General features: G+C 42.1%; 1 protein-coding gene across 1 annotated transcript; it reads right to left on the bottom strand.

The window, feature by feature from the left end:
• Positions 1–23,119: 23,119 nt before the first annotated feature.
• On the bottom strand, positions 23,120–117,478 carry LOC145399279 (uncharacterized). Its single transcript, XM_080271954.1, has 4 exons — positions 117,454–117,478; positions 115,480–116,883; positions 108,806–108,884; positions 23,120–23,312 (listed from the first exon to the last, which is right to left on the bottom strand). The coding sequence occupies exons 1-4, from the start codon at positions 117,476–117,478 to the stop codon at positions 23,120–23,122; spliced, it is 1,701 nt and encodes a 566-aa protein (XP_080128080.1).
• Between the last annotated feature and the right edge of the window lie 26,701 nt (positions 117,479–144,179).

The following is a 144,179-nucleotide window of genomic DNA, read 5'->3' as shown; positions in this document are numbered from 1 at the left end:
GCAATTTCTCGACTCTTCTCACAGGGGCTGCTTCCTCCTGTTTTCCCCTTTGCCTCCTGAACCACTTTCTTTGCATCTTTACCTTGGCCATCACTAAGTGATGGTCCGAGGACTCCATTCCCCCACCCTCTTCCACACTCTTGCATCCAACACTTGTCTTCTCATTCGCTCATCCACACACACATAGTCTATCATATGCCTTTCGTTCAACAAGTTCACTCACCCATCCTCCTCATTACTACTCCATGTATACCGGTGGAATCATCTTATCACGAAAGTAGGTGTTGGCTATTTGCCAACCCCTTACAAGCACAGATGTCCACCAAAGCTGACTACCATTCCCATCCACTTCAGCTGGCACACCCCACTGACCAACCACTCCATCCACTCGTAGATTTTGCTCCTCTGGTTTGTGATAACAGAACAATAGCTGGTTGTAAGGCTGATTTTTACACCTGTGATGGTTTCTCCATAGTTCTGCACATGGCCCTGTTGCCATGGATGATGATGATGATGATGATGAATTAAACTGCATGACTAATATTTTTGCTGTGTAAAATTTTATGGCAGATATGAGATAAAATGTCATGTATAGTATGTATGTACTGTGTGGAAGCTTGGAGGGGTAAATCATCAAGGAGACACAATATCACCTTATTTTGCCCCCTCCCTGTCTCTCTCTCGCTCTCTCTCTTTTTTTTTTTTTTTTTTAAGTGCAATTTTGAATTTCAACGGACACCATCTTGTGCACAAAACAGATGGACACCATCTTAGAATATGATTTTTTCACAAATTTTCCGCTCATCTTCCCGGTGATTTGCCCAAACCGGAGCCTGGTGATTGGAACATAACCTTGTTAATTCTAGCCTGCCCATACCCTACCCAACCTAAGTTTTTGTAACCTTAATTAATTTAGCCAGACCAAACCTATTGTAAATCCTAACCTTTGACCATACCTAACCTAATTTTGCCTGTCCTACCTAACTTAACCTATTATAAGTTGACTCAGCTGAACATTACAACATTTATCCTATCTAACAAATTTCCATAATCTAACCTTAATAATCCTAACCTGCTGATTTTGGCATGTATAAAATTGCGACGCCCTTTATAATGCAGCACAGGAGGCTGGTCCATTTGTTCCCCCTGTTGTGTAGGTGGGATTAGCTTAGTGGTTTATATGTGCAGGTGTGAGGAACCTCACTGCAACTAGGATTTTGAAGTGTTTTGCTTTAGGATTAGGCTAATGTAAGTTTGGAGATGTGAAGAACACATTCTAGAAAATTAAGTGTTATGCTGTATGATTAAGTTAATGGTTTATATCTGGAGAAGAGGAACATTTAGAGATTATATGTTGTGCCATAGGATTAGATGAGTGCTTTGTATGTAGGAGTTAGGAGGAGCATTCTTGAAATTGTTATTGCCATAGGATTAGGCTAAAGTTTTATGTCTGGTGATAGCTTGGGAACATTCAAGAAACATGGACACATCTTATCTTAGGAATTTGTTTTTGTCATTATTGTTATTATGTAATGTTGATTGTGAGTGCATTATTACGTGGGGAAAATGTGAGTTCCACTCCCAGGCTGTAGAATATCCCTGTGTTGTTGTGGAGATGGAGTCACCTGGGGGGGAAGGTGTTATGATAAAGGGATCATTGTGCCTCCTATCGTAGTTTAGTGTGTTAACGGTAGCCGACAGAGACCAGTACAGAGTGGAGAGAGTAGTCAGTCAGACAATGACTGTTAATCGAGTGAAAGACAAAGTAGTCAGCCAGTTAATGGACACTGAATATTAGGGAGTGATGACGAAGGTAGTGTGAGAGGGAAATGTGCCACCATGTTTTGCAAGTGTACCTCAGCTTAATGCCTGGAAGAAGTAAAACTCTACAATGTTCAGTGGCCTTTGATTAATGTCCTGGGCTTGTGTACTCAGCTTGTTCTTGGACACATCAACAAATTCTGCAGTGCTACAAATTGGCATCAGGAGTGGGATATGTTTTGAGAGATGGAGATGCATGGACAAAGGTTGCCAAAACAGTGGATATATCTCTGGCAGATATGCTTGCAGTGTTAGGAGCACAGCAAGAACAAAAGAAATACTTGCAGGGTTAGAGGCAGCAAGAACAAAAGAAAATACTTGTAGTGATAGGAGCACAGCAAGAACAAAAGAAATACTTGCAGGGGTTAGGGGCAGCAATAAGAACAAAAGAAATACTTGCAGTAAGTTAGGAGCACAGCAAGAACAAAAGAAATACTTGCAGAGTTAGGGGCAGCAAGAACAAAAGAAATACTTGCAGTGTTAGAGCACAGCAAGAACAAAAGAAATACTTGCAGGGTTAGGGCAGCAATAAGAACAAAAAGAAATACTTGCAGAGTTAGGGGCAGCAAGAACAAAAGAAATACTTGCGACAGTGTTAGGGGCAGCAACAAGAACAAAAAGAAATACTTTGCAGGGTTAGGGAGCAAAGCAACAAGAACAAAAGAAACATATACTTGCAGTGTTGAGAGAACATCATGAAGAACAAAGACCTTCAACCCTGTTACACACGTCCTGACTTTATCCTCCACTATACAGGACACCTCTTGCCTCAAATTCTATCTTACCTGGCCACTTATTCTTTCCCTACCTTACTTGTTTGCCACGCTGTTGCTTCAGTTTCCTCATCTCCTCACACAGCTGGTGAAGGTGCTGTCTACCCACTTATCTCCACACAGCTGGTGAAGGTGCTGTCTGCCCACTCATCTCCTCACACAGCTGGTGAAGGTGCTGTCTGCTCTCACTTCATCTCACACAACTGGTGGAAGGTGCTGTCTGCCCACTCCCATCTCCTCACACAGTTGGTGAAGGTGCTGTCTACCCACTTATCTCCCTCACACAGCTGGTGAAGGTGCCTGTCTGCCTTACACTCATCTCCTCACACAGCTGGTAGAAGGTGCTGTCTGCCCACTCATCTCCTCACACAGCTGGTGAAGGTGCACTGTCTGCCCACTCACCGCTTGCTCTAATTTTGCATAGTGTTGTGCTTGAGCTTCTTTCTGCTCTTCTTGATATTTCTTTTGCATTTCTTGATAATTTTCTTTGTTCTAGATATTTACTGTGTTCTTATTGCTGTGCTCTTGAGATGTTTATTTTATTCTTAATTTCTTTTTTTTTTTCTTTTTGCTGTGCTTGATATTTTTATTTTTTATTTTTTAGATTCTTCTTAATATTTCTTGGTGGTAAGTGGTGGTGACCAACATCCACTCACGTGATGTAGTGCTGCCTACTTCATTCCTTCACCTTTATCATTCTTTTTTCTGTGTCAGTCCTCCTCTCTTCCTATTTCTCCCATCTTTCTTTTTTACTTTTTATTATTCTTTTTTCCTTTTCAGTTGGCTTTACACTGAGTGACAGAGTCTAATGGTTCTGTAAGCTAGGAAACCATTTACAGTGCTGGGTGGTAACTGTATGACCAACCCATTTATGTGTTCCCTATGTGTGTTAATAAGTGGGTTGGTGGAGGAGTTCATGCCCCTTCCCTTAAAAGAACAACTAAAAAGACAAACGGCCACTCTTGCGGGATCGTTGCATCTGGCTATAGATCGTTTTTGTTTCATTTATAACGGCTCAAACATGCTTGTATGCATTGGCCTTGGTCATCTGATGAAGCAGCTTTCGCATGCTGCTCAACAGGGTTGTGGCATAAAACCATTGGATAGGAAAAAAAATCAAAGTATATTTAATGTTCTTTTTTATTCCAGCAGTTCTGTCCCTATGTATATCACTTTGACATGCAATAACTCATAGATATAATATAAAGAAGGATTTAGCAAGCTTTTCTACCTTTCCATCCTTAAACATACTTGAGGTTTCATTCATACTTGGGACTTATCTTGGAAACGACTCATATAACATCTCTTGTAAAATCAGCTTCCAAGAGATTAGGTGTGCTAAGCTGACTCCATACCTTCTTTACCCCTGCACAGTTGCTTGACTTTATACATGGGTTTTTATTTGCCCCTATGTAGAGTACAACTCTTGTGTGGGGAGGCTCACCATATACAGCTCTTCTCAATAGGGTGGAGTCAAAAAGGCTTTTCGTCTCATCAACTCTCCCTCTCTTACTAGCTCCCTTCAACCTCTGTCTCTTCGCCACACTGGTTTGCATCTTTATCTCTTTTCTATCGCTGCTTCAATGGTCACTTTCACTTCCCTGAACTATCTGCTTGCATCCCTCCACCACTCTATGACGGGTGTGTTAGCAACAAACTCTCATCCTTTTCTGTCCAACTCTTTAATGCAAGAGTTAACCACCCAACTCCCAGTCCTTCATTTATGCAACAGGGTCAACTCTGGAACTGTCTCCCTCTGTCTGTATTTCCTACTTCCCTATGATCTCCCAGATCTTTCAAATGGAAGTGTGTTCCAGACATCTTGAAATGAAGATGGATCTTGAATTTGGCTCTCTTTTGTATTGTGTTTGTTTTTTTCTTGGAAGGAACGGTTTGCGGGCTCCCTGGCCTTTGGTTCCTTCTTTGCATTAAAAAAAATACAAAATGTAATAATGACAATACTGTAGCTGGATTTAGAGAAGCCAGCTTTTATCAGCCAGGTACACTTGTCTCAACAGGCGCTCTAATCACTAAGTTATAGTGCAGTAAAACATGGAACACCTCTTTGACTTTTACTGTACAATGGAAAGTTTTAAACATTTTAGTTGTAGGAGCAGAGAGCCAGCTGCCCCTGGCTACTCCCTGTATATTATCAGTGATTGTTCTCAGTATCTATACTATAAATTTATTCTATTAATTAAATGTTTTGCATGCCATTATAATGTATACTGGTATTTTTTTCTGTTAACAAGACTAGAAAAGCAATTCTTTAACAAAAATATCATTAAAGTGTACTGAAAGGATTAATAAATGTGTCCATTTACATACTCTTATGTAGGCTACCATAAATATGTTTTTGGTTAAAACATTTACTTAAAGTTTTCAGTTCACCTTACTATTTTTAATCCTGATATTAGGAATACAACTGTACATAATTAAAAACTCACAATTGTTGTAAATAACAAAAAAAATATCTGTATATACAACCAAGAAGAATCAAGCAGTTTATAAAAAAAAACATTTGCTTGGTTTAAACCAAATTCTGAACCATTTGGTTTAAACCATTGGTTTAAAGTGGCCAACCATGCTTCTTGATCTCTAGCAGCCTCCCTATTCAGTCCCCTATCTGTGAGGCCACACTTTATGACATCCCAGGTGTTTTTTGGTCTGCCTCTCACAACCCTACCCACAGTGTTAACAGTTCTCACTTTTTGCATCCCATCCTCTCAAGCCCAACCCATTCCAATCTATCTCTCTTCATCACAACAACACACTCTAGTCCCAACCTTCCTCTCAACTCTTCAATCATAAACGTAGCCCCCAGGCCTCACATTCAAGGACACATTGTACATCCACTGAACTGTTGCCATATCTGGATGTTGAAGCCTGTGAATATCCTCTTCCGTTACTGCCCAGGTTTCTCTTCCATACAGCATTACACTACTAACACATGCTGCATACATAGGTCCCTTCGTACAGAGGGAGAGCTCTCTCAATGTCAGGAGTGGCAACAGCTCCCTGATCTTCTTCCAACCACTTTTCCCTGTGGCTACAGAGCTGCTCCAGCCCCACTTACAGCACATAACATGTCTCTGAAATAACAGACCTCCTCCTATCACTTCAGAGATTCATCAGCAGTCCTTTCACACATAACAAATTGCACCTGCTGTCCCTGACACACTGCACACAAAATCATTATTATCTCGCAGTCTGCCTCTGATACCACTACATCTCTAATGTACCCACGATCACACACACCGCACAAGATGGAATTACTTCCCACACCACTGTCAAACCACACATGGCGACTCACCCTCTTTGACAGTACCGCCACCATCAGTACCATTGGATACCATCACTTTTTTTTTTTTTTTAAATCTGATTTAACTCTTAAGCCCTTGTGCCCCGTACCATCGCTCCACTTTCTAAATCATTCCCCTGCCTCCCTTTCGTTCTCTGCAGTCATCACCAAATCATTGGCATACAACATCTCCCATGGGAGTTCAGTCTGAAGTCACGTGAGAGGGCTTCAAGCACCATGGCAAAAACAAAGGAGTCAAGACTGACCCCTGGTGCACACTAACATTCACGGAATACTCATCCCTCATCTCCATTCACCCTTACCTGGGTGCAAGCATCCACATACATGGCCATAACCACCCTAACCAGCCACTCCTCAATCCCATGCTTTCTCATTCCCACCTCACCACCTCTCTAGGGACTAGTCAAAGACCTTCTCCAAATCAACAAAAACAAAGTACAGATCCCTTTTCTTCCCAATATATTTTTCCTGAAGCTGTCGAACAATGGATATGGCAAATTATGGCGTCAGTGGTCCCTTTGCTTGGCATAAACCCAAACTGCATCTTATGAATATTCACTCTTTCACTAATCATACCTTCTAGAACTCTCTCCATTACCGTCATTATCTGGTCCAAAAGCATTATACCTTTATAATTTCCTCTTTCCAGGGCATCACCCTTCCCCGTGTATACATTTACAGTTACACTCTTCAGCCATCCATGTTGGACAACACTGTCTGTCAGTCCGTTGCCAGACGCCTTAATCCTGTAAAGGGTGGCCACAAACAAACTGACTCCATGTTGCTCTGTCCCTCACCATTTCCCTGCCCTCACTGCACCTTAGCTCACACCCCCCTCTCTCGTACACCTCACCATTCCATCCCTTTATCTCATCCTCGGCCTCCCCTTCCCTTTCACCCCCCTCCATCTCACTGCCATTCACTCTTTTCATTAGTCTCTCGCTCTCCATCCTCTCCACATGGCCAAACCACCTCAGTGTATTTCTCCTAACGCTTTCTATCACATCCACATCACAACACTCCTTCACTTCCTCATTTGTCAGTCTCTCCATGTAACTCCACTTGCTCCTCTCAAATAACTTATTTCCACTGCTCTCACTCTTGACCTGTGTCCTTCCAACAAGGTCCAAGCTCCACTTCTATACGTTAGAGTTGGTATCACAATACTGTCATGTAGTAACTTTTTTACTTCCATGCTCACTTCCTTGTTTCCTATCACTGCTTTCAAGGAACTACCTACCTTTCTTCATTGTTGTACCCTTTCAGGCACTTCACCCTCTAAACTTCCATCCTTACTCATCACACTACCCAAGTACTTAAACGCACTCACACTTTCCATTTCATCATCCATCCCCACTGTAAATCCACTGACCTCACTTCTCTCAAAGACCATAACTTTCCTCTTCTTTACATTCACCTTTAGATTCCATTTCTTACACACTCTCCCAAACTCATCCACCAAGCCTTGCTGTTCCCCTTCGCCTTCATTTATCAACACAGTATCATCTGCAAACAACAGTACAGGAAATTTTGAAACACTACCCTCTCTCATTAGGGCCATCCAACATCCACTGCCCTACCTTGTATCTCTTTTATAACCTCATCCATATACAGATGGGTTAATTTGTTTTAATACCATCATCATCATTACCGTCACTACCACTATCACTATTCCCCATTATCATCATCATCACCACCTCTTCCTCCTCCTGCACCATCACCACCACCATCATCATCATCATCATCATCATCATCATCCTCACCCCTTCTGCCTCCTCCTCCATCGTCGTCATCATCATCATCATCATCATCCACGACGCCATGCTCCTCCTGACTATTTGAATCTGACATAACCGTTTGTGGATGCTGCCTCATCCTATCGCTAAGTAGGATAGTTGGCATGATGGTAGTAGTAGTGTAGAAGCTGACTGGCATACTGTTAATGTGTCCTGCAGTATTTATTATTATTATTATTATTATTATTATTATCATTATCATCATTATTATTATTATTCTTACTCTTATTAATTTTATTATTACTATTACTATTATTATTATTATTATTATTATTATTATTATTATTATCATCATCATCATCATCATCATCATCATCGTCTGTTTTGTTTCATCTGGGGAACAGGGTCACTCACAGCCTGAATATTTAGTTGTAGTGATGTGAAATTCGAATGAGTCTCCTTGGTTACTAGTCAGGTCAACCCTCCCCACCTGAATATTAGGTCGTGGTTGCTTGAAATTCAATGAGCCTTAGTTACGGGGTAATGTGAGTCTCCTTGGTTACTAGTCAGATCAACCCTCCAAACTGACTACACTTGGCTATCAACCCAGCTGAAATGGGATAGCGATCATTATCAGATTAGAATATATGTCTGTCTATCTATCTATCTATTACCAGACGCCTTATTCCCGTAAGGGGTGACCACAAACAAGTCTCCTTCATGTCGCCCTGTCCTTCGTCATTTCACTGCCTTCCTCCCAGCTTACACCCCACCCTCTCATATGCCTCTCCACTCCATCACTCCATCTCATCCTCGGCCTCCACCTCACTCACACACACTCCTCGTCAGTACCTCGCTTTCCATCCTCTCCACATGGCCAAACCCAGGGTTGCCAGGTCAGAAACTGCCAACCCGCTGAGTTCCTCTCCCAAATCCGCCCAATCCCGCCGAAATGTCAGCCTTCTCACCTGCCCAAAAACCGCTTTGTCAGTAATCACAGACTAATAATATTAGGTTTACAGGTGAGCAACAAATGACGTGAAAAATAGTTCTATCTTATACAAACTTCATACATTAGCCTCACTATCTATCTATCTATTGCCAGACGCCATAATCCCGTAAGGGGTGGCCACTTGACTTTTGAGTTACCTATTTTACAGGGAGGGGCACTAACCCTCCACCAACCCACTTGTTGACACGTAGGCAGCACGTGTGGGTTGGTTATATGGTAGCTCACCCAGCGTTGTAAATGGTTTCTTGGCTTACAGGAAACCATTTGGCTTGTCACTCAATGTAAAGCCACCTGTGAGAGGAAAGAAAAGCAACAAGAAGTGACAGGAAAGATGGGAGAATTAGTCATATATTAAATTTGCAAAATGCACTTGTTTCATCACCTGGGACAGACAATCCATTATCGCAATCCATTTTCTTTTTCACAGCTTTTATTGTATTTTCTGTTATACTTTGCATACACATTATCTTCCCAGTTCCACTATCCAGCAAACCTCCCTTCACTATTCCCTGACTAAAATTGAAATGCTGCCTCTCTTATTTTACCACCACGTCATACATGGCTGCCAGGCCCCGTGACCTGTGTTTGAGTGTGGATTAGGGGAGTCATATCCCGAGGGAGGTCTGGGCCAGGTGCTAATGGTTTCGTCAGTTCCACCCACCACCACTTGCCCTCGATCTTGCTCTCTCCGGTCACCCTTGTTTTTGCTAAGAGACGAGAGTTACAGTAAGGTTAATTTAGCAAATACCCTCTCGAGCTGAAGCCGCCGAAAACCCGCCAGTTAAGATATCAACTCGCCCCAAAAACCGCCCAACCACCAATGTTAAATTTTACCCGCCAGCCTCATATTAATACCGCCCAATTTGGCGGAAAATCCGCCAACCTGGCAACTCTGACCAAACCACCTCACATCCACATGCACACCAATATCTCAGGTGACAGGCAAAGAGAAAGCTGCCCTAAATAATCCCTGTGAAAGATGACTGAAGTTGGTTCACCTTAACTTGGTCCAAAATGTCATCCTTTGGCAGCTTATTTCACGTAGCAGGTGGCGGAAAAAGTGTGTGTGTGACTACCATACATACATACATACGTGCATCATACATATATACATACATACATGCACACATACATAAATTTCACGTACCAAATGGCTGAAAAAGTGTGTGTGTGTGACTACCATAATAAAAAGATAAAGAAGACATGGTGTAGTGCTGTAGTGGACATCTACATACAGTATGTACATACATCATACATATATACATACACACACACATACATACATCATACATGTATACATACATACACACATACACATATATACACACACAAATACATACATACATACATATATACATACATACATACATATTGTACATACACAAACGTACTGAACATTCTTACATACACATAATTCATCGTATATACATATATACATACATGATTCAGCAGCAATGCAATCAGTTTGTCTCCTGTGTCAATACTGTTATGTTCATAGTACACTGAGATGGGTTGGCCTTGTGCAGAGAATAACACACTGACTATACATACAGTATACCGGTATACATACACATATACATACATACATACACACAGACATACACACACACACATTGCCTATAGTTCTTTCACCTTAACATGGCCCAAATTGTCGTCGTCGTACAGCTTATTTCACACAGCTGATTGGCAGAAAAAGACAATGCTGTGGCTGTACATCACTCATAGCACTTCTTCGTGACTAGCATCATGACATTGTTTCACCTTAACTTAGCCCAGGTGTTGGTTATTGTTATGCTGGTGTTTTTAAGGCGACTTCTCGTCCTAAAAACACTAGCGACTGAAACGGGGTCCTCTTTCTAGATCTGAAGTAAAGCACCAACAAAGGAACAGGACATAAAAACCAGGCAGTACACCTTAACCCTATTCGGTGCAACCCTTGGCGATTTCCCACACTTACGACCCTAGTATCGTGAAAAAGAATCTTGAGTAATGTTATTGGTTTGACGAAGTGAAAGGAACGCATTCGGACACGTCGGCGCCGTTGCAAGGCAAGCGCCGCCAAACATATCATTACCGCACCCGCGCGCATTGAAACACACACACCCACACGTTTAACTATTATCAAATTTAAAATTAATGTAAATATCAAATGACCAAATATTTTATCATTCACCAACGCTTATCATGTTTGCCATATATCAAGCTGTAGGCTATATTTTCAGTCTGAGGGCTGCAGTATCAATAAACCGTTTACTGTTGTCTCTCTCTCACACCACACCGTCCATAACATGGAAGTTGATAGCTTACACATCTTCCTCATCATCATCATCACCACCCTTCCTCCCTCACACTCACCACCTCCCATCTTCCTCACCCCCACCTTCCCTCCCTCCATCACCCTCACACTCACCACTATATTCCCTTCTACCTACTCTCCCTGTCTCACTACCACCGCTTTTTTCTCACCACCATCTCTCTCACTCACTCGCCACCACTAATACTCTCCCTTTCTTCCTCACCATCATAACTCCTAAACCCACTTTCAGTGGATTTACTACTAGGTAGACTAGTTGATGGAGAGGTAGCTATTAGTCAAGGAAATCTAATAATGTACGCATGTAAATAATTTCTGGTTATACACGCAAGTATTTTTTTTATGCAAGAAAGAAGGAACCAAAGGGCAGGACCTACAAATTGTACCCTCCAAGAAAAAAACGACAGCTGAGCCAAATTCAAGATCAGTTCATTTCGAGATGACTGGACATACTGTGTATGAAAGACTGGAGACCGTAGGCAGTAAGAAAAACAGAGATGGAGACAATTCCAGAGTTGACCTGTTGCATACATGAATGACTGGAGCAACGGTTAGAGAGTTGGACAGAAAAGGGCTGAGTTTGCTGCTGAGACGGGTGCTACGTGCCTGCCGTGGTGGTGGAGGGATGCAAGCAGACAGTTCAGAGGAGCAGTGACCATTGAAGTGGCGATACAAAAGAGACAATGATGAAACAGTGCGGCGGAGACAGAGGTTGAAGGGAGCCATTAAGAGGAGAGTTAATGAGACGAAAAGTTTCCGACTCCATCCTGTTGAGAAGAACTGTGTGTGAAGCCTCCCCACACATGACAGCTGTGCTCTACACAGGAGCGAATAAAACCCGTGTATAAAGTCAACAACTGTGCAGGGCCGTGGGTTAGGGCTTCCTGACTAAAACCTCCCTAAGTGAAGAGTCCAGTCCTGCTGTGGACTAAAAATGGAAAGTACATAATGATGATGATAATACTACCATATATTTCTTTCTAATGACTGAATATAATATTTAGGTAAGCGAGTTTCAGCCACGCTCAAAAAAAGTGTGTAACCAGGATACGGGGCGAGGACCCAACTCGCCATGTATCCCACCTACTACTCTCCCCAGCCTCCTCCCTTTAGAAAGTAGTTATTTATTTTTCAAATGTCATTACCACTATATAATATTGAATTTATAGAAGTAAAAGATTATTCTTATTAATTAATTTTACACGTGTGGTGTGAGGACTGTGTTGGTGTGTAAGGACTGTGGTGGTGTGTGAGGATTGTGTTGAGCGAGGACAGTGGTGGTGTGAGGACTGTGTTGGTATGTGAGGACTGTGTTGGTGTGTGAGGACTGTGGTGGTGTGTGAGGACTGTGTTGGTGTGTGAGGATTGTGTTGGTGTGTGAGGACTGTGGTGATGTGTGAGGATTGTGTTAATGAGTGAGGACAGTGGTGGTGTGAGGACTGGTAGTGTGTGAGGACTGTGTTGGTGTGTGAGGACTGTAGTGGTGTGTGACGATTGCGTTGGTGTGTGAGGACTGTGTTGGTGAGTGAGGACTGGTGGTGTGTGAGGACTGTGTTGGTGTGTGAGGACTGTGGTGGTGTGTGACGATTGCGTTGGTGTGTGAGGACTGTGTTGGTGAGTGAGGACTGGTGGTGTGTGAGGACTGTGGTGGTGTGTGAGGATTGTGTTCGTGTGTGAGGTCTGTGGTGGTTTGTGAGGATTGTGTTGGTGTGTGAAATATAATCTATTCGTGAGAACAAAACAGACTCGACCTTCTCATGGACCCACCACGTTAACTAAGGAGTGAGAAACAGGCAGACCTTTATCATACAAATGGATGGCGAGTGAGAAAGGACCGGGGAGAACAGGAGGTAGATAAGGCAGAAGGCGGTAGATGTACGGGAGATAAATGCTTGAAAAGGTATACATATTGCATAATAATTGCAAAATTCCACATCAACAGCCTTGTGCCTTACCTACCTCCTATTCTGTCTGCCCCTCTGTTGTATAATAAAGGTCTACCTGCTTCTCAGTTCTCACTCCTTACAGCTGAAGGAGGTCCTTAAGAAGGCTGAATCTGTTGTCACCAATATATTATATATGCATTTCTAAATCTGAGTATTGCATATTAAAATTGAAGAACACAGAAATATTTAGTTATAACCAATTATTCAAAGGGCACGGTAGCTCTATCTGCTCATGCTACGCCCCAAGGAGTATTCAGAGCAATGCAATAACAAATATTCAATTATGAATAGTTATACCCAAAACATCATCAATATACAGTATACATCAATAGTTATTCAGTGGGGCAGTCAATCCCAAAATACCGACAAATTAATCAGTAGACTGTCCTTCTGATGTCAGTTTATTAGTAATTTCCCACTGGTCATTCACTAGCCAATCACTGAGACCTTTGTCGGTCAGCCAGTCTCTCCAGAAGTCAGTCTCTTGATCCTTTGTTAGTAGTCACCACGAGAAAATGCAGCTCCCAGCCAAAGCTCTGTACGAGTAGACTGTTAACCAGGAAACGTTCCAGTCTTTGGATTACTGAATCGCTTAGAGCAGCCTGTAGCTTCCTGGTTAAACCCTATATCCTATTAACCGGAGAACAAGCTGTTCCCTGGATAATGCACAGGCACAGTGTGGATAGGAGGGGTTAAGTCCAGAGCTTTGCCTGGCGCTTTCAAGGGCGACAGCAGTCAATCAGGCCCCAGCTCCTCTCCACTGCGAGACCATGCTTCATTTCAGCTGATCCACCTCCTGCAGCATCGACCCCTGGTAAGTTAAAAGATCCCGACGGGTGTCAATTAACTAACAGGGCCCTCAGTGACCCACAGCCCGTCACAGGTCGAAAGAGTAGTAACCGTTAACTCGGGGCTATCCATGCCTATGCTTCTAATCTATGTATTTTCCGGCGGTATTTGATCCTACGCACTCGAACATCCTTTTTACTCTACACTTACAACTAATATAAGTAAGCTGGAGGATTCTTATGCTGCAAGGTCCTCACCTTCCGTATCTCTATTTACATCTATCATATAAGGAAATTTTTAAACAAAAATATAATCCATATATAACGTAAACTCAGTCATAATCTATACATATTCACAGACGTGCATATTCATTCTTAATTTCCAAAACAAGACTTTCACTGATTGGGCATGTTACTACAGCATTTCATACATACTTTATTTCAATGCTGATCACAGGTGTGCTTGTGACATACTTGACATTGTTTCGTGGACGATTTTACTTTAGGGCGATTCTGAGTGTATCCTTGACCATAAAGAGACTCCAGGCATGAATGACACTTGTGCCGCTTGCCTGACCTATTCTCATGTGTTACTTCTGGGACGGCCTCCTCTACCTCTCCCTGTCCGAGCATCAGATTCATCTTAGCTATTGTATTCCTGGTCAAACCACAAGCCTGAACTTTTCTTCTTTCAATTTGTGGATTACACAATGCCTTCACTAACTGCCAGCCATAGGAGATTGAAGTAATTTTTCTTGGGTCCTGATTATTACATAACGAATAAATTGTCTGTGAATTTACTCTGGCAATGTCGACAATGTAGCCAAGGGCATTCACTGTTCATCTTCAAGATTTAGTGTGTACTGTATGAAAACTTATTCTCTGATCCATAATGCCAGTACCTCCTTTAGTGAAATCATACAATTTAAATATAGCTGTTTTTTTTTGTTTTGTTTTTTTCCCAGTCATCATCCTTGGTAATGCCTAATATAGGGGAGACTGTGCTCAGAAGTAACACATTTTTCTTACCTTTGCTTTTGGTGGGTGTTACATAGGAGTTCAGCGTCATTTCCTCCCCGTTTCTTCCAGTAAACTTGGTATGACCCATCTTCCCTTTCTGTGACTATCTTTATCTCTGGTGGTATGCCTTTCCTGGTAGAATCTATAGTACCAAAGGCTGAGATACCTTGTGTTTGAAGCCACTCCAATAACTCTATACTGGTGTACAATTTATCCAGACTAATAATCCTACCTCGAAGGTCGACTGAGGCTTGTAACTGACTTACCAGAGCTTTCACTGTTGGGACTGTACCTCGTATGTAGTGTGGTCCTGGCTCTCAAGGTTTACCTGAATATACAGCTGTCCTAAAGGTAAATGGATATCTAACATCATTAATAGATTTATGTTGGAGGCCGTAGAGTACGGGTTTGCTCTTATTGTAGTCTGAACCCTATTTGTGTTCTGCATCCATACAACGTTTCATCAGTGGTCAAGAAGTCACCTGGCTCTAACACTGAGCAACAACAATTACTGAAAAAAGCTCCCTGATTGCTGCAAACCGATCGTGTACCCATCTCTGGTGTCTGGTATCAATGTTGTCAAAAGTTATGTTGGCATGTAAGAAACCAAATCGTTTTACAGACATGATGGCTCCAAATATTGGGTGACCAAGCATTTCCATGAAGAGACGATGATAGCAATATTTATTTTGTCCCAACAAGCCTCTTGCATTGAGCAGGCCAAAAAAGCTTTTCAGTTCTATGGCATCAGTCATCTTGACGTGTGTTGGTATTTCAGCACTGTCAGTATTAGAAATTTCGGTAATTATGCCTTGAATCTTATTGTAAGTATGGGTTACAATACCATCAATCATATTAGATGTTATAAACAACTCCCATGGCATTATTTCTGTATTAGCTGATCTTGCCTCTCCTAACAAACATCCTTCACTGGGCAATATCTTCTCAACATGCCTACCTTCTGTATGATTGGTCTATGTTATTGACTTACCGATATCTGGTTTTCTCTGGGGTTTCTCTAAAATGCAGGTATATTCCCTGAGCTCGTGTGGCAGGACAAATTCGTCTAATTTTGTTTGTTCAAGCATTGGTCCAAAGAACTGATTAATCGATATTTTTCACCAGTGGCTTTCTGTTTCTGAGTGGTACCCACTCTTCTTCATTATGTCATCATTCTGATCCTCATCTTCATCGTCGCCCTCAGCTACTCTATCCAAGGCAAGGTCATCATCATCATCATCATCGCCAACTACCTCTTCCAAGTAATCTTCGTTTGGGTCGTCAACATAGTCGAAAGTAAAAGCCATGACTACGTCCGTCAGCACGTCCACCCCTTCCCCTAATTAATGCCTAACTAACCGTCGTTCAGCACGCCTACACGAGAGCCGCGAGATTTGTGTGTGTGTGTGTGTGTGTGTGCACATTACAATGCACGTGTGTGTATCTGTGTGCACAATACAATGCACATGTGTGTATCTGTGTATATGTACGAACAACCATTTCATTGGGTATGAGGAGTCAAAGAGAAAAACCAATGAATAATACATAGATAATAAAATTAGTGAATGAAATAACCATTTCACTACGTATGACGAGTCATAAAGTATGAACAATGAATAATACATAGAAAATAAAGTAGTTTTAATGAAAATAGGAAACGTATCGTACGTCTGGAAGCTGTGTTGATGCCCGTTAGGCTTGCGTAGGCTAAAGTCCCAGATATTTCACTCATCTTCGAGCGTTTTCTTTTTGTTTAGCGCTCTCCACGGGGAAAAAATCGTTAATTTTAGAGAAAACGCTCGTTTCAACCCAGTTTTTTCGCTCAGAATCACCATTTGTTGTGTTTCCAGTGATTTAATAAGAAAACAATCGTGAGACCATGCATTGCTTACAAACTAGAGTTTATTGGTACAAATTAGTTAGGGCGTATCAAAAATGATACGGGCTGCACCGAATAGGGTTAACACATCTATTACCTTAATTCTAATCGTTACAATACAACACAGAGTGATATTTGAGATACAGGGGAACAGGGACACAGAGTTAACATTCAGCACCACAAAATATAGTTACACTCAGTACACACTACAATGCTCATACAGGGATATCTTGAATTATATATGGTACTGTCTATGTGTCACTTTTAGGCAGGATATACACTGAACTGATCACAAAGGGGATAAACAAGATTGGGAGTCTGCAGGGGAAATATTACTATAAATAAGATAGGGTGCGGATAGCGACACTTGACACAGTCACCTGGTCACGGTGACACTCACACTCAGGCTTTTGACCGGCCCGCGCACCCTAGCCTTATGCGTTCACAGAAAGTTCTTTTATTGGGGGGACTTGGATAATTACTCTAAGGTTCATTCTCTGTCCTGCCGACACCGAGTTCTTCTGGACTATTGGTACCTGCACTGTTCTTCACTTAGTCCCTGTTCACTGTTCTTTTTCCCCGATTTGTTCTCGACACAAGAGGAGTCACTAGTTACCTGTATCTTCTGGGTAATGTTCACTCCGTGACAAGGGCGTAAGGGTAGAGCCCTAGGGGGACCCGGCCTGCAGAGGGCAAGGGATTACCCGCAGGGGAGTCACTGCCCGGGTCACACTCGTCGGTGGGGTGCAGGGAGGCCCTCCCGTCTGGGGGCCTCGACCTGAGAGGTGGCCCTCGAGTTGGGGCCTCGTCGGTGTGGTGCAGGGAGGCCCTCCTGTCTAGGGGCCTCGACCTGAGAGGTGGCCCTCGGGACTGGGGCCGAACAGCCTGAGTAGTCGGGCCTGTCGTCTCTGGCTCCGTGGAGTGAGGGAGCCGGGATCACCTTTGTCGGGAGCCGGTGGGTCTGGCCTGGGTGTCCCGGGACTGCGGGCACCTAGGGGGAGAGGTGCCGACAGAGCTGGGCTGCGGCAGCTTCTCCTTCAGGACTCGGGCAGGAACAAGGATCTCCCGGGCGTGGGAGTTAGGTCTGATATCGGGCCTTGCCACCAGTCTAGTGTCACCTCCGGGGCTATATTCCCGGGTGGTGACAAAGGGCTCCCACAGGGTTAAGAGGCTGGAGTAGGACTCACGTCACTCATGTCCTCTCTGGTACGTCCTGAGGCCGGAGCCTTGGGTCGCCTTACCCTGGTACGTACGTTGGCTGTGGATGTGAGCTTACCCTACGTACAAGGAGCAACTGAAGGGCGTACAAGGCCGCTCGTTCCCCCTCATGTATAGAGACCGTCGGCGCGGTGTTGCTCCCGTAGTAGGGGACAAGCCGGAGTGAGGGGCACAGAGGCCATACTCTCTCCAGTACGTACTGAGGCTACCTTTAGGGGCTTCTCTACCCTGGTACGTGCCACGGCTGGAGCCAGATGCCTACCCGTCTTACAGAGAGCAACTGAAGGGTGTACAAGGCCGCTCCTTCCCCGCCACGTATAGAGACCGTCGGCGCGGTGTTGCTCCCATAGTAGGGAAAAGCTACATGTACGATAGCAGGGGCTCTTTATCCTGGTACGTACTCTGGCCATAGCCGGGAGCTGATCTTTCTGACCAGAAGCAACTGAAGGGCGTACAATGCCGCTCCTTCCCCGCCACGTATAGAAACCGTCGGCGCGGTGTTGCTCCTGTAGGAGAGAACAGCAGGAGAGGGATGCACTGGGGCAACTCTCTCTCTGGGGTGTACTAAGGCCGGAGCCTTGGGCCGCCTTACCCTTGTACACTTTATTAGGCCATAGCCTTGGGCCTCCTGTCCTTGGGCCTCCTGCCCTAGAGGGTGTAGCAATTGCTGTCAATACGGTGTTACTTGGGACCGGAGCTAGTTCAGTCCCACCCCTTTTCTGATGACGGTTGTTCCACCCTCAAGGTAGTTGCCTTTCCCCGGTCACCTGGTGTTGGGGCAGTTGCGAGGAACAAGGGCCCAGGACCGTAGTGTCCTGGTGACCCTCTTGATTGGGGTTACTAACCCCACCATTGTGTCCTCCTGGGGTGGTGGTGTGGTGGCGGCCCGGTGATGGGGTGGGGGGTGGTGAGGTGGGAGTTCCGGCAGCGGGCACAGCGGGCATTTTACCACCCTTTGCGTTATAAAAGTCACGACCCGTGACTGGAGGTGGTAGGTGGTGGAGGTGGATGTCTGGTGGGCCAAGGTGAGGTGTTGGGTGAGGCTGACCCAGTGGGTGGTGAAGGTGTTAGGCTCCTGATGAGGGTTGAGAGTGAGCCGGAGGGAGGGATGGATGGTCGGTCCAGTGTAGGAGTCGGAGAAGGTGGTGGGTGTCTCGGATTCTGGCATGTGGGCGGTCGTGGGGTAGCCAGTGTACTCTCGTCACTTTCATCTCGGGGAATGGTGCCTGGTGAGGAGATGAAAGCTGAATGCTGGAGAGTGACGGGAGATTGGTGGTTTTATGGGGGATGGTTCGGTGGGAGGAGCGTTGTCCTTTGGGGAATTGGGACCTGGGAAGATTCCATCGTGCTTGGTGGAGGGGGGAGGGTTATGGGGGAGGTGTTTGGGGTGGGGGGGGTATGTGGTGGTGGTGGGTGTTGGGATGGGCGTGCGATGGGCGGTGGTTTTGGGGTGTATCTCGAGGGTGGGCGTGAGAGGCATCCTGATCTGGTGGTGGTGGTAGTGAGGGTTGGTGTGGATGGTGAGGGTGGTTGTGCACGTGGTGGTGGTGAGGGCGTGCGGCTGTTAGGGGGGGAGGCGAGTGGGGATGCGGTGTGGCGCGTATAATGAGAATGGTCAAGGAGGAGGGGGGTGGTGGGTGTGCAGGTGGTAGGGTGGTGAGTGGTGAGGTCTGCGGAGGTGGTGGCTTTGGGCGGTGGTGGTGGTGTGTCGGGGGGTGTGCTGGTTGTCGGTGAGGTGGAGGGAGGGGGTGAGAAGGAGTAGGAGTCTGGGGGGTAATTCTCAGAAAGGTTGGTATGGACAGGTGTGCGGGAAGAGGTGCAGGTCGGCCGGGCGCGGGGGTGGTCAGTGTTGGGTGGGTGGAAGGGTCGCACGTGGCGATTTCGGTATGTGCGGTGTTGTCCCTGTTGATCGATGATGACTTGGTATGGGTTGGGTACTCGAATAATTTTGAAGGGTCCATTAAATCGGGGGAGGTTGTGGAGGGGCGGGCAGGTGTGCAACGACTACGGACTGACCAGGTTTGTATGGGTTGGAGTGATTTGTGTCGGGCGCCAGGTCTTGTTGAGTGTGTAGGTGGAGGTGGCGTTTGAGGTGGTGGAGAGGGTCGGTAGTGGAGGGTGGGGTGGGTGGCTGTAGGTGGTGGTGGAGTGGTAGGAGTAGTGGAGATTCCCCGAAAACTCTTTCATGTGGAGTTATCCCGTCTTCTCGTGGGCATGTGTTTAAACCCCATTGAATAATCTTGACGTGGGCAGGCCAGTCCTCGTTCCCTGTTTGCATAATGCGTGTGCGGACCTGGTTCATGAGGAAGCGATGGCTCCTCTCGCAGATGCTGTTACCTTGGGGCCAGTAGGGGGATGAGTGGGAGATGTGGTATCCAAATATGTTTGCCAGTTCTTCCCAGACCTTGCCAGTAAATTCTGGGGCATTATCTGAGTGCAGTGCTTGGGGAATACCAAAATACAGGAAGACATGGCGGGTGAGGGCATTGGCAACTGATACTGCACTGTGATCTTTGGTGGGGCATGCGATGATAAACTTTGAATACACATCCACGAATGTGATTATGTATTTGTACCCTGCTTTGGGTGTGAGGGGGCCGACGACGTCTAAGGAAAGTAGTTGCCAGGGTTTCTGCGCTGTTAATTTTCCTAAAGGGTCAGGTGTACGGGTGATGTCCTTTCCTAAAGCACAGGCTCGGCAGGATTGTATGATGTTCTTGGCAATGGTGGATGGGTTAGGTGTCCAGTACATGTCGGTAAAGACTTGTAGGAGTTTTTTTTGCTCCCAGATGGATGCCGTTATGGGCGTGGAGGTGTAGCATAGTGTCGTGGGTGGTGGTGGGGCTTAGGACGATGTGTCCGTTGGGATCGAACAGGTGCTCGCCATGTGGGTGGAGTTTAGCGAATGTGTTTGGCGGGATCCAGGTAGGGCATTGTTTGTTGTGCCACATTTGGATTAGGTCTGGCTCTGTTGAGATTGCATTGATTGGTAGACGGGACAGGGCGTCGGCGTTTGTGTGGAGTTTGACTAATTGGTATGAGATCTCAAAATCATACTCCTTGAGTGTTTCTCGCCATCGTATGAGTTGTGCGTTGGTGGTGTTTGACTGACGTAACCACTGTAGGGATTGGTGGTCCATAATGACTATCACATGGGTGCCTGAGATGTAGGAGCAGAAGTAATCGAGGGACCAGATGATTCCCAGGCACTCTCGTTTGGTGGCCACGTAGTTTCTTGCTGCAGGATTTAGGGTGCGGCTGGCACAGGTGATGATATGTTCGCGGCCGTTTTGCACTTGTGCAAGGACAGCCCCTATGGCGATGAGTGATATGTCGGTATACAGGCGGAATGGGAGGTTGTAATCTGGGAAAGTGACGATGGGGGCAGAGGTTAGCTTGGACTTGAGGGTGGTGAATGCAGTTTTCCTTGGTTCGGTCCATATGAACGGCTCGCCTTTTTTTGTTAGGTCGTGTAGGGGTTTGGCGATATCTGCAAATCCTTTGACGAACCGCCTGTAGTATGACATTAGGCCTAGGAAGGCTCTAGTTTCGTGTACATCACGAGGTAGGGGAATGTCGGCGATTGCACGTAGTTTTTCTGGGTCAGGGGAGATGCCTTCAGCGTTAATCAGATGTCCAAGGAAAGAGACTGAACTCTCGGCCAAGACGCACTTTGTCGGTTTCAGTTTGAGCCCTGCCTGGCGGATACGGTGGAAAACTTGTTTGAGGCGGTGGAGGTGGTCGGCCCAGGTATGACTGAAAACGATGACGTCGTCCAGGTATGCCAAACAAGTCTCCCAGGTATGCCCGCTGAGAACTGACTCCATCAGGCGGGAGACTGTGGCAGGGGCATTGCAGAGTCCGAAGGGAAGAATGTTGAATTCATAATGCTTCCCGTTCGATGTTGAAAAGGCGGTTTTGTGCTTGTCGTCAGGGTGTACAGGGACTTGCCAATAACATGATTGCAGGTCTAGGGTAGAGAACCAGGTCGACCCATGTAGGGAGTCAAGCGAGTCATCGATCCTGGGTAGGGGCGTAGCGTCTTTGATGGTGACGTCGTTCACTCTGTGGTAATCGATGCAAAAGCGCATAGTCCCATCTTTCTTTCGCACGAGTACAACAGGTGAGGACCACGGGCTAGTGGAGTTGGAGATAATGCCGGCATCGAGCATATCCTGGACCTGCCGGTCTTCTTCTGCCCGTTGTTTTGGATTTTTTCGTCATGATGGTAGGCGAATTGGAGGTCTGGTCGTGTGTACCTCGTGGCTGAGATAGGTAGTGTGGCCAAGGTCGGTTGGGCCAGAGGAGAATAGGTCCTGAAAGTCCAGGAGGAGTTGTCGGAGGCTGTTGATTTGGGAAGGGGATAGATGTGATGGTAGGTCAGGGAGAGTGGGATGGTCGGGGGGTGGTGCTTGGCATGGTTCTGCTTCTTCCGTGTCGCCAATGATGAGTCCTCGTGGTAAGGTTAGTGGGGTTGTGACAAGGTTAGCGATACGGATTTCATGGGCATGTGGGGGGAGGAAGATGGGGGATACTAAACAGGAGGAGAGTGATCCGGTGGGTATGGATGGTGAGAAGAGGACGAAGGTACCTGAAGGTCTATTAAGTTTTACCCAAGCTTCATGGTGGGGTGGAATAGTGATCGAGGAGGCGATAGTGGTAGGAAAAGATGGGGAGGGGTCCAGACGATGTGTAGTGGGGGGTGGTGATGGAGGGGAATGAAGTGAGGCATTGAGTGAGGTTGGGTTGGGGTCAGATGTACAGGTGGGTTGGGGCAGGTGAGTGTTCGGGGATTGTGTGTGTCTGCGTGGTGTGGGGGGGGTGGTGTTCTTTTTTCTTCTACCAGATTTTTTTCTCTTGTTAATTGATGCTTGGTTGGGACGTGCTGGACTGAAGTGGAGGCGACGCTGATGGCAGTCAATGGTGGCGTGGAGTTTTTTGAGGAGGTCCAGCCCAAGATATCCATCATATTGATTACATGTCGAATCGAATATGATGAATGGGTGGTTGGTGGATCCTCGTTGGTGAGTGTTGGTTTGAAGGGCCCGTGTTTCCCCACGGATAGGCAGGGGGCCATCCCCCACGTCGACGAGGTTGGCTGAAGTGGGGAGAAGGGGGCCGAAAACAGAGGTGTGGCGGGAGTAGAAGTGGGAGTAGAGGCACGATCTGGCTGCTCCCGTATCTACCAGCAATCGTGCCTTGACCCCGTTCAGCCAAAACTTGTTGTAGACTGGAGGTCTGTAGCTGTGTGAGGTGGCCCCCGCCACCATGGGGAGGTGCGGGGGCGGGCCTAAAAATCCATCTGCTGAGGTTGTGGGTGGTCGTCGTGTTCGTTGTCGTCCAGTCCCGGGTAGAGTATTGGCGGTGCATCGTCTTCCGGGGCGTCGTCGTCCAAGGAGGAAACTTTCTTGCGCCCCTGGTGAAAGTTTCTGCGCCTGCTTGCCTTGAGCTGTTCTCTTATGTCATGCAGTGGGCAGGTTCGACTGCAGGCCATGAACTCCCAAGGATTAATGGTAATCAGGTTGCCTTGTTCCTTGGGGTTGGGGCGTTTTTTCTGTGGGTAAGCCCTGGGCACAGTAGGAGTCGGCTCTGTAGATGGCTGGTGAGGTGGCGGCTTAGGTTTGGGTGGAGGGTTGTGGTTTGTCGGGAATCTTGTCACCGCGTGGAGTGGTTGTGGTATGGGATGGGCAGCGAGGAGACGTCTGACGAGTTGCAGGTCCTGGTCTATGTCCCCTGAGGGATCATAGATCGAGAAGTGCTCCCTGACTGTGCTAGGGAGAATCCTCAGCAGGGCATTAAATGTGTGTATATCTTGGGCATTTATAGCTGCCTCAGGATAAGCGGCGCTGATGAGGCGCCGAGCCTGGACGAATGTGTCGTCTAGGTTACCGTCGTAGGTGTGGGCGTTGAGTTGAGAGAGGGCGACAACTCTGCCTATTGATGGCGTGAAAGCCTGTCTCACGATTTGTGAGAATTGGTCCCATGTCAGTTCTGGGACGATTTTTGGTGCGACAGTGGCAATTATTTTTCCCAGGTTAGGCAATGTGACTGCAATTTTTTCTCTGTCCGAGTCGAACCCTATGTCTAGGAGGGGTTTGACCATATCTAAATATATTTCAATGTCACATTGGTCCGGGTTGAATCTCGGCAATTGGATGTGCGGTTTGGCTGCCATTGTGCAAGTTTCCTTTTATCGTTCCTCCGTGCTTTTACTCGGATCCAGAACCACCGCTTGCCACCAGTGTTATCCTGGTGTTTATAAGGCGACTTCTCGTCCTAAAAACACTAGCGACTGAAGCGGGGTCCTCTTTATAGACTGGAAGTAAAGCACCAACAAAGGAACAGGACATAAAAACCAGGTAGTACACTTTAACACATCTATTACCTTAATTCTAACCGTTACAATACAACACAGAGTGATATTTGAGGTACAGGGGAACAGGGACACAGAGTTAACATTCAGCACCACAAAATATAGTTACACTCAGTACACATTACAATGCTCATACAGGGATATCTTGAATTATATATGGTATTGTCTATGTGTCACTTTTAGGCAGGATATACACTGTACTGATCACAAAGGGAATAAACAAGATTGGGAGTCTGAAGGGGAAATATTACTATAAATAAGATAGGGTGCAGATAGCGACACTTGACACAGTCACCTGGTCACGGTGACACTCACACTCAGGCTTTTGACCGACCCGCGCACCCTAGCCTTATGCGTTCACAGAAAGTTCTTTTATTGGGGGGACTTGGATAATTACTCTAAGGTTCATTCTCTGTCCTGCCGACACTGAGTTCTTCTGCACTATTGGTAACTGCACTGTTCTTCACTTAGTCACTGTTCACTGTTCTTTTTCCCCGATTTGTTCTCGACACAAGGGGAGTCACTATTTACCTGTATCTTCTGGGTAATGTTCACTCCGTGACAAGGGCGTGAGGGTAGAGTCCTAGGGGGACCCGGTCTGCAGAGGGCAAGGGATTACCTGCAGGGGAGTCACTGCCCGGGTCACACTCGTCGGTGGGGTGCAGGGAGGCCCTCCCGTCTGGAGGCCTCGATCTGAGAGGTGGCCCTTGAGTTGGGGCCTCGTCGGTGTGGTGCAGGAAGGCCCTCCTGTCTGGGGGCCTCTACCTGAGAGGTGGCCCTTGGGACTGGGGCCGAACAGCCTGAGTAGTTGGGCCTGTCGTCTCTGGCTCCGTGGAATGAGGGAGCCGGGATCACCTTTGTCGGGAGCCGGTGGGTCTGGCCTGGGTGTCCTGGGACTGCGGGCGCCTAGGGGGAGAGGCGCCGACAGGGCTGGGCTGCGGCAGCTTCTCCTTCAGGACTCGGGCAGGAACAAGGATCTCCCAGGCATGGGAGTTAGGTCCGATATCGGGCCTTGCCACCACTCTAGTGTCACCTCCGGGGCTATATTCCCGGGTGGTGATGAAGGGCTCCCACAGAGTTAAGAGGCTGGAGAAGGACTCACGTCACTCGTGTCCTCTCTGGTACGTCCTGAGGCCAGAGCCTTGGGTCGCCTTACCCTGGTACGTACGTTGGCTGTGGCCGTGAGCTTACCGGGCGTACAAGGAGCAACTGAAGGGCGTACAAGGCCGCTCCTTCCCTGCCACATATAGAGACCGTCGGCGCGGTGTTGCTTCCGTAGTAGAGGACAAGCCGGAGTGAGGGGCACAGAGGCCACACTCTCTCCAGTACGTACTGAGGCTACCTTCAGGGGCTTCTCTACCCTGGTACATGCCACAGCCGGAGCCGGATGCCTACCTGTCTTACAGAGAGCAACTGAAGGGCGTACTAGGCCGTTCCTTCCCCGTCACGTATAGAGACCATTGGCGCGGTGTTGCTCCCGTAGTAGGGAAAAGCTACACGTACGATAGCAGGGGCTCATTACCCTGGTACGTACTCTGGCCGTAGCCGGGAGCTGATCTTTCTAAACAGAAGCAACTGAAGGGCGTACAAGGCCGCTCCTTCCCTGCCACGTATAGAAACCGTCGGCGCGGTGTTGCTCCTGTAGGAGAGAACAGCAGGAGAGGGATGCACTGGGGCAACTCTCTCTCTGGGGTGTACTAAGGCCGGAGCCTTGGGTCGCCTTACCCTCGTACTCTTTATTAGGCCGTAGCCTTGGGCCTCCTGCCCTTGGGCCTCCTGCCCTAGAGGGTGTAACAATTGCCGTCAATACGGTGTTACTTGGGACCGGAGCTAGTTCAGTCCCACCCCTTTTCTGATGACGGTTGTTCCGCCCGCAAGGTAGTTGCCTTTCCCTGGTCACCTGGTGTTGGGGCAGTTGCGGGGAACAAGGGCCCAGGACCGTAGTGTCCTGGTGACCTTCTTGATTGGGGTCACTAACCCCACCGTTGTGTCCTCCTGGGGTGGTGGTACGGTGGCAGCCCGGTGATGGGGTGGGGGGGTGGTGAGGTTGGAGGTCCGGCGGCGAGCACGGCGAGCATTTTAGTTATCTTGTAGCTTATTTCACGTAGCTCAGTGACAGAGAAAGACTGCTGTGGCTCTACATCCCCTTCGTAGCACTTCTTCGTGACTAGCATCATACTGTAGTGGGGAACTATAAGTTATTACACCTGGGCATTCCTGATGGAGAGGTGACAGTTTTAGGACAAGATAAATGAATAGAGTAAATGAGAGTATGTCCATGAAATACAGGGGAAGGAGACCAAGGATGTGGTGGAGGGACGGGGTAGATATAATAAGAGGATGTTGATGTTATAATGAGAGTATGTTGATGAGATATAATGAAAGTATGTTGATGAGATACAATGAGAGTATGTTGATGAGATATAATGAAAGTATGTTGATGAGATATGAGAGTATGTTGATGTGATACAATGAGAGTATGTTGATGAGATATAATGAAAGTATGTTGGTGTTATAATGAGAGTATGTTGATGAGATATAATGAAAGTATGTTGATGAGATACAATGAGAGTATGTTGATGAGATACAGGGGAAGGAGACCAAGGATGTGGTGGAGGGACGGGGTGGAGGTATAGGAGTATGGATGGCGTGAGTAAGGGGGAGGGCAGCGTGATGGCAGAGGACAGAGTGGCATGATGATTTTGTTCGTGGCCACCCCTTCCCAGATGAATGTGTCTGACAGAGATAGATAGACTGATAGATAGCTTTGTGTGATAGAGCAATAGATAGACTGATAGATAGCTTTGTGTGATAGAGCAATAGATAGACTGATAGATAGCTTTGTGTGATAGAGCAATAGATAGACTGATAGATAGCTTTGTGTGATAGAGCAATAGATAGACTGATAGATAGCTTTGTGTGATAGAGCAATAGATAGACTGATAGATAGCTTTGTGTGATAGAGCAATAGATAGACTGATAGATAGCTTTGTGTGATAGAGCAATAGATAGACTGATAGATAGCTTTGTGTGATAGAGCAATAGATAGACTGATAGATAGCTTTGTGTGATAGAGCAATAGATAGACTGATAGATAGCTTTGTGTGATAGAGCAATAGATAGACTGATAGATAGCTTTGTGTGATAGAGCAATAGATAGACTGATAGATAGCTTTGTGTGATAGAGCAATAGATAGACTGATAGATAGCTTTGTGTGATAGAGCAATAGATAGACTGATAGATAGCTTTGTGTGATAGAGCAATAGATAGACTGATAGATAGCTTTGTGTGATAAAGCAATAGATAGACTGATAGATAGCTTTGTGTGATAGAGCAATAGATAGACTGATAGATAGCTTTGTGTGATAGAGCAATAATTGTAAACGGATTGGTATCATGTCTGACCAGTATAAAAGTGTAGCATTATTTTTTCGTTTGTTGTGTGTTTTAATACAAGAAAGAGTTCTAAATAATACAAGGAAGAGTTTTAATACGGGGAAGAGTGGGGCGCTCACCATCCACTCACTCGATGTAGTGCTGGTTTGGGCGTCTGTCCCTTCCTCTTTTCTTTCCTTCCTCTTCTGTCTTTCTTTTCTTCATTCTTTCCTCTTCCATCTGCCTGTGGTTGACTTTACATTCCCTCTTCTCTCTTTCTTTCCTTCACTCTTTCCTCTTCCTTCTGCCTAAGGGTAACTACACTGAGTGACCAGCCAAATGGTTTCCTGTACACCAGGAAACCATTTACTACGCCGGGTGGTAACCATGTAACTAAATTATGGTGCCTGGTGGTTTAGTAGATAATTACGACGCTCCAATCGGATTAAGCCTGTGTAGGTTTATATCCAACGGATGGTTGGGGTTTACTGCTCACGTAATGTCACTCAGGGATGAGTGAGGCTGGTCACTTGTCAGGACCATCTTGCTTATCCTCGGGTTACTACACTCCTCATGGGGCAACATAGGATTAGATGATGGATGGGTGGATGGATGGAAGAGTTTTAATACAAGGAGAAGTTTATGTGAAGCAACAGAATGTGGTGAAAGTTTTTGGCGTATCCAATAGAGCCAGGATTCCGTGGGCTTGAATGATGAGCGAATGGAAGCATGGCCCACTGGACTGGGCAAACCTGGGCTGTCTGGACGTTGCTACTCCTCACCCTGCCCTGAGGTGGGAAAGGAGATCCGGATGATGATGATGATGATGATGATGATGATGATGATAATGTTAATGATAATAATGGTGATGATGATGATGGTTATGATGATAATGATAATGATGGTCATGATGATGATGATAATGTGTGATGATGATAATAATGATGATGATGGTGGTGATGATGAAGAGTTTTAATACAAGGAAGAAGGAACCAAAGGCCAGAATGAATCCCGCAATATTGTTCCCTCCCAGAAAAAGTACAAACAAACTAACAGAGTCCAATTCCAGATGCGTTATTATTATACTCTGTTCTTTGTACTATAGTTGGTTTGTGTTCATCTGATGGAACTGTGTCACTTCCACACCTTCAACAGTATGTATATGTATCCATATATTGCCAGACTATATATATTCTCTCGGGCATGGAAGCATACATTCCTTTCTCATATCCTTTGACTAACGCAAGAAAGCCTTGGTTTAATCACGCTCGTTCTAATGCTGTCCGCAAACAAGGAGAAGGCCTACAAAAGGTACCGGAGCCAACCCACCCCTGAATCACATAATCTTTACGTTTCTGCCCGGAATCGTGCTAAGTCTGTTCTTCGCTCTACTAAAAATAATTTCATCCATACTAAATGCTCTCAACTCTCCAACTCGAATTCTTCCCGCTCCTTCTGGCACCTTGCCAAAAATCTTTCTAACAACTTTACCTCATCATCCTTCCCTCCTCTTTTCTACTCTGATGGTTCTGTAGCTATTTCTTCTACTGATAAAGCAGATCTCTTCGCACAGACTTTCTCCTCCAATTCCACCTTAGACGATTCCGGTGCTGTTCCTCCATCACTTCCCCCTTCTGACTTCCTCATGGCTGACATTAAAATTTCTTCAGTTGATGTATTTTCTGCCATTACTGGCCTCAGTACTAACAAGGCATATGGGCCTGATGGGGTCCCTCCTGTTGTTCTCAAAAACTGTGCTTCTGTGCTAACACCCTGCCTAGGCAAACTCTTTCGTCTTTGTCTGTCAACTTGTACCTTTCCTTCTTGCTGGAAGTTTGCTCTCATTCAGCCAGTCCCAAAGAAGGGTGACCACTCCCAACCCTCCAACTATCGTCCAATTGCTTTAACGTCCTGTATTTCAAAAGTTTTCGAGTCAATTCTTAATAAAAAAATTTTAAGGCATCTTTCCTATCACAACCTTCTTTCCGATCGTCAGTATGGGTTCCGTCAGGGACGCTCCACTGGCGATCTTCTCACCTACCTTTCAGACTCCTGGTCATCCTCCTTTCGGGACTTTGGCGAAAGCTTTGCCATTGCACTTGACATCTCAAAGGCTTTCGATCGAGTCTGGCATAAATCTTTAATTTCCAAACTGCCCTCCTACGGTTTCTATCCTTCTATCTGTACCTTCATCGCTAGCTTCCTTTCTGGTCGTTCTATAGCTGCTGTCGTAGACGGCCATCGTTCTTCTCCTAGATCTATCAACAGTGGTGTTCCTCAGGGCTCTGTCCTATCTCCAACTCTCTTCCTTTTATTCATCAATGATCTTCTAAGCTGTACATCTAACCCTATCCACTCATACGCTGATGACTCCACCCTTCACCTTTCCATTCGGTTCCCGCAACGCCCATCTCAACAGTTACTTCAAGAAACAAGGGATGAGGCTATGGCACACCTAATGTCTGACTTGGCTCATATCTCTGACTGGGGTAAAAATAATCTTGTTGTCTTTAATGCTTCTAAGACTCAGTTCTTACACCTATCAACCCGACAAAATCTTCCACAGGTATACCCACTAATGTTTAATAATATTCAGATTAATCCTGCATCATCCTTGAACATGCTTGGGGTTTCATTTACTCGGGACTTATCTTGGAAAGATCATATTACATCTCTTGTAAAATCTGCTTCCAGGAGATTGGGTGTGCTAAGCCGACTCCGCTCTTTCTTTACCCCTGCACAGTTGTTGACTCTATACAGGGGTTTTATCCGCCCCTGTGTGGAGTACAACTCTCATGTGTGGGGAGGCTCCCCACATACAGCTCTTCTCAATAGGGTGGAGTCAAAGGCTTTTCGTCTCATTAACTCTCCTCCTCTTACTGACTCCCTTCAACCTCTGTCTCTTCGCCGCACTGTTGCATCTTTATCTCTTTTCTATCGTTACTTTAATGGTCACTGCTCCTCTGAACTGTCTGCTTGCATTCCTCCACCTCACCGACGGGCGCGTAGCACCCGTCTGGCAGCAAACTCTCATCCTTTTTCTGTCCAACTCTCTAATGCAAGAGTTAACCGTTACTCCCAGTCTTTCATTCATGCAACAGGTCAGCTCTGGAACTGTCTCCCTCTGTCTGTATTTCCTCCTGCCTATGATCTCCAGTCTTTCAAACGCAGTGTGTCCAGGCATCTCAAAATGATCGGATCTTGAATTTGGCTCTCTATTGTATTTTGTTTTTCTCTTGGAGGGAACTGTTACTGCGGGCTCATGGCCTTTGGTTCCTTCTTCCTCGCATAAAAAAAAAAAAGACTCCTTAATCCCGGAAGGGGTGGTCACAAGCAAATCGCCTCCATGTCGCCCTGTCCAACGCCATTTCACTGCCCTGCCTCAAGCTCACACCTCCCTCTCTCATATACCTCTCCACTCCGTCCTTCCATCTCATCCTCAGCCTACTCCTCCTTCTCCCCTCCTCCACATACACGCTCACATACACTCTCCTTGTTAGTCTCTCGTTCTGCATCCTCTCCACATGGCCAAACCACCTCAGTGTATTTCTCCTAACGCTTTCTATCACATCCACATCCAGCGTGCTAAATATTGCATGATAAACCTTAGTAATGAAGTAGGAATGAGTCTCCTTGGTTACCAGTCAAATCCACCCTGCTATCTAACCACATTTGGCCATCAACTGAGCTATAAGGGGTTAGGGATCTGTGTCAGGTGAAAGCAAACTGACTGTATTAGATATTTTACTCAGCATGGCAGGCTGTTCTAAACCTTTCACTGCCATAGTCATTGTTTCATCTTCGATCTCCATCTCATTCTTGGCCTCCCCCTCCCCCACCTCACTCACATACATGCTGTCATTTTCCCTTCTCTCCACATAGCCCAATCATCTCAGGATACTTCTAACACATGCACACACACACACACACACACACACACACACACACACAAGATAGAGGTTGAGGAGGATTGTAAAATACTGCAGGAGGATTTGGATAGGATACACAATTGGAGCCGGACGTGGGAAATGAAATTTAATGTAAAGAAATGTAAAATATTGGAAATGGGTAAAAGTACCAGGAGACCATCACTGAATTATTTTTTGGGTAATGAATTAATCACAAAAAGGAGAGAAGAGAAAGATTTGGGAGTGCTGGTCCAAGATAGTTTGTCACCAGAAAAGCACATTAACAAGATAGTTGGAGAGACTTATAAGCTCTTGACTAACATAAGAGTAGCATTTCATTATATGGATGAGGAAATGATGAAAAAATTGATAGTGGCCATGATCCGCCCCAGGTTAGAATATGCAGCGGTAGTGTGGTCCCCACACAAAAAGAAAGATATAAACAAGATTGAGAGAATACAAAGAACGGCAACCAAGATGGTCCCCAGTCTGACAGACCTGTCATACAGAGAGAGGCTGGAAAAACTGGATTTGCCTTCGTTAGAGGAAAGGAGAAAGAGGGGAGACATGATTGCGGTGTTCAGGACCATGGTGGGAGTAGATAAAATTGACAAAGAAGATCTGTTTGTATGGGATAAGAGAGCAACAAGAGGACATGGAATGAAATTGAAAAAGTCAAGCTGCTTGAAGGATATCAAGAAATATAGCTTTCCTTACAGAAGTATAGACTTATGGAATAGCCTGGACAAAGAGATCGTCCAGTCTAAAAACTTAAACGAGTTTAAAGTTAAATTCGACTTATTGAGAAACAGCGACGGAAACCCACGAGCATAGTACATTCCGTGTATATCACAATTAGGTCTATTCTTAAATATTTAGAACGACTCAGACAAAGAGGCGGTGCATGAGAAAAACATTCATGTGTGGAAAGGTAGACTTGATAAATGTGGATATGGAGACAGGACAACACGAGCATTGCTCAATTCCTGTATACTACAAATAGGTAAATACTACAAATAGGTAAATACACACAAGTACATCCCACAGCACAAAGAAGCAGATAAGAAAATACAGAAATGGTTCAATACAGAATGTAAAAAATCAAAAGAAAGAAGAGATTTGTTGTGGAATAGATACAGAAGACACAATAGTGAAAGGGCATATAATAGTTACAAACAGGCAAGAAACGACTATACAAGAATAAGGAGGGAAGCCCAAAAACAGTTTGAGGAGGATATAATAAATAAAAGTAGTGATCAACCAAAGCTGTTTTACAGCTATATCAGAAGCAAAACCAAAGTAAAAGATATAATACAATCCATTACGGACGAGGGAATCACTTATACACAAGAGAAAGATATTTGTGAAGCACTAAATAAGAATTTCCAATTAGTTTTTACAGAAGAAAAAAATTTTGAGAGGGACTATGTGGAACACGCACGTCTACACATCCTACCAGATATACAAATAGCAGAAAAAGTAATACAGGAGGAGTTAAGTAGATTAGACAGAGGAAAAGCAAGTGGTCCTGATGAAATTTCCTGTTGGGTGTTACGAGAATGTGCAAAGGAGTTAAGTAAACCATTATTTTTAATTTTCAAGAAATCCTTGAGTCAAGGGAAACTACCTGATAATTGGAAAAAAGCAAATATAGTCCCCTTATTCAAGAAAGGAAATAGACAAAATCCACTCAACTACCGACCAGTATCACTGACCAGTGTTGTAAGCAAGGTATTAGAAAAACTTATAAGAAAAGCTTGGGTAAATCATCGAGAAGAACACAGTATGATAACAGAAAGACAGTTTGGTTTCAGAAAAGGAAAATCATGTGTTACTAATCTGTTGAGCTACTATGACAGAGTAACAAACACAATACAGGAAAGGGAAGGATGGGTGGACAGTATCTATTTAGATTTCAAGAAAGCTTTTGACACAGTACCACACCAAAGACTTTTATGGAAACTGTACCATCAATTAAGGAGGAATTCGAGGCAAACTGTTTTGTTGGATGCAAGACTTTCTCATAAAAAGAGAAATGAGGACAGTACTAAGATGAAACTACTCATCATGGAAAGAAGTGACTAGTGGAGTACCACAGGGTTCAGTGCTGGCACCAATCATGTTTTTAGTGTATATAAATGATATAAACAGTAACACTGGAAATGAGAGCTATCTGAATATGTTTGCAGATGATGCAAAAATACAAAGGAGAATTACTAACACAGACTCTTGTAAAGAGCTACAAGAAGAATTAAATAAACTTCATGAATGGAGTAGTACATGGCAAATGGAATTCAATGTGGACAAGTGTCATGTAATCAAGTTTGGTAAAAGTGGAAAAAGACTTGATTGGGATTATAAGTTAGGAAATAAAACCCTATACACATCAGAAAGAGAGAAAGACCTAGGTGTGATTATCAATAACAGACTATCTCCGGCTGATCACATCAGCGAGAAGGTACGGAACATGTATACACTGCTTACAAAAATGAGAATAGCATTCACATACATAAATGAAGACATGCTAAGAAGGATAATAACATCATTCATTAGACCAACCCTGGAAGATGCATCAATAGTCTGGAGTCCTCATCTCAAAAAGCATATAGACAAGATTGAAAAAGTTCAAAGGGCCGCTACAAGATGGATAACAAGCTTAAGGGACCTAAGCTACGAAGAAAGACTAAATAAACTGAATCTACCGACACTACAGGAGAGAAGGAAAAGAGGTGACATGATAATGCTATATAAGTGAATATCAGGAAAGGAGAAAATAGACATAAGTGATTACTTAACAAATGGAGAAGCATCAGCAAGAGGACACTGCAAAAAACTGCATAAGAAGAGAGGTGATAAAGAAAAAGGAAATTCAGTTTCCCAAACAGAGCAATTGATCAATGGAATGCACTACCGAATGAAATAGTGTGTGCCAAAACAATTCACAAATTTAAGGATATGTACGATAAATATGGTTTAAGACACGGGACAGTACGAGCTTGACTCATTCCTGTAAAGATACAATTAGGTAAGAACAATTAGGTAAGGTAAGAACATACATATATATGCACATAGACTACATACATACATACATAGACACACATACACACATACATAAACATACTGTACATTCATACATACACATACATATATACATACGCATACATACATACATACATATATACATACATGGTTCAGCAGCAATACAATCAGTTTGTCTCCTGTGCCAATACTGTTATGTTCATAGTACACTGAGATGGGTTGGCCTTGTGCAGAGAATAACACATTGACTATACATATACCGGTATACATACAAATATACATACATACATACAGACAGACAGACATACACACACACACACACACACACACACACACACACACACACACACATATCCTATAGTTCTTTCACCTTAACATGGTCCAAATTGTCGTCGTTGTACAGCTTATTTCACACAGCTGATTGGCAGAAAAAGACAATGCTGTGGCTGTACATCACTCATAGCACTTCTTCGTGACTAGCATCATGACATTGTTTCACCTTAACTTAGCCCAGGTGTTGGTTATCTTGTAGCTTATTTCACGTAGCTCAGTGGCAGAGAAAGACTGCTGTGGCTCTACATCCCTTTCGTAGCACTTCTTCGTGACTAGCATCATATTCTAGTGGGGCTCTATAGTTAGTACAACCGGGCATTCAGGATGGAGATAGGGCATTTTTAGGTGCAAATGGCTGTACATTCTTTTCTTAGCACTTACTGATGACTGACTGTGTATCTGGTTGTAATCTATTGTTACAACCGGGCATTCCTGATGGAGAGGTGACAGTTTTAGGACAAGATAAATGAACAGAGTAAATGAAAGTATGTTGATGAGATACAGGGGAAGGAGACCAAGGATGAGGTGGAGGGACGGGGTAGATATAATGAGAGTATGTTGATGAGATATAATGAGAGTATGTTGATGAGATATAATGAGAGTATGTTGATGAGATATAATGAGAGTATGTTGATGAGATATAATGAAAGTATGTTGATGAGATATAATGAAAGTATGTTGATGAGATATAATGAAAGTATGTTGATGAGATATAATGAAAGTATGTTGATGAGATATAATGAGAGTATGTTGATGAGATATAATGAGAGTATGTTGATGAGATATAGGAGGAGGAGACCAAGGATGAGGTGGAGGGACGGGGTAAAGGTATAGGAATTTGGATGGTGTGGGTATGAGGGAGGGCAGCGTGATGGCAGAGGACAGAGTGAGATATAATGTTCATGAGATATAGGGGAAGGAGACCAAGGATGAGGTGGTGATTTTGTTCGTGGCCACCCCTTCCCAGATGAATGTGTCTGGCAAAGATAGATAGACTGATAGATAGCTTTGTGTGATAGAGCAATAGATAGACTGATAGATAGCTTTGTGTGATAGAGCAATAGATAGACTGATAGATAGCTTTGTGTGATAGAGCAATAGATAGACTGATAGATAGCTTTGTGTGATAGAGCAATAGATAGACTGATAGATAGCTTTGTGTGATAGAGCAATAGATAGACTGATAGATAGCTTTGTGTGATAGAGCAATAGATAGACTGATAGATAGCTTTGTGTGATAGAGCAATAGATAGACTGATAGATAGCTTTGTGTGATAGAGCAATAGATAGACTGATAGATAGCTTTCTATGATGAAGCAATAATTACAAACGGATTGGTATCATGTTTGGCCAGTATAAAAGTGTAGCATTTTGTTTTTCCGTTTGTGTGTGTGTTTTAATACAAGGATGTTTTAATACAAGGATGTTTTAATACAAGGATGTTTTAATACAAGGATGTTTTAATACAAGGATGTTTTAATACAAGGATGTTTTAATACAAGGATGTTTTAATACAAGGATGTTTTAATACAAGGATGTTTTAATACAAGGATGTTTTAATACAAGGATGTTTTAATACAAGGATGTTTTAATACAAGGATGTTTTAATACAAGGATGTTTTAATACAAGGATGTTTTAATACAAGGATGTTTTAATACAAGGATGTTTTAGTACAAGAATGTTTTAATACAAGGATGTTTTAATACAAGGATGTTTTAATACAAGGATGTTTTAATACAAGGATGTTTTAATACAAGGATGTTTTAATACAAGGATGTTTTAATACAAGGATGTTTTAATACAAGGATGTTTTAATACAAGGATGTTTTAATACAAGGATGTTTTAATACAAGGATGTTTTAATACAAGGAAGTTTTAATACAAGGATGTTTTAATACAAGGATGTTTTAATACAAGGATGTTTTAATACAAGGATGTTTTAATACAAAGATGTTTTAATACAAGGATGTTTTAATACAAGGATGTTTTAATACAAGGAAGTTTTAATACAAGGATGTTTTAACACAAGGATGTTTTAATACAAGGAAAAGTTTATGTGAAGCTACAGAATGTGGTGAAAGTTTTTGGCATATCAGATAGAACCAGGATTTTATATACCTGTACACTCCATCCTTCCATCTCATCCTCAGCCTCCCTCTCCCTCCCTCCTGACCTCCACCTCACTCACATACACTCTCCTCGTCAGTCTCTCACTCTCCATCCTCTCCACATGGCCAAACCACGTCAGTGTATTTCTCCTAACGCTTTCCATCACATCCACATCCAGCGTGCTAAATATTGCATGATAAACCTTAGTAATGAAGTAGGAATGAGTCTCGTTGGTTACCAGTCAAATCCACCCTGCTATCTAACCACATTTGGCCATCAACTGAGCTATAAGGGGTTAGGGATCTGTGTCAGGTGAAAGCAAACTGACTGTATTAGATATTTTACTCAGCATGGCAGGCTGTTCTAAACCTTTCACTGCCATAGTCATTGTTTCATCTTCGATCTCCATCTCATTCTTGGCCTCCCCCTCCCCACCTCACTCACATACATACTGTCATTTTCCCTTCTCTCCACATAGCCCAATCATCTCAGGATACTTCTAACACACACACACACACACACACACACACACACACACACACCTTTATTTCCTTATAATAATGTCTGCCTGTCTGTACATGTAATTCCACATATAACTCGTGTCCACTGCTCTCACACACACACACACACACACACACACACACACACACACACCTTTATTTCCTTATAATAATGTCTGCCTGTCTGTACATGTAATTCCACATATAACTCATGTCCACTGCTCACACTCACACACACACACACACACACACACAGGGATTCAATCTAGGCGGACGTGTGACACCGGCACTCCGTACCAAATCATCACGGCCAGTGACATTACCTAAATAGTATCTTTGTATGAGTCAAGCTCAGTACCAGGTTATACTAAATGATTGTCCATTATTAAAAGGAAAAAAAAAAAAGTTTAAACAAGACTTGTACAAACTGGAAATAGAACCAAGACGAAAGAATACGCTGAGTCATCTCTGAGGTTTGTTTAGACTACAACACGGAGATTGTAAGTACATGCTTTGCACTTTAAATATTGCAAAATGGATACATACTTCAGTAAAACAAATTTGGAAAAGAAAAGGGATAAAGGAAAAAAGCAAAATGATGATTTCTACCAAGAACTGGTTGAAGTGGAGATTCACAATAGACTGGTTGAACGTGTAAACAAACTAGAAATGGCTTTCAAAAATGAAATTGATGAAATAAAGAAGCAGATGAACTTGCAAAAGGAAGAAATAGAAAAACTAGGAAGGGAGGCCAATAAGAAAGACACAACCATCAGTGAACTAACAGTGGAATTGAGTACACTTAGGAAGAAAATGAGTGAAATGGGAAGTACACTAGTCAATCACGAGAGTGTTATGGAAGAGTTCAGAAATGACACGGAGACAATTAGGCAAGTTAGCAGTCTTATTGACCAAAGCAGTGATATTGAGGAGAAGATAACACAAGTGAATGAAGCTGTGCAAAGCTACAAAAATGATGTAGAAACCACGTATGCTGAAATGGTGAAAGTAAAGAAAGACTTAGAAACAAGGGTGGAGGAAAAAAGCATTAAAAAGGAAGTGAAAAGAATAATCCAAAACAATCCAAAGTTAGTCAGAGATTCAGTAGAGATAAACAAATCAATAGTAATCACTGGTATAGAAGAGGAAGAAGTAAAAAACAAGATCACAAGAGACAAAAAGGAGATGGCAAATGTAATGAGCTTACTGAAAGAAGTATCAGAGGAAATCTGTAGTAAAGACATAGAGGAACACAAAATGTTAGGGAAATACGAGAAAAGCAAGACAAGACCTCTAAAGGTGACTTTCCAGAGTGTAAACACTGTGGAAGAGATACTAAAAAATGCAAAGAATCTTAAGGAAAAAGAGGAGTTCAAAAATGTATGGATAAAAAGATGCCTAACACAAGAGGAACTGGAATTACTGAAAGAGAAAAGGGAGGAAGCAAAAACAAAAAATGAGGGAAGATCAGAAGAGGAGAAGAATACATTTTTTTTTTACAAAGTAATAGGATTGCAGGTACGAAAGTGGTACACAAACAGGATGGAAGAAAAAGGAGGAAGGTAGTAGAACCATGTCATGACAAGTATATAAACAAGATGATAAAGTTGATGTACTCAAATGTGGATGGAATGGTATCTAAATTACTAGAGATGAATGATTATGTCAGAGAAAATGAACCACAAATAATATGCCTAACTGAAACAAAATTAATACAAAGGATATCCAATGACATAATAAACTTAGAGGAATACAATATATGGAGAAGAGACAGATATTTAAAAAAAGGAGGAGGAATTATAATATTAACTAAGAAAAATCTAAAAGTCAAGGAAATAAAACTAGATATACCATCACAAGTAGAACTGATTGCAGTAGAGATCGACACATCTGAAGGTAAAGTAATTGTAGCCAATTTGTACATGCCACCCAGATCAAACACATGGGAAAGAGACGAATATGAGGACCTGGCAGAGAGTACAATTCAGAGTGTAAGATCATTGCTACATAAAATGGAAGAGAAATCGGAAAGAATTATACTAACTGGGGACTTCAATACAAATATAAATTGGAATACTCTAGATATAAATAGCCAAGAAAGCTGTTGGGAGCAAAAGCTCCTGGATCTCGTACAAGAGTTTTTCCTAACGCAACATGTGAGGGAAACCACCAGAAAAAGAGGACTTGATGTACCTTCAGTGCTAGATCTAATATTTACAAGGCAAGAAAATGATATTGACAGTTTAATATATCACCCTCCACTCGGCAAAAACGATCATGCAGTACTAAATTATAACTTCAGGATAGCATATGACATAGTAAACAGCAATGATAGATACAAAAAGAGCCTAAACTATAAAAAGGGAAATTATCAAGACCTAAAGAAGTATTTCTTAGAAGTTGATTGGGAAAATGAGCTTAGAGGACAAGATTTCAATGCTGTATATAAAAAAATTTGTGAATTTTTTGAAATAGGAGTCCAGAAGTACATCCCACAGCACAAAGAAGCAGATAAGAAAATACAGAAATGGTTCAATACAGAATGTAAAAAATCAAAAGAAAGAAGAGATTTGTTGTGGAATAGATACAGAAGACACAATAGTGAAAGGGTATATAATAATTACAAACAGGCAAGAAACGACTATACAAGAATAAGGAGGGAAGCCCAAAAACAGTTTGAGGAGGATATAATAAATAAAAGTAGTGATCAACCAAAGCTGTTTTACAGCTATATCATAAGCAAAACTAAAGTAAAAGATACAATACAATCCATTACGGACGAGGGAATCACTTATACACAAGAGAGAGATATTTGTGAAGCACTAAATAAGAATTTCCAATTAGTTTTTACAGAAGAAAAAAATTTTGAGAGGGACTATGTGGAACACGCATGTCCACACATACTACTAGATATACAAATAGCAGAAAAAGTAATACAGGAGGAGTTAAGTAGATTAGACAGAGGAAAAGCAAGTGGTCCTGATGAAATTTCATGTTGGGTATTACGAGAATGTGCAAAGGAGTTAAGTAAACCATTATTTTTAATTTTCAAGAAATCCTTGAGTCAAGATAAACTACCTGATATTTGGAAAAAAGCAAATATTGTCCCCTTATTCAAGAAGGGAAATAGACAAAATCCACTCAACTACCGACCAATATCACTGACCAGTGTTGTAAACAAGGTATTAGAAAAACTTATAAGAAAAGCTTGGGTAAGTCATCTAGAAGAACACAGTATGATAACAGAAAGACAGTTTGGTTTCAGAAAAGGAAAATCATGTGTTACTAATCTGTTGAGCTATTATGACAGAGTAACAAACACAATACAGGAAAGGGAAGGATGGGTGGACAGTATCTATTTAGATTTCAAGAAAGCTTTTGACACAGTACCACACCAAAGACTTTTATGGAAACTGTACCATCAAGGAGGAATTCGAGGCAAACTGTTTTGTTGGATACAAGACTTTCTCATAAAAAGAGAAATGAGGACAGTACTAAGAGGAAACTACTCATCATGGAAAGAAGTGACTAATGGAGTACCACAGGGTTCAGTGCTGGCACCAATCATGTTTTTAGTGTATATAAATGATATAAACAGTAACACTGGAAATGAGATCTATTTGAATATGTTTGCAGATGATGCAAAAATACAAATGAGAATTACTAACACAGACTCTTGTAAAGAGCTACAAGAAGAATTAAATAAACTTCATGAATGGAGTAGTACATGGCAAATGGAATTCAATGTGGACAAGTGTCATGTAATCAAGTTTGGTAAAAGTGGAAAAAGACCAGATTGGGATTATAAGTTAGGAAATAAAACCCTATACACATCAGAAAGAGAGGAAGACCTAGGTGTGTTTATCAATAACAGACTATCTCCGGCTGACCACATCAGCGAGAAGGTACGGAACATATATACACTGGTTGCAAATATGAGAATAGCATTCACATACATAAATGAAGACATGCTAAGAAGGATAATAACATCATTCATTAGACCAACCCTGGAATATGCATCAGTAGTCTGGAGTCCTCATCTCAAAAAGCACATAGACAAGATTGAAAAAGTTCAAAGGGCCGCTACAAGATGGATACCAAGCTTAAGGGACCTAAGCTACGAAGAAAGACTAAATAAACTGAATCTACCGACACTACAGGAGAGAAGGAAAAGAGGTGACATGATAATGCTATATAAGTGAATATCAGGAAAGGAGAAAATAGACATAAGTGATTACTTAACAAATGGAGAAGCATCAGCAAGAGGACACTGCAAAAAACTGCATAAGAAGAGAGGTGATAAAGAAAAAGGAAATTCAGTTTCCCAAACAGAGCAATTGATCAATGGAATGCACTATCGAATGAAATAGTGTGTGCCGAAACAATTCACAAATTTAAGGATATGTACGATAAATATGGTTTAAGACACGGGACAGTACGAGCTTGACTCATTCCTGTAAAGATACAATTAGGTAAGAATAATTAGGTAAGAACACACACACACCAATACTGCGACACTCCATTATTCCCTTATACTAATATCTGCCTGTCTGTACATATCTGTCTATCTATTGTCAGACGCCTCAATCCCGTTCGGGGTAGCCACAAACAAATTGCCTCCACGTCGTCCTGTCCCCCGCCATTTCACTGCTCTGCTCCCAACTCAAACCCCCCTCTCTCATATACCTCTCCACCCCATCCCTCCATCTCATCCTTGGCCTTCCCCTCCCTCTCCTCCCCTCCACCTCACTCACATACACTCTCTTCGTCAGACTCACATACACTCTCTTCGTCAGTCTTTCACCCTGCATCCTCTCCACATGGCCAAACCACCTCAGTGTATTCCTCTTAACGCTTCTTATCACATCCACATCCACACCACAACGCTCCTTCATATTCTCATTTGTCAGCCTGTCTCTCCATGTGACTCCACAGGCTCCTCTCAAATAACTCACTTCCACTGCTCTCATTCTTGCCTTGTGTCCTTCCAACAACGTCCAAGCTTCACTTCCATACGTTATAGTTGGTATCACAATACTGTCATGTAGTAACTTTTTCACTTCCATGCTCACTTCACTGTATATGTAATTCCACATATAACTCGTGTCCACTGCTCACACACACACACACACACACACACACACACACACACACCATATAATAATGTCTGCCTGTCTGTACATGTAATTCCACATATATCTCGTGTCCAATGCTCACACTGTTGGCTTGTCATTCCAGCAGAGTCCAAGTTTCACTGCCATATGTTCAAATGGCCAGCTCTGTAGTCATTATGTATTTTTTTATTTTTATTTTTTCATATTTACTTCTCCATTCACACACATGGAGAGGATAGAGGGCGAGAGACTGATGAGGAGAGTGTGAGTAAGGTGGAGGGGGAGAGAGGCAGGAGGAAGTCAAGGATGAGACGGAGGGATGGAATGGAGAGGAACATGAGAGAGAGGGGTGTGAACTGAGAGCAGGGAAGGGAAATGGTGAGGGACAGGGCGACATGGAGGCGATTTGTTTGTGACCACCCCTTACGGGATTAAGGCGTCTGGCAATAGATAGACAGACATTTGCATTCCGTGTCAGTGTGTTCAGGTCATGGGGGCAGCTTCCTTCCCCGCTGTACTCTTTCTTATACCTCATCACCTAAACCTGCGTCCTTGTTGCTCCATGTCATCTGTTCATCATGCAGTGCTGCCCCATCAGGAACATAGGGCCCGGGGGCTGGTCTACTCAATTCTGACATTTAAGGCGAGGCTGACCCACCTCACTGGCCCCTGAATGGCATTGAGAACACAATAACCCCTAACCTTGCCTTGGATGTAAACCCCTGCAGCCCCAGCCAGTTGCCGTGTCCTAACCCACTAACCTTGCCTTGGATATAAACCCATGCAGCCCCAGCCAGTTGCTGTGCCCTAACCCACTAACCTTGCCTTGGATGTAAACCCATGCAGGCCCAGCCAGTTGCTGTGCCCTAACCCACTAACCTTGCCTTGGATATAAACCCATGCAGCCCCAGCCAGATGCTGTGCCCTAACCCACTAACCACCAGGAGTTATGTATGGTTACCACCCAGCGTAGTAAAGGATTTCTAGAGTTACAGTAAACTAGCTAACTTTTTGAAGAAACTCACGCTCTGTTTCCTGACCAGTCATCGTCACTGTGGTTCGTTCACCGTAACTTAGGTCAGATTTTCGTCCTTTTGTAATTTATTTCACACAACTTAGTGGCGGAGGAACAATGCTGTCTCTCTTCAGCCATTCTATAGCACTTATTCGTGACTAGCATCATACTGTGTCTCTTCAGTCACTCCATAGCACTTATTCGTGACTGGCATCATCCTCTAGTGTTAATCTCTGGCTACAACTCAGCATTCATATTAGAGTGATGGCAGTTTTAGGCCAAGTTAGTGTCGAATGAGTATAGCAGTGACTGACTTCATTTCACTCAATGACAGTAACTTTAATCTTTGCTGTATGAAGTTTCAGACTTCGTTTCATACACTCACCTCCAAACTCATTAACCCGCCCCATCCCGACTGCTTTTCCACCACTGACTCCCCCCAATCCCGACCATTTTAGGAAAAAATTTTTTTTTGGCTCAAACCTTCGCTTTTGGTGAGAAAAATCGAAAATTCATAGAGAAATAGTTCACCTGAGGTTTAAAATACTCATTACAGGTAGGAGTACCTCCTTACCTTACTGGGTTTTCTATCAGGCTGGCACCAAAGAAAACGAATTCTGTGGGAGGATAACTATTTCACACCACTCATAAACGGTATTTATTTATTTACTTGGTACGAATTTATATGTAGTACAAGAGTATATTGGTTTTCAAGCAGTAATATAGGCATTATAAGCATTGTTTCACTCACTAATACCTGACCTTTTTATGCCACATTACCTGATCATCATTTCTAACTGTTTCTTTCTCTAATGCTATGTAAAGTTTGTCCTCCACATTGTCACTGATTGGGGAATCACTCTGACCCTGAATTTCGTACCGCGGCATGACATGGCTATACTGGCCAGGTCACTGATAACAGGTGAATTGCTGAGACAATGGAATGCAGGGGGGGGAGGAGGTCATGCTGGGTAAGGCATTGTCCTTGCCTGGCATCTTGATGAGGAAGGTGTCACGTGTATACGTACCAAAAATGACTCGTGAAAATTGAAAATTGTGCAAATTAGGGGCCTTGCAATTTTTTTGCGTTTATGTACGTCGATGGGATTGGCAGTGACAAAACGTGTGGACGTTAAACAACATCGACGAGACGCCGCGGGTTAACTAGGTCTAATATGCAGAGTAAATCGCTAAGCAAGATGTGTTAGCAATTCTCAAGTGTTCATTGCATTAAGACCGGGAGTCTGCGTTGCCATGGAGATATTTGCTTTCCCGTCAACTTCATCTATCCTTACTGGCTAACGAGAGAGAGAGAGAGAGAGAGAGGAGCGATGTCTCTGTCATCCTCACTCCGCGGTGACCAGCATAAAAATGGCAATATTTCACTAACTTCACCTCCCAGCTGTGTGTTTTTGGTACAGGCAGGTGTGTACAGTATATGGTTATTACAACACTGGATCACTTATGTATCGCCTGTGTACCTGAACAACATTATTTATGCCAAAAACAATATTCTTTCAGTATTGCCAATTTAAGGAGGAAACGTACTATCCCTGTTACACTCTTAAGACAAATATAAACAGCTTTACTTTCTAGTTTGTAATAAAGTGATAGTTTGTATGGTGTTAATACCAGAAGTACCCTATGGTATATCTCCTTTATTTTCTTATTATCCTTGTGCTAGAATCCACACCTGGTCAACGGGTAATGCAGTTGCTGATGTGGGAACTGTTTGTGTCAGTCTGTGCTGGAAAAGGTTCAAAGTTTTGGTTGAACTGCTTCCTTCAAGTCAGGTAATGTGTGTTTAAGCTGCATTTATCATTGATGCGGCTGTCTGGCTGAACCCAAGTGAACATATGCCATGTAACAACATTAACTGGACCATCAGCTGAGTAAATTAAACCCAAGTATTTATGAAAATGCTGGAGCACTGGCAGGTTCGAAGCATGGTTGGTCGAAGTGGTTAGTGTGGTGGATGAAAGGAGGGTGTAGTGCAGAAAGGGAAAATAGGAGAGGATAGGCCAAGACTGATGCTGTGTGAGAACAGAACATTTGTTAGGGTAGGACAAGACAGGCCAGACGTCAGGCTGTTTTACTGTACAAAATATACCAGGTAAAGTGATTGGAAAGGCTCAGGTAAACTTATACCTTCTGTTTCTGTTCTTGGTATTCAAACCTGACAGTCTTAACACAACACCACCAAGCAATGGAACTTACTGTTTTAATGGTAATATTTTATCGACGTTGGTGTATTTCTGTGTTGTTACTGTTAATTATATATCGTCACCCTCATAATGAAACTGCCTAAGTCATTTTTCGGCGATTTCTGGATTTTTGGCAGAATCAATTCTTCATCACGTGGAGCACCTATTGGTATAGTTGTCTTTGTCAGATCCAGGGGTGAGTGGTATAAGATGCGCCTTAAGTTTCTGCCCAAGTCATTTATATTTAAGAAAATGAGATTTTTTTCTCGATTTCCCGAAAAGTAGAAATAATGACTTAGGCAGTTTCTTTATGATGGTGACAATATGCAGAAAGGAGGCATTTTATTGTGTAGTTACGCAGTGTGATTAAAACAGAAAATCTATTTACACTAGCAACATAGTAGGCAAACCCGCTGATTTAGTTCAGCCAAAACCTGTGCTGTATTTATAAATTGTTCTAAACATAAAATGTGTCAATAACTGCCTATATAAACGTTTATCTTCACTCAGGCAACTGATAAACATTTTATAATTTAATCAGTCAATATTAGTGTGATAAAATATGAAAAACAAACCACCTGTCATACTAGATAACTTAGGCGTTTGGTGTATCGTGTACACTGTAGGATCCTTTATGAACACCTCCCTAAAGCTCTCATAACACCCACGGGCCATAGTTGTACATTATCCTATGCCTAAGTTCCATATAAGATTCATTGACTACAATTTATCTCCATTCATAACGCTACCAAACACTTTACAATCGAACTAAGTAAGCATTACAGTGAAAAATACAAAAGACAAATGTATTTCTGATACTTCACTGCTGTATCAATGTGTTTATTGTAAGAAATGCCTAGGATGCTTTGTGGATGCGGTTGGCATAGTTCCCAGATCAGTGTATTACGGGATGACGAGTTTATGAAGATTTACATCACCTATAGCCATGTATTAAACACAGTAACGTAAGAATTAAATACTTTACGGGATACTAAGGGAACAAGACGCCTTAATTTACCACAAACTAGAAACCTGAGTTTGTTTTTAAGACCGACGTGGGATGATGGTATTAGTGAGTAACGACACCATTGTAAGGGTATTATTTTTGCCTTATATAAACTTGTTCAGGCATAAACATGATATATAACTGATATCAGAGTTGTAATATACTTGTACCCACCCGCCTGTACCAAAGAAACAAGCATGGATGTTACGTTTGTGGAAATATCGTCATTTTTATATGGGCCACCGAGGAGAGGGGATGAGCGGGATACTGTGTGCTCGCTCTCGCTCTACGTCAGGGGTTGCCACACAGAGGGCCGCGTGAGGGATTTGGACATTTCAGGGGGATTTATACAGACATGGTTAAATAATGGCCAAAGTATCATTTTTTATGATGTTCCTTATACTTATTATTTTATGACCAAATGCTTTTTAGATTTCTATCTGGGCGTAATGGGAGTAAGGATAGTGTTTTGGATCTCAGATACTCTATATTAATGACACGTAAAAATACAACATTTTATAAGAGCGTATTAGGAGTATCGATAGTGTTTGGGATCTCAGATACTAAATAATAATGATACATAAAAATACAGCATTAAAATATTGCCAAACCTTTATAAGTATCTCTATAACATCGCTAGATTTCCTGCCGTTACACTGTACACAGAACTGCTAAATAGAAGTATATAACTCTAGACTCTACAATTTAATTATTTAAACTATACCTCCCCCCCCCGAAGAGTTTATGGCATGGACGTCTCTGCTGTTGGCGGGAAAGTCTATGATCTCCATGGCAACGCAGACTGACGGTGGTATTATCTCCATGGCAACGCAGACTGACGGTGGTATTATCTCCATGGCAACGCAGACTGACGGTGGAATTATCTCCATGGCAACGCAGACTGACGGTGGTATTATCTCCATGGCAACCTTCAGATGTGTCGATCTCTACTGCAATCAGTTCTCCTTGTGAGGGTATATCTAGTTCTATTTCTTTTACTTTTAGATTTTTCTTAGTTAATATTATAATTCCTCCTCATTTTTTTTAGTTCCTATCTCTTCTAAATATATTATATTCCTCTAAGTTTAGGATGTCATTTGATAGCCTTGGTGTTAATTTTGTTTCAGTTAGGCATATTATATGTGGTCCATTTTCTCTGTAATCATTCATCTCTAATAATTTAGATACCATTCCATCCACATTTGAGTACATCAACTTAATCATGTTGTTTATATACTTGTCATGACGTGGTTCTTCTACCTTCCTCCTTTTTATTTCCCTCCTGTTTATGTATATACCACTTTCGTACCTGCAATCCTATTACTCTGTAAAAAATGTATTCTTCTCCTCTTCTGATCTTCCCTCATTTTTTGTTTTTGCTTCCTCCCTCTTCTCTTTCAGGAATTCCAGTTCCTCTTGTGTTAGGCATCTTTTTATCCATACATTTTTGAACTCCTCTTTTTCCATAAGATTCCTTGCATTTTTTAGTATCTCCTCCACGGTGTTTACACTCTGGAAGGGGTCTTGACTTGCTTCTCTCGTATTTCCCTAACCTTTTGTGTTTCTCTATGTCTTTACTACAGATTTCTCCTGATACTTCTTTCAATATGCTCATTACATTTGCCATCTCCTTTTTGTCTCTTGAGATCTTGTTTTTTACTTCTTCCTCTTCAATACCAGTTGATATCTACTGAATCTCTGACTAACTTAGGATTGTTTTGGATTATTCTTTTCACTTCCTTTTTAATGTTTTTTTCTTCCACCCTTGTTTCCAAGTCTTTCTTTACTTTCACCATTTCAGCATAAGTGATTTCCACATCATTTTTGTAGCTTTACACAGCTTCATTCACCTGTGTTATCTTCTCCTCAATATCACTGCTTTGGTCTATCAGACTGCTTACTTGTCTAATTGTCTCTGTATCATTTTTGAACTCTTCCATAATACTCTCGTGGTTGACTACTGTACTTGCCATTTCACTCATTTTTCTCCTAAGTGAACCCAGTTCTACTGTCAGCTCATCTATAGTTGTGTCTTTCTTGTTGACTTTGCTTCCAAATTTTCCTATTTCTTGCTTTTGCAAGTACATCTGTTTCTTAATTTCATCAATCTCATTTTGAAAAGCCATCTCTAGCCTGTGTACTCGTTCCACCAGTTTATTGTGAGTCTCCATTTCAACCAGTTCTTGGTAGAAATCATCGTCGTACTTTCTACCTTTATCCCTTTTCTTTTCCAAATTTGCTTTACTAAAGTATTTTGTTATTTTCTGGTACTAAAAGCAAATATGGTACTTACAATCCCTGGGGCAGTTGTAGACTAAATAAACGATCAGCTGATTGTCCACATTCTTACTCTAATTTGTTTTCTTTTCTGTCTGAACAAGTCCTGCTTAAAACTTCTTTTTTTTTTTTTTTTTTTTTTTTTTTGAAGAGGTTGGCACATATAAAGATACTAATTTAGGTAATGCCACTGGCCAAGTTGGCCATTTATGGAGCGATGGCGGCGTGTGTCTGGTCTCCTTGGTGCCTTGTGTGTGTGTTCTTACCTAACCTAATTGTATCTTTACAGGAATGAGTCAAGCTCGTACTGTCCCGTGTCTTACACCATATTTATCGTACATATCCTTAAATTTGTGAATTGTTTTGGCACACACTATTTCATTCGGTAGTGCATTCCATTGATCAATTGCTCTGTTTGGGAAACTGAATTTCCTTACGTCTTTATCACCTCTCTTCTTATGCAGTTTTTTGCAGTGTCCTCTTGCTGATGCTTCTCCATGTGTTAAGTAATCATTTATGTCTATTTTTTCCTTCCCTGATATGCACTTATATAGCATTATCATGTCACCTCTTTTCCTTCTCTCCTGTAGTGTTGGTAGATTCAGTTTATTTAGTCTTTTTTCGTAGCTTAGGTCCCTTAAGCTTGGTATCCATCTTGTAGCGGCCCTTTGAACTTTTTCAATCTTGTCTATGTGTTTTTTGAGATGAGGTTCCAGACTACTGATGCATATTCCAGGATTGGTCTAATGAATGATGTTATTATCCTTCTTAGCATGTCTTCATTTATGTATGTGAATGCTATTCTCATATGTGCAAGCAGTGTATACATGTTCCGTACCTTCTCGCTGATGTGGCCATCCGGAGATAGTCTGTTATTGATAATCACACCTAGGTCCTTCTCGCTTTCTGATGTGTATAGGGTTTTATTTCCTAACTTATAATCCCAATCAGGTCTTTTTCCACTTTTACCAAACTTGATTACATGACACTTGTCCACATTGAATTCCATTTGCCATGTATTACTCAATTCATGAAGTTTATTTAATTCTTCTTGTAGCTCTTTACAAGAGTCTGTGTTAGTAATTCTCCTTTGTATTTTTGCATCATCTGCAAACATACTCAGATAGCTCTCATTTCCAGTGTTACTGTCTATATCATTTATATACACTAAAAACATGATTGGTGCCAGCACTGAACCCTGTGGTACTCCACTAGTCACTTCTTTCCATGATGAGTAGTTTCCTCTTAGTATTTCTAGTGTCAAAAGCTTTCTTGAAATCTAAAGAGATACTGTACACCCATCCTTCTCTTTCCTGTATTGTGTTTGTTACTCTGTCATAGTAGCTCAACAGATTAGTTACACATGACTTTCCTTTTCTGAAACCAAACTGTCTTTCTGCTATCATACTGTGCTCTTCTCGATGATTTACCCAAGCTTTTCTTATAAGCTTTTCTAATACCTTGCTTACAACACTGGTCAATGATACTGGTCGGTAGTTAAGTGGATTTTGTCTATTTCCTTTCTTGAATAAGGGGACAATATTTGTTTTTTTTCCAAATATCAGGTAGTTTACCTTCACTCAAGGATTTCATGAAAATTAAAAATAATGGTTTACTTAACTCCTTTGCACATTCTCGTAGTACCCAACATGAAATTTCATCAGGACCACTTGCTTTTCCTCTGTCTAATTTACTTAACTCCTCCTGTATTACTTTTTCTGCTATTTGTATATCTGGTAGTATGTGTGGACATGCATGTTCCACATAGTCCCTCTCAAAAAATTTTTCTTCTGTAAAAACTAATTGGAAATTCTTATTTAGTGCTTCACAAATATCTTTCTCTTGTGTATAAGTGATTCCCTCGTCCATAATGGATTGTATTATATCTTTTACTTTGGTTTTGCTTCTGATATAGCTGTAAAACAGCTTTGGTTGATCACTACTTTTATTTATTATATCCTCATCAAGCTGTTTTTGAGCTTCCCTCCTTATTCTTGTATAATCGTTTCTTGCCTGTTTGTAATTATTATACGCCCTTTCACTATTGTGTCTTCTGTATCTATTCCACAACAAATCTTTTCTTTCTTTTGATTTTTTACATTCTGTATTGAACCATTTCTGTATTTTCTTATCTGCTTCTTTGTGCTGTGGGATGTACTTCTGGACTCCTATTTCATAAAATTCACAGACTTTTTTATATACAGCATTGAAATCTTGTCCTCTAAGCTCATTTTCCCAATCAACTTCTAAGAACTACTTCTTTAGGTCTTGATAATTTCCTTTTTTATAGTTTAGGCTCTTTTTGTATCTATCATTGCTGTTTACTATGTCATATGCTATCCTGAAGTTGTAATTTTGTACTGCATGATCGCTTTTGCCGAGTGGAGGGTGATATATTAAACTGTCAATATCATTTTCTTGCCTAGTAAATATTAGATATAGCACTGAAGGTACATCGAGTCCTCTTTTTCTGGTGCTTTCCCTCACATGTTGCGTTAGGAAAAACTCTTGCACGAGATCCAGGAGCTTTTGGTCCCAACAGCTTTCTTGGCTAATTATATCTAGATAATTCCAATTTATATTTGTATTAAAATCTCCATTTAGTATAATTCTTTCCGATTTCTCTTCCATTTTATGTAGTAATGATCTTAAACTCTGAACTGTACTCTCTGCCAGGTCCTCATATTCGTCTCTTTCCCATGTGTTTGATTTGGGTGGCATGTACAAATTGGCTACAATTTCTTTCCCTTCAGATGTGTTCATCTCTACTGCAATCAGTTCTACTTGTGATGGTATATCTAGTTTTATTTCATTGACTTTTAGATTTTTCTTAGTTAATATTATAATTCCTCCTCCTTTTTTTAAATTTCTGTCTCTTCTTCATATATTCTATTCCTCTAAGTTTAGTATGTCATTGGATATCCTTGGTGATAATTCTGTTTCAGTTAGGCATATTATTTGTGGTTCATTTTCTGTAACATAATCATTCATCTTTAGTAATTTAGATATCATTCCATCCACATTTGAGTACATCAACTTTATCATCTTGTTTATATCCTTGTCATAACATGGTTTTACTATCTTCCTCCTTTTTATTCCATCCTGTTTATGTATATACCACTTTCGTACCTGCAATCCTATTACTCTGTAAAAAAAATTTCTTCTTCTCCTCTTCTGATCTTCCCTCATTTTTTGTTTTTGCTTCCTCCCTTTTCTCTTTCAGTAATTCCAGTTCCTCTTGTGTTAGGCATCTTTTTATCCATACATTTTTGAACTCCTTTTTTTCCATAAGATTCTTTGTATTTTTTAGTATCTCTTCCACAGTGTTTACACTCTGGAAAGTCATCTTTAGAGGTCTTGTCTTGCTTTTCTCGTATTTCCCCAATCTTTTGTGTTCCTCTATGTCTTTACTACAGATTTCCTCTGATACTTCTTTCAGTAAGCTCATTACATTTGCCATCTCCTTTTTATATTTTGTGATCTTGCTTTTTACTTTTTCCTCTTCTATACCAGTGAGTACTATAGATTTGTTTATATCTACTGAATCTCTGACTAACTTTGGATTGTTTTGAATTATTGAATTTTCACTTCCTGTTTAATGCTTTTTTCCTCCACCCTTATTTTTAAGTCTTTCTTTACTTTCACCATTTCAGCATACGTGGTTTCCACATCATTTTTGTAGCTTTGCACAGCTTCATTCACCTGTGTTATCTTCTCCTCGATATCACTGCTCTGGTCTATAAGACTGCTTACTTGCCTAATTGTCTCTGTGTCATTTTTTAACTCTTTCATAACACTCTCGTGATTGACTACTGTACTTGCCATTTCACTCATTTTCTTCCTAAGTGTACTCAATTTCACTGTTAGTTCACTGATGGTTGTGGCTTTCTTGTTGGCCTCCCTTCCTAGTTTTTCTATTTCTTCCTTTTGCAAGTGCATCTGCTTCTTTATTTCATCAATTTCGTTTTTGAAAGCCATTTTTAGTTTGTTTACACGTTCAACAAGTCTGTTGTGAATCTCCACTTCAACCAGTTCTTGGTAGAAATCATCATTTTGCTTTCTACCTTTATCCCTTTTCTTTTCCAAATTTGCTTTACTAAAGTATGTATCCATTTTGCAATACTAAAAGTGTGTGTGTGTGTGTGTGTGTGTGTGTGTGTGTGTGTGTGTGTGTGTGTGTGTGTGTGTGTGTGTGTGTGTGTGTGTGTGTGTGTGTGTGTGTGTGTGTGTGTGTGTGTGTGTGTGTGTGTAAGATACGAAATAAGGAAGTAAATGTTGGAAAGAGTAAAAGTTAAGGTTTGGGAGGAATGAAGTGATGGAGTGTTTGTGATGCTGCAGGATTAGGAAATGGATTAGATGTGTGCCTTTAATACACTGCCAACTCACCTGCAGGGATCTTGTGTTGTTGTGATGGCCTAGACTGCTGGTGTGGGCGTGGGCGTGGTAGTGTGCATGGTGAATTGAGCATGAACAGTATATCTAGTAACTGACCACAGATTTACTCAGCACACACACACACACACACACACACACACACACATTTTACAAACCACCTATACACTACACGCACATACTAAACATGCACAATACACATAAACGCACATCAACACGCATAAAGAATACACAGACACACAGTCCACACACAACACATAATTATACACACAGCAAATATACTGACACACACACACACACACACACACACACACACACACACACACACACACACTGATCTGTATACTGTTTCCTTCTACCATTGTATTTTGTTATCTGACTCTTCCTACCAGCAAACGATTTTATTCAGTTTAATACGGCAAGTCCTCATTCCTTAGTAGGGGAAGTTCTTTTAGGCTGTATCCGACTCCTTCAGTTATAAAAACGTATCCTAAAGTCATGGAAAAAGCAACAACAAAATATCTGACCAGCATCTGGAGTTACGTGGAGTGACAGACGGACCAGGAAGTGAGGGAGCTCTGTGGTGTTGATGTGGATGTCGTAAAAGCATTAGAAGAAATACTTTGAGATGGTTTGGCCATGTGGAAAGGATGGAAGATGAAAGACTAACTAGGAGTGCGTGTGAGTGCTGTGGAGATGGAGGGAAAGGGGAAGGGAGACCGAGGATGAGATGGAGGGATGGAGAAGAGGAGGATGAGATGGAGGGATGAGGTAGAGGAGAATGAAATGGAGGGATGGAGTAATGGAGGATGAAATGGAGGGATGGAGCAAGTAAGGATGAAATGGAGGGATGGAGAAGAGGAGGATGAGATGGAGGGATGGAGTAGAGGAGGATGAAATGGAGGGATGGAGTAATGGAGGATGAAATGGAGGGATGGAGTAATGGAGGATGATGTGGAGGGATGGAGCAAAGGAGGATGTGAGGTGCAAGGACAGTAAAGATGGCAGACGACAGAATATGTCTTTCTGGACATCCCTTACGAGAATACGGCGTATGGCGATAGAGACACCGATAGATAGGCTAGATAAACAGATAAAAGACAAATAGATATAGACAGACAGGTAGACAAAGATTGAGACTGGTAGATACATACTGTCACGTAGGTAAAGTCATGATTCTCCAAGCTATATATAAAGATAGGTATTCCATCCACACCTACAACCTATCACTCATTTTATTCTTCCTATCTTTCAACGATATTGTTTAACTTGGCGTGTTACTGACGCTGGTCTCTTTAGATTTCCTAACAGCTTATCCTTAGTAACTTATTCCAATATTACACATTAACTTCCTCTCGTATGTTATTTATCTCGTCTGACATCAACTGTTGTACTAACATTACAAGAAGATAATAAAGCATAATGAGCAGAGTAAATCACTACGGAAGAAGTGTTTCTAAATCAATATATTTCACCTAAACCTTAAAGTACATGTTATTTATGTGATTTCAGTGTTCATGTGAATAACTTAAAAGATGTTACTGAGGTGTCATGTTCAGAATAAATCGCTAATGAAGACGTGTTACGAACCTCTCGGCCCGTTGGGAATACGAGGGAGTCTGCGTTGCTATGGATACCACTGGTGTTCCCCCAAACATGAGCGACATCGCGTCATCCCCACTCCGCGGTGACCAGCAAAAAATGGCGATATTTCTATAACTTCACCTGCCAGCTGTGTGTTTTTGGTACAGGCGGGTGTGTATATGGTTATTACAACACTGGATCACTTATCTATCGCCTGTGTACCTGAACAACATTATTTGAGCCGAAAACGATATTCATTCAGTGTAGCCAGTACAAGGAGGAAACATACCATCCCAGTTACACTCTTTCTAGTTTGTACAAAGTAATGGTTTGTATTGCGTTAATATCAGCAGTAACTATATTTTCTGTGCCATAGCTCCTATACTTTCTTATTATCCTTGTGCTAAAATCCACACCTGGTGAACAGGTAATCCAGTCATGATATGGGAACTGCTGTGTGTCAGTCTGTGCTGGAAAAGGTTCAAGGTTTTGGTTGAACTGCTTCCTTCACGTCAGGTAATGTGTGTTTAAGCTGCAGTTATCATTGATGCGGCTGTCTGGCTGAACCCAAGTGAACACATGCCATGTAACAACATTAACTGGACCATCAGCTGAGTAAATTAAACCCAAGTATTTATGAAAATGCTTGCGCACGGGCAGATTTGAAGCACGGTTGGTCAAAGTGGTTGGTGTGGTGGATGAAAGGAGGGTGTAGTGTAGAAAGGGAAAATAGGAGAGGATAGGGCACTACTGATGCTGTGTGCGAACAGAACATTTGTTAGGGCAGGATAAGACAGGCCAGATGTCAAGCTAAGTTTTACTGTACAAAATATACCACTTAAAGTGATTGGAAAGGCTCAGGTAAACTTATACCTGCTGTTTCTGTTCTTGGTATCCAAACCTGACAGACTCAACACAACACCACCAAGTAATGGAACTTACTGTTTTAATGGTAATATTATTTTAGCTGCGTTGATTTATTTCTGTACCACTGCTGTTAACTGTGTATGCTGGAAGGAGGCATTTTATTGTGTAGTTATGCAGTGTGATTAAAACAGAAAATCAATCTACACTAGCAACACATTAGGCAAACACGCTGATTTAGTTCAGCCAAAACCTGTGCTGTATTTATAAACTGTTCTAAACATAAACTGTGTATATAACTGCCTACATATACGTTTATCTTAAACCAGGCCACTGATAAACATTTCATAATTTAATCAGTCAATATTAGTGTGATAAAATATGAAAAACAAGCCACCTGTCATACTAGATAACTTATGGCGTTTAGTATATCGTGTATACTGTAGCATCGTTTATGAATACCTCCCTAAAGCTCTCACAACACCCACGCGCCATAGTTATAAATTATCCTATGCCTAAGTTCCATATAAGAGTCATTGACTACAATTTATCTCCGTTCATAACGCTACCAAACACTTTACAATCGAACTAAGTGAGCATTACAGTGAAAATACAAAAAGCAAATGTATTTCTGATACTTCACTGCTGTAGGAATGTGTTTATTGTAAGAAATGCCTAGGATGCTTTGTGAATACGGCTGGCATATTTCCCAGATCACAGTGTATTACGGGTTCAGAGAAGTGTACAACACCAGTAGCTGTGTATTAAAGACAGTAACGTAAGAATGAAATATTTTACTTATTACTAAGACAATATGATGCTTTAATTTTCTACAAACTAGAAACCTGAGCTGTGTTCATATGTTTTTAAGACCAAAGTGGGATGATGGTATCGGTCAGTAACTTGGCACCACTGGAAGAGTATTATTTTTGCTTTAAATAAACTTGTTCAGGTATATACGTGATAAATAACTGATCTCAAAGTTGTAATATACTTGTACCCACCCGCCTGTACCAGAGAAACAGGCATGGATGTTACGTTTGTGGAAATATCGTCATTTTTATGTGAGCCACCGAGGAGAGAGGATGAGCGGGATGCTGTTTCTTGCTCTCGCTCTACGTCAGGGGTTGCCACACAGGGGGCCGTGTGGGGGATTTGGATATTTCAGGGGGATTTATACAGACATGGTTAAAAAATGACCAAAGTATTATTTTTGATGGTGTTCCTTATACTTATTATTATATGACAAAATGCTTTTTGGATTTTATAACAGCGTATTAGGAGTAAAGATAGTGTTTTGGATCTCAGATACTATATGATAATGATACATTAAATTACAGCATTAAAATATTGCCAAACCTTTATAAATATCTCCATAACACCGCTAGATTTCCTGCCGTTACACTGTACACAGAACTGCTAAATGGAAGTATATAACTCTAGACTCTACAATTTAATTATTTAAACTATACCTCCCCCCCCCCGAAGAGTTTATGGCATGGACGTCTCTGCTGTCGGCAAGAAAGTCTATGATCTCCATGGCAATGCAGACTCACGGTGGTATTATCTCCATGGCAACACAGACTCACGGTGGTATTATCTCCATGGCAATGCAGACTCACGGTGGTATTATCTCCATGGCAACACAGACTCACGGTGGTATTATCTCCATGGCAACACAGACTCACGGTGGTATTATCTCCATGGCAACACAGACTCACGGTGGTATTATCTCCATGGCAACACAGACTCACGGTGGTATTATCTCCATGGCAACACAGACTCACGGTGGTATTATCTCCATGGCAACACAGACTCACGGTGGTATTATCTCCATGGCAACGCAGACTCACGGTGGTATTATCTCCATGGCAACACAGACTCACGGTGGTATTATCTCCATGGCAACGCAGACTCACGGTGGTATTATCTCCATGGCAACACAGACTCACGGTGGTATTATCTCCATGGCAACACAGACTCACGGTGGTATTATCTCCATGGCAACACAGACTCACGGTGGTATTATCTCCATGGCAACACAGACTCACGGTGGTATTATCTCCATGGCAACGCAGACTCACGGTGGTATTATCTCCATGGCAACACAGACTCACGGTGGTATTATCTCCATGGCAACACAGACTCACGGTGGTATTATCTCCATGGCAACACAGACTCACGGTGGTATTATCTCCATGGCAACACAGACTCACGGTGGTATTATCTCCATGGCAACACAGACTCACGGTGGTATTATCTCCATGGCAACACAGACTCACGGTGGTATTATCTCCATGGCAACACAGACTCACGGTGGTATTATCTCCATGGCAACACAGACTCACGGTGGTATTATCTCCATGGCAACACAGACTCACGGTGGTATTATCTCCATGGCAACACAGACTCACGGTGGTATTATCTCCATGGCAACACAGACTCACGGTGGTATTATCTCCATGGCAACACAGACTCACGGTGGTATTATCTCCATGGCAACACAGACTCACGGTGGTATTATCTCCATGGCAACACAGACTCACGGTGGTATTATCTCCATGGCAACGCAGACTCACGGTGGTATTATCTCCATGGCAACACAGACTCACGGTGGTATTATCTCCATGGCAACACAGACTCACGGTGGTATTATCTCCATGGCAACGCAGACTCACGGTGGTATTATCTCCATGGCAAACCAGACTCAACTGCGTATTATCTCCATGGCAACACAGACTCACGGTGGTATTATCTCCATGGCAAACGCAGACTCACGGTGGTATTATCTCCATGGCAACACAGACTCACGGTGGTATTATCTCCATGGCAAACAGACTCACGGTATTATATCCATGGCAACGCAGACTCACGGGGGTATTATCTCCATGGCAAACGCAGACTCACGGTGGTATTATCTCCATGGCAACACAGACTCACGGTGGTATTATCTCCATGGCAAACGCAGACTCACGGTGGTATTATCTCCATGGCAACACAGACTCACGGTGGTATTATCTCCATGGCAACACAGACTCACGGTGGTATTATCTCCATGGCAACACAGACTCACGGTGGTATTATCTCCATGGCAACACAGACTCACGGTGGTATTATCTCCATGGCAACACAGACTCACGGTGGTATTATCTCCATGGCAACACAGACTCACGGTGGTATTATCTCCATGGCAACACAGACTCACGGTGGTATTATCTCCATGGCAACGCAGACTCACGGTGGTATTATCTCCATGGCAACACAGACTCACGGTGGTATTATCTCCATGGCAACACAGACTCACGGTGGTATTATCTCCATGGCAACACAGACTCACGGTGGTATTATCTCCATGGCAACACAGACTCACGGTGGAATTATCTCCATGGCAAACGCCCGCTCACGGTGGTATTATCTCCATGGCAAACGCAGACTCACGGTGGTATTATCTCCATGGCAACACAGACTCACGGTGGTATTATCTCCATGGCAACACAGACTCACGGTGGTATTATCTCCATGGCAACACAGACTCACGGTGGTATTATCTCCATGGCAACACAGACTCACGGTGGTATTATCTCCATGGCAACACAGACTCACGGTGGTATTATCTCCATGGCAACACAGACTCACGGTGGTATTATCTCCATGGCAACACAGACTCACGGTGGTATTATCTCCATGGCAACACAGACTCACGGTGGTATTATCTCCATGGCAACACAGACTCACGGTGGTATTATCTCCATGGCAACACAGACTCACGGTGGTATTATCTCCATGGCAACACAGACTCACGGTGGTATTATCTCCATGGCAACACAGACTCACGGTGGTATTATCTCCATGGCAACACAGACTCACGGTGGTATTATCTCCATGGCAACACAGACTCACGGTGGTATTATCTCCATGGCAACACAGACTCACGGTGGTATTATCTCCATGGCAACACAGACTCACGGTGGTATTATCTCCATGGCAACACAGACTCACGGTGGTATTATCTCCATGGCAACACAGACTCACGGTGGTATTATCTCCATGGCAACACAGACTCACGGTGGTATTATCTCCATGGCAACACAGACTCACGGTGGTATTATCTCCATGGCAACACAGACTCACGGTGGTATTATCTCCATGGCAACACAGACTCACGGTGGTATTATCTCCATGGCAACACAGACTCACGGTGGTATTATCTCCATGGCAACGCAGACTCACGGTGGTATTATCTCCATGGCAACACAGACTCACGGTGGTATTATCTCCATGGCAACACAGACTCACGGTGGTATTATCTCCATGGCAACACAGACTCACGGTGGTATTATCTCCATGGCAACACAGACTCACGGTGGTATTATCTCCATGGCAACACAGACTCACGGTGGTATTATCTCCATGGCAACACAGACTCACGGTGGTATTATCTCCATGGCAACACAGACTCACGGTGGTATTATCTCCATGGCAACACAGACTCACGGTGGTATTATCTCCATGGCAACACAGACTCACGGTGGTATTATCTCCATGGCAACACAGACTCACGGTGGTATTATCTCCATGGCAACACAGACTCACGGTGGTATTATCTCCATGGCAACACAGACTCACGGTGGTATTATCTCCATGGCAACACAGACTCACGGTGGTATTATCTCCATGGCAACACAGACTCACGGTGGTATTATCTCCATGGCAACACAGACTCACGGTGGTATTATCTCCATGGCAACACAGACTCACGGTGGTATTATCTCCATGGCAACACAGACTCACGGTGGTATTATCTCCATGGCAACACAGACTCACGGTGGTATTATCTCCATGGCAACACAGACTCACGGTGGTATTATCTCCATGGCAACACAGACTCACGGTGGTATTATCTCCATGGCAACACAGACTCACGGTGGTATTATCTCCATGGCAACACAGACTCACGGTGGTATTATCTCCATGGCAACACAGACTCACGGTGGTATTATCTCCATGGCAACACAGACTCACGGTGGTATTATCTCCATGGCAACACAGACTCACGGTGGTATTATCTCCATGGCAACACAGACTCACGGTGGTATTATCTCCATGGCAACACAGACTCACGGTGGTATTATCTCCATGGCAACACAGACTCACGGTGGTATTATCTCCATGGCAACACAGACTCACGGTGGTATTATCTCCATGGCAAACGCAGACTCACGGTGGTATTATCTCCATGGCAACACAGACTCACGGTGGTATTATCTCCATGGCAACGCAGACTCACGGTGGTATTATCTCCATGGCAACACAGACTCACGGTGGTATTATCTCCATGGCAACACAGACTCACGGTGGTATTATCTCCATGGCAACACAGACTCACGGTGGTATTATCTCCATGGCAACGCAGACTCACGGTGGTATTATCTCCATGGCAACACAGACTCACGGTGGTATTATCTCCATGGCAACACAGACTCACGGTGGTATTATCTCCATGGCAACACAGACTCACGGTGGTATTATCTCCATGGCAACACAGACTCACGGTGGTATTATCTCCATGGCAACACAGACTCACGGTGGTATTATCTCCATGGCAACACAGACTCACGGTGGTATTATCTCCATGGCAAACACAGACTCACGGTGGTATTATCTCCATGGCAACACAGACTCACGGTGGTATTATCTCCATGGCAACACAGACTCACGGTGGTATTATCTCCATGGCAACACAGACTCACGGTGGTATTATCTCCATGGCAACACAGACTCACGGTGGTATTATCTCCATGGCAACACAGACTCACGGTGGTATTATCTCCATGGCAACACAGACTCACGGTGGTATTATCTCCATGGCAACACAGACTCACGGTGGTATTATCTCCATGGCAACACAGACTCATGGTGGTATTATCTCCATGGCAACACAGACTCACGGTGGTATTATCTCCATGGCAACACAGACTCACGGTGGTATTATCTCCATGGCAACACAGACTCACGGTGGTATTATCTCCATGGCAACACAGACTCACGGTGGTATTATCTCCATGGCAACACAGACTCACGGTGGTATTATCTCCATGGCAACACAGACTCACGGTGGTATTATCTCCATGGCAACACAGACTCACGGTGGTATTATCTCCATGGCAACACAGACTCACGGTGGTATTATCTCCATGGCAACACAGACTCACGGTGGTATTATCTCCATGGCAACGCAGACTCACGGTGGTATTATCTCCATGGCAACACAGACTCACGGTGGTATTATCTCCATGGCAACACAGACTCACGGTGGTATTATCTCCATGGCAACACAGACTCACGGTGGTATTATCTCCATGGCAACACAGACTCACGGTGGTATTATCTCCATGGCAACACAGACTCACGGTGGTATTATCTCCATGGCAACACAGACTCACGGTGGTATTATCTCCATGGCAACACAGACTCACGGTGGTATTATCTCCATGGCAACACAGACTCACGGTGGTATTATCTCCATGGCAACACAGACTCACGGTGGTATTATCTCCATGGCAACACAGACTCACGGTGGTATTATCTCCATGGCAACACAGACTCACGGTGGTATTATCTCCATGGCAACACAGACTCACGGTGGTATTATCTCCATGGCAACACAGACTCACGGTGGTATTATCTCCATGGCAAACGCAGACTCACGGTGGTATTATCTCCATGGCAACACAGACTCACGGTGGTATTATCTCCATGGCAACACAGACTCACGGTGGTATTATCTCCATGGCGACGCAGACTGACGGTGGTATTATCTCCATGAAAACACAGACTCACGGTGGTATTATCTCCATGGCAACACAGGCTCACGGTGGTATTATCTCCATGGCAACACAGACTCACGGTGGTATTATCTCCATGGCAAACGCAGACTCACGGTGGTATTATCTCCATGGCAACACAGACTCACGGTGGTATTTATCTCCATTGCAACGCAGACTGACGGTGGTATTATCTCCATGGCAACACAGACTCACGGTGGTATTATCTCCATGGCAACACAGACTCACGGTGGTATTATCTCCATGGCAACACAGACTCACGGTGGTATTATCTCCATGGCAACACAGACTCACGGTGGTATTATCTCCATGGCAACACAGACTCACGGTGGTATTATCTCCATGGCAACACAGACTCAAGGTGGTATTATCTCCATGGCAACACAGACTCACGGTGGTATTATCTCCATGGCAAACGCAGACTCACGGTGGTATTATCTCCATGGCAACACAGACTCACGGTGGTATTATCTCCATGGCAAACGCAGACTCACGGTGGTATTATCTCCATGGCAACACAGACTCACGGTGGTATTATCTCCATGGCAACACAGACTCACGGTGGTATTATCTCCATATCGACGCAGACTCACGGTGGTATTATCTCCATGAAAACACAGACTCACGGTGGTATTATCTCCATGGCAACACAGACTCACGGTGGTATTATCTCCATGGCAACACAGACTCACGGTGGTATTATCTCCATGGCAAACGCAGACTCACGGTGGTATTATCTCCATGGCAACACAGACTCACGGTGGTATTTATCTCCATGGCAACGCAGACTCACGGTGGTATTATCTCCATGGCAACACAGACTCACGGTGGTATTATCTCCATGGCAACACAGACTCACGGTGGTATTATCTCCATGGCAACACAGACTCACGGTGGTATTATCTCCATGGCAACACAGACTCATGGTGGTATTATCTCCATGGCAACACAGACTCACGGTGGTATTATCTCCATGGCAACACAGACTCACGGTGGTATTATCTCCATGGCAACACAGACTCACGGTGGTATTATCTCCATGGCAACGCAGACTCACGGTGGTATTATCTCCATGGCAACACAGACTCACGGTGGTATTATCTCCATGGCAACACAGACTCACGGTGGTATTATCTCCATGGCAACGCAGACTCACGGTGGTATTATCTCCATGGCAACACAGACTCACGGTGGTATTATCTCCATGGCAACGCAGACTCACGGTGGTATTATCTCCATGGCAACACAGACTCACGGTGGTATTATCTCCATGGCAACACAGACTCACGGTGGTATTATCTCCATGGCAACACAGACTCACGGTGGTATTATCTCCATGGCAACACAGACTGACGGTGGTATTATCTCCATGGCAACACAGACTCACGGTGGTATTATCTCCATGGCAACACAGACTCACGGTGGTATTATCTCCATGGCAACACAGACTCACGGTGGTATTATCTCCATGGCAACACAGACTCACGGTGGTATTATCTCCATGGCAACGCAGACTCACGGTGGTATTATCTCCATGGCAACACAGACTCACGGTGGTATTATCTCCATGGCAACGCAGACTCACGGTGGTATTATCTCCATGGCAACACAGACTCACGGTGGTATTATCTCCATGGCAACGCAGACTCACGGTGGTATTATCTCCATGGCAACACAGACTCACGGTGGTATTATCTCCATGGCAACGCAGACTGACGGTGGTATTATCTCCATGGCAACGCAGACTCACGGTGGTATTATCTCCATGGCAACACAGACTGACGGTGGTATTGTCTCCATGGCAACACAGACTCACGGTGGTATTATCTCCATGGCAACACAGACTCACGGTGGTATTATCTCCATGGCAACGCAGACTCACGGTGGTATTATCTCCATGGCAACACAGACTCACGGTGGTATTATCTCCATGGCAACGCAGACTCACGGTGGTATTATCTCCATGGCAACACAGACTCACGGTGGTACTCCAACTGGCCTTATTTCGTAACACCTCTACCTTGGCCATTTATTCTGCATTCCACACATCAGTATCTTTATGCATGTTAGTGATGTTAACTATATTTATAGTAAATCCATATAATTAATAAACAAGACAATGTCATGGTTATACAGGCAGAATAAATAGCTAAAGGGCAGGTGCGACGACATCTACTATAGGCTATGCCACATTAGCTAATTAATCAGCATATTACATCTGGGTAATTTTGTGTGTGTGTGTGTGTGTGTGTGTGTGTGTGTGTGTGTGTGTGTGTGTGTGTAAGAAAGGAAATAAGGAAGTAAATGTGGGAAAGAGTAAAAGTTAAGGTTTGGGAGGAATGAAGTGATGGAGTGTTTGTGATGCTGCAGGATTAGGAAATGGATTAGGTGTGTGCCTTTAATACACTGCCAACTCACCTGCAGGGATCTTGTGTTGTTGTGATGGCCTAGACTGCTGGTGTGGGCGTGGGCGTGGTAGTGTGCATGGTGAATTGAGCATGAACAGTATATCTAGTAACTGACCACAGATTTACTCAGCACACCACACACACACACACACATACACACACACACACACACACACACACACACACACACACACACACACATACAACTTACAAACCACCTATACACTGCACGCACATACTAAACATGCACAATACACATAAACGCACATCAACACACATAGACACTATAATTATGCATGCAAGACATGCTCAATAAATATAAACGCACATGGACACGCATACACAATATACAGACACACTTCACACACAACACATGATTATACACACTGCAAATATACTACACACACACACACACACACACACACACACACACACACACAATTACACTGCATACCGTTAATATCCTATAATGTATTTTGCTATTTGTCTCTTCTACCTACAAACAAGTTTATTCAATTTAAGAAATCCTCAATTAGTGAAGGTGTTAATGTAGGTTGTATCCTACTCCTTCAGTTATAGAAGCATATCGTAAACTAAATAAAGTCATGGAAAAAGCAACAAAATTCCTGATCAGCATGTGGAGTTACGGTGACCCTTCTCACAAACTGGACAGCAGAACGATGTCACATACCACACCTCACCATAAACAACACTCCCCTACCAACACACACACACACACACACACACACACACAATCCTTGGAGTAACATACAATACATTAATGTCAGTTAAACAACACATCACAAACATTAAAGATAAAATAACACCAAGACTCAGTGCCTTGAGGTCACTTGCCCGTACAACATTCGGACACAACAAAGAAACCACCACCACAGTATACGAACAATTCATATGTTCAGTGGTGAATTAAGCAAGCCCTGCCTGGGTTCCTAACGTCACTAAAACACACTACAACACTCTACAGACCATACAGAACAAGGCCCTAAAAATAATCACAGGCTGCACAGCTATTACACCAACAGACCACTTACATCAAGAAACCAAAGTCCTCGAAGTCAAGGCTCACCTAGCCATGAGAGGCACCCAAATTCTTGCTGCAGCCTCCATAAACCCACGCCATCCACAACACTACATGGCAGCACATCCACACACACCAAGGAACATCAAAACAACACCCAGCACACGATATCATACACAAATACTGTCATCTCTCCCCCCTTGCCGGTCTCAGACCAGCTTCTAGAAGCACATCCATACTAAAATCACTCGCCGCACCATTCAGTCACTCAAAGACAACACAATGCTGCATGCATGGCCTCCTTATGTCCACCCCTCTGAACCCTATCTCACTCGTGAGGACAGGATCCACCTGGCCAGGCTGAGATGTGGGGACCATCCAGCCCTCTTGAGTTATCAGAAGAGGCTGGATGACTCCATTGCTGATGCCTGTCCAGGAAGCAACACAGCACCCCATACTATTAAGCACATTATGGAAAACTGCATTGCACACAATCACCTACGCCAACAACACAACATACACTCCTTGAGAGCTCTGTGGAAAAGCCCGGTCTCGGCCATGGCCTTCCTTAGAGACTCTGGGCTATTTGGCCAGACTGCCTAGGGAACAACTACTACTACTACTACGTGGAGAGACAGACAGATGAGGAAGTAAGGGAGTGCTGTGATGTTGATGTGGATGTGGTGAAAACATTAGGAGAAATACTTTGAGATGGTTTGGCCATGTGGAAAGGATGGATGAAAGACTGAACGGGAGTAGCCTACTTGTGAGTGCGGTGGAGATTGAGGGAGAGGGAAAGGGAGACCGAGGATAAGATGGAGGGATGGAGTAGAGGAGGATGAGATGGAAAGATGAAATAGAGGAGGATGAGATGGTGGGTTGAAGTAGAGGAGGATGTGAGGTGCAAGGACAATAAAGATGGCAGAGGATATCAATATTTTTGGGCATCCCTTACGGGATTACGGCGTGTGGCGATACAGACACAGATAGATATGATAGATAAACAGATAAAAGACAAATAGATATAGACAGACAGATAGACAAAGATTGAGACTGGTAGATAGATACTGTCACGTAGGTAAAGACAAGGTTCTCCAAGCTATATATAAAGAAGGGTATTCCATCCACACCTGCAACCTATCACTCATTTTATTCTTCCTATCTTTCAACGATATTACTTAACTTGGCGTGTTACTGACGCTGATCTCATTAGATTTCCTAACAGCTCATCCTTAGTAACTTATTCCAATGTTACACATTAACCTTCTCTTGTGTGTTATATATCTCGCCTGACAATTTCTGCATTAACATTATAAGAAGATACTAAGGCATAATGAGCAGAGTAAATTGCTACGGAGGAAGTGTTACGAAATACAGTCCACCTAAACATTACAGTACATGCTATTTGTGTCATTCTAGTGTAGATATAGTTCGCGTTAGTAACTTAAAAATGCTACTGAGGTGTAATGGGCTGGATAAATAGCTAAGGAAGACGTTTTACGAATCTCTAGGCCCATTGGAAACACGAGGGTGAGTCTGCGTTGCCATGGATACCACTGGTGTTCCCCCTCACACGAGCGACGTCGCTGTCATCCTCACTCTTCGGTGACCAGCATAAAAATGGCGATATTTCTATAACTTCACCTATGTTTTTGGTACAGGCGGGTGTGTATATGGTTATTACAACACTGGATCACTTATGTATCGCCTGTGTACCTGAACAACATTATTTACGCCAAAAATATTCTTTCAGTATTACCAATATACGGAGGAAACGTACCATCCCAGTTACACTCTTAAGACAAATAAAAACAGCTTTACTTCCTAGTTTGTAATAAAGTGGTGGTTTGTATGGTGTTAATATTAGAAGTAACTATATTTCCTATGGTATATCTCCTTTATTTTCTTATTATCCTCGTGGTAAAATCCAGACTGGGTCAACATGTAATCCATTCTTTTAAAAACCCTACACCTCTCCACTTCCACCTACACCCACTTACACCTACCCTCTTCCCTCGCACCTCTTCCTTAGCAATATATTTCTGGTATTTCAACTTAGTACTCTCTTCTATGACATTAATGTCATTTTGATACTGGAATCATTTGTATCGATATCATACAAGCAAATGTTGTAGTGTGGTGTGCACAACAAATCGCTATAGATATGTATGGCAATAATACAATCCAGCGTCTGCGTTGCCATGGAGACCATTAATTTGTTTTCCCTTCCACTGGAGCGACTTCCCACCCACCCTCTGGCCTCGGTGGCCGACATAAAAATGACTATATTTCCACTATTTTATCGTTTAAGACTGTTTCCTTGGTGCACACAGGTGGGTGTACCGATATTGCAATACCGACATAGCTGATTTCTCGCCTGTATAGTCGAATAATTGTATTTAAAGCTAAAAAGATGTGCATACCAATGTTACCAACAGTAAAAGTACCCTTGTCCTCTGCTTTCGGTTCCAGGTTAAAAGGATATTATAAAGATTGCTAGTTTCTCTTACATATTTGTCCTTGCTGTCTTAGCGGTCATAATTCAAAACCATTCTGTGAGATACTCGTGTCTCTTTGTTAATTGAATTCGTGGCATGCAACTTCCGGAGACACCCTGTGATCTGGCAACTGTGTGGAGTGATGCGAGGGTGCGATGACTGTAGCACCGTATTCGTAAATTATCTTAACAATTTCTTACTATAAATATTCTTTTATAGAAGTAAATCGGTATCAGAAATCGGTGTGTATGGACGTATTTCCAGCTAAATATTCATCCTGGTTTGGTGGTGAAGTGTTTGGGCGATATATGGGTAAAAACAAAAGGCTCCTGTACACAGGTAAAGGTGGAGAAATTTTATTAATAGTACGTCATATTTTGTTAGAAGTTAATTAGTCAGGTCACCTAATGTGGTGCTAATGTGCACTTGATGTCTGGCTTAACTTCACTACATAACTACACCCAAATTGGCACGTTTCTCAGTCACATAATTTGATAATAATAATACAAAATAGATCAACGGCGCTAATGTAAAACTATTTTAATTCTGACGTCATTTTTAGGGTGCTGTTGGTGAGACTGTCAAGTTCTAACACTAGGATGAGAAACCCTTGCAAGGAACTAATTCGCTGATCTAAGCTTAATGACTGTCTCTTGTATCATTATTAGGTCATTCTGGAGGCTGGTATTCCGCCTGAAGATGGTATAAAGTGGGCTCTTTGCATATACAGGAGAGAAGGAAAAGAGGTGACCTGATAATGCTATATAAGTGCATATCAGGGAAGGAGAAAATAGACATAAATGATTACTTAACATATGGAGAAGCATCAGCAAGAGGACACTGCAAAAAACTGCATAAGAAGAGAGGTGATAAAGACGTAAGGAAATTCAGTTTCCCAAACAGCAATTGATCAATGGAATGCACTACCAAATGAAATAGTGTGTGCCAAAACAATTCACAAATTTAAGGACATGTGCGATAAATATGGTTTAAGACACGGGACAGTACGAGCTTGACTCATTCCTGTAAAGATACAATTAGGTAAGAACAATTAGGTAAGAACACACACACACACAGGGAGGGAGAGAGAGGTATTTCTTACCATATACACGTTCCTGTAGCAGTGAATTATAATACGTACAATTGTGTGTTGTATTTATCACTGTAATATTCACTCTTAGTTCCGTTGTGGAGGGTTTGGTAGCGCTGTGAATAGCGATCAAAATATTAAGTCAAAGAATGCTATACGGAACTAAGTCCTGGGATGATTAATAACTATGGCCCGTGGGTGTTGGAAGAGCTTCAGGCTGGGATTTATAAAGGATCCTAACTAATCTACAGGATAAACTCAACTCCATAAGTTACCTAGTGTGACAAGTGGTTTGTTTGTCATATTTTGTCACTGTAATATTGACTAATTAATTTGTAAAGTGTTTGTTAGTTGCCTGAGTGATGATAAGCGTCTATATAGGCAGTTTTATACACAGTTTATGTTTAGAACAGTTTATAAATACAGCACAGGTTTTGCCTGAACTAAATCAGCGGGTTTGCCTGATGTGCTGTTAGTGTAGGTATGTTTTCTGTTTTAATTTACACTACATAACTACCCAATATATTGCCTCCTTCCTGCATACACAGTTGACAGCAGTGGTACAGAAATAAATCAACGTCGTTAAAATAATATTACCAATAAAACTAAGTTCCATTGCTCGGTGGTGCTGTAGTAAAGACTGTCAGGTTTGGATACCAAGAACAGAAACAGCAGGTATAAGCTTACCTGAGCCTTTCCAATCACTTTACTTGGTATATTTTGTACAGTAAAACTTAGCCTGACGTCTGGCCTGTCTTGTCCTACCCTAACAAATGTTCTGTTCTCACACAGCACCAGTCTTGGCCTCTCTTCTCCTATTTTCCCTTTCTGCACTACAACCTCCTTTCATCCACCACACCAACCACTTCAGACCAACCCTGCTTTGAACCTGCCAGTGCTCCAGCATTTTCATAAATATTCGGGTTTAATTTACCCAACTGGTGGTCCAATTTTGTTACATGGCATGTGTTCACTTGGGTTCAACCAGACAGCCGCATCAATGATAACTGCAACTTAAACACACATTACCTGACGTGAGGGAAGCAGTTAAACCAAAACCTTGAACCTTTTCCAGCACAGACTAACATACAACAGTTCCCACATCAGCACTGCATTACCTGTTGACCCAGTCTGGATTTTAGCACGAGGATAATAAGAAAATAAAGGAGATATACCATAGGAAATATGGTTACTTCTAATATTAACACCATACAAACCATCACTTTATTACAAACTAGGAAGTAAAGCTGTTTTTATTTGCCATAAGAGTGTCACTGTGATGGTAAGTTTCCTCCTTATATTGGCAATACTGAAAGAATATTATGTTTGGCTTAAATAATGTTGTTCAGGTACACAGGCAATATATAAGTGATCCAGTGTTGTAATAACCATATACACACCCGCCTGTACCAAAAACACACAGCTGGCAGGTGAAGTTATAGAAATATCGCCATCTTTATGCTGGTCACCGCGGAGTGAGGATGATGGCGACGTCTCTCCTCTCTCTCTCTCTCTCTCTCTCTCTCGTTAGCCAGTAAGGATACGGGAAAGCAAATATGTCCATGGCAACGCAGACTCCCGGTCTTATTGCAACGAACACTTGAGAATTCCTAACATATCTCGCTTAGCGATTTACTCTGCATATTAGACCTAGTTAATGAGTTTGGAAGTGAGTGTATGAAACGAAGTCTGAAACTACATACAGCAAAGACTAAAGTTACTGTCTTTGAGAGGAATGAAGTCAGTCACTGCTATACTCATTCGACACTAACTTGGCCTAAAACTGCCATCACTCTAATATTAATGCTCAGTTGTAGCCAGAGATTAACACTAGAGTATGATGCTAGTCACGAATAAGTGCTATGGAATGGCTGAAGAGACACAGTATGATGCTAGTCACGAATAAGTGCTATGGAATGGCTGAAGAGACACAGCATTGTTCCTCCGCCACTTAGCTGTGTGAAGTAAGATACAAACGGACAAAAATCTGACCTAAGTTACGGTGAAAGAACTACAGTGACGATGACTGGTCAGGAAACACAGTGTGAGTGCCTTCACAAAGTTAGCTAGTTTACTGTAACCCTTGAAATCCTTTACTACGCTGGGTGGTAACCATACATGACTCCTGGTGGTTAGTGGGTTAGGGCACAGCAACTGGCTGGGGCTGCATGGGTTTACATCCAGGACAAGGTTAGGGGTTATTAAGAATAGAGCAACCTATACTTTACACTGGAAAATTATCCAGTATATTACCACTATGCCAGGAATCGAACCCGGGACTCTCAGATTAGAGCCAGGCAGTAATTCACTACACCACGAGCAGGTAAAAGTGATCTCACATTGTCACCATCTTGTAACCAATGTCTCTCCACCCCCACTGTGGGCTGAAGAGGTTGAGATAACCCCTGGCACTCTGGCAAGTAGATGCTTTTAATCTGTCCCAAGCACTTAGGGCAAGTCACAATGAAGAGAGAAACCTGTACTTCACCACAGTGGGGGTGGAGGAACATTGGTTACAAGGTTGTGACAATGTGAGATAACTTTTACCTGGTCGTGGTGTAGTAGATTACCACCTGGCTCTCATCTGAGAGTCCCGGGTTCAATTCCCGGCATAGTGGTAATATATTGGATTAGGGATTATTGTTTTCCCAGTGCCAATGAGGGTGCAGTGAGGCGGGTCAGCCTCGCCTTAAATGTCAGAACTGAGTAGATCAGCCCCCGGCCCCTACGTTCCTGATGGGGCAGCACTGCATGATGGACAGATGACATGGAGCAACAAGGACACAGGTTTAGGTGATGAAGTGTAAGAAAGAGTACAGTGGGGAAGGAAGCTGCCCCCATGACCTGAACACACTGACATCCATCATCTTATCCTATGCCACCCCATGAGAAGCGTAGGAGCCTTGGGCTAGGCAAATTGGTCCTGACATTTAAGATGAGAGTGGCCAGCCTCACTCATCCATGAATGGCATGATGTGAGCAATAAACCTCAACCACTCCTTGGATATAAACCTACACCGGCTCAATCCGACTGGAGTGCCTTAATTACCCAGTAAACCACCAGGTACCATAATTTGGTTATGTGATTACCACATGGAGTAGACTGTAGCACCAGTCGAGCAGGGCAGTACTCCCGAGGTGGATGGAAAGCTGATGACAGGGAGAGCTGGAGCTCCCGTTTCATCAGCCCTCAGGACTAGTTCCTGACCATCCCCCTTTGCTGAACTTTTTCAGTGTCTCAGTTACACAGGAGTAGGCCAGCATGCTCTCCAGTACAAATTTCTCTATCTTCACCAAACTACATGCACAGTACACACTACACTTCCTATTCAAAAATCAACAAAAATGGCGTCTACTAATCAAGCCTCGGAGTCCCCAGGGGGGGGGACCATAAATGCCCCCGCCATCTGCCCCTCTCCCGGTGACGACTCGAGGTGCCTGGAACCACTGTCTGACTCTCTTCTTCTTTATTTCTGCAACATTCGCGGCCTTTCATCTAACTTTCGCTCTGTTGAGCACCACCTCTCCTCCTCTAAACCTCACCTTCTTTTTCTGACGGAGACTCAGCTGTCTGAGGCAACCGCCAGCAAACCCTTTTCTGTATCCTCCTACTTTCTCTATACTCATTTCAAAGCCAAAGGTGGCTGTTGTGTATACATACGCAACGACTTATCTTGCTCTCGTGTTCCTGAACTTGATTCTTCTGAATTCTCCACACTCTGGCTTCGGCTTTCCTGTCATTCTCTGACTAAATATATCTGTGCTGTTTACTTATCCCCTAATTCTACTGACTATCAAAAATTCTTCGACTATCTTACTTCTACGATGGAACACATTCTGTCCATTTCTCCTTTCTCTGAAATCTCCATTCTTGGAGATTTCAATGTTCACCACCACCTTTGGATCTCCTCTCCTTTCACGGATCCACCTGGTGAACAAGCCTACATCTTTTCTCTCCTTAATGACCTAGAGCAACTTGTACAGCACCCTACCTGTATCCCTGACCGCCTTGGAGAGAGCTCCAACATACTTGACCTCTTCCTCACAACTAATCCTTCTGCTTACTCTGTTAATCTTTTCTCTCCGTTGGGCTCCTCCGATCACAACCTTATTACCTTAACCTGTCCTATCACTCCGGTACGGCCTGTGGACCCTTCAGGGAAACGTCGTCTGTGGCATTTTGGAGCCACGAACTGGGAGGCCCTCAGGCAGTACTTCTTTGATTTTCCCTGGAATGATTATTGCTTCCATGGCCGTGAGCCATCTGAATGTGCCTTGCGCATTACGGAGGTTATTCTCTCGGGCATGGAAGCATACATTCCTTTCTCATATCCTTTGACTAACGCAAGAAAGCCTTGGTTTAATCACGCTTGTTCTAATGCTGTCCGCAACAAGGAGAAGGCCTACAAAAGGTACCGGAGCCAACCCACCTCTGAATCACATCATCTTTACGTTTCTGCCCGGAATCGTGCTAAGTCTGTTCTTCGCTCTACTAAAAATAATTTCATCCATACTAAATGCTCTCAACTCTCCAACTCGAATTCTTCCCGCTCCTTCTGGCACCTTGCCAAAAATCTTTCTAACAACTTTACCTCATCATCCTTCCCTCCTCTTTTCTACTCTGATGGTTCTGTAGCTATTTCTTCTACTGATAAAGCAGATCTCTTTGCACAGACTTTCTCCTCCAATTCCACCTTAGACGATTCCGGTGCTGTTCCTCCATCACTTCTCCCCTCTGACTTCCTCATGGCTGACATTAAAATTTCTTCAGTTGATGTATTTTCTGCCATCACTGGCCTCAGTACTAACAAGGCCTGATGGGGTCCCTCCTGTTGTTCTCAAGAACTGTGCTTCTGTGCTTACACCCTGCCTAGGCAAACTCGCCTTTGTCTGTCAACTTGTACCTTTCCTTCTTGCTGGAAGTTTGCTCTCATTCAGCCAGTCCCAAAGAAGGGTGACCACTCCCAACCCTCCAACTATCGTCCAATTGCTTTAACGTCCTGTATTTCAAAAGTCTTCGAGTCAATTCTTAATAGAAAAATAAAAAATTTTAAGGCATCTTTCCTATCACAACCTTCTTTCCGATCGTCAGTATGGGTTCCGTCAGGGACGCTCCACTGGCGATCTTCTCACCTACCTTTCGGACTCCTGGTCATCCTCCTTTCGGGACTTTGGCGAAAGCTTTGCCATTGCACTTGACATCTCAAAGGCTTTCGATCGAGTCTGGCATAAATCTTTAATTTCCAAACTGCCCTCCTACGGTTTCTATCCTTCTATCTGTGCCTTCATCGCTAGCTTCCTTTCTGGTCGTTCTATAGCCGCTGTTGTAGACGGCCATTGTTCTTCTCCTAGATCTATCAACAGTGGTGTTCCTCAGGGCTCTGTTCTATCACCAACTCTCTTCCTTTTATTCATCAATGATCTTCTAAGCTGTACATCTAACCCTATCCACTCATACGCTGATGACTCCACCCTTCACCTTTCCATTCGGTTCCCGCAACGCCCATCTCAACAGTTCCTTCAAGAAACAAGGGATGAGGCTATGGCACAACTAATGTCTGACTTGGCTCGTATCACTGACTGGGGTAAAAATAATATGGTTGTCTTTAATGCATCTAAGACTCAGTTCTTACACCTATCAACCCGACAAAATCTTCTACAGGTATACCCATTAATGTTTAATAATATTCAGCTTAATCCTGCATCATCCTTGAACATGCTTGGGGTTTCATTTACTCGGGACTTATCTTGGAAAGACCATATTACATCTCTTGTAAAATCTGCTTCCAAGAGATTGGGTGTGCTAAGCCGACTCCGCTCTTTCTTTACCCCTGCACAATTGTTGACTCTATACAGAGGTTTTATCCGTCCCTGTGTGGAGTACAACTCTCATGTGTGGGGAGGCTCCCCACATGCAGCTCTTCTCAATAGGGTGGAGTCAAAGGCTTTTCGTCTCATTAACTCTCCTCCTCTTACTGACTCCCTTCAACCTCTGTCTCTTCGCCGCACTGTTGCATCTTTATCTCTTTTCTATTGCTACTTTAATGGTCACTGCTCCGCTGAACTGTCTGCTTGCATTCCTCCACCTCTACGACGGGCGCGTAGCACCCGTCTGGCAGCAAACTCTCATCCCTTTTCTGTCCAACTCTCTAATGCAAGAGTTAACCGTTACTCCCAGTCTTTCATTTATGCCACAGGTCAGCTCTGGAACTGTCTCCCTCTGTCTGTATTTCCTGCTGCCTATGATCTCCAGTCTTTCAAACGCAGTGTGTCCAGGCATCTCAAAATGATCGGATCTTGAATTTGGCTCTCTCTTGTATTTTGTTTTTCTCTTGGAGGGAACTGTTACTGCGGGCCATGGCCTTTGGTTCCTTCTTCCTCGCATAAAAAAAAAAAAAATGGTGTACATGAAACACTTTGGCTTGTCAGTGTAGAGTCACCCATAAGCAGAAGGAAGAGGAAAGAGTGAAGGAAAGAAAGATGCGTGAGTGTAAAGTCACCTGTAGGCAGGAGAACGAGGAAAGAAAATAGAAGAGGAAGGAAGGAAGAGAGGAAAGGGCAGACACCTAAAGCAGTACTACATCGAGTGAGTGGATGATGAGCGCCCCCACCTACCACAAAACAGTGTCAAGGAATGCAAAAGTCTTTCCATCTATTGCCAGACGCCTTTAATCCCGTTAGGGGTGGTCACAAACAAATCCCCTCCATGTCGCCCTGTCCCCCGCCATTTCACTGCCCTGCTCCCAGCTCACACCTCTCTCTCAAATATCTCTCCATTCCTCCATCTCATCCTTGGCCTCCCCCTCCCTCTCCCCCCCTCCACCTCACTCACATACACTTCCCTCTTTAAGCTCTCACTCTCCATCCTCTCCATGTGTGAATGGAGTAGTGAATATGAATAAAATAAACAAAATCATGAATGTACTGTGATCCCTATTTTAACATATGGCAGTAAAACTTGGACTCTGCTGGAATGACAAGCCAACAGTGTGAGCAGCAGTGGACACGGATTATGTGTGGAGTTGCATGCATGAACTTGTAGACGTAATTATAAAGAAATAAAGAAGCGTTGCAGTATCGATGTGCGTGTTCTTACCTAATTGTTCTTACCTAATTGTATCTTTACAGGAATGAGTCAAGCTCATACTGTCCCGTGTCTTAAACCATATTTATCGTACATATCCTTAAATTTGTGAATTGTTTTGGCACACACTATTTCATTCAGTAGTGCATTCCATTGATCAATTGCTCTGTTTGGGAAACTGAATTTCCTTATGTCTTTATCACCTCTCTTCTTATGCAGTTTTTTGCAGTGTCCTCTTGCTGATGCTTCTCCATATGTTAACCCGCGGCGTCCCATAGATGTACTTCCACGTCCTCACGTTTTGTCACTGCCAATCCCGTTGACGTACTTCAACGTCCTGCAATTGCAAGGTTCATAATTTCTACAACTTTCAAAATTCGCACGAGATTTTCGATTCCCCCACCTACCCAAGCCTCCCCTACCTGCCACCAGGCGGGCAGCATCCCAGATCCCACGTTACCCGTGCTCGCCCTTGTCTCGGTCACTCACCTGTTAGCAGTGACCCAGGTCAGACATGGCGCGGAAAGGTCTCTCAGATGACGAAATATCATCCGCCCTGGAGGCCTTCACTGGAGATAGTGATTCTCCACTTGATGATGATGTGGTGGATCGAGATTACGTCCAGCCAGAGGAAGAAATAACAAGCAGTGATGAGGAAGTCCCTTCGCCCTGGAAAAAGCGGTATGTGACATATCGTAAGGCAAGGGAAGGCCAGCCTGCACCCAAACCACCTGCATGGACCTCTCTCCATCCCCTAGAGAGAGATTCTGATGAGGACAAGGACGAGGACGGCGGCTTAGGACGTGATGTTGCCTCGTGGTTGGGGAAGGAAAAATTCTCACCCCGAGGATCAGAAGGTGGGGCGAGAAGGCAAGCGCGGGGTGAAAGGGAAAGTGGTGTGAGGGAGGCAGCATGAGCACGTGGTGCATGTAGGCCTAGGGGAGAGGAGGTGGAGCCACTCCCCAGCACGTCTTTTGCCACACAATATTCCCAAACTTCCTCCCCACAGCCCCAGAATGTAGGGAAAGGAAGGAAAGGGAAGGGAAAGGGTAAAGGAAAAGAGAGAGGGAAGAGAAGTGCGAGTGATGAAAGGCGCCGCTCTCCACCTCCCCAACCTCCCCCACCACCACCAATGTTGCGTTGTGCCTTCAGCCATGGTTCAGAGAGTACCATAACTTCCTACACTACTGAAACTGTGTGGGATGGCGATATGACGCTCAGTATAATGGTAAGGCCAGTCAGTATTTTCTAAGTCTTATATAAAGTTGAAACGGGTGTAATGTTTTCAGGAAAGTAATGTATAAGTTGAAAATTAGTGTAAGTTGAAAGAAGTGATATCAAAACTACACCCACTGTGTAAATCTGCGAAAATATGACGCTCAGTATAACACTCTGGTCAGTAAATATGTGATAGCAAGAATATTAAGTGGAAACGGGTGTAATGTTAGCATGAATAAAATGTATAAGTTGAAAAATAGTGTAAGTTGTAATAATTGATGTCACGAGTACACCCACTGTGTAAATCTGCGAAAATATTACGCTCAGTAGAACATTCTGGTCAGTAAGTATGTGATAGGAATTATATAAAGTGGAAAAGGTAATGTTAGTAGTAAGGTAATTATAAGTTGAATACTAGTGTAAGATGAAACAAATGATATCGCGATAACACTCACTGTGTAAGTACGCGATAATACGATGACGCTCAGTTGAATCGTAAGGTCTGAAATTATGTGATAGCAATTATATCAAGTGGAAACGTGCAATGTTAGTGGAGAAGTATTATATAAGTACAAAAATAGGTTGTAAGTTGAAATAGTAGTCATAGCGACTTCACCCTCTGTGTTATTATGCGCTATTATTATGCTAAATATTTACATAAGGCCTGAAACTATCTCAAAACAGTTCTCTAAAGTGGAAAAGTGTATAATGTTATTAGGAAAGTATTATGTAAGTTGAAAAAACACAATACGAGTTGAAACAAGTCACAGCGAGTTCACTCACTACGTAAATAAGCGCTAACATTACGCTAAATGTTATCGAAAGGCCTGTGAATACATAAAAACAGTTCAATAAAATGTAAAATGGTATAATGTTATTGGAGATGTATTATGTAAGTAGAAAAAATTATATGTATCATGATTCTGGAATGTTAGCGATTCATCGTGACCAGTCTGCCCGATTTCGCTCGGTTCGACCGATGGCACAATGCTTATTTCACCTCTATTTTTGTATAAAATCCAATTTACTCTTTTATCACATGTTTTTATGTTTGTAATAAATACATATCTACTTACTTTCATTGGTTTCCCAGACTTATAATACCATAGAAAACATTAGAAGCTCAGACCACCTACAGAGAACACGGTGCCAGGTGTGACCAAGGCATACCTGTTTAGGGCAATTATGGACCCCGGGGAACAATTTCTTCGTGACTGACCGTTGTTTCTGACCAAAAGTGAAAGTTTTAGCAAAAAAATTTGGGTCCAAAAATGGTCGGGTTTAGGGGATACCAGTGGTGAGAAAGTGGTCGGGACTGGGCGGGTTAAGTAATCATTTATGTCTATTTTCTCCTTTCCTGATATGCACTTATATAGCATTATCATGTCACCTCTTTTCCTTCTCTCCTGTAGTGTCGGTAGATTCAGTTTATTTAGTCTTTCTTCGTAGCTTAGGTCCCTTAAGCTTTGTATCCCTTTGAACTTTTTCAATCTTGTCTATATGCTTTTTGAGATGAGGACTCCAGACTATTGATGCATCTTCCAGGGTTGGTCTAATGAATGATGTTATTATCCTTCTTAGCATGTCTTCATTTATGTATGTGAATGCTATTCTCATATTTGCAAGCAGTGTATACATGTTCCCTACCTTCTCGCTGATGTGGTCAGCCGGAGATAGTCTGTTATTGATAATCACACCTAGGTCTTTCTCTCTTTCTGATGTGTATAGGGTTTTATTCCCTAACTTATAATCCCAATCAGGTCTTTTTCCACTTTTACCAAACTTGATTACATGACACTTGTCCACATTGAATTCCATTTGCCATGTACTACTCCATTCATGAAGTTTATTTAATTCTTCTTGTAGCTCTTTACAAGAGTCTGTGTTAGTAATTCTCTTTGTATTTTTGCATCATCTGCAAACATATTCAGATAGCTCTCATTTCCAGTGTTACTGTTTATATCATATATATACACTAAAAACATGATTGGTGCCAGCACTGAACCCTGTGGTACTCCACTAGTCACTTCTTTCCATGATGAGTAGTTTCCTCTTAGTACTGTCCTCATTTCTCTTTTTATGAGAAAGTCTTGCATCCAACAAAACAGTTTGCCTCGAATTCCTCCTTAATTGATGGTACAGTTTCCATAAAAGTCTTTGGTGTGGTACTGTGTCAAAAGCTTTCTTGAAATCTAAATAGATACTGTCCACCCATCCTTCCCTTTCCTGTATTGTGTTTGTTACTCTGTCATAGTAGCTCAACAGATTAGTAACACATGATTTTCCTTTTCTGAAACCAAACTGTCTTTCTGTTATCATACTGTGTTCTTCTCAATTATTTACCCAAGCTTTTCTTATAAGTTTTTCTAATACCTTGCTTACAACACTGGTCAGTGATACTGGTCGGTAGTTGAGTGGATTTTGTCTATTTCCTTTCTTGAATAAGGGGACTATATTTGCTTTTTTCCAATTATCAGGTAGTTTACCTTGACTCAAGGATTTCTTGAAAATTATAAATAATGGTTTACTTAACTCCTTTGCACATTCTCGTAATACCCAACATGAAATTTCATCAGGACCACTTGCTTTTCCTCTGTCTAATCTACTTAACTCCTCCTATATTACTTTTTCTGCTATTTGTATATCTGGTAGTATGTGTGGACATGCGTGTTCCACATAGTCCCTCTCAAAATTTTTTTCTTCTGTAAAAACTAATTGGAAATTCTTATTTAGTGCTTCACAAATATCTTTCCCTTGTTTATAAGTGATTCCCTCGTCCGTAATGGATTGTATTATATCTTTTACTTTGGTTTTGCTTCTGATATAGCTGTAAAACAGCTTTGGTTGATCACTACTTTTATTTATTATATCCTCCTCAAACTCTTTTTGGGCTTCCCTCCTTATTCTTGTATAGTCGTTTCTTGCCTGTTTGTAACTATTATATGCCCTTTCACTATTGTGTCTTCTGTATCTATTCCACAACAAATCTCTTCTTTCTTTTGTTTTTTTACATTCTGTATTGAACCATTTCTGTATTTTCTTATCTGCTTCTTTGTGCTGTGGGATGTACTTGTGTGTATTTACCTATTTGTAGTATACAGGAATTGAGCAATGCTCGTGTTGTCCTGTCTCCATATCCACATTTATCAAGTCTACCTTTACACACATGAATGTTTTTCTCATGCACCACCTCTTTGTCTGAGTCGTTCTAAATATTTAAGAATATACCTAATTGTGATATACACGGAATGTACTATGCTCGTGGGTTTCCGTCGCTGTTTCTCAATAAGTCGAATTTAACTTTAAACTCGTTTTAAGTTTTTAGACTGGACGATCTCTTTGTCCAGGCTATTCCATAAGTCTATACTTCTGTAAGGAAAGCTATATTTCTTGATATCCTTCAAGCAGCTTGACTTTTTCAATTTCATTCCATGTCCTCTTGTTGCTCTCTTATCCCATACAAACAGATCTTCTTTGTCAATTTTATCTACTCCCACCATGGTCCTGAACACCGCAATCATGTCTCCCCTCTTTCTCCTTTCCTTTAACGAAGGCAAATCCAGTTTTTCCAGCCTCTCTCTGTATGACAGGTCTGTCAGACTGGGGACCATCTTGGTTGCTGTTCTTTGTATTCTCTCAATCTTGTTTATATCTTTCTTTTTGTGTGGGGACCACACTACCGCTGCATATTCTAACCTGGGGCGGATCATGGCCACTATCAATTTTTTCATCATTTCCTCATCCATATAATGAAATGCTACTCTTATGTTAGTCAAGAGCTTATAAGTCTCTCCAACTATCTTGTTAATGTGCTTTTCTGGTGACAAACTATCTTGGACCAGCACTCCTAAATCTTTCTCTTCTCTCCTTTTTGTGATTAATTCATTACCCAAAAAATAATTCAGAGATGGTCTCCTGGTACTTTTACCCATTTCCAGTATTTTACATTTCTTTACATTAAATTTCATTTCCCACGTCCGGCTCCAATTGTGTATCCTATCCAAATCCTCCTGCAGTATTTTACAATCCTCCTCAACCTCTATCTTGTGTGTGTGTGTGTGTGTGTGTGTGTGTGTGTGTGTGTGTGTGTGTGTGTGTGTTAGAAGTATCCTGAGATGATTGGGCTATGTGGAGAGAAGGGAAAATGACAGCATGTATGTGAGTGAGGTGGGGGAGGGGGAGGCCAAGAATGAGATGGAGATCGAAGATGAAACAATGACTATGGCAGTGAAAGGTTTAGAACAGCCTGCCATGCTGAGTAAAATATCTAATAGTCAGTTTGCTTTCACCTGACACAGATCCCTAACCCCTTATAGCTCAGTTGATGGCCAAATGTGGTTAGATAGCAGGGTGGATTTGACTGGTAACCAAGGAGACTCATTCCTACTTCATTACTAAGTTTTATCATGCAATATTTAGCACGCTGGATGTGGATGTGATAGAAAGCGTTAGGAGAAATACACTGAGGTGGTTTGGCCATGTGGAGAGGATGCAGAGCGAGAGACTAACAAGGAGAGTGCATGTGAGCGTGTATGTGGAGGAGGGGAGGAGGAGGAGTAGGCTGAGGATGAGATGGAAGGACGGAGTGGAGAGGTAGATGAGAGAGGGAGGTGTGAGCTTGAGGCAGGGCAGTGAAATGGCGTTGGACAGGGCGACATGGAGGCGATTTGTTTGTGACCACCCCTTCCGGGATTAAGGCGTCTGGCAATATATGGATACATATACATACTGTTGAAGGTGTGGAAGTGACACAGTTCCATCAGATGAACACAAACCAACTATAGTGCAAAGAACAGAGTATAATAATAACGCATCTGGAATTGGACTCTGTTAGTTTGTTTGTACTTTTTCTGGGAGGGAACAATATTGCGGGATTCATTCTGGCCTTTGGTTCCTTCTTCCTTGTATTAAAACTCTTCATCATCACCACCATCATCATCATTATTATCATCATCATCACACATTATCATCATCATCATGACCATCATTATCATTATCATCATAACCATCATCATCATCACCATTATTATCATTAACATTATCATCATCATCATCATCATCATCATCATCCGGATCTCCTTTCCCACCTCAGGGCAGGGTGAGGAGTAGCAACGTCCAGACAGCCCAAGTTTGCCCAGTCCAGTGGGCCATGCTTCCATTCGCTCATCATTCAAGCCCACAGAATCCTGGCTCTATTGGATACGCCAAAAACTTTCACCACATTCTGTTGCTTCACATAAACTTCTCTTTGTATTAAAACTCTTCCATCTATCCATCCATCATCTAATCCTACGTTGCCCCATGAGGAGTGTAGTAACCCGAGGATAAGCAAGATGGTCCTGACAAGTGACCAGCCTCACTCATCCCTGAGTGACATTACGTGAGCAGTAAACCCCCAACCATCCGTTGGATATAAACCTACACAGGCTTAATCCGATTGGAGCGTCGTAATTATCTACTAAACCACCAGGCACCATAATTTAGTTACATGGTTACCACCCAGCGTAGTAAATGGTTTCCTGGTGTACAGGAAACCATTTGGCTGGTCACTCAGTGTAGTTACCCTTAGGCAGAAGGAAGAGGAAAGAGCGAAGGAAAGAAAGACAGAAGAGGGAATGTAAAGTCAACCACAGGCAGATGGAAGAGGAAAGAATGAAGAAAAGAAAGACAGAAGAGGAAGGAAAGAAAAGAGGAAGGGACAGACGCCCAAACCAGCACTACATCGAGTGAGTGGATGGTGAGCGCCCCACTCTTCCCTGTATTAAAACTCTTCCTTGTATTATTTAGAACTCTTTCTTGTATTAAAACACACACAACAAACGAAAAAACAATGCAACACTTTTATACTGGTCAGACATGATACCAATCCGTTTACAATTATTGCTCTATCACACAAAGCTATCTATCAGTCTATCTATTGCTCTATCACACAAAGCTATCTATCAGTCTATCTATTGCTCTATCACACAAAGCTATCTATCAGTCTATCTATTGCTCTATCACACAAAGCTATCTATCAGTCTATCTATTGCTCTATCACACAAAGCTATCTATCAGTCTATCTATTGCTCTATCACACAAAGCTATCTATCAGTCTATCTATTGCTCTATCACACAAAGCTATCTATCAGTCTATCTATTGCTCTATCACACAAAGCTATCTATCAGTCCATCTATTGCTCTATCACACAAAGCTATCTATCAGTCTATCTATTGCTCTATCACACAAAGCTATCTATCAGTCTATCTATTGCTCTATCACACAAAGCTATCTATCAGTCTATCTATTGCTCTATCACACAAAGCTATCTATCAGTCTATCTATTGCTCTATCACACAAAGCTATCTATCAGTCTATCTATTGCTCTATCACACAAAGCTATCTATCAGTCTATCTATTGCTCTATCACACAAAGCTATCTATCAGTCTATCTATTGCTCTATCACACAAAGCTATCTATCAGTCTATCTATTGCTCTATCACACAAAGCTATCTATCAGTCTATCTATCTTTGCCAGACACATTCATCTGGGAAGGGGTGGCCACGAACAAAATCACCATCTCATCCTTGGTCTCCTTCCCCTATATCTCATGAACATTATATCTCACTCTGTCCTCTGCCATCACGCTGCCCTCCCTCTTACCCACACCATCCAAATTCCTATACCTTTACCCCGTCCCTCCACCTCATCCTTGGTCTCCTCCTCCTATATCTCATCAACATACTCTCATTATATCTCATCAACATACTCTCATTATATCTCATCAACATACTCTCATTATATCTCATCAACATACTTTCATTATATCTCATCAACATACTTTCATTATATCTCATCAACATACTTTCATTATATCTCATCAACATACTTTCATTATATCTCATCAACATACTCTCATTATATCTCATCAACATACTTTCATTATATCTCATCAACATACTTTCATTATATCTCATCAACATACTTTCATTATATCTCATCAACATACTTTCATTATATCTCATCAACATACTCTCATTATATCTCATCAACATACTTTCATTATATCTCATCAACATACTTTCATTATATCTCATCAACATACTCTCATTATATCTCATCAACATACTCTCATTATATCTACCCCGTCCCTCCACCTCATCTTTGGTCTCCTTCCCCTGTATCTCATCAACATACTTTCATTTACTCTGTTCATTTATCTTGTCCTAAAACTGTCACCTCTCCATCAGGAATGCCCGGTTGTAACAATAGATTACAACCAGATACACAGTCAGTCATCAGTAAGTGCTAAGAAAAGAATGTACAGCCATTTGCACCTAAAAATGCCCTATCTCCATCCTGAATGCCCGGTTGTACTAACTATAGAGCCCCATTAGAGTATGATGCTAGTCACGAAGAAGTGCTACGAAGGGGATGTAGAGCCACAGCAGTCTTTGCCACTGAGCTACGTGAAATAAGCTACAAGATAACCAACACCTGGGCTAAGTTAAGGTGAAACAATATCATGATGCTAGTCACGAAGAAGTGCTATGAGTGATGTACAGCCACAGCATTGTCTTTTTCTGCCAATCAGCTGTGTGAAATAAGCTGTACAACGACGACAATTTGGGCCATGTTAAGGTGAAAGAACTATAGGCAATGTGTGTGCGTGTGTGTGTGTGTGTGTGTGTGTGTATTTACCTATTTGTATTTACCTATTTGTAGTATACAGGAATTGAGCAATGCTCGTGTTGTCCTGTCTCCATATCCACATTTATCAAGTCTACCTTTACACACATGAATGTTTTTCTCATGCACCACCTCTTTGTCTAAGTCGTTTCAAATATTTAAGAATATACCTAATTGTGATATGCACGGAATGTACTATGCTCGTGGGTTTCCGTCGCTGTTTCTCAATAAGTCGAATTTAACTTTAAACTCGTTTAAGTTTTTAGACTGGACGATCTCTTTGTCCAGGCTATTCCATAAGTCTATACTTCTGTAAGGAAAGCTATATTTCTTGATATCCTTCAAGCAGCTTGACTTTTTCAGTTTCATTCCATGTCCTCTTGTTGCTCTCTTATCCCATACAAACAGATCTTCTTTGTCAATTTTATCTACTCCCACCATGGTCCTGAACACTGCAATCATGTCTCCCCTCTTTCTCCTTTCCTCTAACGAAGGCAAATCCAGTTTTTCCAGCCTCTCTCTGTATGACAGGTCTGTCAGACTGGGGACCATCTTGGTTGCTGTTCTTTGTATTCTCTCAATCCTGTTTATATCTTTCTTTTTGTGTGGGGACCACACTACCGCTGCATATTCTAACCTGGGGCGGATCATGGCCACTATCAATTTTTTCATCATTTCCTCATCCATATAATGAAATGCTACTCTTATGTTAGTCAAGAGCTTATAAGTCTCTCCAACTATCTTGTTAATGTGCTTTTCTGGTGACAAACTATCTTGGACCAGCACTCCCAAATCTGTCTCTTCTCTCCTTTTTGTGATTAATTCATTACCCAAAAAATAATTCAGTGATGGTCTCCTGGTACTTTTACCCATTTCCAATATTTTACATTTCTTTACATTAAATTTCATTTCCCACATCCGGCTCCAATTGTGTATCCTATCCAAATCCTCCTGCAGTATTATACAATCCTCCTCAACCTCTATCTTCCTCAAGATCTTTACATCATCAGCAAACAGACTCGCATAACTGTTCACTCCATCTACCATATCATTTACGTAAATCAGGAACATTACTGGCGCCAACACTGAGCCTTGAGGGACTCCACTTGTTACTTCCCTCCATCCAGACATCTTTTCCTTTATTACTGTCCTCATTTGTCTGTCTCTCAAAAAGTCTCTCATCCATTCCAGAAGTTTCCCCTTTAGTCCTCCTATATATTCTAGTTTCCACATTAGTCTCTTATGAGGTACCTTGTCAAAGGCCTTCTCTAAGTCTAAGTACACACAATCCACCCAACCATCTCTCTCCTGTATCACATCAATCGCTCTTGAGTAAAAGCTCAACAAGTTTGAAACACATGACCTTCCACTTCTGAATCCAAACTGACATTCAGCCAAAATATTCATCTCTTCCAGATATTTTATCCATCTGTCTTTCAGGATTCTCTCACACAATTTTGCGACCATGCTGGTTAGAGACACTGGTCTATAATTCAGGGGTTCTTCCCTGTTTCCTCCCTTGTAAATTGGTACCACATTTGCCCTCTTCCATTCTTTTGGCACTTTCCCCTCTTCCAGTGAGCATACAATTAAGCTGTGAATTTTATCCGCCAGTTGTTCTCTGCATTCCTTCAATACCCAATTAGAAATTCCATCAGGTCCTGGGGCTTTCCTTACATCTTGAGTTTCCAGTAATTTATACACTTCCTGCACCTCCACTTTTATATCTTTCATCACCGGAACATTTCTAATCACTCCCTCCCCTTCCACAAGCTCCTTTTCTTTAGTGAAAACTGACTGGAAACGTTTGTTCATTATTTCTGCTTGCATTGCCGCATCCTTAAAGACCTCTCCATCTACTTTCAGCTTGGTGATTCCTTCCTTTTGTTTCAGTTTGCCATTAACAAATCTATAAAACAGTTTGGGTTCATCCTTGCATTTGTCAATTATACCTTTTTCAAAATTCCTTTCTTCTTCCCTACGTATTCTTGTGTATTCGTTTCTTGTTCTTTTATATTCTTCCTTTGTTCTGTCGTTACCTCTCTTTCTCCAATTGTTCCACGCCTTATCTCTCTCTTTTTTGGCTATCATACACCTTCTATTAAACCACTCCTTTTTCCTGTTTTCTTTCCCTCTTACTCTTGGTACAAATTTTTCCACTCCCAAATTATAGAGGTCTAGAAAGATATCCCACTTCCTCTGTATCTCTCTTGTTTCTCTGAATTTCCTCCAATCCGCATTTTCAAAAAAGTTTCTCAATCCTGTAAAATTTGCTTTGCCAAAGTTGTATCTTCCCTGTCTATGAAGCTCGTCTCTTGGCTCGACGTTTCCTATTAACATCTGGAACTCAATGACCACGTGATCACTTTTTCCCAAAGGACAGAGATATTCCAATGATTCTATTACATCGGGTTCTTTGGTGAACAGCAAATCTAACCTTGCTGGTGTGTCCTCACCTCGAAACCGTGTCTCTTCTTTGACCCACTGCGTCATCACATTATTCATTATTATATTTAATAACATAGTACCCCACGAATCCTCGTCGCCTCCCGAGTACCATTCCTCCCAGTTCACCTCTTTACAATTAAAGTCACCCACCAAAATTATATTATTGCTTTTCTCAATTATTTTTTGCAAGTAGCTAGCCATATCTGACAACATCTCATGGTATTCGTCATCCTTCCATGCTCTCGTCTTTGGGGGAACATACACTACCGCCATATCTCTCTTAACATTCTCTCCAGTTTCTAATTTCATATATATCACTTCAGCCCTGCCTTCTCCCATTTCCACAGTATCTACATTTATGTTGTTCTTCACTGCTATCATCACTCCTCCTCCCTTTTTTCTTTCCTGTCTTTTCTCCACAGTTTGTATTTACCATCTCCCAAATGAACATCAATATCTTCTCTTAATTTGGTCTCTACAAGGTATTACATGACATCATGTTCATGTTATCTAAAGAAATCATTAATTTCGATCCTTGTCGATATGAAATCATCAACATTAGTATATATCACCTTCAAATTATTTTTGACATTATTAATACCCTCTTCTCTCCTACTCTCTGTCCGTACCACTTCTTCAACTTCTGATCTTTCACAACCATCCCCCTAGTTTCCTTCACTTCTATTTCCTTAAATACCATTTCCTTACTTTCATATCCAATACTCTCCAAAAAAAAAAAGTATTACGTTCTTCCTCTGTCCTCTTATCATTTTTTTCCTTTACTTCTTCCTTTAATGATTTTAAAACTTCTCTTTCTTCTTCATTCAGATCTTTTCTTATTATAATATTTTCCATCCCCGCCTCTTTGCTTAATTTCCAGGTCACTTTAAGTATCTCATTTATTACACTTTCTGATGTAAACTTGACTCTCATTGGTCTTGTTTCCCCTTTCTTATAAGGCCCTATCCTCCTTACTTCCTCAATTTCTTTTACCCACTTGTCTCCTTCGGGGTCAATCTTGCCTAATATTCCTCTCACCATGTTCGTGTCTTTCTCGAGTCTTGCGAACCTAACCTTTTCTTCCTCTTCCCTGTTTCCAAATACTACCACACATCTGTTCCTTTCTACAGTTTCTCTCACTATTTTCTCTTTTTTCTTCAGTATTTTCACGACATTTTCTTCCATTTCTTTCTTGTTCATTTCCCTTTCTTCCTGGATGATCTCTCTTAAGCTGACCACTTCTTTCTGTTCTTCTTCTACGTGTGCCCACTTTGCCTTGTGTTCTTCCAGTACATTACTCACCTTCTCCGTTTTATTAGTACTCTCTTCAAGTTTCCTCCTCAGTTCAACATTCTCCCTCTTCAAATTCTTAATCTCTTCATTGGCTGTTTCGTTGGACTGGATTAGACTCTGTATGGTGGTTTCCGTATTTCCTGACACATCCTTTATCACTAGATTCTCTACTTTTTTTTCGAGTTCACTAATCCTCATAATCAATGTTTTCACCAGGTCCATGACATTAGTATTAGCATCAAATCCTTGAAATTCCATTCCCTCATTGTTTACATTTTCGGCCATCTTTAACGTACCGGTAAAGTACCTAAACAGCTGTTACCGAATAAGCCACTAACATTCATGTATACTATTGCCAACAAATCTTTACATTTTTGGTAGTCTACCAACTTCCATTATTTTAAATTTAAAGAAAGACCCTAGGAGACAGGACAGACAAAATTCCTGAAACTACTCAAGGTTAGGAGCGATGCCTGGGACGACCTCTCTCTCCGGCTGCTCGTGTGTGTGTGTGTGTGTGTGTGTGTGTGTGTGTGTGTCTGTCTGTCTGTATGTATGTATGTATATGTGTATGTATACCGGTATATATATAGTCAATGTGTTATTCTCTGCACAAGGCCAACCCATCTCAGTGTACTATGAACATAACAGTATTGGCACAGGAGACAAACTGATTGTATTGCTGCTGAACCATGTATGTATATATGTATGTATGTATGTATGCGTATGTATATATGTATGTGTATGTATGAATGTACAGTATGTTTATGTATGTGTGTATGTATGTCTATGTATGTATGTATGTATGTAGTCTGTGTGCATGTATATGTATGTTCTTACCTTACCTAATTGTTCTTACCTAATTGTATCTTTACAGGAATGAGTCAAGCTCGTACTGTCCCGTGTCTTAAACCATATTTATCGTACATATCCTTAAATTTGTGAATTGTTTTGGCACACACTATTTCATTCGGTAGTGCATTCCATTGATCAATTGCTCTGTTTGGGAAACTGAATTTCCTTACGTCTTTATCACCTCTCTTCTTATGTAGTTTTTTGCAGTGTCCTCTTGCTGATGCTTCTCCATTTGTTAAGTAATCACTTATGTCTATTTTCTCCTTTCCTGATATGCACTTATATAGCACTATCATGTCACCTCTTTTCCTTCTCTCCTGTAGTGTCGGTAGATTCAGTTTATATAGTCTTTCTTCGTAGCTTAGGTCCCTTAAGCTTGGTATCCATCTTGTAGCGGCCCTTTGAACTTTTTCAATCTTGTCTATATGCTTTTTGAGATGAGGACTCCAGACTATTGATGCATCTTCCAGGGTTGGTCTAATGAATGATGTTATTATCCTTCTTAGCATGTCTTCATTTATGTATGTGAATGCTATTCTCATATTTGCAAGCAGTGTATACATGTTCCGTACCTTCTCGCTGATGTGGTCAGCCGGAGATAGTCTGTTATTGATAATCACACCTAGGTCTTTCTCTCTTTCTGATGTGTATAGGGTTTTATTTCCTAACTTATAATCCCAATCAGGTCTTTTTCCACTTTTACCAAACTTGATTACATGACACTTGTCCACATTGAATTCCATTTGCCATGTACTACTCCATTCATGAAGTTTATTTAATTCTTCTTGTAGCTCCCTACAAGAGTCTGTGCTAGTAATTCTCCTTTGTATTTTTGCATCATCTGCAAACATATTCAGATAGCTCTCATTTCCAGTGTTACTGTTTATATCATTTATGTACACTAGAAACATGATTGGTGCCAGCACCGAACCCTGTGGTACTCCACTAGTCACTTCTTTCCATGATGAGTAGTTTCCTCTTAGTACTGTCCTCATTTCTCTTTTTATGAGAAAGTCTTGCATCCAACAAAACAGTTTTCCTCGAATTCCTCCTTGATGGTACAGCTTCCATAAAAGTCTTTGGTGTGGTACTGTGTCAAAAGCTTTCTTGAAATCTAAATAGATACTGTCCACCCATCCTTCCCTTTCCTGTATTGTGTTTGTTACTCTGTCATAGTAGCTCAACAGATTAGTAACACATGATTTTCCTTTTCTGAAACCAAACTGTCTTTCTGTTATGAAACTGTGTTCTTCTAGATGATTTACCCAAGCTTTTCTTATAAGTTTTTCTAATACCTTGCTTACAACACTGGTCAGTGATGCTGGTTGGTAGTTGAGAGGATTTTGTCTATTTCCTTTCTTGAATAAGGGGACTATATTTGCTTTTTTCCAAATATCAGGTAGTTTCCCTTGACTCAAGGATTTCTTGAATATTAAAAATAATGGTTTACTTAACTCCTTTGCACATTCTTGTAACACCCAACATGAAATTTCATCAGGACCACTTGCTTTTCCTCTGTCTAATCTACTTAACTCCTCCTGTATTACTTTTTCTGCTATTTGTATATCTGGTAGTATGTGTGGACATGCGTTTTCCACATAGTCCCTCTCAAATTTTTTTTCTTCTGTAAAAACTGATTGGAAATTCTTATTTAGTGCTTCACAAATATCTTTCTCTTGTGTATAAGTGATTCCCTCGTCCGTAATGGATTGTATTATATCTTTTACTTTGGTTTTGCTTCTGATATAGCTGTAAAACAACTTTGGTTGGTCACTACTTTTATTTATTATATCCTCCTCAAACTGTTTTTGGGCTTCCCTCCTTATTCTTGTATAGTCGTTTCTTGCCTGTTTGTAATTATTGTACGCCCTTTCACTATTGTGTCTTCTGTATCTATTCCACAACAAATCTCTTCTTTCTTTTGATTTTTTACAGTCTGTATTGAACCATTTCTGTATTTTCTTATCTGCTTCTTTGTGCTGTGGGATGTACTTCTGGACTCCTATCATAAAATTCACAAAATTTTTTATATACAGCATTTAAATCTTGTCCTCTAAGCTCATTTTCCCAATCAACTTCTAAGAAATACTTCTTTAGGTCTTGATAATTTCCCTTTTTATAGTTTAGGCTCTTTTTGTAACTGTCATTGCTGTTTACTATGTCATATGCTATCCTGAAGTTATAATTTAGTACTGCATGATCGCTTTTGCCGAGTGGAGGGTGATATATTAAACAGTCAATGTCATTTTCTTGCCAAGTAAATATTAGATCTAGCACTGAAGGTACATCAAATCCTCTTTTTCTAGTGGTTTCCCTCACATGTTGCGTTAAGAAAATCTCTTGTACGAGATCCAGGAGCTTTTGGTCCCAACAGCTTTCTTGGCTATTTATATCTAGAGTATTCCAATTTATATTTGTATTGAAGTCCCCAGTTAGTATAATTCTTTCCGATTTCTCTTCCATTTTATATAGCAAGGATCTTTTACTCTGAATTGTACTCTCTGCCAGGTCGTCATATTCGTCTCTTTCCCATGTGTTTGATCTGGGTGGCATGTACAAATTGGCTACAATTACTTTACCTTCAGATGTGTCGATCTCTACTGCAATCAGTTCTACTTGTGATGGTATATCTAGGTTTATTTCCTTGACTTTTAGATTTTTCTTAGTTAATATTATAATTCCTCCTCCTTTTTTTAAATTTCTGTCTTCTCCATATATTGTATTCTCCAAAGTTTAGTATGTCATTGGATATCCTTGGTGTTAATTTTGTCTCAGTTAGGCATATTATTTATGGTTCATTTTCTCTGACATAATCATTCATCTTTAGTAATTTAGATACCATTCCATCCACATTTGAGTACATCAACTTTATCATCTTGTTTATATACTTGCCATGACATGGTTCTACTAATTTCCTCCTTTTTCTTCCATCCTGTTTGTGTACCACTTTCGTACCTGCAATCCTATTACTTTGTAAAAAAATTTCTTCTTCTCCTCTTCTGATCTTCCCTCATTTTTTGTTTTTGCTTCCTCCCTTTTCTCTTTCAGTAATTCCAGTTCCTCTTGTGTTAGGCATCTTTTTATCCATACATTTTTGAACTCCTCTTTTTCCATAAGATTCTTTGCATTTTTTAGTATCTCTTCCACAGTGTTTACACTCTGGAAAGTCACCTTTAGAGGTCTTGTCTTGCTTTTCTCGTATTTCCCTAACCTTTTGTGTTCCTCTATGTCTTTACTACAGATTTCCTCTGATACTTCTTTCAGTAAGCTCATTACATTTGCCATCTCCTTTTTGTCTCTAGTGATCTTGTTTTTAATTTCTTCCTCTTCTATACCAGTGATTACTATTGATTGATTTATTTCTACTGAATCTCTGACTAACTTTGGATTGTTTTGGATTATTCTTTTCACTTCCTTTTTAATGCTTTTTTCCTCCACCCTTGTTTCTAAGTCTTTCTTTACTTTCACCATTTCAGCATACGTGGTTTCTACATCATTTTTGTAGCTTTGCAGAGCTTCATTCGCCTGTGTTATCTTCTCCTCAATATCACTGCTCTGGTCCATAAGACTGCTTGCTTGTCTAATTGTCTCTGTGTCATTTTTTAACTCTTCCATAACACTCTCGTGATTGACTACTGTACTTCCCATTTCACTCACTTTCTTCCTAAACGTACTCATTTCCACTGTTAGTTCACTGATGGTTGTGTCTTTCTTATTGGCCTCCCTTTCTAGTTTTTCTATCTCTTCCTTTTGCAAGTGCATTTGCTTCTTTATTTCATCAATTTCATTTTTGAAAGCCATTTCTAGTTTGTGTACACGTTCAACCAGTCTATTGTGAGTCTCCACTTCAACCAGTTCTTGGTAGAAATCATCATTTTGCTTTTTACTTTTATCCCTTTTCTTTTCCAAATTTGTTTTACTGAAGTATGTATCCATTTTGTAATACTAAATGAACAGAGTATACTTACAGAGTATGCACACTTTCCCCGTGTTGGTGCAGTATAAACAAACCCAGCTGACTCAATGCATCATGGTTCTTTGTTGTTTGAACCAGTCTTATTTAAACTTATTATTTCTTTTCCTTTTAATAATGAAAAAACATTTAGTCTAACCTGGTACAGAGCTTGACTCATTCAAAGATACTAATTTAGGTAATGCCTCTGGCCGTGTTGGTCTGGTATGGAGCGCCGGTGCCGGACGTCTACCTTTGATGATTCCCTCAGTGTGTGTATATATGTATGTGTGTATGTATTTGTATGTGTGTATGTATGTAGGTACATATGTGTATGTGTATGTATGTATGTAGTTTGGGTGCATGTATATATATCCATGTGTGTATGCATGTATGTATGTATGGTAGTCACACACACACACACACACACACACACACACTTTTTCAGCCACCTGCTACGTGAAATAAGCTGCCAAAGGACAGCATGTTGGACCAAGTTAAGGTGAACCAACTACAGTCATCTTTCACAGGGATTATCTACGGTAACTTTCTCTTTGCCTGTCACCTGAGATACTGGTGTGGATGTGGATGTGATAAAAAGCGTTAGGAGAAATACACTGAGGTGGTTTGGCCATGTGTAGAGGATGAAAAGCGAGAGACTGACGAGGAGTGTGAGTGAGGTGGAGGCCGAGGATGAGATGGAGGGATGAGTGGAGAGGCATATGAGAGTGTGGGGTGTAAGCTGGGAGGAAGGCAGTGAAATGGCGAGGGACAGGGTGACATGGAGGCGACTTGTTTGTGGTCACCCCTTACGGGAATAAGGCGTCTGGCACTAAACAAACAGACAGACAGACAGACGTATATTCTAATCTGATAATGATCACTATCCCATTTCAGCTGGGTTGATAGCCAAGTGTAGACAGTTTGGAGGGTTGATCTGACTAGTAACCAAGGAGACTCACATTACCCCGTAACTAAGGCTCATTGAATTTCGCGTAACCACGACCTAATATTCAGGTGGGGGGGGGGCTGATCTGACTAGTAACCAAGGAGACTCATTCGAATTTCACGTCACTACAACTAAGTATTCAGGCTGTGAGTGACCCTGTTCCCCAGATGAAACAAAACAGACGATGATGATGATGATGATGATGATGATAATAATAATAATAATAATAATAATAATATTAGTAATAGTAATAATAAAATTAATAAGAGTAAGAATAATAATAATAATGATAATAATAATAATAATAATAATAATAATAATAATGAGTAATAATAAAAATAATAAGAGTAAGAATAAGAATAATAATGATGATGATAATAATAATAATAATAATAATAAAAATAATAAGTGTAAGAATAATAATAATAATGATGATAATGATAATAATAATAATAATAATAATAATAATAAAAATAATAAGAGTAAGAATAATGATGATGATAATAATGATAATACTAATAATAATAATAATAATAAATACTGCAGGACACATTAACAGTATGCCAAGCAGCTTCTACACTACTACTACCATCATGCCAACTATCCTACTTAGCGATAGGATGAGGCAGCATCCACAAACGGTTATGTCAGATTCAAATAGTCAGGAGGAGCATGGCGTCGTGGATGATGATGATGATGATGATGACGACGATGGAGGAGGAGGCAGAAGAGGTGATGATGATGATGATGATGATGATGATGATGATGATGACGACGATGGAGGAGGAGGCAGAAGGGGTGATGATGATGATGATGATGATGATGGTGGTGATGGTGCAGGAGGAGGAAGAGGTGGTGATGATGATGATAATGGGGAATAGTGATAGTGGTAGTGACGGTAATGATGATGATGATGGTATTTAAACAAATTAACCCATCTGTATATGGATGAGGTTACAAAAGAGATACAAGGTAGGGCAGTGGATGTTGGATGGCCCTTATGAGAGAGGGTAGTGTTTCAAAATTCCCTGTACTGTTGTTTGCAGATGATACTGTGTTGCTAAGTGAAGGCGAAGGGGAACAGCAAGGCTTGGTGGATGAGTTTGGGAGAGTGTGTAAGAAATGGAATCTAAAGGTGAATGTAAGGAAGAGGAAAGTTATGGTCTTTGAGAGAAGTGAGGTCACTGGATTTACAGTGGGGATGGATGATGAAATGGAAAATGTGAGTGCGTTTAAGTACTTGGGTAGTGTGATGAGTAAGGATGGAAGTTTAGAGGGTGAAGTGCCTGAAAGGGTACAACAATGAAGAAAGGTAGCTGGTTTCTTGAAAGCAGTGATAGGAAACAAGGAAGTGAGCATGGAAGTAAAAAAGTTACTACATGACATTATTGTGATACCAACTCTAACGTATAGAAGTGGAGCTTGGACCTTGTTGGAAGGACACAGGTCAAGAGTGAGAGCAGTGGAAATAAGTTATTTGAGAGGAGCATGTGGAGTTATATGGAGAGACTGACAAATGAGGAAGTGAAGGAGTGTTGTGATGTGGATGTGATAGAAAGCATTAGGAGAAATACACTGAGGTGGTTTGGCCATGTGGTAAGGATGGAGACCGAGAGATTAACGAAGAGAGTGAATGGCAGTGAGATGGAGAGGGGGAAAGGAAGGGGGAGGCCGAGGATGAGATAAAGGGATGGAATGGTGAGGTGTACGAGAGAGGGGTGTGTGAGCTGAGGTGCAGTGAGGGCAGTGAAATGGTGAGGGACAGACCAACATGGAGTCAGTTTGTTTGTGGCCACCCCTTACAGGATTAAGGCGTCTGGCAACAGATTGACTAGACTGATAGACAGTGTTGTCTAACATGGATGGCTGAAGAGTGTAACTGTAAATGTGTACATGGGGAAGGGTGATGCCTGGAAAGAGGAAATTATAAAGGTATAAAGCTTTTGGACCAGATAATGACGGTAATGGAGAGAGTTCTAGAAGGTATGATTAGTGAAAGAGTGAATATTCATGAGATGCAGTTTGGGTTTATGCCAGGCAAAGGGACCACTGATGCCATAATTTGCCATATCCATTGTTCGACAGCTTCAGGAAAAATATATTGGGAAGAAAAGGGATCTGTACTTTGTTTTTGTTGATTTGGAGAAGGCCTTTGACTGAGTCCCTAGAGAGGTGGTGAGGTGGGAATGAGAAAGCATGGGATTGAGGAGTGGCTGGTTAGGGTGGTTATGGCCATGTATGTGGATGCTTGCACCCAGGTAAGGGTGAATGGAGATGAGGGATGAGTATTCCGTGAATGTTAGTGTGCACCAGGGGTCAGTCTTGACTCCTTTGTTTTTGCCATAGTACTTGAAGCCCTCTCACGTGACTTCAGACTGGACTCCCGTGGGAGATGTTGTATGCCAATGATTTGGTGTTGACTGCAGAGAACGAAAGGGAGGCAGGGGAATGATTTAGAAAGTGGAGCGATGGTACGGGGCACAAGGGCTTAAGAGTAAAAGCAGATTTAAAAAAAAAAAAGTGATGGTATCCAATGGTACTGATGGTGGCGGTACTGTCAAAGAGGGAGAGTCGCCATGTGTGGTTTGACAATGGTGTGGGAAGTAATTCCATCTTGTGCGGTGTGTGTGATCGTGGGTACATTAGAGATGTAGTGGTATCAGAGGCAGACTGTGAGATAATAATGATTTTGTGTGCAGTGTGCCAGGGACAGCAGGTGCAATTTGTTATGTGTGAAAGGACTGCTGATGAATCTCTGAAGTGATAGGAGGAGGTCTGTTATTTCAGAGACATGTTATGTGCCATAAGTGGGGCTGGAGCAGCTCTGTAGCCACAGGGAGGAGTGGTTGGAAGAAGATCAGGGAGCTGGTGCCACTCCTGACATTGAGAGAGCTCTCCCTCTGTACGAAGGGACCTATGTATGCAGCATGTGTTAGGAGTGTAATGCTGTATGGAAGAGAAACCTGGGCAGTAAAGGAAGAGGATATTCATAGGCTCCAATATCCAGATATGGCAATAGTTCAGTGGATGTACAATGTGTCCTTGAATGTGAGGCCTGGGGGGGCTACGTTTATGATGGATGAGTTAAGAGGAAGGATGGGACTAGAGTGTGTTGTTGTGATGAAGAGAGATAGATTGGAATGGGTTGGGCTTGAGAGGATGGGATGCAAAAAGTGAGAACTGTTAACACTGTGGGTAGGGTTGTGAGAGGCAGACCGAAAAACACCTGGGATGTCATAAAGTGTGACCTCACAGATAAGGGACTGAATAGGGAGGCTGCTAGAGATCGAGCAGCATGGTTGGCCACTTTAAACCAACGGTTTAAACCAAATGGTTCAAAACATGGTTTAAACCAAGGAAAAGGTTTGTTTTTATTTTTTTATAAACCACTTGATTCTTCTTGGGTTGTATATATTTTTTTGTTATTTATATCAACTGTGGTTTTTCATTGTGAAGAGTTGTATTCCTAATATCAGGATTAAAAATAGTAAGGTGAGCTGAAAACTTTAAGTAAATGTTCTAACCAAAAACATATTTATGGTACATAAGAGTATGTAAATGGACACAAATATTAATCCTTTCAGTACACTAATGATATTTTTGTTAAAGAATTCTTTTCTAGTCTTGTTAACAGAAAATAGTACCAGTATACATTATAATGGAATGCAAAACATTTAATTAATAGGGTAAATTTATAGTATAGCTACTGAGAACAATCACTGATAATATACAGGGAGTAGCCAGGGCAGCTGGCTCTCTCTCCTACAACTAAAATGTTTAAACTTTCCATTGTAAAAGTCAAAGAGGTGTTCCATGTTTTACTGCACTATAACTTAGTGATCAGAGCGCCTGTGAGACAAGTGTACCTGGCTGGTAAAAGCTGGCTTTCTAAATCAGCTACAGTATTGTCATTATTACATGTATTTTTTTTTTATGCAAAGAAGAAAGAACCAAAGGCCAGGAGCCTGCAAACCGTTCCTTCCAAGAAAAAAAAACACAATACAAAAGAGAGCCAAATTCAAGATCCATTCATTTCAAGATGTCTGAACACACTTCATTTGAAAGACTGGAGATCATAGGAAGTAGGAAATACAGACAGAGGGAGACAGTTCCAGAGTTGACCTGTTGCATAAATGAAGGACTGGGAGTAATGGTTAACTCTTGCATTAAAGAGTTGGACAGAAAAGGATGAGTTTGTTGCTAACACACCCGTCATAGAGGTGGAGGGATGCAAGCAGATAGTTCAGGGGAGCAGTGACCATTGAAGCAGCGATAGAAAAGAGATAAAGCTGCAACAGTGCGGCGAAGAGACAGAGGTTGAAGGGAGCCAGTAAGAGAGGGAGAGTTGATAAGATGAAAAGCCTTTGACTCCACCCTATTGAGAAGAGCTGTATATGGTGAGCCTCCCCACACAAGAGTTGTACTCTACATAGGGGCAAATAAAACCCATGTATAAAGTCAACAACTGTGCAGGGGTAAAGAAGGTATGGAGTCAGCTTAGCACACCTAATCTCTTGGAAGCAGATTTTACAAGAGATGTTATTATGATCTTTCCAAGATAAGTCCCGAGTGAATGAAACCTCACGTATGTTTAAGGATGGAAATAAAAGCTTGCTAAATCCTTCTTTATATTATATCTATGAGTAATTGCATGTCAGATTGATATACACAGGGGTAGAATTGCTGGAATACAAAACAATAACATTAAATATACTGTAATTGGATTTTTTTTCCTATCCAATGAATTTTGCCAACCCTGTTCAGCACGGAAAGCTGCCATCAGATGACCAAGGCCAATGCATACAAGCATGTTTGAGCCTTTATAAATGAAACAAAACGATCTATAGCCAGATGCAATGATCCCGCAAGGGGTGGCCGTTTGTCTTTTAGTTGTTTTAAGGGAAGGGGCATCAACCCTCCACCAACCCACTTATTAACACATAGGGAACACATATGGGTTGGTCATACAGTTACCACCCAGCACTGTAAATGGTTTCCTGGCTTACAGGAAACCATTAGACTTGTCACTCAGTGTAAAGCCAACTGAAAAGGAAAAAAGCATAATAAAAAGTGAAAAGAAAGATGGGAGAAATAGGAAGAGAGGAGGACTGACACAGAAAAAGAATGATAAAGGTGAAGGAAGAAGTAGGCAGCACTACATCACGTGAGTGGATGATGGTCACCACCACTTACCACCAAGAAATATTAAGAATCTAAAAAATTAAAAATAAAAATATGAAGCACAGCAAAAAGAAAAAAAAAAAGAAATTAAGAATAAAATAAATATCTAAGAGCACAGCAATAAGAACACAGTAAATATCTAGAACAAAGAAAATTATCAAGAACAAAAGAAATATCAAGAAGAGCAGAAAGAAGCTCAAGCACAACACTATGCAAAATTAGAGGAACCGGTGAGTGGGCAGACAGCACCTTCACCAGCTGTGTGAGGAGATGAGTGGGCAGACAGGACCTTCACCAGCTGTGTGAGGAGATAAGTGGGCAGACAGCACCTTCACCAGCTGTGTGAGGAGATGAGTGGGCAGACAGCACCTTCACCAGCTGTGTGAGGAGATAAGTGGGCAGACAGCACCTTCACCAGCTGTGTGAGGAGATAAGTGGGCAGACAGCACCTTCACCAGCTGTGTGTGGAGATAAGTGGGCTGACAGCACCTTCACCAGCTGTGTGTGGAGATAAGTGGGCTGACAGCACCTTCACCAGCTGTGTGAGGAGATGAGGAAACTGAAGCAACAGGTGGCAAACAGTAAGGTAGAAAGAATAAGTGGCCAGGTAAGACAGGTGAGGCAAGAGGTGTCTTGTATAGTGGAGGATAAAGTCAGGACATGTGTAACAGGGTTGAAGGTCTTTGTTCTTCATGATGTTCTCTCAACACTGCAAGTATATGTTTCTTTTGTTCTTCTTGCTGCCCCTAACACTGCAAGTATTTCTTTTGTTCTTCTTGCTGCCCCTAACCCTGCAAGTATTTCTTTTGTTCTTGCTGTGCTCCTAACACTGCAAGTATTTCTTTTGTTCTTCTTGCTGCCCCTAACACTGCAAGTATTTCTTTTGTTCTTCTTGCTGCCCCTAACCCTGCAAGTATTTCTTTTGTTCTTGCTGTGCTCCTAACACTGCAAGCATATCTGCCAGAGATATATCCACTGTTTTGGCAACCTGTCCATGCATCTCCATCTCTCAAAACATATCCCACTCCTGATGCCAATTTGTAGCACTGCAGAGTTTGTTGATGTGTCAAGAACAATGAGTACACAAGCCAGGACATTAATCAAAGGCCACTGAACATTGTAGGGTTTTACTTCTTCCAGGCACAGCTGAGGTACACTTGCAAAACATGGTGGCACATTTCCCTCTCACACTACCTTCGTCATCACTCCCTAATATTCATTGTCCGTTCACTGGGTGACTACTTTATCTTTCACTGATTAACAGTCATTGTCTGACTGACTACTCTCCACTCTGTACTGGTCTCTGTCGGCTACCGTGAACACACTAAACTACGGTAGGAGGCACAATGATCCCTTTATATAACCCCTCCCCCCGAGGTGACTCCATCTCCACAACAAAACAGGATATTCTACAGTCTGGGAGGGAACTCACATTTTCCCATGTAATAATGCACTCAAATCAACGTTACATAATAACAATAATGACAAAAACAAATTCCTAAGATAAGATATGTCCATGTTTCTTGAATGTTCCTGCTATAACCAGACATAAAACTTTAGCCTAATCCTATGGCATAACAATTTCAAGAATGCTCCTCACAACTCCACATACAAAGCACTCATCTAATCCTATGGCACAACATATAATTTCTAAAATGTTCCTCATCTCCAGATATAAACCATTAACTTAATCTTACAGCATAACACTTAATTTCTAGAATGTGTTCTTCACATCTCCAAACTTACATTAGCCTAATCCTAAAGCAAAACACTTAATTTCTAGAATGTTCCACACACCTGCACATATAAACCACTAAGCTAATCCCACCTACACAACAGGGGAACAAATGGACCAGCCTCCTGTGCTGCATTATAAGGGCATCACAATTTTATACATGCCACAACCAGCAGGTTAGGATTATTAAGGTTAGATTACGGAACTTTGTTAGGATAAGATAAATGTTGTAACGTTCAGCTGAGTCAACTTATAATAGGTTAAGTTAGGTAGGACAGGCAAAATTAGGTTAGGTATGGTCAAAGGTTAGGTTACAATAGGTTTGGTCTGGCTAAATTAAGTAAGGTTACAAAAACTTAGGTTGGGTAGGGTATGGGCAGGCTAGAATTAACAAGGTTATGTTCCAATCACCAGGCTCGGTTTGGGCAAATCACCAAAGATGAGTGGAAAATTTGTGAAAAAATCATATTCTAAGATGATGTCCATCTGTAATGTGCACAAGATGGTGTCCACTGAAATTCAAAATTGCACTAAAAAAAAAAAAAAAAAAAAAAAAAAAGAGAGAGAGAGAGAGAGAAGGGGAGGGGGGGCAAAATAAGGTGATATTGTGTCTCCTTGATGATTACCCCTCCAAGCTTCCACACAGACATACATACTATACATGGCATTTATCTCATATCTGCCATAAAATTGTACACAGCAAAAATATTAGTCATGCAGTTTAATTCATCATCATCATCATCCATGGCAACAGGGCCATGCAGAACTATGGAAAACCATCACAGGTAAAATCAGCCTTACAACCAGCTATTGTTCTGTTATCACAAATCAGAGAAGCAAAATCTACGAGTGGATGGAGTGGTTGGTCAGTGGGGTGTGCCAGCTGAAGTAGATGGGAATGGTAGTGCTTTGGTGGACATCTGTGCTTGTAAGGGGTTAGCAATAGCCAACACCTACTTTCATCATAAGATGATTCACCGGTATACATGGAGAGTAATGAGGAGGATGGATGGTGAACTTGTTGAACGAAAGGCAATGATAGACTACGTGTGTGTGGATGAGCGAATGAGAAGACAAGTGTTGGATGCAAGAGTGTGGAGAGGGTGGGGGAATGGAGTCTCGGACCATCACTTAGTGATGGCCAAGGTAAAGATGCAAAGAAAGTGGTTGAGGAGGCAAAGGGGAAGACAGGAGGAAGCAGCCCCTGTGAGAAGAGTGGAGAAATTGCAAGATAGTGAGAAAATGACAGAGTATAAGAGCATAGTGGAAGAAAGATTGGGAAGGTATGAGCTAGAGCAGATGGAAGGGGTGGAAGACGTATGTAAGATATTCACGGAAGAGATAGGCGCAGCGTGTGAGGCGGTTTGTGGAGTGAGGAGGAGATGCAAGGGTGTGCAAGGGACAGCATGGTGGAATGATGAGGTGAAACGAGCTGTGGAACAAAAGAAGAAGGCATATGGTGAATGGTTGGCAAGTAGAGGTAGGGGAGAAGATGAGAGAGAGAAGAGAGAGGTATATGTGAGCAGGAGAAGGGAGGTTAAGAGACTGGTGAAGGAGAGTAAGAAGAAAGTGGATGAAGAGTTTGGGAGGAATCTGAGTGTGAAATGGAGGGAGACCAAGAAATTGTTTTGGAAGGAGGTAAAGAAAGTAAGGCAGTGTGAAAGGGGAAATAATAGGGGATTGAAAGATAGGAATAATAGATTGTTGGTGGAGAAGAGAGAGAAATTGAGGAGATGGAAGGAGCACTTTGAGGATTTGTTGAATGTAGAGAGTGAGAGCAGTGTGAGTATAAGTGGTTGGGGAATGGCTGGGAGAAGAAGAGATGAGAGGAGGGAGGAAGAGATCAGTAGGGTGGAAGTAGTGGAAGCGATGAAGAAGATTAAGCTGGGAAAGGCCCCAGGAATTGGAGTGTGTGGTGAAATGCTTAGGTATGGGGGTGAGATTGTTGTGGAGTGGATATGGAAGTTGTGTAGATTGGCTTGGGAAGAGGGAAGGGTTCCAGAGGACTGGAAATCAGGTATCATTGTTCCTCTGTACAAAGGAAAAGGGGAGAGAGAAGTATGTGATAACCATAGGGGTATTTGCCTTCTTAGTGTGACTGGTAAAATATATGGTAGAATACTCATTGATAGGGTTAGGCATATGACAGAGGAGCTAGTTGGAGAAGAACAAGGGGGATTTAGGAAGGGAAAAGGGTGTGTAGATCAGATATTTATTCTAAGATGTTTAGTGGAGAAGTATCTAGAGAAGGGAAGGAAAGTGTATGATGCCTTCATGGACTTGGAGAAAGCTTATGACAGAATAGATAGGCAAGGTATGTGGAAGGTATTAAGAATATGTTGAGTGGAGGGGAAATTGTTGAGTGCTGTGAAGAGTATGTACGAGGGAGCTAGGGCTACGGTGCGAGTGGATGGTGAGATGAGTGAGTTCTTTGATCTCAATGTGGGACTAAAACAGGGGTGTGTGATGTCTCCATGGCTGTTTAAGATCTATATATGGATGGGGTTGTAAAGGAGGTGCAAGGTAGGGCAGTGGATGTGGGGCTGGCCCTTATGAATGTGGGTGAGATTTGGAAGCTTCCGGTGTTGCTGTTTCCTGATGATACAGTATTGTTGAGTGAAGATGAATGGGAGTTGCAAGGTTTGGTGAAAGAATTTGGGACAGTGTGTAGGAGGAGGAAGCTGAAAGTTAACGTAAACAAATGTAAAGTTATGGTGTTTGAGAGGAATGAAGTCACAGAGTGTGCAGTGAGGTTGGATGGTGAGGATATGGAGAATGTGAGTGCATTCAAGTACTTCGGTAGTGTGATGAGTAAGGATGGAACTTTGGGGGATGAAGTACGTGAAGGGGTACAGCAGGGAAGGAAGGTTGTTGGTACACTGAAAGCAGTGATGAGAAATAGGGAGATGAGTATGGAAGTTAAGAAGTCACTGCATAACGGTATTGTGATCCCTACCCTGACGTATGGAAGCGAGGTGTGGACCTTGCAAGAGGGGAACAAGTCAAGAGTGAGAGAAGTGGAAATGAGTTACTTGAGAGGAGCATGTGGAGTGACGTGGAGGGACAGGTTGACGAATGAAGAAGTGAAGGAACATTGTGGGGTAGATGTGGATGTGGTTGAGAAGATTAGGAGAAATACACTGAGGTGGTTTGTACATGTGGAGAGAATGGAGAATGAAGACTGACTAAGAGGGTGTATGTAGGTGAGGTGGAGGGAGGGAGAGGGAGGGGTAGACCGAGGATGAGGTGAAGGGATGGAGTTGAAAGGTATATGAGGGAGGGAGGGGGGAGTTGGGGGGAGGGTAGTCAAATGGTGGGTGACAGAGTGACTTGGAGGCGTTTTGTATGCGGCCACCCTTTGCGGGATTAGGGCGTCGGGCTATAGATAGATATAGATAGAGAGATAGATAGTTTAATTCATCATCATCATCATCCATGGCAACAGGGCCATGCAGAACTATGGAAAACCAAATCAGCCTTACAAGCAGCTATTGTTCTGTTATCACAAACCAGAGAGGCAAAATCTGGATTCAAATCTGAACCAGATCAGGATCTGCCCCACGATCTATCAATGAGTACAAACAGAAGAGGCCTTAATTACAGTCAAATGTGCTAATTTGCTAATATTCTATTCATTACATAAATTGTAATGCTCATTTTTGTGTTGAATCATCACATAATATAACAATATTATTATGGATAAAATGACAAATAATTTGAAAAGCATGACGGGATTATACACTGGAAGTTCGTTTGACCAGCTATTGCTTACATCCAAGCCTGCTGCTCACTCACGGACACAGACTTCCCCACTTTGGTATCTTACTTGTCAATCATACCAAAAACAAGACAACACATGAAGCTGTCGGGATTTACTAAGTCATATCCACAGCCTCATGGTTTCTGGCTTATCCAAATTAAGTTCTCTGACCATTTTATAACAAATGCTCTCACTTCTCTTTCTGGCAAGCTACTTACATATCCACAAATATTTTCTAGTCATACTCCACTTCTTTAATCACTAACATAGCCAGACTTGCAGCATCCTGGTTGGTGGTCATCACTTCTTTTTTTTCTTTTTCCACACTCATGCCTGCATTAGTAAAACTTAAGAGAACGGCCATCATTCATCTGGCACTCACAGGGAAATATATATATTTTTTTTCTTGTTTGGACAGAACTACCCACGTGACCATCTTCTGAAATTTCATTCTCTTGCTATTGCTCCTGTGATTGTTATTAACCCTTTGAGATTCCGAAGACGAAATTTCGAGTCATCGTAAATCCAACCGTTGAGATTCTGATGACTCAAATTCGAGTCATATGAAACAACATTGGTTTTTTTGCATGTTTTCCATATCCTATCCGGGCTTGTTCTAAATACACTATCCTGTTTATCCTTTTCCAACTATTTGGTTGTAGAATGACAAGTATATCAGACAGATATGCATAATAAATTCGCTTTTAACATGAATAATATCAGCCAGCATGGATATTTGCCTGTGTGACAGTGAGAGCTTTCGCTTTTCTCTGTGAAAACTAACGTAAATTGCCATAAACTATATATCAATGGAATGGTACTTTACTGTAAATTGACATGGTGCAATCAAATTTCATGTAACTCTAATACTTTTTTTTTTTTACAAATATTTTTCAACGGAAGGGTGTGTGATTTTTCCTTTTCGGCTAACTTCTTCTTGTCGTATTGGCCTTTTGGCTACCATATTTACCTTTTTCAACCATACTATGATAAAGAGCAACTATTCAGCTTTAAAATGGTACCACATTCATTAGTCTACCATAAAAAGTTAGTGTACAGTGGCCAATTAAGTACAAATATCGCTGCACGAGGCACCTGTATGTGCGCCAGGCTGAATCTGGCACAGACACAATCGGCGGAGGGCCGAAGGGTTAATTGAACATATCTCCATGTGACTATAGCTTAACCACAGGCTGGATAGCACCATCATGTGGCTTAACCACAGGCTGGATAGCACCATCATGTGGCTTAACCACAGGCTGGATAGTACCATCATGTGGCTTACCACAGGCTGGATAGTACCATCATGTGGCTTAACCACAGGCTGGATAGTACCATCATGTGGCTTAACCACAGGCTGGATAGCACCATCATGTGGCTTAACCACAGGCTGGATAGCACCATCATGTGGCTTAACCACAGGCTGGATAGCACCATCATGTGGCTTACCACAGGCTGGATAGCACCATCACGTGGCTTACCACAGGCTGGATTGCACCATCATGTGGCTTAACCACAGGCTGGATAGCACCATCACGTGGCTTACCACAGGCTGGATAGTACCATCATGTGGCTTAACCACAGGCTGGATAGTACCATCACGTGGCTTAACCACAGGCTGGATAGTACCATCATGTGGCTTAACCACAGGCTGGATAGTACCTCATGTGGCTTAACCACAGGCTGGATAGCACCATCATGTGGCTTAACCACAGGCTGGATAGTACCATCATGTGGCTTAACCACAGGCTGGATAGCACCATCATGTGGCTTAACCACAGGCTGGATAGTACCATCATGTGGCTTAACCTTTTCAGGTCACTAATTGGTTCCAGCCTGAGAAACCGCATTTTTGACAAAAAAAAAAATAAAAATAAAAAAATAAAAATAAAATCAAGGTTTGTAAATTAGAAAGAAACATAACAGTCATGCATAAGGAGCTAATATGCATCTGTCTACAAAATATTAGGGCTCCACTTACCATACAAGAGCTGGAATAATGATGGGAAGCTGCATAGCAAGTGGTGTGTGGTGTCCTAAATCAGTGCATTTCTGTATACAAAATGAGAGAAAAACACTCCTACTAACCTAAAATCATAAATCTTTGTTTATTTCTTCTCAACTGGATTGTGTAATACCCAGGAAATGAGTCAATGTTGAGAAATACTGATAACATTCACTAGCTGCCTGCCACAGTTTTGAGTCGAAGGCAAATGGGTGAACCACAATCGTGGCCAGGAGACTTGTACTGATACAGCCACAATTGTGGCCAGGAGACTTGTACTGATACAGCCACAATTGTGGCCAGGAGACTTGTACTGATACAGCCACAATTGTGGCCAGGAGACTTGTACTGATACAGCCACAATTGTGGCCAGGAGACTTGTACTGATACAGCCACAATTGTGGCCAGGAGACTTGTACTGATACAACCACAATTGTGGTCAGGAGACTTGTAATGACACAGCCACAATCATGGCCAGGAGACTTGTACTGATACAGCCATGATCGTGGCCAGGAGACCTGAAAGGGTTAAACATGGGGTGGATACCACTGTCTCATTTTTGCAATGCTTGGCCACTGCTACCCTGGGACGGTTTTCTAAACTTCCCTCCATCTCCTGGCCTGTGAAGACCTCAGAGATGTCCCTGGGCAGGTATGGATGCAGAAACATTGCTTCAGCCCTGTGATGGACTAGCAGCTTTTGGCATCCCTCCCATATCTTTACAGCAGTGACCCTTCCCACCTTTGTTGGGTCAACCCTAACCTTGGGCCACCAATCCCAGTCTTCAGATTTGCAGCCCATCCTTTTACCAGGATTTATTTTACCCTGTTGAGGGCAGACATATTGGTACCATCCCAGGACACAGATGGTCAACCCATCCCACACCATCCTGGGATTATCATCCCTGTCCTGAGGCCTGACATCCTCTCCTTGGATGAGGCACAAGTAATCAGGGACAAATGAACTTTTTTGGGGGGCTGTTGGCTAAACCAGATATTGGGGCTCCTACCCAGGGAAGGGGCCCCCATCATGAGGTCTTGTGTGATGCCAGTCACTGTAGTTACATCATTTATCATTTGATTTTTTTTTTTTTTTTTTTTTCAATGTTGGGGGCCATGGCTGTAAGGTATTCAGCCTAGTGATTAATCTACCCCTGCAAGTCACCTCTTGACTGGGCATAATTAGTTGACACCAAGCCATTATGACGGACTGTCCTGTCTTAACATGGGCACTATCTTTTAAATCACAATCTGAATTCCTGTTTGTGATGCCATGCCATTGTGAATGACTGTCCCATCATAATATGGGCACAGCACATCTTGTGTCATAGTAGATCACACTCTGAATACCTATTGGTGACATCATCCATCCATCCATCATCCAATCTTTTGTTGCCCCATGAGGACTGTAGAAACCTGGGGCTAGGCAAGTTGGTCCTGACATTTAAAATGAGTGACCAGCCTCACTCATCCCCACATGGCATTATGTGAGCAATAAATCCCAACCACCCATTGGATATAAACCTGCACCGGCTCAATCCAATTGGAGCACCTAAATTACCCACTAAACCACCATGTACAATAATTTGGTTATTTGGTTACCACCTAGCATAGTAAATGGCTTCCTGGAGTACAGGAGCCATTTGGCTTGTCGCTCAGTGTAGAGTCACCCATAGGCAGAATGAAGAGGAAAGAATGAAGAAAAGAAAATCAGAAGAGGAAGGGAGGAAAGGGCAGACACCCACAGCAGAAGTACATCGAGTGAGTGGATGGTGAGTGCTCCCACCCACCACCAATTGGTGGCATCCAGCCATCACAAATGATCATCACATCCAACCTCAAAAACCACTTGGTTTACTTTCAATGCCACTTCCTTCTGTCCATGGGAGACTCTACACTAAGTGACAGGACAAATGGTTTCCTATACACCAGGAAACCATTTACTATGCTGGGTGGTAACCATATAACCAAATTATGGTGCCTGGTGGTATAGTGGGTAATTAAGGCGCTCCAATCAGATTGGGCCTGTGCAGGTTTTTATCCATGGGATGGTTGAGTTTATTGCTCACATAATGCCATTCAGGGATGAGTGAGGCTGGTCACTCTCATCTTAACCTGCCGCGTCCCATTGACGTATATATACGTCCAAACATTTTGTCACTGTGACTCCCGTTGATGTTTATAAACGCGCCGCAATTGTAAGGTCTGTCATTTGCACATTTTACAAATTTCCCACATGATTTATGATACGTATACATGGGACACCTTCCTCTACCCTATGCCAGGCAGGGGCAATGCCTTACCCCGCATGACCTCCCTCCCCCCGGCACGCCAATGTCTCGGCAACTCACCTGTTACCAGTGACCTGGCTAGTAAAGACACGTCGCACCAAGGTACAAAATTCAAGGCCAAAGTGATTTCCCAATCGATGACAATGTGGAGGACAAAGTTTATGTATTATTAGAGGAAGAAGTGATGATCATGTAAAGTCACCAAAAAAGGTGCGGTATGTCAATGTGTTTGGTGAGTGAAACAATGCTTATATCGCCTATATTAGTGTGAAATGCAATAAACTCTTGTACTACATATAAATTCCTACCTCATAAATAAATAAATACCATTTATGAGTGGTTTGAAATAGTTACCCCTCCCATAGAATATGTTTTCTCTGGAGCCAGGCCCCATAGAAAACACAGTGAGGAAAGGGTATTTTTACCTGTATCAGCATTTTAACCCCCTATGGGTGGGCATCTTATCAAGTATACCACCGTGTGGAGCAGCATATTTTCAGAAAAATAAAGTATCAAGGAATAAGCATAAACATGCATAATTCGATGAAAATGAATAAAAAACGAAGACAAGAGGTGTTACATGCGCAGTAATACATCTCTGCTGGCTGTGGGAGGAGGAGGGGAGTGAGGGAGAAGAGCGGGCAGGCAGCTAATCACCAGGCGCGCCTGGGGGGAGGCTAGCAAACTATTCATTCATTTGCTTTTTCTTCACCACTGAACACTATATTTATCATTTATGCTTTCTTTACACTATTCATTGTCTTCAAAAGCTTATGTATGTGTTTTCTATTTTTTTTGAACACTTACAACAATATAACTTACATACGTATATACTATTTTACTTGAACAAATGTAACACTACAACTTATACATATAGAGAGAGCTAGAGAGAGAGAAAGAGAGAGAGAGAGAGAGAGAGAGAGAGAGAGAGAGAGGGAGGAGAGAGAGAGAGAGAGAGAGAGAGAGAGAGAGAGAGAGAGAGAGAGAGAGAGAGAGAGAGAGAGAGAGAGAGAGAGAGAGACAGACAGACAGAGATATTCTATTTTACTTGTTTCAAGGTTTGGGAGAGTTGAGGGCAGGACAATAGGTGACAAGGATGCCTCATCACCCAATTTCACCAATAAATTAGGATGGAAAATGGCTGGACGTTACGTAACGTCACCCGCCTCCTCACGCACGGACGTTACATAACGTCGCCCGCCTGTTAGGGGTTAAATCTCAGGTGAGCGATTTCTCTTTGAATTTTCAATGTTTCTCATAATAAGCGGAGGTTTTATTAAAAAACAATAAAAAAAATTGAAAATCTGCTGGGATTGGGGGAAGTCTTTGATTAAAAATCTGCCAGGATGGGGCGGGTTAAATGTCAGGACCAACGTGCCTAGCCCTGCACTCCTACGCTCCTCATGGGGTAACACAAGATTAGATGATGAATGAATGAAAATACTTTCAACAGATTCCCAGGTCTTTTTCTTTCACAGCTATTGAAACTTTATCATATCTTGCCCTTCTGCCAAGTTCCATCATACCCTCTGTTTATATGCCTTCATATTATCATGCATTTAGCTGGATGTAAGGTGTTCCTATTATACTGCACATCTCCTAGTGCATGGTAATTTGGGTGAAAGAATACACTGTCGGTGAAAAATGTACACCACAAACATATCATGTACTAATGCTATTAATGGTGACATATCTTACTTGATTTCTGCCCAATATTTTTCACGGGATACTTGACATTAGTGATCTAAGCACCCAGCTCATGCTCTAACTTGCAATTGAAGTACCCCACTCCCCATGACAAAAATAAAGCTTGAGGAGGCAAAAGTACCATAAAAATTGTGTTCCATTAGACCTGCCCCAGTAAAGTGAAAACAAAGATTACTCTTACTACAAGGTGGAGCACTTGCCATGTGCTTAGACATAATTATCTCATAATAAAATGTCATACAAAAAGGTAAGCTGCTAACCATAGACCAACAATACATACATGTACAATATTTTTGTGTACAGATGTGTAGGATATAGTGTACCTTGCTGCCCAGTTTACTATGTACTAAATGAATGCACTGTACTCCTGTACAACTATCACGGTGAACAGCCCTCTCCTAATACAGTGCACTCTCAATATAATCAACCAATTTGTACGAGACCCTTGACATTACAGCCAAACACCATGCTGTTCAATAATTTCCCAGGCGTTGTGGCTTTTACCGAACAAAGACTGTTAAATATACAGCACTGTTTGGCCGTAACTCATACACAATAACATACAGGTAGGTCTAAATGGTTATTTTCTTAATAAATGCTCTATTTACTTACTGATGTTTTTATTCTTACCTTTCTGGGAGTAACTGCACTGCAATGAAAGACTGCAAATAGACCTCAGATAAATCTACGTACATTTGTCATTCAGTATTTACATGGAAAGTGTTGGTAAAGAAAACTGACACTGTACATTACCTGTTACATTAAATACTACTTATCAGAGAATAGCAAAACAAACAGTACAGAACAGCTGCATGTACATTAAACATAAACTGCATTCCACCACTGGCACAGTCATTGAAAACCACTACAAATCTGCACTATACTGTACATTGCCCATACACTACTGTACATATGTTGTTTGGTATTTACAGGGAAAGTGTGGGTAAACTCACTGTATATCAGCTGTTACATTACAGTAAATATTGTACTGTATTACCTAACAGAGTATAGCAATGCAAATAGTACAGAACAGCTGCATGTATATTAAACATGTGTTCAATGCACACACAGTGTGTGTGTGTGTGTGTGGGGGGGGTGGGACACAATGCTGGTAGGTGTTTCCTGCGCTTCCATTCTATTACTGTACCAAACAAAGTTCTTTAACCCCTTAAACGCGGCTGTGTACAGTCGATCCCCCCCGAGTGGCGGGGTTGTATCGCACTCTGAGTACCTGTAGGAAAATATTCGCCAAAAATCAGAGATTAACCCTGGAACATTATACTTGGTATGGCAGATAGTACTTACATTCAGCTTCCTCCAGAGACAGGTGTTGAGCCTTCGTGGACTACCCAAGGACTTGTGGAGACTTGCAAAGTTGGGTAACCAAAACTTCACATTCACACCTCCAGCAACCCGGTTTCCCCTCTACCACAGCCTCATTCTGTCACAGTAAATTTTATACTACAATGTAAAGGTAGTTAGGAATCCGTATTTGTACAATAAGCAATGAAAATAAGGCTAAAATCAACGAAGCGTACGGCCGACATGCACTGTGGCGGCGGTCTTCCCGTCACTCAATAAACATTTCCATTTTCACAGCTAAAAACATGTATACTACATTATTTTCATTCATATTACTTCCCAAAAGATCACCACGGCGCGCTTTTTATTCTGCCTTACGTCCGCCACTTTATTCTCGTTCCTATCGGCCGCTTGCACTGACTGGGAAGAGCTAGAACTCGCCATAATCTCACTTTGAAAGCCTGCAGTAAACTGACGCTAAACAGGGGCAAACCGTGAGAAAAAAAGCTAGTGTTACAACTGGGGAAACAAGCGTTTCCTAGTAGCATAAACTGCTTGTGAGAGGAGATCGCAGATTTACAGTTCTGAGCGCTCAGAGCGCTGCCATGTATCACAGCCAGGCTGGCCGGGCCGTGGTGGTGGGGGGGGGGGGGACAGGGGGAAAAAGCGATATTTGGCAACAACTGAGGTCAGTAGTACAAAGGTAAAGTATGCTAGTTGTACCTAGAGGGTGGTGGTACTGATAGACAGTACAAAGGTAAAGTATGCTAGTTGTACCTAGAGGGTGGTGGTACTGATAGACAGTACAAAGGTAAAGTATGCTAGTTGTAGCTAGAGGGTGGTGGTACTGATAGACAATACCAGCTGGAGCCTGCTTGCCTGCGGTTATTCAAAATTAACTCAAATCGCAAACGCGACGATCCGCCGTTCTGTCCTTTGGGCCGACCGTCGCAAAAGCGACGATCCGCGTTTAAGGGGTTAAAAGAACGTTCGGCCAACTCAAAGTGGTCGTTAAAACTGAAATTCATTGATAGAAGGTTCAGTATATTAAGGGTTTACTGTATCTAGAGTTTCATATTATTTTATCACTCATGGTTAATGGTGTCTTGGCTCAGTAGATCGTATGACATGCTACATGAGGGGTGGCCTGCCACAAGTACCAATAGTAGCTAAAGGCGCTCTACAGACCAATGCACTCAAGTTTTTTTTTTTTTTTTCTACAATCCACTTATAAAAATTTTCCATTACAGACGAGCAGTTAGCTGTAATTTATAAGAGTCACGTGCGCTCTCAGCTTGAATGTTGCTCACCCTTGTGGAATGGATGTGGAGAGGTTGCATTAAAACAATTACACAAAATTCAGAACAACGCTGTTAGAATTATTAACAACCCTGCCATTACAAATAAACTACCTCCCCTACAAGTACGAAGGAATGTTGCCTCCCTTGCATTATTTTACAAAGATTTTTATGGCAAATGCTCAAACGAAGTTGCATCCATGTTGCCACCTCTCCATGCCTTCCCTCGTGCTACACGGGCATCTGGTAGCGCTCATGACTGGAATGTCATTCAGTCATATTGCAGAACTTCTGCCTATCAGAATTGTTTCATTCCCCGAACTGTATCTCTTTGGAACTCACTTTCCCGGAGATGTTTCCCTCCAAACTTAAACCTACAGCTGTTCAAGTCTGACTGTTACAGATATTTTATGAACAGAGGACACCAGTAAGCTGGTGTATGGATTATTTTTTTTTTTAATCATTTGTTTTTCCTTCCTCTGTCGTTATTTAAAAAAAAAAAAAAAATCCAGCCTAAGAGATAAAACATGTCTTCTCCCTCACTTGTTAGTGAATGGCACCTTGCCTGGTTAAAACCTAATTTCTTCAACAAGTTTTGCCACATTTATCATAACTATATAATTGTTCTTACACTAGAATGAACTGTCAGGTGCCAAGTGAATACGAATTTTTTCTACACAGTTTTCCAGTCATCACATTTCAAATTCTTTCACTCCTGAACTGACACTGGAGAGATCATAATAATACTGTTCACCCTATTCATCACACTTGAATTTCTTCACTCCTTAATGAATTAAACAGTGTCAGATGACATCAACTGAGTCAACTGTTTACCACATTAAGCACACTAGAAACTCTTCCCTTTACAATGATTTAATAGGTGTTTGGTGAGATTGCTTTTCAGACCAAACTGTTTACCACACTCACCACACTTGAAATTCTTCACTCCTGAATGAATTAATAAGTGTTTGGTGAGATCACCCTTCTGTGCAAATCGTCTACCACATTCATCACACTTGAAATTCTTCACTCCTGCATGAATTAATAGGTGTTTGGTGAGATCACCCTTCTGTGCAAATCGTCTACCACATTCATCACACTTGAAATTCTTCACTCCTGAATGAATTAATAGGTGTTGAGTGAGAACACCCTTCCTTGCAAATCGTTTACCACATTCATCACACTTGAAATTCTTCACTCCTGAATGAATTAATAGGTGTTTGGTGAGAACACTCTTCTGTGTAAATAGTTTACCACATTCATCACACTTGAAATTCTTCACTCCTGAATGAACTAATAGGTGCTGAATGAGATAAACCTTCCTTGCAAATCGTTTACCACATTCATCACACTTGAAATTCTTCACTCCTGAATGAATTAATAGGTGTTTGGTGAGATGAACCTTCTGTGCAAATCGTTTACCACATTCATCACACTTGAAATTCTTCACTCCTGAATGAATTAATAGGTGTTGAGTGAGAACACTCTTCTGTGCAAATAGTTTACCACATTCATCACACTTGAAATTCTTCACTCCTGAATGAAATAATAGGTGTTGAGTGAGAACACCCTTCCTTGCAAATCGTTTACCACATTCATCACACTTGAAATTCTTCACTCCTGAATGAATTAATAGGTGTTTGGTGAGAACACCCTTCTGTGTAAATAGTTTACCACATTCATCACACTTGAAATTCTTCACTCCTGAATGAACTAATAGGTGCTGAATGAGCTGAGCCTTCCTTGCAAATCGTTTACCACATTCATCACACTTGAAATTCTTCACTCCTGAATGAATTAATAGGTGTTTGGTGAGATCACACTTCCGTGCAAATCGTTTACCACATTCATCACACTTGAAATTCTTCACTCCTGAATGAATTAATAGGTGTCTAGTGAGATCACCCTTCTGTGCAAATCGTCCACCACATTCATCACACTTGAAATTCTTCACTCCTGAATGAATTAATAGGTGTCTAGTGAGATCACTTTTCTGTGCAAATCGTCTACCACATTCATCACACTTGAAATTCTTCACTCCTGAATGAATTAATAAGTGATGAGTGAGATCACGGTTCTGTGCAAATAGTTTACCACATTCATCACACTTGAAATTCTTCACTCCTGAATGAATTAATAGGTGTTTAGTGAGAACACCCTTCTGTGCAAATAGTTTACCACATTCATCACACTTGAAATTCTTCACTCCTGAATGAATTAATAGGTGTTTAGTGAGATCACTTTTCTGTGCAAATAGTTTACCACATTCATCACACTTGAAAATCTTCACTCCTGAATGAATTAATAGATGTTTAGTGAGATTACTCTTATCTGTAAATTGTTTACCACATTCATCACACTTGAAATTCTTCACTCTTGAATGAACAACTGCATGCTGGATAAGACTGTTCTTAAAAGCAAATGCTTTACCACTCTCTAAACATCTACACTGCTTAACTTCAGCTGAGGACACTGTGTCCAGGACAGTCTCATTGTCACTGAGGAACATTTTGTCACCCACCTCACATTCTAACTGTACATCTAGGTCTTCCTTTACCACCTCCAATATTTTGTCACCCACCTCACATTCTAACTGTACATCTGGTTCTTCCTTTACCACCTCCATTATTTTGTCACCCACCTCACATTCTAACTGTACATCTGGTTCTTCCTTTACCACCTCCAGTATTTTGTCACCCACCTCACATTCTAACTGTACATCTGGTTCTTCCTTTACCACCTCCAGTATTTTGTCACCCACCTCACACTCTGACTGTACATCTGATTCTTCCTTTACCACCTCCATTATATCATTCTTTCCACCTCTCTCAACTTCCATTATACTTCAGATACTCTACCTTGGTGTTAATCTTACTGTCTACCACCAACAGGATGACTTACCTTTACTGTACCAATGCTCAGTCATCAGCTGCTTCCATTACAATGAACAATAACTGTCAAAAATTCATCACTATTACTGGATAATAATTGTAATTACATAAAATGGATAAAATTTCAACAAAGACTATTCTTCCTTCAACCCTTTGGCTGCAACCTATCATTACACAGCCTAAATTCTTAGAAAATGAATGTGCTAATTATAACTTTGTTGTTACTTTTCCAACAGGAAATGACCATGAAGTTTCCATTTTCTGTGTGTGATAATGGTCAAAAATGCATCTTTCTCTACGAGAAAATTGTGATCCTCTGAGAAAAAAAAAATGCAATAATAATTTTTGCTATTGTGTAATTTTGCAATAATGACAAGATTTATGTCAAGCAAGGTTTTTCACTTGTATATCCACACTACAAACATGTACACTGTTCTTTGGCACATAAGAGAGATCAAAATTTACCGTTCATGTACAAGAAAATTGTAATGTTCTCAGAACAAAATGCGAAAATAGTTTTTGCTATTCTCTAATTTTGCTATAATGACGAGATTATTTACTTCAAGGAAGATTTTTCACTTGTATATGTACACTATACACAATGTTTTTTTGGCACATAAACGAAATAAAAACTTACTGTATTTATACAAAAACAACAGATGTGTGGAAGGAAATTTGTTTTTTTTTTGGCTGCAGACTGAAGTCGCCTGACGCATCATGAAGAATAATTAGTAGGGCGACCACAATCACCTACCACAGCCAAAGGATTAAACACTGCTAACACGTGAATGCTTCTGAACCGTAACTTTAAATATACAGATCACTGCTGAGTCAAGCTGTCAATTCAGACTGATATTACCACCGTCTTCCTTTATTTCAATAGCTGCTACCTACTGTCTCTGCAGCAACAGATACTGCAAAGGATACCACACCAGGTAAATCATCCGAAATCAGTTCCTATGTGAGAAAAAACAACTCTTCCACAGGACACTACATAGATAATAACCCATAAGTTTTTTGGCTAGGTACCTCTTGCTGGATATGCTAACACAACATAAGATGTGCCCTCAGTCCTGTTTTATACTTATCATCCATTACTCAGGCAGCACCCTGATGACGACAGTGTTTACAACTGCTTTACTGCTCTAACTCCAGCTGTGAACCTGGAACAACAGTCGCCTTTAGACCAGCATCTCCATCAACTTAATAACACCGTCCAATGAACCCTGCTTTTGCATGAGCTCATTTATGCTGTGGAGAGAGGGAAAGAAAAAATCAGATTCATTTTTATGGTTATTCAATTTGCACTGCAATAAAAAACACACGAAAATGTATATAAAAAAAGCTAAAGAGTATAAGAGAGAAGTGGAGGAACAACTGGGCAAATATGAATTGGAGCAGATGGGAGACATGGAAGGTGTGTGTAGGATATTTACAGAAGAAATATGTGCAGCATGTGATGTGGTGTGTGGATGGAAGAGAAGACGGAGGGGGGTGCAAGAAACAGCGTGGTAGACTGAAGAGGTGAGACAGGCTGTGGCACAAAAGAAGAAAGCATACAATGAATGGATGAGAAATAGGGGCACGGAAGAAGTTAAGAGGCGGAAGACAGAGTTATATGTAGAGAGAAAGAGAGAGGTGAAAAGATTAGTAAGAGAGAGTAAGAAGAGAGTGGATGAGGAATTTGGAAGGAATTTGAGTGTAAAGTGGAGGGACTGTAAGAGAATGTTCTGGAAAGAGGTGAAAAGAGTAAGACAGGGTGGAAGTGACGTTAGCAGGGGAGTGAAAGATAAAAATGGTAGATTACTGGTGGAGAAGGAAGAAAAAGTGAGCAGATGGAGAGAACACTTTAAGGAATTGTTGAACATAGAGGATGGAAGTAATGCGAGTATAAGTGGCTGGGGAATGGCTGGGAGAAGAAGGGAGGTGAGAAGACAGGAAGAAATCAGTAGGATAGAAGTTGTGGAAGCAATGAAGAAAGTTAAATCGGGGAAAGCCCCAGGAATTGATGGAGTCTGTGGTGAAATCCTGAAGCATGGGGGAGAGATAGTAGTAGAATGGATGTGGAAGATGTGCAGATTGGCCCGGGAGGAAGGTAGAGTCCCGGAGGATTGGAAGTCAGGTATAATTATTCCCTTGTACAAAAGGAAAAGGGGAAAAAGAAGTGTGTGGTAATTATCGGGGCATTTGTCTTCTTAGTATAATAGGAAAAGTGTATGGTAGGATACTTATTGACAGAGTTAGAGAAAGAACAGAGAAATTAGTTGGAGAAGAACAGGGAGGCTTTAGGAAGGGAAGAGGTTGTGTAGATCAGATATTCATTCTTAGATCTTTAGTGGAAAAGTTTCTAGAGAAGGGAAAGAAGTTGTATGCGGCTTTCATGGATTTGGAGAAAGCATATGACAGGGTGGATAGACAAGGATTGTGGAAAGTGTTAAGAATATATGGAGTAGATGGGAAGTTGTTGAATGTTGTGAAGAGTATGTACGATGGTGCGAAGGCTGCAGTGCGTGTGGATGGTGAACTAAGTGAATTTTTCTCTTTAAAAGTTGGGTTGAAACAGGGATGTGTCATGTCTCCATGGATGTTCAATCTGTACATGGATGGGGTAATAAAAGAGGTACAAGGTAGGGTAGTGGATGTTGGAGTGGCCCTGGTGAGAGAGGATAGTGTTTGGAAACTCCCTGTACTGTTGTTTGCAGATGATACTGTGTTGTTGAATGAAGACGAAGGGGAGCTGCAGGGCTTGGTGGATGAGTTTGGGAGAGTGTGTAAGAAATGGAATTTAAAGGTTGAATGTAGGGAAGAGTAAAGTAATGGTCTTTGAGAGAGGTGAAGTCAGTGAATGTACAACGTGGTTGGATGGTGAGGAATTGGAAAATGTGAGTACGTTTAAGTACTTGGGTAGTGTGACGAGTAAGGATGGAGGTTTGGAGGGTGAAGTCCTTAAAAGGGAAGAAAGGTTGCTGGTTCTCTGAAAGCAGTGATAAGAAACAGGGAAGTGAGCATGGAAGTGAAAAAGTTACTACATGACAGTATTGTGATACCAACTCTAACGTACGGAAGTGAAGCTTGGACGTTGTTGGAAGGACACAAGTCAAGAGTGAGAGCCGTGGAAATGAGTTATTTAAGAGGAGCCTGTGGAGTCACATGGAGAGACAGGCTGACGAATGAGGATATAAAGGAGCGTTGTGGTGTGGATGTGGATGTGATAGGAAGTGTTATGAGGAACACACTGAGGTGGTTTGGCCATGTGGAGAGGATGGAGGGTGAAAGACTGACGAAGAGAGTGTATGTGAGTGAGGTGGAGGGGGGAGGAGGGAGGGGGAGGCCGAGGATGAGATGGAGGGATGGGGTGGAGAGGTATATGAGAGAGGGGGGTGTGAGTTGGGAGCAGGGCAGTGAAATGGAGGGGGACAGGGCGACTTGGAGGCAATCTGTTTGTGGCCACCCCAAACGGGATTGAGGCGTCTGGCAATAGATAGATAGATAAAGAAAAAATACTGTGTCTTTGTCTTATTAAGGGCTGGTTTGTAAATCTCTGTGTACAACATGAACTGTTATAAACAAAAAATACAATTTATTTAACATTTAATATCACTTTACTCTGACATTCATCATCAATACATCTTCAACCCTTAAAATGTGACATTCCTTCCATGAGTAATCATCAAGTAACTGCTATATTATTTTTGGAATGTATTCTAAATTTCCTGCCACCTCATTATTGTGCATCAGAGACATGGATACCATCAATAAGGGCAGTTTGACAGTAAGCCACACTACTGTAAACATTCCTGTATAGGAGAGAGAGAGAGAGAGAGAAACTTTTTAAAGAGCCAAAAGAGGGACCTTTGGGAAAATTTATGATTCACTTCTCCCCAATACCAAAACAAGGAGATTCTTAAGCTTCTTTTTGTGCAGATTCCATTTCCACAATGCACGATATAACCTGGTAATACATTAGCCATGCAAAACAATGGTTTACAGTACAACACTTTATAAAGGCAGAGCCAGAATCATCAACATGAAGATTTGAGTCTTGGCACAATCATTACCTTTTAGCTGGGGTCTGCAGAGTCCACATCAGCTCCTCTGATGAACTGACTGCAAGCTGCCTTGTGCGTGTCCAGCTGTTCTCTCACCACACAACTGAATCACAAATCACTTCATTACATACACAACAGTAGAGTATCCAGTGGACAAGTACTTAATGTTACATCAATGCAACTAAGTAATACTTTTAGAGGTCACTGGCCTGGAATCAACAGATTAATATGTACTTCCTGAGGAAATACAGAAACCAGTAAAACTTAAATGTAAAGTATTACTAAAAACAAAGATACATACAGCAATTGTAATTACATAATTTAAACAATGACTGAAGGTAGTAGGTGGTGGCAACCATCATCCACTCACTTGATGTATGGTAGTACTGAACTTCTCCCTTCCCCCTTTTAATTTTAATTCTGTGTCTGCCTTCCTCTCATCTTACCTCTCCCTTCCCCTGCTGTTATTTTTAATTACTTTCCTTTCCATATCAGGTGGCTCTATGCTCAGTGACAAGCCTAACAGTTTCCTATAACCCAGGAAACCATTAAAACTCCAGCTGATAACAATACAACCACACTATAGGGTGAAATGGAGCCTGCTATGGTGCCCCTGTTAACTGGGTGAGGAGATGCAAAAGTGGCATTCATCCAGGAACCAAATCACAGTATTCCCTGCACCCTGCTTGGGTCAGGCACTGTCAGCCACAAACGAACATCAGGTCATTACATGGGACAACCCTGTAGTGTTGCTTGCCTGTAGCTGATGGGTCTGCTTGGCCAGACAGTTTGGGGTTGATCAGCAACAAAAAACAACCACTGACTATCACACATCTGGCAAGTCCTGTGTGGTGATATGGGTGCCAAGTTACTCCACCTAGTACCACCTCTGCACCACTACACAATAGGTAGCTACTGACTGCTCTCACATGTGTTTCCATATGTAGACTAGATGCTTCCAATATCAGCCTAGTGCTGTTACACTGACTTATTCTACGTTCTGTCACCGCCAAAACACTCTAGAATCATAGGACTTACATTCTACGTTCTGTCACCACCAAATCCCTTTAGAATTATAAGATGTTAAAAATGGTAACTGCACTGGATTCAGTCATATGAGGTGCTATCCAAAATTTTCAGGACAGGGATCACGACTCCTAAACGGATTGTAGTAGCGCGATTCGCCTCTAGATGGCAGTACACTCAACCCTGGATTTCCCGGACTAACAGGGGGGGAGACCAGTCTGGGAATCACAAAAGTCCGGCCCCACATCCCATTCCCTGGACTATTACCATCCTTTGTCCGAATTCTCCAATACTGTCCAGCAATTATTCCGATATTCTAAAGCATTCTGGTATGTAGGCTACATATACCAACATAACTTACATACACAGTACATAAAATAATAACAGTGACACAATAACAATAATAATAACTGACACAATAGCAGTACAGTATTTTGCTAGCTACAACCCTAAGAATGGTTGTTTAGACAGTTGTTGATGAGAATGTGGAGGGTATGATGGAGGAAGATCAGAAAGCTGAGGAAAAAAGAGGAAAATGAACAAGGAATGGAACACCACAAGGTGAACCAACCACTCATCAGGTGACTGAGATACAAACATGCAGTCATCAAATGTGATCTCGATCTTGGACAGAATTGGCAATTTTAATTGGAAAATATTTTAATCTTTATCACCATATAGGTTTTCACATCTAATTATTTGAAATGCAGTAAAATGGGATTATGGTGTCTGGCAATAGATAGACAGTAAAAAATTTGTGCTTAATTTAATCATTCACAGAAAATCAGGATTCAGAGCGAAAACTGCTTGAAGACAGCAGAAGTGTTTTGCCTCTAGCCTAACAACTCACCTTGACGGACATTTGTTTTGTATAAATATCGATTTACAATGCAGATACATTTTTTTGTACTAAATATTTATGCAAAATAGAAGTCTGTCAAGAGGGCCAACATTGGCCAACCACTCATCAGCTGACCGAGATACAAACACTGATGATCTGAAGGGGAAATATCTGTTAACATTGGTGCATTTTAGCTCTGAAACCTAATTTATTAATTGGGTTATAATAAGTACATTTTTTTTAGCGGATTTCAGATAATTAGGTGTGTATGAGCCACCGTGGCGAAAAAAAATATATATATATATTTTCCAGTGAAAAGTGCCAATTCAGTCTTTAGTCACACCGAGTTGGGTGAGCTAAGTGAGTAGGAATGGATTCCACTGAATTGTCAACAATAAATATTTTTGTTATTTATGAATTTTCCCTACATGTCCAAGCCTGCTAAATTTTACTGTGTTACTGCATAAAGCATGCTTGCGCATGTTAGGCATTTCATGTGGCTCCTCAGAGGCAAACTGCACGATGGCCCTTTAGTTGGAACTGGTGGGGTGAAGTGATTGGGCGTGAATTGCAGCCTCCCTGTTCAGTCCTTGGCCTAGGATTACCTTAATGAACCTCGACTCTTGCTATCTTCCCTTTGGGTCTCACCTCATAACCCACTAATATTAACACTATACTTCTCACCCCAATTATCATCCCCCATCACTCTCACATCATCATTACCTCAATCACCTCTCCTCATCACAACATCAATACACTCCAGTCCCATCCTACCTCTCAACTCTTCCATCATAAACCCAGCCCCTCAAACATTTCATGGACCTGAGAAACTGCCTTCCCAGTAATCATTGACAGAAATGTGCCTTTATCGAGTCAAAACCTTGCTAAGTTGCTCTTCACTCTTATTTCCCCCAGTCTCCCTATTTTATCAACAATAGCAATATTTTTTTGTTATTTATGAATTTTGTGTCCAATATGTATTTACTGTGTTATGCACTAAACCATTTACAGTGAGCAACATAGAAGGTAGAAATAAATGGATCTTCCCTGATTGTTAGAACCTAGTGGTGGAAGCAGATTGATGGCCAAGTCCATTCTATGTATGAAAATATCTTCTTGTGTGTTACAAATGGCCTTTATCGAGTCAAACCTTTTAAAATTATACTATGTTGTACAACAGACTAACCACATTTTAAACAGAAAATAATAGCAGGACTTTTTGTCGAGAATCAGGACTGTTGGCCAACAGACCAACATAATAGTTTTAATGAAAATAATGCTTGGGACTTTGAGAATCCGGACTTGTCGGGCATTTATGTTAGCATTTGTCTTATCAGCATTAATGTCTTAATCAGCCTTATAGTCATTGCCTGGAAAATCAATCAGGACGGGTCGCCAAATGAGGTGGAACATTTATCATGCATTGGTCAGTGTCACAGAAGCGAGGGCTAAGAAATCCAGCTGGATCATAAATCAAGGTGAGTGCACTATATTGACGTATTGGGATATACAGGGCAGGAGCTGGGTGGACATGGGATTTGTGACATGCTCATGCGCATGTGCTGTCTGGGTGGATTTTAGGATAGATATAAAGCAGACATGTGACTTTACCTCAAATTGCAAATCTCAGGAAAAAATTGCAAAATAGACCCTGACAATGATTCAACAAGTGTTTGGTGAGCAATCTATTGGTCTCTTGGTTGGACACAGGTGTCTCAAGTGGCAGAACACAGTTCAAATCAGTTTAGTGTTCAGCGTGACCCCTGGGAGGCCACTCAACAGCACAACTCCACTCAGAACTTGTGGGACATACCAGTATGTGTGCAGCTCATACATGAAGATCATCGATGACATCAGAATGACGCTTAACTTGGACTAGAGGTGGCGGAGTGGTGTGGCTATGTGGAATTTCGCTGAAGAATAGAACAAGTGCCATCACTGTCAAGTATCAAATTATCCTCTGGAGCTCCTGACAACTGACCACATGCAGCAAATGCGTCAATGACTGCTTATATCCAGCTTCTCGGACTTGCCTCTGCCCTCTATGAAACCTTCACATTCCAAAAAAGGCAGATTAAACTCATTGTTTAGAAACCACTGAGGATATCCAGAACGAACAGCAGGAGGTGCTTGACACTCTCGTCAAAAAGGACTTCCAGGGAGCATTTCAGCAAGGGAGGAAGCGCTTGGACCGCTATATCAATGCGCAAGGGAACTACTTTGAGGGTAATGGTGGCCAATAGGAGCTATGGTGAGTTTTCAAATTCATATAACACTAGTCCAGAAAATTATGGATAGTACCTCGTGTGTAACCCTTCCAGTTCAGTATATTTTTCCATGAGCTGAATAAATTTCTCCCTAGATATCCATAATAATTAAGACAGGACAATATGAGCCTAGTTCAATACTTATTACTACAAGCCAAGCCTTACTGAATCTATTCAAACACACATGTTACATCACTTAAACTGTCCAACCTAACAATATAACTTAACCCAACTTAACCAAGCCAACCCTAACCTAACCAAACACAATTTTGTTTCATTTCATTTTTAAAGGCTGCAACATGCTTGCATGCGTTGGCCTTGGTCACCTAATGGCGGCGCTCCATGGTGCAAGATCTATTGCAGCCTCCCTGTTCAGTCCCTTAACCCTGAGGTCACACTTAATGACCTCGTCCCATGTCTTTCTCGATCTACCCCTTATAACCCCACCCCCAATATTAACACTTCTCACCTTCCTCACCCAATTATCATCCCCCATCCTCTCCACATGCCCAACCCATCTCAATCTACTTCTCCTCATCACAACACCAATACACTCCAGTCCCATCCTACCTCTCAACTCTTCCATCGTAAACCCAGCCCCTCCAGACCTTGCACACAGGGATGCACTACACATCCACCTAATCATTGTCATTTCTGTACGTCTGAGCCTGCGAATATCCTCCTCCTTTACTCCCCAGGTCTCACTACCATACAGCACTACACTCTTAACCCATGCTGCATACAAAGACCCCTTAGCACGTAGGAAGAGTCCTCTCAATGTTAGGAGAGGCAACAGCTCCCTGAACTTCTTCCAACCACTTCTCACCCTAGCCACAGAGCTAGCTCCAGCGCAACCTCCAGCACACAACATGTCTCCCAAATAACAAAACTCTTCCACACACTCAAGAGATTCACCAGCAAGTTCAATCCTTTCATGCCTGACAATCTCCACCTGCTCTCCCCGACATGCCATACACCTAAATCAGCATTATCTCGCAGTCTACCTCTGATACCACTACATCTCTTGTGCACCCATTTATCACAAACACCACACAAGAGGGAATTACTTCCCATGCCCTTGTGGCAAACTGCACATGGCCACTCTCCCTCATCTTTGACAGTACCGCCACCAACCCTAGATATCATCACTTTTGTTTAATCTGCATTTACCGTTAAGCCCTTGTGCCCCATACCATCTCTCCACTTCCTAAACCTTTCCTCCGCCTCCCTTTCGTTCTCTGCAATCAACACCAAATCATCAGCATACAACATCTCCCATGGGAGTCCGTTTCTGAAGTCACGTGAGAGGGCTTCAAGTACCATGATAAACAACATGGTACTCAAAACTGACCCCTGATGCACACCAACGTTCATGGAAAACTCATCACTCAAATTTCCATTCACTCTTACCTGGGTGCGAGCACCCACATACATAGCTATAACCACCCTAACCAGCCACTCCTCCCAGCCAAGCTTTCTTATTGCCCACTTCACCATCTCTCTAGGGACTCTGTCAAAGGCCTTTTCCAAATCAACAAAAACAAAATACAGATCCCTTTCTTCCCAATATATTTTTCCTGAAGTCTAAACTAAATTTATTTAACCATAACCTAGCCTAATCTAACCTAAACTAACCTATGGTAACTTATCCAAACAGTCTGTAATATCATAAATCAGGTTAGGATAATAATTTGGCATTAACCCGCCACGTGCCAGTGCCATTTTAATACGGTCTGACATAATTCCACGGCCAGTGCCAGTGCCGTTTTAAAACAGTTTAAAATAAAAAACTTCACTGTGACACCATTTTTCAAGATTCGTGGGTAAAAATTGGCAGGCATGTAAGGTAACTGTTCCTCTACCATCCCCCAAGCTGTCAAGGCCATACACTCACTCGCTCTCCTGCTCACGCTTGCTCTGCCTCACTCTGCCTGTGTGCCCCACCCAGTGCTGTACATAGTGAAGGGATTTTGTAAATATTTTCATGTAAATGTAAGTTTTAAATATTTTCAATGAAACCTATTTAAGATACATATAAAAACAAAAGTAAAAATGATCTGAGGCTTTCTTTTAAAGGCTATTTATACATTAGCAATACTTTTTCCATTACTTTAAACTGAAAGTAACATACTGTTACGAAATAATAACGTAATGAGTAAGAATTAGTCTGAAAGAGAGAGTGGGGGAGAGAGCAGGAGTTAGAGACAGGGATAGTTAGAGGTGTGTGTGTGTGTGTTCTTAGCTAACTGTTCTTACCTAATTGTATCTTTGCAGGAATGAGTCAAGCTTGTACTGTCCTGTGTCTTAAACCATATTTATCACACATATCTTTAGATTTGTGAATTGTTTTGGCACACACTATTTCATTCGGCAGTGCATTCCGCTGATCAGTTGCTCTATTTGGGAAACTAAATTTCCTTACGTCTTTATCAACTCTCTTTCTGTGCAGTTTTTTGCAGTGTCCTCTTGCTGATGCTTCCCCATTGGTTAAGTAATCATTTATGTCTATTTTCTCCTTCCCTAATATGCATTTATATAGCATGATCATGTCACCTCTTTTCCTTCTCTCCTGTAATGTTGGTAGATTCAGTTTTTTTAGTCTTTCTTCGTAGCTTAGATCCCTTAAGCTTGGTACCCATCTTGTAGTGGCCCTTTGAATTTTTCCAATCTTGTCTATGTGTTTTTTTGAGATGAGGACTCCAGACTACTGATGCATACTCCAGGGTTGGTCTGATGAATGATGTTATTATCTTTCTTAGCATGTCTTCATTCATGTATGTGAACGTTATTCTCAGTAATCCCTCTACTTTCCGGACGCCCACTTTCCGGACATCCCCACTTACCAGACATTGTGGGCCTGGACCATCGGAAACAAAAAATGGCCAAAAAAAGAAAAAAATCCCCCCAAAATCCTAATTTTTTCCCACCCGTAATTTCAAATTGCCGTGCGGCGCCAAACAGCTGCTTACACCGTGGCCCCTTCACCCCTTCCTTCCTCCTCCCTTCCCCCTTCCCTGTCAGGGTTGCCGTTTGTTATTTTTCATTACCAAATGTGGGCCAATTTGGTAATGAAAAATTCGTTTGGTAATGAATCAGAATAATGCATTACCAAATGGATTTTTCACATATATGAGGATACACAGGATGGAGATGGTAGATTGTTTGCTCTCTCTGATTAATCTGCTATCCCACATAGCGTGAAAATAATCAACATGCTGTTAATTATAAGGAGAGTGATTACATGTATTTCCACTTGTATATATAATTAGTGAAGAATAAATGCTAGCTTTACGAATTTGGTAATGAAAAGTTAAATTTGGTAATGAAAGTTAAGCATATTGGTATTGTGGCCGTTGCGATCTGGCAACTGTGTTTCTCCGACATCAACAGTTACTCCCTAACTTCGATTGTGAATAGATGCTTATTGCACTGGAAGCCACACGTGCTCGTTTTTTGTGAATAAACAGTGAATATACTGCAATACCTCGCCTCTAGACCACATGAGAATTTACAGTTTGTGCAGTGTTAAGAAATTTGAACTTAGAGTGCAAAGGATCAACTGTGGAGTGCAAATTGGCAGTTTATCTGGCGGTTAGAACTGCAGTGGTGCAGTTAAGAACAATGTGCAGTGTTAAACAATTATAACTCACAGCGCAAATAATTAAGTGCAGCACAACACTGGATTACCGTGCGTGCTTCAAGAGCATTTTCATCACTGCCAAAACCTTAGAAAGGCAGCCACAAACGTGATGTAAGTACCCTGGCTGAGGTACAGTCATTTTTAATTCCTCATTCTTTGGTTCCTTTTCATTCATTTCATGCTTTATGTCCATTATTGGTGTGAATAGGGTCTTAAATAGGTTTAAATAGGTGCTATGCATGTCCGGTAGGGAGTTATTTAGGTGGCTTTCAAAGTTAGGCTGTGTTAGGGTCTATAAGTACCAGTCCAGGAGGCTGGTGCCCACTATCTGGACAGGACCACTTTCCAGACGTGCCTTTGGCTCTATTACGTCGGATAATGGAGGGATTACTGTATTTGCAAGCAGTGTATACATGTTCCGTACCTTCTCACTGATGTGGTCAGCCGGAGATAGTCTGATATTGATAATCACACCTAGGTCCTTCTCTCTTTCTGATGTGTGTAGGGTTTTATTTCCAAACTTATAATCCCAATCAGGTCTTCTTCCACTTTTACCAAACTTGATTACATGACACTAGTCCACAATGAATTTCATTTGCCATGTATTACTTCATTAATGAAGTTTATTTAATTCTTCTTGTAGCTGTTTACAAGAGTCTGTGTTAGTATTTCTCCTTTGTATTTTTGCATCATCTGCAAACATATTTAGATAGCTTTCATTTTCAGTGTTACTGTCTATATCATTTATATAAACTAAAAACATGATTGGTGCCAGCACTGAGCCCTGTGGAACTCCGTTAGTCCCTTCTCTCCATGATGAGTAATTTCCCCTCAGTACTGTTCTCAATTCTCTTTTTATGAGAAAATTCTGCATCCAACAGTACAGTTTGCCTCGGATTCCTCCTTGATGGTACAGTTTCCATAGAAGTCTTTGGTGCGGTACTCTGTCAAATGCTTTTTTGAAATCTAATTAGATACTGTCCACCCATCCTTCTCTTTTCTGTAATGTTTCTGTTGCTCTGTCATAGTAGCTCAACAGATTAGTAACACATGATTTTCCTTTTCTGAAACCAAACTGTCTTTCTGTTATCATATTGTGTTCTAGATGATTTACCCAAGCTTTTCTTATCAGCTTTTCTAATACCTTGCTTACAACACTGGTTAGTAATATTGGTCGGTAGTTGAGTGGATTTTGTCTATTCCTTTCTTGAATAAGGGAACAATGTTTGTTTTCTTCCAAATATCAGGCAGTTTACCTTGTCTCAAGATTATGGTTTACTTAACTCCTTTGCACATTCATGTAGTACCCAACATGAAATTTCATCAGGACCATTTGCTTTTCCTTTGTCTAATTTACTTAACTCCTCCTGTATTTCTTTTTCTGATATTTGTATATCTGGTAGTACGTGTGGGCATGCATGTTCCACACAATCCCTCTCAAACTTTTTTCTTCTCTAAAAACTGATGGGAAATTCTTATTTAGTGCTTCACAAATATTCTTCTCTTGTGTACAGGTGATTCCCTCTTCCGTAGTGGATTGTATTTTATCTTTTACTTTGGTTTTGCTTCTGATGTAGCTGTAAAACAGGTTCGGTTGATCACTGCTTTTATTTATGGTATCCTCCTGAAACTGTTTTTGGACTTCCCTCCTTATTCATGTATAATCGTTTCTTGCCTGTTTATAGTTGTTATATGCCCTTTCACTATTGTGTCTTCTGTATCTATTCCACAGCAAATCTCTTTTTTCTTTTGATTTTTTACAGTCTGTATTGAACCATTTCTTCCTTTTCTTTTCTGCTTCTTTGTGCTGTGGGATGTACTTCCAGACTCCTATTTCATAAAGTTCACAGAATTTTTTATAAATAGCATTTAAATCTTGTCCTCTAAGCTCATTTTCCCAATCAGTTTCAAAAAGGTACTTCCGTAGGTCATGATAGTTTCCCCTTTTATAGTTTAGGCTCTTTTTGTAACTTTCATTGCTGTTAACTATGTCATATGCAATCCTGAAGTTGCAGTTTAGTACTGCATGGTCGCTTTTGCCAAATGGAGGGTGATATATTAAATTGTCAATGTCATTTTCTTGCCTAGTAAATATAAGATCTAGCATTGAAGGTACATCGAGTCCTCTTTTTCTGGTGCTTTCCCTTACATGTTGCGTTAGGAAAAACTCCTGCATGAGATCCAGGAGCTTTTGGTCCCAACAGCTTTCTTGGCTATTTATATCTAGAGTGTTTCAATTTATATTGTATTAAAGTCCCCAGTTAGTATAATTCTTTCTGATTTCTCTTCGATTCTATGTAGTAATGCTCTTAAACTCTGAATTGTACTCTCCACCAGATCCTCATATTCGCCTCTTTCCCATGTGTTTGACCTGGGTGGCATGTACAAATTGGCTACAATTACTTTCCCTTCAGATGTATTGATCTCTACTGCAATCAGTTCTACTTGTGAGGGTATATCTGGTTCTATTTCTTTGACTTTTAGATTTTTCTTAGTTAATATTATAATTCCTCCTCCCTTTTTTAAGTTCCTATCTCTTCTCCATATATTGTATTCCTTTAAGCTTAGGATGTCATTTGAAATCCTTGGTGTTAATTTTGTTTCAGTTAGGCATATTAAATGTGGTTCATTTTCTCTGATATAATCATTCATCTCTAATAATTTAGGTACCATTCCATCCACATTTGAGTACATCAACTTAATCATCTTGTTTATATACTTGTCATGACTTGGTTCTACTACCTTCCTCCTTTTTATTCCCTCCTGTTTATGTACCACTTTCGTACCTGCAATCCAATTACTTTGTAAAAAAATGTATTCTTCTCCTCTTCTGATCTTCCCTCATTTTTTGTTTCTGCTTCCTCCCTCTTCTCTTTCAGTAATTCCAGTTCCTCTTGTGTTAGGCATCTTTTTATCCATGCATTTTTGAACTCTTTTTTTTCCATAAGATTCTTTGCATTTTTTAGTGTCTCCACCACAGTGTTTACACTCTGGAAGGTTACCTTGAAGTGGCCTTGACTTGTTTCTCTCATATTTCCCCAACCTTTTGTGTTCCTCTATGTCTTTACTACAGATTTCCTCTGATACTTCCTTCAATATGCTCATTACATTTGCCATCTCCTTTTTGTCTCTTGAGGTCTTGTTTCTTACTTCTTCCTCCTCTATACCAGTGATTACTATAGATTTGTTGATATCTGCTGAATCTGACTAATTTAGGATTGTTGTGGATTATTCTTTTCACTTCCTTTTTAATGCTTTTTTCTTCCACCCTTATTTCTAAGTCTTTCTTTACTTTCACCATTTCAGCATAAGTGGTTTCCACATCATTTTTGTAGCTCTGCACAGGTTCATTCACCTGTGTTATCTTCTCCTCAATATCACTGCTCTGATCTATCAGACTGCTTCCTTGCCTAATTGTCTCTGTATTATTTTTGAACTCTTCCTTAATACCCTTGTGGTTGACTAGTGTACTTGCCATTTCACTAATTTTCTTCCTGAGTGAACCCACTTCTACTGTCAGTTCATCTATGGTTGTGTCTTTCTTGTTTACTTCCTTTCCTAATTTTTCTATTTCTTTCTTTTGGAAGTGCATCTGTTTCTTAATTTCATCAATCTCATACCGAAAAGCCATCTCTAGTCTGTGTTCTCATTCCACCAGTTTATTGTAAGTCTCCATTTCAACTAGTTCTTGGTAGAAATCATCATCCTGCTTTCTACCTTTATCCCTTTTCTTTTCCAAATTTGCCTTACTAAAGTATGTGGCCATCATGCAGTACTAAAAGCACATATATTACTTACATTCAGTTCTGCTACTGGCTAAAAAAAGTAATGGTGTTACCACCATCGCTATTAAAATAGTACCAGCGCTGTGTAGCGCCGCTACTAATAGCAGCGCTATTCCCAGCTTTGCACCAGTTGTAGAATTTTTCACCATAGAGTGGCTTCCTCAGTGGATAGGATCATGGAGAATTAGGAAACAATACCGTTTTTACCGGGTATGAGTTAAATTTGTGAGAGACTTGGTAAGAAATGAGATAACCAACTACATACGACATAGTGCTGTCTACCCGGAAATGAAACTTTCTGTGACCTTTTGGTATTAGGCAAATAGTGACAGAGCAATGAAGACAGTTTTAGGTTATCACAGCCAACAGTCAGCCAAGTGATCACACAGATGTTTGAAGCCGTAGTTACACCAGAAATAAGAGTCATTCATTTCCAATGGATACTATTGATATTCAAAGAAAGCAGGCAGAATTTTCAGGGAAGGCAGGCAGAATATTCAGGGAAAGCAGGCAGAATACTCAAAGAAGGCAGGCAGAAAATCTGAAAAAATCAAGAACAACATTGAAGGAAAGCAGTCAGAATATTCAAGGAAAGAAGACAGAATATTCATGGAAAACAGGCAAAATTAACACAACTGTTAACTTTATAGAGTATTAATCTGAAATGTATGTCAGGAAAGGATATGGTGCATTTGTAGATCATAATTTAAGCATACAGTTGCACACAAATACACTTGGTACTGACAGAGTATGTTCTTGTGTACGGAACGGTGGCTGACAGTGTTGTGGATACGAGAGTGGTGAGAGGATGATTGGGAGGTTTGTCTTTTCATATGGCTGTGGTATGGAAGGTAAAGCTGGGAGGAATAAAACTAAGAGAGAGAGAGAGAGAGAGAGAGAGAGAGAGAGAGAGAGAGAGAGAGAGCAGTGAAGGCAAAAAAAACTGAAAGTGAAGAAACAAAGAAACCAGCAAGTGTCTGATGAATACATGGAGGAGGTGGGTGCAGCAGATAAAACAAATTATATAACATGGTGGGATAAGATATAGGGTGGTGGGATAAAGAGGGAGAAGTGGCAAGAGTGGATGCAGAAAGGGACTCAAATGAAAGAAGAGAGCACACTGACAGTAAAGCATTCAAAGAGATTAATACAAAGTGCAATGCTAGGTGTTTTAGGGTCGGCTTCCCGTCCCTCTAATGCCTAGTGTAGCTGGGTTCTCTTTCTAGACCGGAGCTTAGACAAATAGGAGAGAGGCAGGACACAAAAACTCAAGGCAACAACCTTACATGTGTATTACTAAATTCTACAGTGGAACGGGTAGATGTCACAAATACAGGTAAACTGGACAATTGTAATTCTTAGGTCTAGATATGGGTTGTTAGTATCACGCAGGATACTACTCAGGACAAGGTCGGGTAAGGTGAATAGCACGTAGGGCAGAGGGGTTATGCACTATTATTGCAAGAAGTCCAAGTTCTATATATGGGTGGAAATGGGTGGCACTATTTCACAGTGGGTAATTGTTACCTTAACACTGAGGCCTGCGTATGATCTTGGTGTGGTGCGGCATTATGATTTAGTAGCATGTTCACAGCAATAGATCCGTACTTCACTGTCTTTTAGTGTTCACCGTTTCACTGTTACCTTGTTTATTCCACCACTTTTATATTCCCATTGATGCTTTTCTCACTGACTTCCTTTTTACTGTTAATTCACTGTTCTTCCTTTACTTCACTATTGTCACGTACACTGTGCTCTCACTGTCACTCCTTTTTGGGTCTGGGTGTCGTGGCGGTCAGGTACAAGGGCGGCGGAGGTGATTTGGCCTCACTACTGATGGGGCTGGGTTCCGCCAGGGGCCTCTGTGTTCAGGGACCATGGGATCACGTGTAGGGGCGTTCTCTCTCATCCGGGGCTGCTGGTGGTGAAGGTCCCGCGCTTTCAGGGCTTGGGGTGGGAGTCTGGCCCTCAGCGCTGGGGCCGAATAGCTACCTGAACATCTCACTCAGGCGCCTGACGGAGGACGATCTCCGGCATCTGGGTGTAGGGAGGTCCCGCCCAGTGGTCCTGGGGGTGGTCTGGAGGTCCCAAGGGCTGCTGTCCCCGGTGTTCGGGGATGCCATCAGGAGGGGGCTGTGGCGTCGGCCTATGTCGGGGCCCATCAGGCGAGTCCTCTCAGGATCCGGCTGCAGGGAGAAGAGCCCGGTGGTAGTCACGAGGCCTCTCCAGTACTCCTCCGGGCTGGGGGCTCCCTCTGGGTCGTAGGTGGGTGGGCAGGAGTCAGCACCTGCCGGAGGAGCGGCTACCGGCTGTCTCCTACCGTAAGGCCCGGCTACTGGCCGTGGCCTTCTAGGAACGCAGCTACTGGCCGTTGCTAAGGCGCGGCTACTGGCTGTGGCCTGGGGGAGAAAGCGGCTACAGGCCGACTCAGGGGCACCTTCAGAGTGGCTACCGACCATCTCCTACCGTGGGGCCCGGCTACTGGCCGTGGCCTACTAGGGGCGCGGCTACCGACCGTCGCTAAGGCCTGGCTACTAGCCGTGGCCTGGGGGAGAGATCAGCTACAGGCCAACTCAGGGGCACCTTCAAAGCGGCTACCGGCCGTCTCATGACGAAAGCTGCAGTGGCTACCGGCTGTCTCCTGGTTACCTCTGGAGCGGCTGCCGGCCATCTTCTGTAGGGGGGTTGAGCGGCTACTGGCTGTCTCAGGGGTGCTGACTGAAGCTGGAGTAACAGCTCCACCCCGTGGTTGTTGGTGGTCGGTTCACCCAGAAAGTAGTCTCATATTCCTGCTGTGGTGGCGCCGGGCGAGCTCCGGGTCATAGGGGCACGCGGCTCGGACGGACTTAAGTCCTTGTCGCCCGTAGTCCAGGCGTACTGTATATGCTCCTCGGTGGGCTCCTTGTAGGGGTGTTGAGTTGCTGTCAGTGACATTATACTGCATTTTACAAAGAAAAAATAATAGTAGGTAAATGAGGATCTTGGAAGACAAATAAAAATAGGATGAAAATAGATGAACAACACTTGGGAATGTCTCACAGTAATTAAATGTTTTGAAGCTTGGGAGCAGATTCTTGTGGAAGAGGAAGGCCACTGTGATAAATACGGCCCCAGGTACCTAACTGAGGTAGACTTCACCCTCCAGACTCCCTCATGACATCAACCATCCACACTGCCATTAACCCGTTCCGTGCTGGAGCCTATGTCGGCTTTTGGGCCCCCAGTGCCAAGGGTGTGGGAGGCTGAGTGACCCCCCAGTGCTGGCCATTTTCACCTTTTTTCCATGAGGCACTGAGTAGGAGGTGGGTGGATGTGATATATGTGCAGGAAGTCAGGTATAGGTGAGGATCAGCCAGAATGATTAGAGGGAGGGATTGTTATTACAAGTTGTTTTGGCAGGGAAGGACAGATGGATATGATGGTGTGGGGGTGTTGGTTGGGGAGAAATGGGTGGAATATGTCAAGAATGTTATGAGAGTAAGTGATAGGATAAGACTAATGAAAATGTTGTTCGGTGGGATAATGGTTGCTTTTATATTGACGTATGCTCCACAGGCAGGCTTGGATGAGGTAGTGAAGGACAGATTTTGGGATGACTTAAGACGTGTAGTAAGTGGTATGGGGAATGAAATTGTAGTTTTTGGGAGGGGATTTAAATGGCAAGTAGGTGAAGCAGCTCAAGGATATGAAGGAGTACAGTTGCCTCCACTGCTGCATTGGCCACTCAGTGTTTTCATTGTGTGGGGTGTCTGAGGTGTGAACCACCCGAGTATCAGAATGTGTATTGGAAGCAGAGTTGGGAGAGGCAGGCAGTGGGTGATTGGGGGTTTTATGTTGGGGTGGAGGAGGCAGTGGGTTTGAAAAACTAGTGGGCATTTGAGTAGGTGGGGGAGACAGTATGAGGTGCATTATTTATGTGAGAAGGAATTACTGGGTAATTCTGTCATTAAAGTGTGTTACTCCTCACTGTAGTGGTTACAATTAATAATAAACCTTTAAAGATATACTGCGGAATGTGGGATGAGGAAAGGCCTAGCTTCAGCCAGGTCCCTCATGGCTGTTGTGAGAACCTAAGAACCATAGATATGTATTTCACTGTCTTTTATGTAAGATCCATGAGACTGAATAATTATGACACATAACCATTGGATTTCTGGACACATTGGAATGTTACAAAATATATATATTACCACAGCCGCCATGCACTACTCAAGGCTACCCCCCACTCCCCCCCTGCCCCACCTCACTGAGTATGTCATTAGCTGTATGTAGTTGCTAATATCCTGTAAGGGTTTCAATAATGCTGGTAGAGGTTGCAGTTAAAAAACTTCATAAAATTATCTACAATAAACACTGAACGTGGTGTTACAACAGTTGCAATTCCCGTTGTTTGAAGTTGGCTCAGTGCAAGCAATGATTAACCTTCAGTGCAAATGTGACACAAAATGTCATCAGGCTTCCAAATTGGCTTAGTGTTAACATGTTACGGCCGCAGCTCCCAGCGGTCATCCCCTCACTCCCCCTCACATAGGCATTCCTCTATAGTGTTACTAAACAAGCAGAGGCTCATATAAGGTGTTGGCTGATCTATTATCTTGATAGGGAATGACAGTCATCTACATAAAGTGTCCTGCTAATGGGGATATGTCAATTAAATAAAAGTTGTGCACCAGTCTTTGAACCCATTTCGTGTTATTTCATCAAAATTTCACTTATTTGGCCAACACAAGACTCTAAACCTTGACACACACACACACAAAAAAAAAAAAAAAAAAAAAAAAAAAAAAAAAAAAAATACCCACAGCACTTGGAGACACTATAATAACAATGGGTGAATATCAAGAGAGTGATACTGTTCACCCTGTAATAATCTATATGACAAATTATATAGCTGTTGTGGAAGTAGTGATATAACAACGTTCCTGTGCTGTGTGTGACGAGCATGTTGCGGACATACTGGAACACTGGTTGTCCTTCACCCCCACCAAACGTGCCCCTCAGCTTCCAAATGCTGTAATGGGTTTTTGGTTGTTGGTAGTCTGAACACAGCAGACAAGTTTACACAGTTGAATGTTTCTTCCATACGAGTGTAACACTTGTGGTACGAACATGTCATCACAGAGTACCGTTACCATTGGAGAGTTATGTGCTTATACACTACACCACATGCGCATTACATACCACACAACGTACCCCACTACGTCACAGGGATTGATGCCAGCTAGGGCATGCAGCCAGAAAACTTTGCCGCCGCTACCTAGTGCTGGACCTTTTGAGGGGAAGCGTGACAAGGGCTCTGCCAGCATATATTGCGGGGCCGGGATGAGATGGGACTCGAACCTGTGTTAGAGGGTACAGGGCATTGCAGTTCCCAGGCTGCTGCTTCCACTCAATAGAGAGGTGCCCAAACCTGGGAGTATCACCCCAGGAGGCTGCCCTTTCAATGGGTATATAATAGTGGGGTAGTTACAGTGCCAAGGCGCATGTGGAGGGTGTCCTAAGGCTGTCCTGGCAGGGTGCCCCGAGGCCACTACCACAGCCCCTGGTCAAGGCTGGTGGGCCGGGGTCCCAGATCTGTTGCCTGGGCCTGGGACTGTGCAGTGGGTGGGGCCTGTGGCATGTCTCTCCCCTTCTTATTTTACTGACTGTGACCAGTCTAAAGAATGTAATTCAAAGCAAGTCTAGGGACATTAAATCACCCAGGGGGATCAGAGTGGCTTTGTGGAATGTGGGAAGTTTGAGGGGTAGAGCAGGAGAAGTGGTTGAGGTAATGAGTAGGAGGTGGGTGGATGTGGGATGTATGCAAGAAGTCCGGTACAGGGATGGATCAGCCAGAAAGATTGCTGGGAAGGATTGTTGCTATAAGTTTTGGCAGAGTAGGATAGATGGATATGGTGGTGTGGGTGTTTTGGTTCAAGAGGAATGGTTGGAAGATGTCATGAATTTTATGAGAATAAGTTATAATATAATAGTAGTGAAAATTTTTGGTGGATGGAGGTGCCCATCATCCACTCACTCAGTGTTGAGTGATGCCATATCAGCTCTACACTGAGTGACAAGCCAAATGGTTTCCTGTACCCAGGAAACCATTTACTATGCTGGGTGTTAACCATATAACTGGGGTTTCTGGCGGGGTTAAGTGTCCTACAGATTCCCTTATTCAAAATCACTTAATCATGGCAGTCGTTTCAGAGAGCCTCGGAGGGCCCAATACCTGCCCAGGGCCCCAACCAAATGGGCAGATTCGCATGGCCATGTGGAATGTGAGAGGTGTCAATGAGGAAAGCAAGAGGGAGGAAGTGGTGAATGTGTTCAAGAGTGTGAGATATGCTGTGATGGCATTGTGTGAAACAAAGATGAAAGGTTGCGAAGTAGAGGAGTAGGAGGGTGTGAAATGTGCAATATCGGGAATGAATTGGTGAGGAAGATGCAGGGAAGGAGTTGCTCTGTTGATGGATGAGGTGTGGCAGAGTGGAATGAGAGACTACAAATGTGTCAGCTCAAGGTGTATGTATGTCAAGTTCAAGTCTGAGACGGTGAAAGTGGCAGTGATTGTACAATAGCATATGCACCGTGTGAGGACAGGAGTGGGAGAGAGAAACACAGGTTTTGGGATGAGCTGGTTGAAGTAGGGGGAGAAATGCCTAGGAGCTACAAGATGATCATAATGTGGGATATGAATGGAAGAGTAGGCACTGGTCCTGAAGATGACATAATGGGTTGTTATGGAGTACCGGGAGAAAAAGATAATGGGAAGCGATTAAAGGATATGTGTCAGGAGAGGAGGTTGTGCATTTGTAACTCGTATTTCAAACACAAGGATGTACATAAATATACATGGTATAGAGGAAACGGGGATCGTGTTAAAGAAGCCTGATTGATTACGTGCTCATAGAGAGGTCGATGATGGGAATGGTTGCTGATACGATGGCCGTGAGAGGACGATGTGGAGATCTGTCAGATCATATGATTGTGGTTTGCAAGATCAAGCTGAGAGGAGTGAGGTGGATCAGGAGAGAGAGGAGAAGTCAGGGAGAAATACTGAAAGTTGAGAAGCTGAGGATCAAAGAAATGGCAGATGATTACATGATTACAGGACCGAAGTAGAGGAGGGGTTAGAATCACTGAACTGGAATGAAATGGATCTGGACAGCCTGTGGAATGCATACAGGGATTGCTGAGTTAGGAATGCTAAAGTGGTGTGAGGTGTGGCAAGAGTAACAACAAAGAAGAAAGGTACGGCATGGTGGGATGAGGAGGTTAAGAGAATGGTGGAGGAGAATAAGAAGTGGCTAAAGTGGTTACAGGACAGAGGGTCAGTTGAAATAAGAACTGAACATATTGAGAGCAAGAAGCATGTAAAGAGACTGGTGATGAGGAAAAAGAAGAAGGTAAATGATGATCTAGGAAGAAAAATGAATGTGAACTACTCTGAAAATAGGAAGTTATTCTGGAAAGAGGTGCAGAAATGTAGAAGTGACAGCGGAAAGAAATGTGATGGTGTGAAGGAAGTAGGTGGTAAGTTATTAACTCATGGGGATGAAGTAAGGACCACATGGAAAGAATATTTTGAAAGCCTGATAATTGGGAATAGAGAGAGCAGAGTGGCTGTAAACATGATTGGTTTTGGGGGTGTGCAGAGAAGGAATGCAGCCCCAGGAGACGTGACACTCACACAGGTGAAGAATGCTGTGAAGCTGAAAAATGGGAAAGCAGCTGGGGTTGATGAGGTATATGCAGAGATACTTAAATGTAGTGGAGAGAGTGGAATGAAGTGCTTGTTGGAGATATGTAAGAAGGTAATGATGAGTGAAACTTTACCAGCAGAATGGAAAAAGGCTGTGATTGTACCCCTGTACAGAAATAAAGGTGAGCGAAGTGAGTGCAAGAATTATCGTGACACAAGTTCATTGAGTGTGGTAGGGAAGGTATATGGAAGAATTATTATACAGAAAGTAAGAGATGTATCAGAAGTCCTAGTGAGTGATGAACAGGGTGGCTTTAGGAGTGGCAGAGGATGTGTGGATCAAATGTTTGCAGTGAGACAGATAGCAGAGAAAGCTTGTGCGAAGGACCTTTGTTTATGGCATTCATGGATTTGGAAAAAGCTTATGACAAAGTGGACGGAGAAGGATTGTGGAAAGTTTTGTGCATGTAAGGTGTAGATGGTAAGCTACTAGGTGCCATCAAGTTTTTATGATGGTAGTGAGGTATGTGTAAGGATTAATTGGCATCTAAGTGAATGATTCACGATCGGTATGGGCGTGTGGCAAGGTTGTGTGATGTTCCCGTGGTTGTTCAATATATATATGGATGGAGTGATGAGAGAAGTAAAAACACGAGTAATGGAGAGAGGGATGGTGTTGGTAATGAATGGTGATGGATGGAATATCTCAAATTTGTTGAATGCTGATGCAGTATTGCTTGCATGCACCGGACAAGAACTTGGTGGGCTAGTGCAGAGTTTTGCTGATGTCTGTGAGCATCGTGCCATGAGAGTAAATGTAGAAAAGAGTAAAGTGATGGTTACTGAGAGAGAAGGTGACTCCCAGTGTGATGTTACAGTGAATGGAGAGGGACTGGCTTTGGTGAGAGAGTTCAAATACTTGGGTACAGTGATAGAAAAGAGAGGAAAATGTACAAAAGAAGTTGAAAGTAGAGTGACACAAAGAAGAAAAGTAGCTGGTGCAAGGAAGGCCTTGATAAGAAACGGAGGCTTGAGTGTTGCAGCTGCACGAGGCTTACATGAGGGAGTGTTAATGCCAACATTAACATATGGATGTGAGACTATGGTGTGGCATGAAAATGAAATGTCAAGAGTAAAAGCAGTGGAGATGGGACTGCTGAGGAATGTATGTGGAGTACAGAGAGTGGACAGGATACGAAATAATGTGATTCATGAAAGATGTGGAGTGAGGAAGTCTCTGGACACCAGAATCAAAGAGAGTGTCCTGAGATAATATGGTCATGAGGAGAGAACGGATAACAATAGAGTGGCGAAAAAGGTATATCCGAGCAAATTTGAAGGAGGGAGGAGGCGAGGTAGGCCAAGGAAAAGGTGGAGAGATATGGTGGATGAGTGTGCAAGGAAGAGAGGTTTGGAAGTCGGTGAGGCTACTAGGGAACTGACAAGAGATCGAGCTGGCTGGATGAATGTCGTGAGGAGAAGTGCATGATCAGGGATTTTGCACTCCTTTTTAAAATGGCATCATCCGCATTGACTTAATGGGATACATTTATTTGAAGCTACAGAACGTAGTGAATGTTTTTGGCGTATCCGATAGAGCCAGGATTCTGGGGACTTCAATGATGAGTGAATGGAAGTGTGGCCCATTGGATTGGACAAATTTGGGCTGTCTGGACATTGCTACTCCTCACCCTGCCCTTGGGTGGGAAAGGAGGTCTGGATGATGATGATGATGATGATGAAAATTTTTTCAGTGGGATGGTGTTTGCAATTGTATCGGCATATGCTCCACAGGCAGGCATGGATGAGGTAGAGAAGGATAGATTTTGGGATGACTTAGCCCCTCAAGACCGATGCTGCACGATCGTGCTTTTGTGTAATTTGACACGCCAGCCTATCCCACATGATCACTAAAGACACACAGAAAACTGGTGGAGGGTAACTCCACCCCTTTGGTGACGTATATGGGATCAGACCAATGAGAGCTAGAGTGTCTGGGGTGGTATGGCGTGATTAGCCCCCTAAGGTGGGGGAGAAGGAACCCCCCAACCACCGTCACTTTATCTCCCTCAGCCCCACTGCGTCATCTCCACATTGTCCCCTCCAAAGCAATCATACCCCAACATACTCCCTACAGCATGTGTGTGCACAACAACCCTTCTCCCCTCTCCCTCCCTCCTCCTCCCCCCTCCAGCCATACACACTACACTTCCACTCTTTGCCTGGCTTGTTTTGTTGCTGTGGGTGTATAGCACACTGACAGCTTGTCCTACCAACCATAAAGGGGATTTTTGCATGCCGTAAATAATGCATTTTCTGTACATTTTCTGTTTCTGCCCATGGGGGATTGGTAACTTTTATGCATCTTTGACAGGCGATTGTGCGATACCTATTTGGTCAATCTGGCTGAAACATACATTTTCAGGTGTGTAAATTCAGTCTCTTGAAATGCTGAAGAAAATTTTTTACCTTGGTGAAAGTAAAAAAATCAACCCTGTTTTGCGGCTGGAGGGCCAGACCTGCCGAGTGAATTGCGTACTTTAGGGGTTAATACATGTAGTAAGTGGTATGGGGGATGATGAGATTGTAGTATTATGGGGGGATTTATATGGTCATGTAGGTGAAGCAGCTCAAGGATATGAAGGAGTACATGGGGGATGTGCATATGGTAAAGAAATAAGGAGGGGGAAAGGATACTCAAGTTTGGGGAAGCAATGAACATGATTGTGTGCAACACATATTTTAGGAAAAGAGAGAGTAGGTTGATTACATTCGAGTCTGGGGGAAATAGCAGCCAGATAGACTAGCTATTTCCTGGTCAGGATGGCAGATAGAAGGTTAGTGAGGGATGTTAAAGTTATAGGGAGCGAGAAGTGTGTGGAGCAAAGCAAGTTATTGATATGTGACACGGTCCTTAAGGAGCACGTGATGAAAAAGAGGACCTGTGCACCTAGGAGGAAAATATGGAAGTTGAAAAATCGAAACAGTAAGGGATGCCATCTATAGCAAGATGAGGCAAGTGGTGGCTGAGCAGGGAGATGTTGACATAAGTGTTAATGAACAGTACAGAGCCTTCAAGGGCAACCACTTGAGAGTTACTGATTCAGTAGGCTATATGGATGAACAAGACGCCCACCAAGACATAAAGTGACTTGGTGGTGGGATGAGGTTGTAGAAGCTGCAGTTAAGGAGAAAAGAAGGTTTTTCTGGGAATGGAAGAAGGGTGGTAACAAAGAAGAATAATTAGTTGCCAAGCGTAGGGCTAGAAAAGAGGTTTACGGGGCGAAGTCTGAGTCACAGAGACTTTTACTTGATAACCTAAATCATGGGGAAAGGAAAAATATGATATTTAAGGTGGCAAATCAGATGAAGAGGGAGAATAGGGATATCATAGGTGAGCAATGCATGAAGAATGATGAAGGATGGGTAGTGGTGAACAGT

Source organism: Coenobita brevimanus, chromosome 48 (assembly GCF_032717465.1).
Source record: "Coenobita brevimanus isolate Jiangsu-jjx chromosome 48, ASM3271746v2, whole genome shotgun sequence".
NCBI lineage: Eukaryota > Metazoa > Arthropoda > Malacostraca > Decapoda > Coenobitidae > Coenobita > Coenobita brevimanus.
The sequence above is the reverse complement of the archived record's forward strand: the minus strand, read 5'-3'. Positions and strand labels throughout refer to the sequence as shown.

Coding starts and splice junctions, on each gene's coding strand:
- LOC145399279 (XM_080271954.1), bottom strand. CDS start 117,478: ATGACTGAGCATTGGTACAGTAAAG. Junction 116,884..117,453: donor TGAGCATTGGTACAGTAAAG/GTAAGTCATCCT, acceptor AACAATTTACAG/ATAAGAGTAATCTCACTAAA. Junction 108,885..115,479: donor AGTGAAGAATTTCAAGTGTG/GTGAGTGTGGTA, acceptor GCCTCATCCAAG/GAGAGGATGTCAGGCCTCAG.